General features: G+C 43.4%; 4 protein-coding genes across 7 annotated transcripts; 1 reads left to right on the forward strand and 3 right to left on the reverse strand.

Moving 5' to 3' along the window:
* Window positions 1–6,984: 6,984 nt before the first annotated feature.
* LOC121348544 (histone RNA hairpin-binding protein-like) lies at window positions 6,985–21,412 on the reverse strand. Of its 4 annotated transcripts, none has more exons than XM_041458229.1 (12): window positions 21,273–21,412; window positions 20,759–20,872; window positions 20,331–20,444; window positions 19,353–19,496; window positions 14,355–18,491; window positions 13,931–14,062; window positions 11,657–11,761; window positions 11,101–11,160; window positions 10,723–10,854; window positions 9,991–10,140; window positions 8,675–8,759; window positions 6,985–7,966 (listed from the first exon to the last, which is right to left on the reverse strand). In XM_041458229.1, exons 5-12 carry the CDS (start codon window positions 14,396–14,398, stop codon window positions 7,850–7,852), a joined length of 825 nt encoding a protein of 274 aa, XP_041314163.1. In that variant the 5' UTR covers window positions 14,399–18,491; window positions 19,353–19,496; window positions 20,331–20,444; window positions 20,759–20,872; window positions 21,273–21,412; the 3' UTR covers window positions 6,985–7,849. The 4 variants fall into 4 exon arrangements, with proteins under 4 accessions (XP_041314163.1, XP_041314154.1, XP_041314147.1 ...); XM_041458220.1 differs by having other exon boundaries at window positions 19,353–19,528; XM_041458213.1 differs by having other exon boundaries at window positions 19,353–19,545.
* Window positions 21,413–21,582: 170 nt separating this feature from the next.
* On the reverse strand, window positions 21,583–26,439 carry LOC121363646. The gene is made up of 5 exons (XM_041486201.1): window positions 25,844–26,439; window positions 24,480–24,587; window positions 23,135–23,239; window positions 22,645–22,764; window positions 21,583–21,881 (listed from the first exon to the last, which is right to left on the reverse strand). The coding sequence occupies exons 1-5, from the start codon at window positions 26,437–26,439 to the stop codon at window positions 21,710–21,712; spliced, it is 1,101 nt and encodes a 366-aa protein (XP_041342135.1). The 3' UTR covers window positions 21,583–21,709.
* A 3,705-nt stretch (window positions 26,440–30,144) lies between these two features.
* TMEM129 (transmembrane protein 129, E3 ubiquitin ligase) lies at window positions 30,145–37,767 on the reverse strand. Its single transcript, XM_041459087.1, has 4 exons — window positions 37,300–37,767; window positions 35,728–36,202; window positions 33,305–33,464; window positions 30,145–30,779 (listed from the first exon to the last, which is right to left on the reverse strand). The coding sequence occupies exons 1-4, from the start codon at window positions 37,502–37,504 to the stop codon at window positions 30,531–30,533; spliced, it is 1,089 nt and encodes a 362-aa protein (XP_041315021.1). The 5' UTR covers window positions 37,505–37,767; the 3' UTR covers window positions 30,145–30,530.
* Window positions 37,768–39,284: 1,517 nt separating this feature from the next.
* TACC3 (transforming acidic coiled-coil containing protein 3) lies at window positions 39,285–60,257 on the forward strand. Its single transcript, XM_041490568.1, has 16 exons — window positions 39,285–39,385; window positions 42,959–43,139; window positions 43,277–43,422; window positions 45,762–46,844; window positions 48,003–48,102; window positions 48,564–48,756; window positions 49,751–49,797; window positions 50,644–50,777; window positions 51,381–51,492; window positions 53,388–53,540; window positions 55,787–55,863; window positions 55,954–55,997; window positions 56,940–57,100; window positions 58,433–58,539; window positions 58,738–58,858; window positions 60,091–60,257. Exons 2-16 carry the CDS (start codon window positions 42,960–42,962, stop codon window positions 60,154–60,156), a joined length of 2,724 nt encoding a protein of 907 aa, XP_041346502.1. The 5' UTR covers window positions 39,285–39,385; window position 42,959; the 3' UTR covers window positions 60,157–60,257.
* The last annotated feature ends 82,475 nt before the right edge of the window (window positions 60,258–142,732 follow it).

A 142,732-nucleotide genomic window follows, 5' to 3' on the forward strand; every position in this document is an offset into this window, starting at 1 on the left:
ATTTGCATGGTTACTCTCACGTCCGTGGAAACAAGAAACTTGTGTCACACTCCGAGCTGCATCTCAGAGCATCCCGAGGCAGGGGGGCGCAGGGAGGGACAGGGTTACCTAGGAGCTCCGGGATTTTCTCCGAGAGACTTGGTTCATTTTCTCTGAAGCTTCTGTGTTCTCTTTTTTCCCCTTTCGCCCCACTTCTCTCAATGGTCTGGTGCCCTCGGAGAGTCCAGGAGCAGACACCAGCTGGCCCTAGCAAAGGCCACATCCCCCACTGCCTGTGTTGTTCTCTCCAGCTTGCCTATATGGATCCCTTAATTGCATGCATGTCTTTCAGGCTATTCTCCATGCATGAACTGTCAGCAAAACCTCGCTGGAAACACTGGAATTTCACATTTTTCATGGAGATTTTCCATATCAAATGGGCAGTTTCACATTTTCCATGAAATTCCTAATGACTACAAAAAAAATACAGCCCCAGTGTTTGGAAGGGCTTGCTCAGCTTGCCTTCGGGCACCATTTGCGTGTTAAATGCATGTGTGTGAATTTACTTAGCATATCATTTCAGGGATGGGATTGGAATTTTTTTTTTTTTTTTTGTTACAGATGACAGGAGAGAAGCATGCATTCATCCATTCATTCATAAACCCAACTTGTGGCACGGCATGCTGGGGAAGGGATCTTTCGCATCATTTTTAAAACAGAGAGAGTGCAAAGCCCTGTCAACTGACAATATCCATCCAAGCTGTCATTGCCAATCACTTGAATGGACTGCAGCAGAGAGTATTTTCCACAATGAGATACCAATGGGGGTGACCATTAGGTCAGGAATCTTATTTTCTCAGCTCACCAACCCCTGCAAATAAATTCTCACCAAAAGGAGAGAAAAGCCTCATTGATTTGACAAGCGATCAGACACTGCAGTTGTCATTTTCCCAGCAGTTGCTGGCATATTTTTTTGCCTGGTGTGTGAGATATGAATTTCGTGACTTAACCTATCAAACTCTTAAAGGGATCATCCCTTTTTCATCTGCATCCTCATGAAAAGCAGAACTCACAGCAGCAAGACTCTGAAAGCAAAATACTGTTCTCAGCTTTAATATATTATTAGTTGATTCACAGCTAAGTTCATGCAGGGGCTCTACTTTGTTGTTAACAGTCAGGCATACTTGTTTGACCAGCAAGAATGTGGATTTTTCCTCCTCATCAATACCCATTTTAATTTGTAAAACACATTTTTCCAAAGTTGCTGGTATTGTTCCCTTATGAATGCATCACCGTCAAACCAAGAAAGGCTATGGAAAGCAAGAAAAACCACATTCTTCAATGAAAGAAGTCCCAATTTCTTGGTGTTCTTAGAGACATGAGCTCTCATAACTTCTTAAAATGCTGCATTAATATAAAACAAACAAACAACTTTATGCTGAATTCCAGCAAACAGCCTAAATTCTAACTGTGGATCCAGTGAAACAGATTTGTGCTGGCAGACAAAGTGTATCTTCTTCCACACTACCCAAATCTACTTCACCTCTTCGAATTAGAGCTTGAAAATTCATCTCAGATTTGCTGTGGAGTTTTTCTGAGGGAATATCTTAGCAGAAATAATTTATTAACTAATATAAAAACAGAGACTTTGTGATGTTTTTACAGGCAGGTTCTTTGGGAATATTTTCTGACCATGAGGAGACCCTGGTCCCCAGCTAGGAGCCTGCAGGGAAGTGAGTCCCTGGTTTAGCTGATTTCCCACAACAGGCACATCAAGGACCTGAATCCAACTTCCCTAGACATAGTTTTGTTTTTTTCATTAAAATCAGAAGTTTTGTCTGTAGATATTTTTTACACTAAAAGAAGGTTGTCCCTGCCCAGCTGTAGACACTTTCTGAGGAGCTCACCATCTGCTTGAAGATAACTGCTTCAGCCACACTGGATTATGATCTGCAAAACTTGCAATTCCATCCATCCAGCCCTTCAGATCCCAACACTAAAACTGCACTAGGTCTCACTTAGTCTATGGCATTATTATAATTCAGAGAAATAATGGGATCCACTCCTACTTGAAGCACTTCTGTCAACAATTCAGAAGATTTAAAAAATATTACATATATCTATACATTCTATAGATATTAAATATATATATATTTGAATTGCAATAATTGATGTATCTAAATTTACTATTGGGAGGGCAACATGACAAAATCAGAATGTTTCTTTATAAGTATTCTAAGGAATGGTCAGAATCCATTAAAAATAGATTAAGGATCAGGTTAAGCCTCACCTCTGTGCCTTCCACATGGTCTAGCATCAAGATTGTTGCTCATAAGAATGAGAGGAAGGAGTTTTATTCTCAAATATCATTAAAATAATAATTTATTATTTTGGTAAATTGACAGGTCACGAAGTACCAAATTCTTCTAGGCACTATCAGGCCATTCTTTGTTAATCAATACTGCACATTTCTTACGAGTCTTATCATTGGAGAACATTGTTCCAGAAATTTTAGCAGCATATTGAGGCATGAGTCTGCTTCTAGATAAGCCTGGCTGGTTTAATTTTTTGTCTTTTTCTTTCCAAGATAAGTGCTGTAGTGCAGGGGCCCAGCAAAACGACATTTTATTCCTGATAGACCTATCAATTCTGGCTTTGCCATATCCTTGCAATTCAACATTCAGCTGCTCAGGCTATGAGCAGTCTCCAGGAGGGACTGACTCTCTCTGTGTTCCTTTTCCTCTGCACACACGTGGTAACCTCACCAACACGCTCCTTTCAGTTGCTGCTAATTCCCTGCTACAATTCCACATCCAACACTCCAGTTGCAAGGTGGAATTTGAGCTCAGACAGCAATACTTTCAGAGCAGTGAGGGCTTGGTAGGTGTATGACACACTTTCTAACACATGTCAAGGAATTTGGATTCAATGTCCAGGAATATTCTGAAGCTAGTCAGCTGTGGATAAAATCCTGAAATTAGTTTTCCCTGGGAAATCTTAACCCCTCAGGAAAAAATAGTTTTCTGTTGTTCACAAAAGTGAAGCTCAAACAACTAAAATAAGCATTTTCAGATACTTCCACTGTAGATCACTGAGGATTTTAAATGCAAGCAGGCTCGTACTGTCTGTCAGGAGGACTTTTTCTCCCTCCTGAAGTCCATTTTTCCTCTGTCTGCTGTTAAGTTACTATTATCTTCCATTCTTTGTAATAATGGGCTTAAGATCAAGTGAAACTGGAAATGGAAAGAACAGTGAAAGATGACAGACTTGCAGGGGCTTTATTGGGACTATGGGTTGCTCCTGAGGTCAGAATCAGTAAGTATAATTAGATTCCTGGCATTTACAACAAATATAAAGCAACTCAGAGCTCCCTTTTGTGTGCCTGTAATTAAACATGCACTTTTACTGCCCTCTGCAGTGCTCCAAAGTATCTTTGATTCCAGCACATGAAAGTGGAATGAAAGAGCAGGCCCAAATCTTCATCTCTATATGGCACTCATATTTCTGAAAACAAAGTATTTCTCAGCAGAAATGGAACAGCCCCTTTCTAAAGAAACACAAAAGGGAACATTGTTTTTGCTAATAATTAGAGCCACTCCTGTACCTCCCAGAAACTTTCTCAATACACTTGGACAGACAGAAAGGTCCCAACACAGACAGCTGGGCCCCACTTTAACCCACAAAACAAGTTCCAAATTTCCACTCAAAGTGAAGTTATTTTTTGAGTGTACGAATCAGCATTTCTTGAATAAATTAGTTTTCTCTTGTGCTTGAACACAATCCAAGAGGTAAGTGACAAGCTCAGAGTGAACAGGACTGGTAATCAAAAAATGCAGTGGGGGCCACCAGTGGCAGTTGCTAAATCTTGGTTCCTTGCATTTAAGTATTACCCAGATGCCACAAAACTAAACAGTGCACAACTGGAATAAATTCTGCTCAGCATTACCACCTTCTCTAACTAAAGTGTATACATTACATTCTAACTACACTGTTTTCCTTGAAAGTAGAATGGATTTTTGACACTTCACAAAGTAACTTCATTCTCTTAACTATTTATATAATATTTTGGCAAATTTGTCTCTAGTTGTCAGGAAGCACTCAAACTCAGTATTCAACAGCTAGCAACCAATCTTCTCGCATTATGAGAAACCATATAGAAGAAAATACAGAAGAGCAAGAACTTCTAGTAAGGTCAAAATTCTCTTAAAAGGGGTCTTTTACTAGCCTAGTTTTGATAAATAAGTGCCTGATCCCCCAGGTTTACATACAGATCCATCCTCAGGTAGATGTAGTTGCTCTTATTTACATTGGGAACACAGTAAAACAGAAAATCTTGAAAATAACTCCAGTAAATATCTGCATGAACAGAAAGTTGTTTGAATGGTATTTTTGGACTTAAAAATGGATTCATGGAAGAAAGCTGGTTTTAGCTTGAGTTCCTTGGAGCATTAAATTATTGTACTGACAAGTCTTTTCCAAAATCTCTGTCCTGTCACTTCTAATTTTTGAACTGGCTGTCCAGGTACTGAAAGGTAAATATGTTCCCTTATGGTTTATGTGACAACAGCTGAGTGATGAAGGAAGACCCAATTAATGCCCAAGTGAAGGACAAGCTGGGATAGCTCAGCTCTTTAATGTTCTGCTTGCCACCCTACCCACACACATGTACCAATGGCCCAGCCAAAACAGATGGAGCTTTAAATCAGCCACAGCCACGACTGTCAGCTAGGCATGGCATGAGGATGCTGAAAGGGGACAGGGCTTGGTGTGAAGGGAGTAAGAGAAACACAAACCAGAAGGCACAGGTCTATAAAAAGCAGGGTTGACAGGTTCTGCTGCCTACAGAACAACCTGCTCCGTTTTATTTTTAGATGAATTTAACCTAATAAGGCTAAAATTTGACAGCAGTACTTGCTTGCTCTCCATCTGAAGCAAACTCCACTACATGCAACTCTGCACAACTGAACATATGGACATTGTTTTTCCATAAGATTCCTCTATTACCAGATACTGCCCTAAATGAATGGGGTTAGCCCACATTTAACCACTAGAGGGCTTAATTCTATTGCAAAAAACTGTTTTTTTTTTTTCCAATTTGGTGTTCATGACCTTTGGAAAAACATCCAAACTGAGTGCTCTCTTTAAATACCAACCATAAAAACAAAGTGATCTAAGTAACTGAGACAAAGGGGAGTTGTTGTAGTGAAGACATTACTGTGGATGGCCAGCTCCTTCAGGAAAAAGTAACAAATCTGAGCCTGTTTCACAACGGGCTACTGAACACAGACCAGCTACTGAAGACAGACCAGCTACACTTCTAGTCTGGATCATACCCACCTGGTTCCTGGGTGAGTGTGTTGCACCGAACTGAAAGCTGAACAGCACCTCAGATTGCTTTTAATGAGATCAACAGAATTAAGATATCTGTAAGCAAGCTGGAGCACACGACAGGAAAACAAAGGATAAATTAGCAAAAAAAACCCACCCCAAAACAGTGTCACAGAATCTTACAGTGTAAAGCAGAAGCGACAGAGCACACTGAAAGGTGACAGAATAGAGCAGAGATGGAACAGAGTGAGCACAGTGAGAGGCAACACCCTTCTCAGAAGGGCAGGGTCATGTACAGGGGGGCACAATTCAGAGGGCAGGGCACAGGCAGTGCAGGAGGGTCATATCCCAAGGCCTGTGCTGAGAACCTTATCTGAGTAGTAGCAGATTAGTTGGATTCATCTCAAATTATATACCACATTATGGACTAACCACTGAGAAGTAACTGCAGAAATTTAAAAGCACCTCAAGACACTTGCCAAAGGAGAATTATTTGTTGTGTGCTCCATTATAACAGAGAAGTGCATCCCAGTTGTTTGCCTGAACCCTGCCCAGGGATTAGTGTTCTTCGCACTGTGTTCCCCACATTCCAGCCCAGAGCTGGATGCAGTGCTCAAGGTGGGGCCTCACAGAGGGGCAGAGTCCCCTCCCTTCCCCTGGTGGCCACGCTGCTCTTGGTGCAGCCCAGGACACAGCTGGCTTTGTGAGCTGTGAGTGCACATGGCTGAGTCACTTAAAGTTTCTCATCCACCCACCAACATCCCCAAGTCCTTCCCCTCAGGGCTGCTCTCCATCTGTTCATCCCCCCAGCCTGCATTTGTGCTGGAGAGATTGTCCCAACCCATGTGCTTCCTTATTTCAAAACCAGGTGTAAGTAACCTTACCCCTCAGAAGCCTCTAAACAATCTCCTGAATATCCCACTGATCCAACCTGTTTGGGTAGCTACAGTAGGATAGAAAAAACTTCTTTTAAAGAACCCAGTTCTACTGGCAGTTCTGATACTCAGCTACAGACTGACACACCAAAAATACTTGAGAACAACCAGCAACAGTGTGGCCAGAAAATGTGACATGAGAAAAGCAATCTGGGAATTACAGAGGGTGCTCAGTCCAGGCAGAAAGCAACTACTATTTTGTTGCTTTTTCTGTAAAAAATACATGTGAGGAAGGCTGTCTCCTTTACATCAGAACTTAGCACCAACCTTATCCCAATGCCACTGCTTCCTCTTGGAAGTTTCCCCATCAGATGAAGTTACCTGATTTCCAAAGTGCCTAACAAATCAGACAGCTGTAACCAATATTACTAGTTAAGATACTCCCTTGAGTTGACGAGTTTAAGAGGTGTAACATCAACACCCAGGAATTCCATTTTAAGAGATAAAACCAGGTGAGGTGACTGTAAAAGATGTCCTGTAAGTGAAGAAATGTTCACCCAGCTCTTCTAGCAGTTTTTCCTAGAGAACAGAACTTGGCAACCAGCTAATGGACATCTACTAAACAAAATTGTCTCAAATTCACTCTGGTGGCGATGTAAATAGATTTTAAGGTCTCCTCAAAGTCAGAGGATGGTGCTAATACAGATTTATCCTGGCTTAGTACCAATATCACTTGGCTTTCAGCATTTCCCTGCATTTCATTATGCCAGAGCACTGCTAGCAGGAAATGAAGAGTCATATGTAAAAGTAAATGCAGTTCTGTTTATTTTCCAGCAACATCCCACGCAAAAGCAATAGAAACACGAACTGCTCTCAGCAGAAAATCTGTACAGTTGGTAACATTTACAACAGTTTTACATTTAAAACCAGAAAACTGAAAGAATCAAGCACTTTCTCTAGACATTGTTTTCTTGACTGCATTAATAAATGACTGATGACTATTTACAAATTTCAAGTTAAGGCTACTACTTCTTAAAAAAAGCCAACATTATTGCATAGACTTTACCATGTTGACCTCCAATTTCTTGAGGGTATCAAACTTCCAATTGTTTCTGAAATATTTTTGCAAAAAAAGAAAGTGTTTTTTTTAAGGTAAGGTAGTTAAACTTACAGTAACTGCAGTAGATGGGCTTGCTAGTACTAATCAGCCACATGCACATTAAAACGTGCATTTCTTCAGGTCAGGAGTGTTACAAGAGCCATATGTAAAAGCAAGGAAACAAAAAAAAACAAAAAACCCCAACTTGGCTCTTGATCTGCAGGTGGACAACTGAAATCGTGTTCACAGTGGGGGAGGGAGTGGGGGAAATTGGTAAGATCTTGCTGTGCTATTTATAATTACTAGAGGATAGCACTGCCATTGGCTAGTTTTACTATTGAAAAGTTTTATAAAAAAATCTGATATACACAAATTAAAAGTTAACAAGAAGTCACACAACTTAATTGCAATTTTATATAAGTTTGGTCTGGAGAATACCTAGACCAATCACAGCTTTGAGAACAGTCTTCAACTTTGCTTAAGGTTTCTTACTATTAACAGGTTATGGATCAAGCTAACCTCTCAAATTTAAAAGAAACTTTCACTAAAACAGGTTGCACAAGACTATTTAACTCACAGTATCAAATTCTTTCAGTGGCTCACTCAAACACACTTCCAAGTCAAATTCTCCTTCTGCTTGATAGTCAACATGTCTAACTTTGGTGGGAGTGCCAGAACAGGTATCCTGGAAGGGAAAGGCAATCAATAATTACTAGTTAAGTAAAGGTTATTAGTACAGGTAATTCAATTAACTTCTGTAATTCATTTAGACCACACTATGACAAAGGCTTACAAATGCTTCAAAAGCCATAAAAACTCAATGCTAGTCTTAATATTAAGAGATGTAGGCTTCTGCCCATCCAACCACATTTGAAGATACCTTGCAAGCGTAACAAGGACCTACATATGCAAACATTAAAGCATAATACAGATTTAATATTAGAAAAATAAACCCAGTAAGAAAAGCATTCCTAGATCTTTACTGCTCAGCTGCACCAAGTGCTTTCTGGACATAAAAGGAGCCTACTTCTGTGTGACAAGGAAATTCCACCCTATCTTAATATTAGATATTGCAATCTAAAGTAATATAGGACATTACAGTCCATAAATGATTTACTTGCAACAAATAAATTTTCTTTTGTAGGCTATGAAAAATGGGATATTTTTATTTTGAGAATATAATTTAAGTTCTAATTCTCTAAACCCAAGACTACATAAGACAGATCATGGCTATAGCTGGAAAATACCTGAATTTCAAAATTTCTCAGCTTTACAAACAGTCCCTAAACAAAGTAGATGATGGATCTGTGAGGTATTCAGGCTGCTCTGGATATATTTCTAAGCAATGAGACAATTATCAGCAAATAGTTATGCAAATAATAGATATGCTTACATCATTTTCTTGACAGCTCGTTTGAGATTCAGTAGAATTGCTTCCAACAGATTCTGTCTCCATCTCACCAAGGTCAACAGGACAACTGTAAAATCATTTAGAAGAATATAGCATAAAATAAAATGATTTTTTAGTGTTAAGATGCATTTTGTTGTGCAGTTCTGAAAAAAAAAAAAAAAAAAGACCAGAGGAGAGCAAAGAGACCTACAGAGATCACAGGGACAGTGGTGGCAAACTGAGGAGAGCAAACAGAACTGCAGGACAGCTCAGTACTGCCAAAATGGCCAAGGACTGAATTAAAAGACTTGAGACTGAATACTGCAGCTTGTCAAAGACAAAAACCCGGTGCTCAAGCAATGCCTCAAAGCAAATGTTACAGGAGAGGAATGAATTTTTTTTTCCCAGACAAGGTTTTCATCCATCTGTTTTGCAAAGATTTAATATCCATTACACACAGACCTAGACCCCAGCATCTGAAGGCAGCATTTCAACAGCAGCGCACACAGCAGGGATCTGGCTGAAGTACTAACTCCCCTCACATTGATAGCAAGTAAAGGGAAGCTAAAAAGAAGCTTTTCTTTTAGATCCTATTGCTCTGCAGTAGTTTTAAAAAATTCCATTAAGGAAAATCACTATTAACAAAAAACTGCCTGCTGAGGAATTAAGTTCCATCTTTGTCCCCTTCATTCTCTACTGCCAGTTTTATGTCACACGTTGCTGATCAGCTGTATTGCTTTCCACAGAGGAAAATAACTAGGGCATCACTCTACATCTTCTGGAGTTGGGCTGTGAACACTTGTGGCCATGCTTTGAGCTTGGGATGAGTTCACAATTCTCCCTCGCTGGAGAAGAAACTTTTTATACGTCTGTTCTTGACCTAGCAAGTGAGAAGAGGGAGGCAGGTTCCTGTACACTGGATTGGTCCAAGCTCAATATTCAGGAGACCTGCCATTAATGAGAACTCTCCAGCACTGCTCCTACCAGATAATTTGAAGGCAGCTCTGAAGGAATTGGCTCCTGTTGATGGTGTGGTGATTATTTTACAGAGCAGCACAGAACTGGCTCTGCTTTCACCATTAAAAAAGTGAGGGATATGTATGTATGCCCTTCCAAGGATACTGGGAAAGGACCAGGAAGCCATTGGATATTTTGACTGAGAAGGAACTGAACAGCACCAAGTGTGGATAAATAATTAGGAAAAAAATTCAGCTCTGACTTGTCTCAAAAAGAACTATGCTGGGGGTGGTGTTTATCTCCTAAACATGAGACTTCACATCATAATTTCTATAACAGCATTTTGAATACTCTGTACATACATTTCCTGCAGGTCACATCCTCCTTCAGTTGGAGGATCCCAGGAATGCAGGGCAACTTTCCACAGTTTGATTTGCTGGTCCCAAGACCTACGGCTGTACTTCTTAAATTTGTTTGGAGTTCTGGGATGAACTCCTGGTATACGATGGCATCTATTCAGATATGAGACATGAAAAATTATCAGTGCTTTAGTCACACATACATAACATAGCTTTAAATGTTAACTGATTGTATTATTTATGAGGAAAGACCAATGTGCAATTCCAGCACTCAAGCAAAGGTTTGCCAGCTCCATATGAACTTCTTAGTTTTTCTGACTTCAAGTCAAATGAAATAATAATAAAGAATTATCATTTCTAGGTCTGAAAACTGAATTCCAAACTCAACAGCAACTGTAGCCCATTTTGTCTTGTAGTTAATTCATGAGAAAACTGACTGCAAAAAGCAGTTTCATTTCCTCTCATTGACAAGCACATCCAAAAGAACTTTCATTTCCATTTCAGCAGCATGAGGTATTTCTTATATACTGACTCATTAAAATAAAACCTTAAACCACACCTCAAGTTGACTGTTAGTGTGACCTAACAGTTCAAAAATGTCTTAAAACTTTAATTTGCAGATGCCTTCTATTAGAATGTGTATTGGATACCAAGTTTAGTACATTAATGTGCTTATAAAGAACAGGTATGACTTGCAGATGGACATTTAGTTTTTTAGAAAGTCAAGCAGCTTACCTAGGAACTTCTTTAATGTATCTATCATATGCAATTGTGTTTTTTCCATAGTTTATCTGTTTTTGTCTTCTCATCAAAACCACCTCATCTGTCTCAAGTTCTACTGTCACCGTGGACTCCTTTGAATCAGAACTGAAGAAAAAAAACATTGCAGGTTTGGGACTACTAGAAAACCCGTGACATTCAAACAAACCCACTTGTAAAAGGCTATAAATAAACATGTTAAAACTTTTCAAACAAATGCTCGGGGTGTTACTAAACCATGGTGTTGGAACAGACTTGAGATGAACTGTTTTAAACCATGTGTTTTAAGAAACATTGTACAATGAAAATTCTATTTTCAAGACTTTCCTCAGCTAAGCTAGAAATTTAACCTACCTTCCCGAGGAGGACTTCCTTTCTCTTGAAAATTCATTTATCAGGAGTTTTCTTCTGTGTCTGTAAGAATTCAAATCAGTTTTAAGAAATTATGTACACAAAGAATGAAGCCTGCACTGTCACAGCTCACAGTTGAATTAACTTTTCCGAAAAGCAGCAGCACCCCAGACAGTGCAAAGACTTTTCACTATGAAATGGATGTTTCACTTTTCCCTTAAAAAAATAAAAACACAAGGACTTTTTTTCCTGACTCTCTTTCATAAAGCAACTTCTCATACCGATGATATGAAAAAACAGTCATTAGTTAGAGGGTATTTTAATCTAAGAGATTCAGGAAAGCTTCTTCCAAAAGGGAGATATTTAGGGATACACATCCAATCTCCAGAGAGTATCCCATGACATTCGTGCAGGACTTAACCCAAAGCTGATCTAAAAGCAGCAGAGGATGGCCTGATTTTACTACAATAGTGAAGTTAAAAATACAAGTTGAAACATTCTACAAGACAACTTCTATTTCTCTTCCTTTTACCACTCCATCTTAAACACCCAGGAGTACCTTGCGATTTCTTTGTGAACATTGGTCCTCATTTCATCTTCTTCCACTGCAGTTGCCCAGTCTAAACATCTGGAAAGGGGTCCAGGACCTTCTGGTGTTGTAAAACTAGAAAGAAAAAGAAGATTAAGGCTCTATGTTAAAAGTTTGGGTTATTGTATTCACCTCCCCCATTCACAGCTTGATCCCTTAAACATAATTATTTACAATACTCAAAATGGCTGTGGAAACCTTATGTTTTATTAACATTTTATCACTGTAAAATTAAGCATCAGTTGTGACTTCCACCTTGAGGTTGTGTGGCTTGTGTTGGGCTTTCTTAAAATTGATGCAGGTATCTATAGAACCATACCACTGTAGCTTGATAACCCAGCCCATGCTTTCAGTAACTTCCAGCTCGTGTTCTTCAGAAAATGGTACAAGAAATACCAACTTTATTCATTTACTCACTTCTTTTCACTCCACTAAATGACTTAGCAATGATTTATTCTTTGATGACTGCAGATTCATTAGCTGTATAAGAGAAAATCTGGAGCACAGAATTAAGTGCAAAACTAATTAATTAAAATTACATGATAGCGCCAGGAGTTGCACCATGTAAATATATGCCTAGTAGAGAAGGTAAAGGCACAAAAATGTCCTGTTTTAGCTGGGAAAGAGAGATTTGCTCTGACTTTGCAAACTGGTTTCACAACTTTGCTGCAGGCCACGTTCAGCAGGTTCAGACTCTTGTGGGGAATAAGCCCATACCTCTTCCCAGCCATCTACTGCTGCCTGCATTCAGATTATTCAGTGTTTCTCCTGTCTTCCTGACGACCAATTTTCCCCTAAGTAAAACTCAAAACTGTATCTACAGAGCAGAGCTTTTTCAGCAGGTCTGGAAATGCTCTGGAGACGTTCCAGGATTCTGTGGAAACGTGTCCCCTGGAGTCAGGGAATTAGATCCACCTGCACTAAAACCAGCTCCAACTCCCTCCCTGCTCCTAAACTGGTTTGCACAACTTTGAGTGGTTTGTTAAATTCAAACTAAAAGTTATTTTTAGATGAAACCCAGTTACCAACGTGGCAGAATTAAAAATCCATAGCAAACAGTACAGGTGCCTCTGCAAAGATTTGTTCAAGCTCCAAGGATTTTTAACTTTTGCTTACACCAATTTCTAGATTTGCAGAGAATACAGGCCACATTTTGTTATTGCTCTCCCATAGCAGAGAACAAACAGCAGAATCCCAGTTGGCTCCAGCTGCTGAGTTTTTTCCTCAACACTGGATGTGATACCTTTTTATATTTGTTTGATTCTGTACCTGTGCTGTGATTATCAAGATGACCCAGCCTCCATCCTGATCCTCCTTACTTTTGAGAATTTGAAATGGTTGGATTGGCAAAAACAAAAAGCAGTTTTGGCAGAGGAAGAGAACAATTTCAGAGCTCAATCCAAACTGAAACCAGGAAGTATGTCTGCACAATTCAAAACTGGGAGACACACAGAAGTGTTGAAAGTATTTAACTTATTTATGTTGAAAATATCTGTAAAGTTTCATCCTTGCTGTTCAACCATGCTTCCTGGAATTAGTTTAAGCTACTCTGGATGGAGTAACTTGTGCCACTGACCAACGTGTTCCCTGCTTTTTCAGCCAAGGAACATGGTGGGCACAACCTACCCCATTTTCAAGAAACCTTGATTCAATTAAGTGGGCTGTGGGGACAACTCCCATCCACAGATCAAAGTGATTAAAGAGACTGTGGCATGAATAGCTCAGACTGAAAATGTGATATAAAATAAGATACTTAAGTCTAGCTGTGCTGGCAAACACGGAAGGCAGCATTATGGGGTGACCTCAAAACTGGATCCCCCCACAAACGTGTTGAAATATAACACAACTTCTCTGTACTCTCTTCAGAAACACAAAATAGATCATTTCTAAGAACTGATTTTTGTCATTTACTTCAATTTTACAACTGTTTGTACAGCCTGTGTACAAACATAACGGGCCTGCACAGTATTAGTCCTCGATAAATGGCAGTAAACCAGCACGAAATAGGACATAAATTATCAAGGACATATTTCAAGAGGTAAGAATGAAAAATGCTGACTCTTAAGAACAGACTCCAAGATAAAAGCACTGCACTCGATCCTTTTCCCTCCTTTATGACCAGCTATTTGTGGCTGATGAGGGACTGATAAACAGGCAGGGCTAGGAAAACTGAAGAAAAGGGTCAGTATAAGAGCTCCCGCGAACAAAAGAGCCGGAAGTCGCTGCCATTGTCACCACGCTCACCTGTCCAGCCGGCTGTCCTCAGGCCTGGGCTCGTTTTCCTCAAACACGGAGGATTCGGGCTCGTTCTGCCTCCGCCGCTTCCCATCGGCGCCGCGTTTCCGCGCCTGGGCCCAGCGCGGGGGGTGCTGAGGGCTGGGGACAAACACAGCGACACACGAGAACGCGGTGGGCTTTAGGGCTTTAACCTCCTTCAGAGACCGCGCTTGTTTACCCATTTCACTCCCGCAAACGCAGGGAGGCGACGCCACTCGCTGCGGGCCCGCTCTGAGGGGGCTCTGCGGGCCCGCTCTACGGGCTCGCTCTGAGGGGGCTCTGCGGGCCCGCTCTGCGCCCCCCTGCCCCCCACCCCCTCAGAGACTCCGCCGCGGGACGGCGGGGAGCGAGGGCCGAGTATCACGCGGGGAACGAGGCCCGGCGGCCCTACCTGCTCTTCGTGCTGCCATGCGGGCTCCTCTGGCGGAAGGACATGGCGCGGGGTATCCTCGGGAGGGAGGCCTGGAGGCAGAGCCGGGCGCGGGGAACTGAGGAGGTCGGTGAAGGAGAGCCGGGCGGTGACGAACTGGCAGGCGAGGACAGCTGAGGCGGGCAGAGAGGCAGAGCCGAGGGAGCGCTGCCGCCTTCCCGCTCAGCCCCTTCGCATCTCCCGCCGGCGCAGAGCGACACGCCCGCTCCGCCTCCCCGCGGGGCGCATCCACGGGATAGGTGCGGAGGGGGGGAGGGGGGGCGAGAGGCAAAGCACAGCGGCCGCCCCGCGCCCCCAGACGCTCACACACATCGCCCACCCCCCCGGAAGGGTAATGGCTCAGCCCGCTCCGCCCGGCCCCGCCCCCGGGGCGTGTTGGCGGGAGAATCGAGCGCGGCGGCGCGCGGTTTTGGCGCGCGGTGGCGGCGGGACTCAACAGGGAAACAACAGGGAAAAATCCAGCCCAAACAAAAAGAAAAATACAAATTCCCGCGATTTAAATATGAAGGATGACTGTCCCCGGAAAAGCTGTACAGTCGATGAAGCGCACAGGGTAGTTCAAGTGGCAGTTCAAACCCCACTCCAGACAGTCACTACATAAATTTCACAATGATGTGACTTTAAATTCCCTAAAAATAGTGAAGAAGGTTGGGTAACGACACGAGGTGGTCACTTGGTCCATGGACCTTTCTGGGGTTTTTACTTACACATGCACAGTGAGATCCCGCTGGTCCCACTACTGGGCATACACTCATTTTAGAATAGTAATTTAGAAACAACCTGAAGAACTCCAGCAGAACACAAACAGCTTTAAACAATAATACATTTGCAGCCTGAAGACCGGTGGGACACTTCAGAAATGGTTTTCTTCTGGCCTTACAATGGATTACTAAGGTTGAAAAAGCCTTACAATAACAGGTTCATTAAGGTGGGATCATCAAGTACAACCATTGTTAACGAGGCACTGCTAAGTCCATTGCTAAACCATGTCTCCATCTGGTAAAACAGACCGCAGAAGTAGCAAACAAAAATTTGTTTGGTGGGTTTTTCTAATCAGCTTAAAACATTAAAGCAACTATCGAAGTGCAGCAATGGTTTTGGAGAAACTTTCTGAGCACACAGTAACAGGTGGTATTTGGTTTTGATTTTTTTTTTTTTTAAATAAAGATACATTTCAGCCTTGCTACGCATGAGGGGATTTTACTTTGAAAATTCAATTCCTGTTGCCTGGTTTACTATAGTAAATTTTGTACAAACACACATCTGTGTGGCATCTGCCTGAACATCCACATTCCTGCAGAAAAGTCTGCTCTGCTGGAACCCCTCCTTTCCCACACACTACTACGGAAAACAGAACTGTGTTCTTGAACCAAGGTCATGCTTGAAGTACAGCAGAGGTTCAAAACATGCACAAACAAACTCCCCTCCCTTCAGCCTGGCTCTGACAAAAGCTAGACCAGCATGTTTACCTGAACACACCCAAGCAAGGCAGACAGAGGACAGCTGCAGCCTGGAAGCCACAATGTACTTTGAGCACAGCACTATCTAAAAATCAAATTCAGTTTATCCAGCAGAACTATCTGCTGGGACACAGCTCAGGGATTACAGCTGCACTGCATCTTTCTGTCCTTGTCAGCAACAAAAATCCTTCAGAAAAGCTGTTTCACACCACGGTGGGAATTTAAGGGGAGGAGATATCCTCAGCTGTGACCTTAAAGGAGTTTTAGAAACAAAATAAAGTACACACAAGCCCTGGCATTTCACAACTGGCTGTGAAGAATGGTTTCCACAAACACAGATAATGTATCATCTATAACGAGACTCTCCCAGTGGAAACATGCCAAGAGAAGATACTTGTCACTTCTAGGGAGAAATTGAAACTTGTCTGCTGAAGTTCAGGGTATATTTTGGTTTAATTATAAACCGAGCACAGATTTATGCAGAGGAGATTTAATTAAGTTGGGTAAAATTAAAGGAAAAACTGGGGGTGGAGTGCTAGACTTCTGCTTCACTTACCTCACTTGCAAGCTCTGTGTCAGACAGCCTTGGGTAGGTAAACAAGTGCATGGACAGGCTGCATTCCAGTTTTGAGTGCTCTATTTAGACTAATCAGGTTACTAATTAGAACACAGGATGATTCTACATCCACTGGCAGCACCATGAGGTCTGCTAAATGACTTTAGCAGACGTCAAACTTCATCTGCTGTTTGATTCCCTCCCTTGTGCTACCACAGCTTGTTCAAGCACACAGAATCTGGATTAGGGAATAAATCTGCCCAAAATTTAACTGCCACAGGCAGATTGGTTATGCTATGTCTAGTCTCATCTTCAGCCAAGATATATAAAGATCTTTTAAGGACTGCTGAATTGGAAAATCCTACGGATGTGTCCCTAAATCCATTGCAGGCCCGGTCCATCACAGGCAAAAGCTTAAGGGCACTTAATACTCATAAAATACTTAAAATGAGTTTTAGTATTTCTCAGCAGCCCATTACTCTCACCTAGCAGCTCCTTCTTCTCCAGCAGGACCCCTTTCCATGGCAGAATGGGTGCTGGGATTCAGCTGCTCCCTCCCACTAAGTTACAATGCCTTAAAACTGAGGGGCTGGACAAAACCAGAATTGTAAACTGCCTTCAAGAGTCTAATTTTAATCTCTGAAGACTCCTCTATTCCCCTTTTAGCAAGGACTAAAAATCCAAAATCACCACCCAAACCAAGTAAACACCCTAAAACAAACAAGAAAGTACTACTGAAGCCACATATTCCTTTTATAATCAAACTGACAACACAACTGCAAAAGCAGACTAACAAGGATTTTTGAAGTTCAAGTCTTTAATTCTTCTGCATAAAGGCAAATTGCCAAAAATGTAACACATTCCCTTATTTACAAGCATCATAAATCACAAGGAAACATGCACACTGGAACAACAAGGTCCTAAATATTACCTCTTAGAAAAGTGCTGTACAGATGTGTCCCTTGTACACACATGATCTGTGCTCTGTGATGTGTGACTGATACATCCTTGTGTTGGGAAAAATGCCTGAGCAAGCCTGGAAATAACATTCTGGGAGTGACAGTAGTTTCTGAGGAAGTAGCTTACTTCAAAATCAGCAGCACAATGGGCTCTTGGCCCTGGGTACTGCCAGCCCCATAGCAAAACCAAACTCCTGCAGAGACAACTCCCAGCTCTAGCAGCCACTGGTATCCCAGTACATGCTACACAAGGATTGTAAAATTCTTGTAACTGGCACATGAATTTAGTCCAAACCACTGTAGCCACAGCTCTCACTTCAAACTTCTGCACATAGTGCTAGCAGAATGAAAGAAGGAGAGCCAACCCCAACACCATCACAACCCTTAGCCTGGACAAGAGCAGCTCCACACCTGCAAATACTGCTATTTATCCCCAACAGTTGTAGGAAAAACAGGCACTCACTGTATCCTCTCCTACTCTTTAACTGCAGACTGGCTCTTTGGGTCAGGCTGCAACACACCTAAAAGCAAAATCCAGGTATTTAAGCTGTGCTGCTGTTCTAACAGTCACTCAACCCCTTCAAGAATAGGATCTGATTTTGATAAACCATACACTTTTCCCTTCTCTTCTCTCACCTGGCTTAGGCAAATGCCATCTTAATACATCTCAGAGAACAATAAATAGGCCAAATTGGTGATCACCCAATCCAAAAGTTATGAACAGCTTGTCTTTACTGACTGGAGGAAGGCTGAAATTATCTACATTCTTTTGAAACAGTTCTTCAGGCTGGATGCCCAGTTCTGGTCCAGTGGAGCAGAGGAGGTTCCTTGGTTGGAGGGGTTGGCATTTTTCAGTCTGACTTGATACTGGACCAATTCACTGGTGAAACATCAGCACACCCTAAGGAACAAGACCTCCTGAATGGCAGGATCCATCACCTGAAGCAGCCCTTGGAATATAGTGCACATGTCACCTGCCAACACAGGCACAACAGGAATGTCCTCACAAAAGCTTTAAGGAACATCCATTGTCATTGCAGCACAGGCTTCACAAAATCTGGAGTTTTACACTTGAGGCACAGTTTGCAGAAAACAATCTATCCTTATAAAGATCTGTAGAAACCTAAACAAAAAAGCAGGTAACAGCATTTTATAAACGTGCTCTATCCCGGCATTAACAACAAAACCTTCTCCTCTTCTCCTCTCTTAAGCTGCAGTGTTACAGTAGCAGTAAATGGAAGAGAGCACTGCATATGGTGAGCTTATAGCACAGTATAAAGGAAAAACCCATACTGTCCATACTAAAGCAAGTGTTTCAGCTAGCATGAACATTTTGAGAACATAAATTACTGAAGAAATACAGTACTAGATTCCTACATTCCTGAAGTATTTGACACAGAGAAAAGGAAGCAGCTGAGCCTATTCTTCCCAACCCCCTGCATCGTTTTCATCTAAATGTCATTATTAATTCATATAACAGACTTTTATCTCAATTCTAATCAACAAATTTCTGACATATCTTAGGTGTCCTATGGACTAAGGTTTTTCCCTAGAAATCAACCAGATACATTTACATTTAGTCCTGTTTAAAACAGGAATTTCTTTTAGCAAAAGGGAAGATAGTGTGGGATTCTACCATGTAAGCTACCATGTAAGATTAAACTTCCACAGATAAAGTTCCTGACACTTGAGAGTTAGAGCTCATCACACCTAAAAGCCAAGGTTAAAGGCAACATTGCTCTAAATACTGATCTTTCCATCCCAGAAAACCAATGTGTTGCTCCACAGAGAAGGCATTCACTTTATATACTCTACATCTAACAGAGCCCTTTTTTCAATTAGAACAAGTGATTACAAAGCCACTGAATATACACATTCCTTAATACAGCCTTATTTACAACAAAGACCACTGCAAAAAAAGCTAAATATCAACTATGTGGAAACCAGACAGGCTCTTAACTGTGATGTAGAGGTGCTTCTTTACCTGAATAATTTCACCTTATGTTGATTGCACATATGCTGACTGTAAATCTGTTCCTCTTTCAGTGCAGATCCTACATGACAGCACCAGTTTTCCAAGACTTGATCTGCTGATCTCAGACTACATCCCTATTCTTCAAGTCTTTTTCTGTCACAGGAGAAATTCCTTCTTCAATACTTCTATATACAAAGAGAGACTAGATATTTTCAAGTATTGAATTAGCACTTTAAAAAGTGAAAGTGTGTTAAATCTTATTCATGTTCAAAAAATTTAAATTAAAAATCAATAGAGTCAAAAGAAAAATGTCACCAGCATAATTTTTTAAAAGCTCTAGCTGCCTTTTCCTCACATTGCTATAATCCAAAATCTAAGTGTAAAACTTAGATTTTAATTTTGGCCATGTTAATTAATTTTGGCCATGTTCTTAAAATGTTTTATAAGGCAAAATTTTCAATGATCACTGATTAACAGACATTTATATCCTAGTCCATGTTTCAGAGCCTGCATCAAATGGCATCAAATGTAGATCAAAGACAATCTAATTACACAAAAAACTAACTGCTAATAAAATCTTTTTGACCCAGATTACCACCCATCCTATTAATGCACCACAGGAATCTACAGTCCAAAAGAAAATTTGCACTACAATCTACTGCTGCAAATGCCAAGTTGTTATTTCATCATAAAAACATTAAGAGACAGAAAAGATGCTATTGAAATACTTTTAAAAAAATTGGCACTTTTCATTTGAGAGATAAAAACACCTTCTGGCTGAAAGGTAACACTTTCAACTTAGCAAGTGTTAAGCGCTAGGTCTTTTAATTAAGGTGCTGTATTAAGTGCAAGAGAATAGGATAAAACACTTAATAAAATAAAAGAAAAATTGATCTGCCTGAACTGAACAGTTGCACTCTGCAGATTTATACTGTGGATGGGCAACTGAAAGAGAACAAATCAACTAAGTAGTCAGCACAAACTCACCTTGGTATTTAGATTTTTTTCCTCACTATTGCATCTTCAGCATTTGCACTTTGCCATCCTCTGTCAGGGTATTCTGACTGATGTCCATCCAATAAACTGCCACAAAGATTAAGCCTACAAATAAAAAAGCCAAAAACCAAAGAGTAAGTGGCTTTATTATGGTAACTTTTGAATAATAAATACAGCTACAATCCATTTACATTAACAAAGACTATAACATGAAAACAAAGGGAGAATTTTACCACACAACATATAAAAATTTATCAACACATCCCTAAGACAAATAGTGAAAAATACCTAAATAAAAATTAAAAATCAAATGTTTATAATAAATGCTTCAATCGAATTACAGCAAGAAAGCAACTAAACTACTAAAATAATATGCAAAAATACCCCTCAAACCCAAGCTGATGAGCTGCATTTGATACCTCTCCAGCCTGAAGTCTGCATCCCTGCAAGACTTGCTGTCAGGCAGAAAGAAGCTGGATTTCTTCTGTTCTGGATCGTTCCATCCTGAAGAACAACTGGCTGGAATCGAGTCACTGCATAAAAACAAACAACTCTCATGGTGTCACTACAAAACAAATTAATCTTTAGGGAGACAGAGAGGAAACTTTCAGCTCTTAGGCTGAGAAGTGAGAGGCAAGCTTCCAATTCTTTCTACAAGACAGAGTTTCAAAGGGGCTCCTCATTTTCCAGCATTACCTGGCATTGCAGAGGCACCAGAACGCAACAGATGGAGAGTCAGGCTGGAAAAAGCCAAGTAAACTCAAAGAACAGAAATAACAACCAAACACACCACGTGCTGGAGGAAATGTAAGAAGGAAAAACAAAAAAAAGGAGTAGCAACCGGTGAAGGAAAAGATGAAAAAGAAAAGGAAAGGACACCTTTACAGCATAAGCAACACACAGAAATAACAACATAATCACTGGGGCATTTACCTTGTTATTTCTATACTTGGTTGTACTGTCATTAATTCATCTTTTTCACCAAAGGCTTCCCACTCTGAGCACTTTGAAAAAGCATCCTGATGTCCTGAGTCAGTAAGGCTGGAAAGAAAATGAAAATGTCTGAATCCATGCACTGTGACAACACAGTTCCTCTCAATTTTTCAGAGGGAGGCTAAGCAGAGAAAAGAAACCATACCTGTAAGAACATTATGTGCTACTGCAGGCAGATCAAAAGCCTTTCTCCCCATAACACCTGACTGCAGATTAACTTAGACTAAATAACTGCAATATCTTGAAGCCTAATGGAATTCTAATGGCAAACAAAGCATTCAAGTAGACTCCCATTGTTCAGTCTGATCTTTTTTTCTCCCAGGCAGGAATGCTCTGAAGGAACTGCAGAGCCCTCCTTAAATTCTTTAAGCCTTGACTTAATTCACCCACAGAACATACACGGGCTGCAGATCCCAGGTTTCTTCAGCAGGAGGATCCCAGGCATGCAGTGCTATCTTCCACAGCTTGATCTGCCGGTCCCAGGACCTGCGGCTGTACTTCTTGAACTTGTTGGGAGTTGTGGGGTGAACTCCTGGAAGCCGCTGGTTCCTGGAAATACACAGGGACATTGGTTATTTCAGAAGATAAGGAGTTTTTTCCTTAAAAAGAATCCTTAGTCCATCAGGTCACACAAGCTTCAGTGGTCTAATAAATATAACATTCATATTTTAAACACTTACTGAAACGTGTACATTACAAGACATTACCAAAAATAAATCATAAATGCAACAACCAACCATAATGTGCTGAGTCAGACAGGAGGCTCATCCAGTCCAGCATTCTGACAGCTGCCAAAAGCAGCGCCTTACTGCCCATGAACAAAGATGAAACAGAAGGATAACTGCTTCAGTATTACCCTAACTGGCAGCTCCTTCTACTTCACTCTTCCTGAGTCAAGTGCAGCTTCTTTTATTTAGTATTGTATGCACCATGTCAAGGACGAAGTTACCTTCCTCCCCAGCAGTCCCTGTAGTGCTGTGTTTTGCATTAATTTCTAAAACAGGGCAGATGAACACACTGATTTTTGGGCATTACTGAATAATGCTTGCCCAGCTTCAAGGTGTCCTCCTTTCCCCACCCCACAGACACTAAGGTGAGAGTGAACACTGAGTTGAGAGGGAGAAGTGCTGGGACAGCTGACTCAAATTCCCCTGAGATATCACACACCAGATAATGTCACAATCAGCAGTAAAAGCCACAGGAAGAATTTCCAGAGAAGATTCCGATACACGATAAGATGTGTGTCACACACAGAGCCTCAGCAGGAACAACTAAGAGTTCATCTGGAAATCTGCAACACAGGGCAACTTACTTTGGAACTTCTTTAATGTATCTGTCATATGCCAGGGTATTCTTGCCAAAATTGATCTGTTTTTGTCTCCTCCTCAGGACCACCTCATCCGTTTCCCTTTCACCTGGATTGGCAGAGTTGCTTGAAACAGAATTTAAAAATAAAAATGAAGTTGAAAAGAACCTTAGAGCATTATAGGAAGTTACATAAGCACATATTCTAGAACTGCCCTGTATTCTTAATGACAGACAGTGAGCACAACTCTTACCTCACCAGTTCACAGAAGTGAAAGCTGTGCTAATCAAATCTCAATCTCAAATAAACACACAAGCAGCTTTCGAGGCAAAACCTCTCAGTGCTACTCCCTCCCCGAGGCATCCTTCAGGCTTGATATGAAACAGCCTGTCTGTGGTTTCAAATCCTCATTAATGCATGTGAAATAGTCAGAGATCATCAGAAGGTTGTTGCTAAAACCAAATGCAACAATAAGCAGTAATAGTGCAATACCTACTTGGTCATTTTTTTATTTGATGTCTTCATTGTGTTGCCTTCCTCAGTTCTACCTTCCCAGCTGGAGCAACTGGAAAGTGGCCCAGAATGTTCTGATGTTGTAGAGCTGGAAAATAATGGGAATTCAACATGAATGTTTGCTGCTTGTAACACATTTCATCAACAGAAACATCAAGAATGGACAAAACCAGCTCCACAGCTGTAAAACCACGGGCATGCTCCTTCTCTATTTCAGTTCTAAATCACCTTCAGCATGTCCTCTTCTCTTAATTTTAAGGCCTCAACATTTAACAAGTCATGGAAGTAATACAGAAGCAGATTTAGCTGACAGTCATACTCTCTCTGAATGGCTTCACATCAACAGATGAAATTACCATGCAAGCTGACAATGTCATTTTAACACAGGACAAAGACTCCACACTGAAAATGAACAGATCCACTCAGCAAAAGAGAAACACAAATCACTGCTGGCGCATCCACTTAAGTCCCACACTCATGCCCTACTCTCAGTATTTTTATAACCACATCAAAGACATAGAAAACACTCCTGAATACAAGGCCCTTTCCTAAGCTCTTCAAAACATTCATTCCTCAACAAAGCAATAGTAAACATGTCATCAAGAATTAAAATCACCTTCATACAGTGGAATACTCAGAAATATATGAATTACATACAAAAATGTTTTCATGTACCCTGAGTAAAACATTTCCTCTTACATTCTGTTCAGTTTTCTGCACATATCTCAGCACTCACCACTTTTCACCCTTGCTATCACACTCTAAGTCTCAACCAGTCTCAACCACTTCCTCCACCTTGCCTCTTTAGTCTAGAATATCCAAAAGCCAAGCAAAATATTCAGAGAATTACCTAAGTATAAAATTCTACCTCATCTCAAATTGCCCTCAGGCATGGACTCCAGGAAAAAAAAGGTGCTCACTAAAACCTGCAGTACAGCTGAATATACCAGACAGAAATGAAGAGACAAACATGGTCTGCCCACATTTACACATAAAGATGCATAAGCAAAATATAAGCATAACAGAAAATGGCTTCATTGGGACTTTTATACTAATACTGAAGACTTCAGCAGTAAAGGGCTTAAACTACTGCTTCAGTCCACAGCCCTTCTCCCTTTCATTCTGAACACTTGCTAATACTGTGGCATGTATTTCCATGAGGCACACTGGATGGTCTTCTTTAGGCATGATGCAGCTGGCACCTCCTAACCCTGTCCTACTCTATTAGAAGAGAACACTCAACCTAAACATGTCCAAGCTCTACTTGGAGTCCTAAACAAGAGTGCAGTAAAGTGGACATTTAAAACAAATTTACACTTATTCTTTACCAGTGGTGTGAATGGCCACATCGATATTCCTCAAACACCAGAGAATCGGAATCATTGCAGCTTCCATGCTCCTGCTCTTGATGCCAGCAGTGTGGATGTTGCACAGAGCTAGAAAACAAGAATTTTCATCTGAAATCAAGTCACCGGTAGTCACTCAACATGGCCTATAAAAATCAAAGATGGACAATTTGATTTGGCATACAGACATGTGATTCATATCAACCTACTCAGGCAACACATACTTAACAAAGGTATTAGTGCAATTGCTGAGAAAATACCTTTGTACTTAACAAAGGTGTTAGTGCAATCTCTGACCAATGCAACTAAGACATCAAAATTTTCAAATAAACACTTAATATTTTGATAACAAAAATATACTCTTTTTGCAAACAAATTGGTGGGGAGAGAAAAACCTAAGCGAGGACTGCCACCAGCATTTACGGACTTGTGGAGATGTCCATCCTCACAGTCGTCACGTAATAAACTGTAAATCTTACTGCCCCATCCAGTAGTAAGCTCATAGAAAACGCAAGTCCAGAAACTACACTTGAATGCAATGGCTAAGGAGAAGTAGGTCAAATATTTATGTGGAAACACTTTTACACAGGAAATTCTTGACCAGATTCAGCTGTGGAGCCCTCACAAGGAAGCCTGGGACAGGGAACTGCCTGTAGTGCTGACAACACACTGGCAGGTCAGCCAGGGATTGCCTAAGGGTTGAGTTCTCTACATTCTCCTCCTTGGTTCTGGTGGCTTTGACATCTTAAATGACATTTTACTAAAACAAACACAACCATAGCATCTCCCAGCACCAGACCTGTTTTCTGTGCTAAGGGCCGCAACTGCACATCCACCGCCACACCTGCCCGAGAGAACGATGTGGTACTGCAGCTCTGTTACGTGTTTTTGTATGTGTGACTAACAGCAAACACTCTGCTTTGCATGGGCCAGATCTCTGCCCTTAGCTCAACAAGGGAGAAGAAAGGATTTTTGATGTTTTCCTGCGGTTAATCACCCATGTTTTCTTTCCCTTCCTCCTCCACCCCTCCTGGCTTTGGGAGTTTCCTGCTCCCAGAGGGCTCGAAGTTACCAACACCACCCGGCACAAACAGCACAAGCAGCTTCCTCAGAGTCACAGACCCAGGCAAATGGTCTGCTTCCCAACCCTCTCAGTTTTCGCCAAGGCAATAAACGATTACAACCCTTCCCTAACCATCTTAAACAACCACTCGTTTAACAACTTGAAAGAAAACAATTCCTAAACCAGCTTACGTACACTATAACACATGCCGTAAGTACGACACTGCTTTAAAGGGGAAATGATAACCGAAAATTACGTCTTTTAGAAACATTCCAGTATTTACTTTGCACTGCCCGCCCACTCCAGCCTGACACCAAGCCCCAGTGCCCTCAGGCGGGCTGGGGCGTCTCGCCGAGCCCCTGCCCGGGGCTGCTGGTTCCTCCCTCGCCACCGCACGGGGGGCGAGGCCGCAGGACAAGGGTCCGTTTGCCGGAGGAGCAGGGGCTGCACAGCCGGTACCTGCCTCCGGAGCCGCCCCGGACAGGCGGAGCCGCCCCGGGACAGCCAGCGCCGCACCCCCGCCCGCCCCGCTCCCCGTCCCCCCGCGGCCGCTCCCACCTGCGCAGCCCGCCCGGCTCCGCCGCCCCCGGAGGCCCAACACGGTCCCGGCCCGGCCCGGCCCGGCTGCGGGGGCAGCGCAGGCGCGGCCCGTCCTCCCGCGGGGAGCGCAGGCGCGGCCGGGAGAGCCCGGCACGGCGATGTTCCTGCGGCGTTGCCGGTCGGTCTGACGGGAGCGGAGAAAAGCGTCCTGCGCCCCTGCGAGGGCACCGGCGCAGCTTCCCTCACACCGAGGGCACCACTGCCCTCACAGCATCTCCCTCCGGCTGCATCCCCCGGCCCACTCCGCTCGCAAATGCAGGGAAAAACCAGCTCCCGCATCACGGCGTTACCTCACGCAATAGCCAAGGGTTCGTTTTGGGACAATTTTTCTCCTAGACGTAGTGAGGGCTTGGTGGCCACCACAGTGTACACACTACAGGAATGTGTCCCACATTTCATACCATTAATGGAATCATAGAGCAGTTTGGCTTGAAAAGGACATTAAAGATAACTTGCTTGAATATTTATATCTCAATTCCTTAAATAGCTCAAAGTCAACAAACATTTCTCAAGAAAGGCACTCTGAACTTTAGTCTTACTGAGCTTATCCTGACTGGAATGGTACTTAGCTGCAGGCTAGCTACTTTCACAAAATCACATAAGGAATTGGGTTGGAAGGGACACTGAAGGTCATCCACCTACAACTCCCCTGTCATGGGCAGGGACACCTTCTAGAGCAGGATGCTCAGAGCCCCATCCAGCCTGGCCTTGAACAGGATCCCTTCCAGGGATGGGGCATCCACAGCTTCTCTGGTCCCCTGTCAGTGCCTCACCACCCTCACAGTAAAGAATTTATTCCCCTGTATCTAATCTGAACCTACTCCCTTTCAGTTTAAAGCCATTCCCCCTTGTCCTAGCATGCCATGGCCTTGTGAAAAGTCCCTCTCCAGCTCTCTTGGAGACCCTTTAGGTAGTGGAAGGTGCTCCAAGGTCTCCCTGGAGCCTTCTCCAAGCCGAACACCTCCTCCTCTCCCAGCCTATCTCCATAGCAGAGGTGCTCCAACCCTCTGAACACCTTCATGGTTCTCCTCTGGACACATTCCAACAGGTCCACTACTACAGGAATGTGATAGATTCTTTATTGGTGGTTCTTGGTAATAAATCTGAGCAAGGTCATGATGAAATAAATGTTTTATATAGGACACACCATTGCTACATGCCAGCACTTCCTTCGAAACACAAATTTTTATAGTCATTGCCCCTGCTGATTTCATGACATCCAGTGGCACCCCTTCCCATCTGGTAGTTCTGAAAAGTATTTGAAGGCTTTCTTTCCCCTGAGGGTCTTCTAGAGATTTCATACACATCTTCTTCCATTTATGCAACCCTCTGCATTCAGGCTGCAGTAGGAAAATCCATCCAAGGAGGGCTCACCATGTACACCTTCAGGAGAATTTAAGCTCTATTTGTATTTATTCCCATGTTCTCAGGTAAGACACTGCATACCAATAAGCCAGACTGATTTCCACCCATTTAAAGTTTTACCTGGTAAAATTAACTTGAAAATTAAAACCAGAAGTCTTACAAAGAACTGGCTGTATTTTTATTGAGCTCTTCAGAAGGTTAACTGCAGGTATTCATTAAGCCTTTTTCCCTAAGGGCTATCCAAATGATACTGTTCATTTTAAAGAAGCAAGCTATCTAGCAAAAAAACCCCACCAACGCCAAAAACCACAAATAAGAAATCCTGAAGTATGTCTTTGGAAGCAAATGTCTTGTAATCCATGTAAGAGCTTGAGTATTTATATCTCAACTCCTTAAAAAGCTCCAAGTCCACCAACATTTCTTTAAAAATGGCACTGAGAACCTGAGTCTTATTGAGGTTTGTCCTGAATGGAATGGTGCTTAGCTGCAGCCTAGCAAGTTTTACATTATCAGACAGGTTTGAGTTGGAAGGGACCTTAAAGAAATGGCCCCGTGGCTCTTTGGATCATAACCTGAAGCTATCACATTGACAAATACCTATTTTTGTACTCTATGATTTTAATGTTCATATGGATTTTTAACAAGCTGTTTCTCTAACACAGCTTTTAAGAAGCTCACAAATATTTGAGGCATGTCAGATTACTTTGAGAATTTAAACTTGGGGAAAACTGTTTTAAGGAATATAAGGCAGGCATTATCATTAACATAAATCATAATTTTGCTTTGGTAATTATACTAAGTTTTCTTAGAGGCACTTCTGTGCATTAAAAGATGCAAGGGTACAAAATATTTATGACTGTTACTCTGTTGTACTTTTATATTGACAAAAGAGGTAGGATGAAAAAGAGCAAAGTTCCACTGAAGTGAAAACTTCCAGTCAACTCAGAGTAGATTCCACTGCAGTAGGAACTGGGAATTTAAAGCTTTTATTACATGAGATACTATTGGCAACTGACCTTGCTTTAGTCTATAACACCATCTGCAACTACCTGCATCTAAGATTCTCAAGGCCTTTATGATTTTAGCCTCACATTCTTTACAATTAATATTTTTATTCTGAACAGGCAAAGTGCTGTAAAATCTGAATGACTGGTGGTAGTAAAACCACAGCTCCAAAATCCTACCCTCTCTTCTGCAGCTATTTCCAGGGCCACATCCTTTGTATTGGTGCCACATTATGTAAACTTTTCAGAAGCAAATGTTACAAAATGCTTATTTATGAAGGCTGCTGTGTAGTGATTGGCGCATGTCAGACAACACCACCCAGCCCTGCAAGACCCTTCCAAAGATTAAAAAATCCTGCAGAGACCATTTTAAATCTGGAAATAAATTTCCCACAGAAGTACAAAGGAAATATTTTAAATTCAATTGCTAATTGAGTCCTAGATTATTTTATTAGTTTTCAGACTTACCAACAAATCTGTCTGAAACTCCAGAACTCCATTTAATTCTATTCAGATGAAGAGTGACATGCCACTGAAATCTCTTTGGGAAAGAGAGATTAATCCACACAACCTGTCTCAGTGTCAAATTTTCACTCTGTACATCCATACAATCCAAAACAGCAGGTAATGGAAAACAGAGAAGCCACTGTTATTAACAGGCAGTTTACTTAATTGCATAGTAGATGTTGTATATAAAGCAACTGAGATATGCTGAAGCAATAAATGTTCTTAAACTCAACCAGTCTGGATTTTTACAAATGAATATTATTTAAAAATGTCAAAGTTAAAATCCAATACCAACAATTAAATGTTACTTTTCAGATCTGTCTTCAATTCCTTACCTCTCTATGAATTCTTGCTTGCAACCACATTTGTAACCATTTCCTGGCTGGTTGCAAGTGCAAGGTAGGTGCATTCACCACCTGTAGCTCAGCTGAGACTCATAAAATGTTTCACAGTTGTGCTTCCAATACTTCTACCATTTCTACATCCTGCCACCTGTTCCTGCTCAAACCAGTTGCCTGTCATGGTAATCAAGAGATTGTCATGTAATCCTTGGCATGCCACCTCTGCCCATAATTTACAGGTAAGATCCTTGTGATTATTCAGGTGGGAGGTATTAAGAGCTTTTATTCTTGTAGACCAATGCTTTAAAGTATTACTTTCTCTATTTGACCCACCTGTGATTTTAATTTCAAAAGTAAAACTCAGATGTTTGCTGCACTCCACTCAAATGTATGTAAAAAAAGTCTAAAGAACATGGAAACCCTACGCAATGTAGCTCCTGGAAACCAACAGATTTTAACCATGTATTAGCAGTGTAGGTAAATGGGTTGACAAATCCTTCTGTTGTTTGAAATAAAGACATCCATCAAGAAGCATGCTAGAGGCAAATTAATGGAATTAAAGGTCTGTATAGGACTTGTAAATCTTCAGGGATTACATTTCTTAGCCTACTGCTACCCGTTGTGGTAGATGTAGTGGAAGTAGCTCCTTCCAGCTGAACGAACACAACTGGTGCACTTGTTTGAAAAACAACTGCAAAGATTAATAACTTTACAACTGGATTAAAGAATAACAAAAGTATCAATGAAGTCTAACAAAAGCAATTTTCTCAGTTAGCCCTTTATTAAAGAATCAAAATCCAAGTAAAATTTAAAAATATAAAGAATTTAACCTACGTTAAAACCTGAAAAAAACAACAGTACTGCAAATATAGAAGGATAACCTTATTCCATCCAAAATGTAAGAAAGGAAAACTGGGCCTTAAACAAAATTAAAGTCCAGAAGCTGACATCAGGTGAGTAAAATCCACAGATGAGGTAAAAGTGGAAAGGAACTGAAAAGATTTACATCTGTTTTCAACACTGTAAAATAAACCTTTAGAGTTTGTACCCTGGTAGAACATGAAGTCTCAGAAACAGATCTAGCAGGCCTTAAACCAAACCCACTATGAAACACAGTCAAATTAAAAAAGTTAAAACATACCCAAGTTACTACTCATCGTATTAGGCAAACATCTAGAATGCAAAATTTGGCTCGGCAAGTCGGGCAAGGCACTTGGCTCGACAGCCAGGTCTCTGGGTGCTGCTGGTCCTGTCTGCTGGCAAACCACTTGCCCATGCAGGTGAGGCACCACATGGGCCGGCAGTAGCACTGCTGGCATTCCCCCTCGTTGGGCTCCTGGCAGTTCTTGATGAGCTTGATGTTGGCAATAGTCTGCATGCACCCTATGCATGGCTCCAGCTCCTGAGGAGGAGAAAAACCATCAAAGTTGTGAACTGCACAGAACCGTTCCTGTTACTGCTTTTTCAAAGGTTTTTAGAAAATCATCTGTGGCAGAATAATCAAGGCAGAACTGCCCCACCAGAAGTGGGGTTTCAAAACCATCAAATGGTTTGACTAGAACACTCTCTAACAAATGACAGCAAAGCTTTTCTCTGAACGGAAAACCCAGAACTGCTGCATAAGACTAACAATTAAACAAAAATGACTGACAAATAAATGTTCTTTCATTCTCTGAAGAGCTTCCAGCAGCCACAGGAAGGTAAGCAAGCAGTCAGCTTTGTCATTCGAACTATTTTTCAAAAAATGTACCAGTATAAAGTAAGGAAAACAAACCAAGCAAACACTTAAACAGCAAATGGTTGTTCCTATCTTCCATCTTTCTAAGTAAGAGACATAAATGAGGAAACCAGGGCGGTACTGAACACAAGGATGCTCAACCTGAAGGTCCAGATATTTACTTAATTTTTTTGGATACAATTGGAGTAACTGATTTTGCCCACAATTAATTATGCCACATGAACTTGCAGTTGCATATGGGGACAACATCTTGCTATGAAGTGTTTTACAGTTAATAAACAATAATTAGCATTTCCCACATGTCTTCCAGCTGTCCAAGAACTCAACAAAGCTCAAAAGACAGCACACTGAATAGGCACAGAGACCTGAAACTGTTCAAAGTGCTCCTGGTGGAACAAAAACCACCTCTCTGTGTGGTCTCTAGTTCCCATCTGCAGTGGCTCTTCCCTTGTCAGCTCAAGTGTCTGCTCAGCTGCACTGTCAGCTGGGCTGTGGAGCAGATCCACATGAACACAAGCTACTCAGATTTAACTTGTGAAATTAGGTCTTATCTCAGCTTTTAAGCAGGAAAAATTCTAGCATAGAAAGATTAACTAACTTTTTCAACATATTAATGGAGCTTCAGAATAGGGAAAAATTCAATGTTGTATTTTTAACGTCCTTATCATCATCTGTGATGTAATTTATCACCCAATGTCAAACCCAAGTTCAGTAGCTGAGCTGCCACTTAAATGTGTCACAAATTAAATGCTCTCCAAGAAAGCAGTTTTAATATCTTCTCTTTACTGTGATCATCTCTTTTTGCTGGCAGTCCAATCACACACACAGCATAATGTGCAGACACACCTGATTCAGTTTTATTTTAGCTAGTTCATAAACCATATAAGCTGCACAACACTACCAAAGATACCAGCCCCTCACTCCATTAGCTGAAGCAGTGGACACAGAGTCCCTGCAGGGTCACCAGTACTGGTTTAACTGGTTCCCTCTGGTACACTGGACAGTGCTCCAGTCACACTTCCAACTGCTGCACAAGTATAATAATGACCAGGTCTCTGTGAGCATTACTGGAAGTAGGACTCTGTGTTGTTATAATTAACAGCATATAATAACAGCCATAATAATTATAACTAAAGCAAACCCCAATTAAGAATCATTAGTTTATTTCAGCAGAAGATCCAGCAGAACCTGGCTGTCTAGAAAAGCAAGCTGTATTGGAGCAAACTAAAGCCTAAAGAATAACAACAGCAGCTGTGGCTCTGGCTCCCCATAAACCTTCTGCAAGTGCAAGGTCATCATTTCTAAATGTGTTCATGTAACATTTTAGTAGCAATTATTACAGGGGACTTTATTTCACTATGTTGTTTCTCATGTCTCAAAACTGTAATGCCCACAATACAGTTTGTTCCCTGCAGCAGGAACAGAAGCAGCAGCCAGAGTTCAGGTTTATGACAAGTTTACTGACACAGCAGGTGAGCATTTGTGAAGGAAGCATCACCCTGACTGAGCAAAGAGCACTTGGGCTCCTGGCATCACTGACCAGGAGCCAGCCTTGGCTGTGCACACTCTAAGAAATTGTGCTTAGCTGTATCTTCTCAGTGAGTTAAGGAATCTAGGCCATGTCTTATCAGGGGCCAGCGAGATGAAACTCTAAGTCCTGCAGCTGTACACCCACACCAAGGGGCACTTTAACCACCAGTCACACTCTGCGTAAGTGACTGCAGCCCCCAAGCCCATGGAGCTCTCCTGTAGGGCAGCCTCAGGTAGGCAGGAGACCTCTCAAGGGATCAAGAGATCCCTTACTTGGTATCTGTTTCCTACAAAGGTAAGTAACAGTTTATATTAGATCTAAAACATATTGTATGCAAGCTAGCTGAATTATTAGAAGTTTAGAGAGTAGTAGGGTGTTTAACTGCTGTTCAATTACCATTTAATTACTGACTGAATACTGCTTAATTATTAAATGAGGATTATTAAGCAGTAATCACATGACAATTATAATTTAATCATAATTTGTCATTTAATCCATATTTTTAATAAAACCTTTTTGTTAACCTCACAAACATGAATTCTCTTAATAATTCACCTGAGATAGCCCTAGGTAAACATTTATCATTTACACAGTAATCACAGGCTCACCTGTATTGAAAGTGTAATTGTTACAGGCTCACATGGATAGAAAGTCTCACCTGAGTGCTTGGAACATGGTATGTCTGGTTGATTTCCACCAGAGATGTAAAGGTTTCTAAAAATAAATCACTAAGGCTTTGATGGATCACAACATTAGCTGCATTGCTGATAGGAGCACGGAGCTTCTCCCGGAGCTCCCCATACTCTGTAGAGTTCAACCTGAAGAAGAGAACATGGAGCAAAATGTTACCATGATTATCCACCCAAATACCTTGATAGTACCTTGCAGAGGTTAACATCTGAAGTTAATCCACAGAAAATCTGGTACTTATTAGTCAGAATAAATACACAGAATTGTGTTTTCTTGTTTTCTTCTGCTGTTTAGTTATTGCTTTTGGCACAACTTGGTCAACAGAACATGCTGTCCTCATTCATATCTGTGTGAGATTGCCAGCAGGGTATGTCAGAGATCAGCTAAAACATCATACAAAAATAAAGGCTTTTGAAGTAGTCAACATGAACAAAAGCAATATAGGTATGTGAATCATGCATTAACTGCAAAGTGCTGTTGGCACCATTTCTGTCACCTTTTTAATGCTATTTACTTAGACAATATCTAAATTTTCAATTATAAACTCCTCAGGAATTTAGTTAGGAGAAATTAGTTATATCATGCAGCAGGCATCACAAGGTGATATAGTACTACACAAGTAGCAGAGGAATGTCAATCTATCAGGTTCTGTGGTTTTATGATACAATCTAAATTGTATCATAAATAGAAAATTCACAAAGGTCACAAACCACTGCTGATTTAAGGCTGCAGCAAGTGTGTTTCACACCAGCTGCTTCTGTAAATTAAATTTAAGTGATGTCCATAGCACTCAAGTGGCACCTGAGACCTCACACAGATCCTACACTGACATATCCCTGCTGTCATCCCTTTTTAAGAGTTCTGAACTGTAGTGTCAAAACTCTCCAGCTCAATGCTTCCACTCATTAAACAGCTTTCATGGAGAAGTCCCTGGAAGCCTGCCCTCATTTTCCTATCACTCTCTGGGTTCCTAGAGCCCAGCACAATGCAAGGCTGGCTTAGCTCTAGCTCTCAGTGGTCTCCATTGTTTTTACTGCTACAGGATAATGTCATTTAACAGATGCTGTCCATGCAAATCAGAGACATTTATAACCAGAGGAACAATTCACACTCAACATGCACAGAAATGTGGCCCACCTGCACAAAAGCGTTTTTCTTCCAGAAACATTTCACTGTATTTGATTCTGATTCTGGATATATACAATGACCCTGTATGATTCTGCTACATTCTAGCAGAGATTTACTATCACTGACATCTTATTAGAACAGCTTTTAAACACTGTTCTTGATGCTATTCTGTTTAGTCACAAAATACAGTTTGGGCTTAGGACTTTTCTTCCATAAAAGGAATTGTCAAACAAGTAATGTTTTTCTCTGCTGGGGTGTACTCTGGCACTGAAGTGCTTGCAGAAGAAAATCATTAGTTGCTTAATACTAATTTGGTCATTACTGTCACAGGTCTATAAAAGTCTCTTTTCTTAGCATTGTCATGCTTACCTTAACCAACCTCTTGTTCTGAGTTCTGTTCACCTGGATCTCTACCATAATCACCTCTTTGCCTTCCTCGTGCTTGCCCCACTCACACACCTACAAGTCTGGTGATCTGCATGCTTTTAATTACCTAATAAATGCTCCTGACATACAAATTTACAGCAAAAAGACACCTTTTCAAATATAATTTTAGGACCACTAAGATGGCTTTTAACAATACAACAACAAAGTCTTTAGCACCCTTCTAGTCAGAAGTTTCTGCTGAACTTGTACTTTAGCCTAGTTACACAGAGACCAATGAGATAAACAGCATGGGCCCTTGCAAAACAAGCCCTAACAGTTCACAATTGTTATGATGTACTGCTATGAGAACACATAAGTCAGAAAGGAACCAAAATTTCTTCCTTGTTTTAGGGGCAGTTGGCTTGCAGTTGCTCAGTGAGAGCTACTGCTCTTCTGAGCAGTGATGAAATTGTGAGCCTTAAGCACGAGGAAAAATCCAAAGCCATGGATGACCAACAGACAGTTTTAGACAAATAACTATTTCTCCTCACCCAAAACTTACAAGACCAAAAATTCTCCCTTTCCTTCCTGTTCTCCATCTCTCTCTAATTTTATCCAGTTACTTCTTTCTGCATCCAGCACAATCCTCTCCCTAAGAATGGATCAAAGAGGCCAATCCCTTTGTTTATCCGTTGTGTATTCAGTGTTACACATGCATGAAGCTTTCTAAACAACCTTCCCTGTATTGCGTGGCAGAACTGCACATACAGCAGCCCAGAACACCAGGCAGGGACCAGAAAGGAAGGGATGAGACCAGGGTGGCTCCAGATTGGTGACAAAACGCTCCCTCAGCACCATCAAACAGCACACACATAACAGGTTTAGCAGTTGTTTTACCGGATATCGAATGCCTTGATGTAGGGATTAACGCTGGCAACGCGGATGGTGAGGAACTGCACAGGCACATTGGAGTCTGGGGTGAGCTCGTGCTGTCTGGAGTCTGTCACTGTCAAGTGAATGTCCTGCTGCTGGGCAACATGTAAACAGTAGGTGGTCACTTTAATCACCCACGTGTCCGTCACGATCACCCTCGCTCCTGGCGCTCCGGTAGCAAATTTGTCGATTCTCCTAAATTCTGTGTTGATGGAAGAAGCTACTGCCCTCCAGCCTGACTGTGGGAGGGCGTGAACAGCGAGTGTCCGGGCTAGCGGATGATTATTCCAACCTTTCCGTGACCAGTAATATGCCAGGGCACTGGTGATTGCTGGGAGGAGAACGGCGAAGAAGAAGAAAGTTTTCCACTCTTTTGAAGCCAGGTAGAAAAAACAAAGATGTTTTTCAGGTGCAGCAAAGCACATACCAAGGTAATAACCTGCAAGGGAAAAAAACAATTAAGTACCTGCAAAAGCAGATACCCCTGAATCATATAGTTATCTAACCAGTGAGCTCAACTCCAACAGAGGCATTGTATTTCTGGATGACTTCAAATTCAAGCCTGTTGTCTCAAGCAAGCTGAGGTAAATTCTTAGGCATCAATAATTTTTATCAAAATTATATACCTAAAGGAAAGTGATCTGAATTTCATTGTTGAATAAAATTACCTGTGAGAAGCCACTTAGTTTTAGGAGAATTATATGGCTAAAGGAAGCCGATTTGCATTCCTTGGTTAAATCACAGAATCGCAGAAGATGATGCACTGGAAGGGACTCACAAGGATCATCAAGTCCAACACTTAGCCCTGCACAGGACACCCCAGGAGTCACAGCCTGTGCCCCAGAGCATTGTCCAAACGCTCCCAGAGCTCTGCCAGGCTGCTGCTGTGAGCACTGCCCTGGGGAGCCTGTTCAGTGCCAGCCACCCTCGGGGGGAAGAACCTTTTCCTGATATCCAACCTAAACCTCCCCTGACACAACTTCAGGCCATTCCTTGGAGCCTGTCACTGTCACCAGAGAGCAGAGATCAGTGTCTGTCCCTCCTCTTCCCCTCATGAGGAATTTGTATCTGCACTGAGGTCTCCTCTCTGTCCCCTCCGGCCTGAACAGACCAAGTGCCCTCAGCCTCTCCTCACACGCTTCCCCTCAAGGCCCTTCACCATCCCTGTGGCCTCCTTTGGGCACTTTCTGCTAGTTTAATGTTGTTCTTACATTGTGGCACCCAGAGCTGCCCCAGCACTGGAGGTGAGGCCGCCCCAGCCCCGAGCAGAGCGGGACAATCCCTCCCTTGCCCGGCTGGCCGTGCTGTCCCTGCTGTCCCCAGGACAGGGATGTCCCTCCTGGCTGCCAGGGCACTGCTGGCTCAGGCTCAACTTTCCACGGCCCAGGAGCCCCAGGTCCCTTTCCCTGGCACTGCTCCGCAGCCCCTCATTCCTCAGTGTGTACTCAATTCCTTTGTGAGTGCATGTGCTGCGGTGCAGCCCGCTGGTTACAAAGCTCGGGGCGCTCACTCCAAGGAAGCCGGGGCGCTACTCACCGAGGGGCAGCAGGGAGTGCGCCAGCAGCGTGCCGGTGCTGCGCCGCAGGTGGTACTGCACGAAGGCCGCGTCCTCGCTGCCCAGCCAGGCGGACAGCAGGCCCTGCACCGTCAGCCCCGCCGAGCGCACCTCGTCGGGCGGGAACACGAAGCACACGGCGAACACCAGGTAGGCCAGCGTGAAGGTCACCGCGGGGCTCTCCATGCTGCGCCCCGTGGGGCGCCGGGGTCCCCGGGAGCGGTAGTTGCCGCCGCAGCCCCGGATGCTCCAGCGGGGAGCGGTGCTTCCCGCCGCTCCAGCGGCAGTTCCCCGGCAGCCCCGGATGCTCCAGCGGCAGTTCCCCGGCAGCCCCGGATGCTCCAGCGGCAGTTCCCCCCGCTCCAGCGGCAGTTCCCGCCGCGCCCCCGGATGCGCGGCACCGGCGCTGGCGCGGCCGCGGGGCGGGAGCCGCCTCCCCTCGCACGGATGGTTCCCGCCCCTCCGTCCATCTCCTCCCGCCCCTCCGCGCCTGCCCGGCCGCGAGTCCCGAGCCACGTCCCCGTTCCAGCCGGAGCCGGACCCCGCCCGCGCCCGCCCGGCCCGGCCCGGCCCAGCGCAGCCCCTGCCCTGGCCCCAGGCATTGTCCGCGCTTCAGGTCATGCTCCACAGGCCTGGCAGAAGGAACCGATTCCAGTTCTTTATGAATCTAAAAGAGCTCTGCTGGATGAGGGCAGCGTGTTTTTGGAGCAGGGAAATGGCCTGTTGTGTTTAAGAGTCGGGAAAAGCTTCTCTTTGCTTTTCCTTGTGTATTTTATGTTTTCTGATATTTTCTAATAAGACAGGGATGTAGCATCTTAAAATGCCCTAAAGGGAAGTGTGTTTCAAGGTATCTTCGTGCACCCCCAAACACAGTAAAGGGAGAGACCTGACAGGAATATCTTGTTACTACTGAAGTACAAACAATAGCTAATAGCCACAAGATTTGCTGGTTTTTACAGAATGTAGGAAACCCCCTGCATGCACCCTGTTATAACCACAAACTTCCATATTTATCTGTTCTAGAAAAAGGGGAGATTGTATAACTGGAAAAGCACAGCATAGAAAACAGCATGTATTGTTATATGCTACTAATGATGGGAAACCAGGTCAATAGTAAATGCCACCCATGGAGTGTGACATCCTAACGCTGGCAGATGGCTGATGTGTTGCTGCTGTGATGGAGATCGGGAATTCATGGTGGTCTAGTGGCTCTTGAGGATGCATCATGCTTGGATTCTGTGCATCTTACTTCAGTCTAAAAGACATCCTTGTTAACAACTTTATTGTTTTAACAATCACTTCGTTGTTGCTGTCTGGTGACTCAACAGTAAGGACTGTTTTAATGTGCTGAATAGACTGGGAAGTCCAGTAATAAAAAGCAGTTTGTTGAAGCAGCAAGTTTTCTTTCTGTGATTTCATGCAAGAGCATGTTGAAGCAGAACAGCTGAGACTGTAGAATCATAGAAACGTTTGGGCTGGAAGGAACCTTAAAACTCATCTCATTCCAACCCACGGTCATGGGCAGGGACACCTTCCACTAGCACAGGTTGCTCAGAGCCCCATCCATGCTGGCCCTGAACGCTGCCAGGGATAGGGCAGCCTGCGCTGCCGGGGCGGTACGTGGGAACACGGGGACACTGAGCAGCCGTGGGGACGTGACTGCCCCGTGGGGACACGGGGACATTGAGCAGCCGTGGGGACGTGACTGCCCCGTGGGGACACGGGGACACTGAGCAGCCGTGGGGACCTGACTGCCCCGTGGGGACACGGGGACATTGAGCAGCCAGCGGAGTTTGTCCCGGGCGGGGCCGCGCCTGCACCGCCCGCTCTGCGCCGCGCGGGGGCGGGCTCCGGGGGGACGCAACGGTCACGCGTGGCGCTGTCCCCGCCCCCTCCCGCAGGGCGCTCTTCTGATTGGCGGGCGCGCCCCGAACGCGGCTCCCTCATTGGCGGGCCTGGGCTTCCGTTGGGTTTGAAATCGTGAGGCGGCGGCGGAGGGGCTGCGGTTGGTGGTGCGTGTTGTCTCAGCTGAGCGCCCTCAGGGCTCGTCCCGGGACCTGCCGGCAGGTACGGGGGGCTTGGGGACCCCGCTGTAAGGCGGTGTGAGGCTGGGGCGAAATGTTTAGGCTTTCTTTTGTGAGATTGGGTGCTGCAATCTCGGTGAGCCCTCTGTGAGGGAGGGGGAGGGACGGGCTCGGGGAAGTTCGAGCTCTGTAAGCGCTTGAGGGAGTGTGGGGCTGGGAGGGGCTGTGTGGGGACCTCTCTGTGAGGTTGGAGGGCTCGGGGACCGCTGTGGGAGCTTGGGGTGCTATGGGGGTGAGCTGTGGGGCTCCTTTTGGAGCTTCGGGTTGGGGGAGGGTTTGGGGGCCTTTCTGTGACCCTGGAGTGCAGGGGCTGCTGTGTGAGTTTGCGGGGAGGCTTGGTGACCCCTCTGGTCTTGGGATGGTTTGAATTTGATGGGGGGATGGCTGAGGGCCCCTCAGTGAGCTTGGGGTGCTGTGGTGTTTAGGGAGTTTAGCGAGCCCTTTGTGCAATTCACTCTTGGGGTGCTGTGGGACCGGGGGTGTCTCCTTGTCTAGGAGTGTCAGGGACACCTCTGTGAGCTTCAGATGAAGACATTTGGGGGTTATTGCTGTCAATTTAAGGATGAAGAGAAGCAAGGAACTTGGGGGTAATGGCACGAGCTCAAGGGTGGAACTCAGGTGCTCTGCCCCACTGAAGTGGGGGGTGAGGTGAGGCTCTTGGGAACATCCCTGTGTTTTCAGGATCATATGGGGTTGATGCGGGGCCCGGAGTGAGTCAGGAATAAAGAGGGACTGAGGCAGTGCTGGGTTTAGGTCTTTGGGGAACTTTTTGGAGTTTTTTGTCTTAAAACATGTCTTGGTGCCATGATGGGCAGGGATGGACCTCCTGAAAAGCGTTCCCCGGCCTTGCTGCTCCTCCCCTGCAGTCAGGAGAAGGTGATTATGAGAGAGTTGCTTCTCAGGAGAGTGTTTATTTGTTCTGAAGTGAGGTATTTGCACTAAAATAAACATATATATACATCAGTCAGCTGTATGTCTGTTTGTATGGAAATATTTACAGCACATACCGATTTGCTTTGCCATCAGTGAGTGCTGTGCATATTGGCTGCTAGAGGAGTTCAGGAGGATAATGAAGTAGAAGAATTCCATCTCTGTCCTGCATGTTCAGTGGCTTTTCAGGCATTTGAGAACACGTTAGTGTTTTGGATATTGTGTCCTGGTATTTGTTAAACCGGTTAGGTTGAAGCACTTTACAAATGATGGTTAACTGAGGATTAATTACCTGATGTCATATAATTGAATTTATGTAACTTCTTAACTGTAGAATGGCAGGTTCCTGCATGTGCCCACATAAATATCCTTCTAAAATAAGGAGCTTTTCTATTTTTGTGAACTTTGATAGGTCCATGGAAAAGTTTGGGTTGCAAGGGACCTTGAATATCATCTAGGTCCAGCCTCCCTCACAGGGACATGGACACCTTCCAATAGACCAGGTGGCTCCAAGCCCCATCCAGCCTGGCCTTGAGCTTTGTTTTGCAGTGGGAAGACCTTCTGCCTTTCATAATACTTATGTGCCTTGGATGCTGACCACTTTAAACAAAGATATGAATAAGGCCACCCTTTCACTTTATCACAGCTACTAGCTAATGGACTTGTGGAATATTATTTAAATCGAATCTTGACTGCAAATTTAAAAAATAAAATTATTAATTACTTGTAGTATTTTAATCCTAGAAGGACACTTGGTTTCTAGATTTAATATCTAAAGTGGTATATGTATATGGTGTCAATTTATTTGGTTTAGATTTGGTTTAGCAATGGTGCACAAGTAACTCAATGAAAAAGTCTCCAAACAAACTTCCCCTGCTTATGGAGCTCATTTTAGAAGGTGTTGACAACTTTACCATGTCCTAGGCTTGCTTCTAAAGTAATTGCAGTAAGAAACACTGTTTGTAAAGATTTGCTTAATCTGTTGTCTGGAATAAAGGAAAGCAATGAAGTTCACTTCATGTTCTACAAGTGGTTAATGTAAAAATACTTAATACAAAATAAAGCCTGAACTGAGCATTAATATGATGAATAAAGAAGGAATGAAGAAACAGCTAATACTGGCGTGCTTTGCATGCCATTGCTTCTGCAGCTATTGTTTGCATTCCATTGCTGATTAAAAGTGCTGCTGTCAGGCTTGCAGACAAAGCAGCTGAGTTCTGTGGAGAGTAGGAAGCAAATTTTCCCGTAAGGATTTAATGCCTACATTGATGTGGAGAAATGTTTGGAGGTTTATGTACAGAAATTTAAATACATAGGGACAAGGAGATTGAAAATATGACTTAAAATTTTCAGTCCAAGTATTCTTGTTGCCTCTTTATAACACTGAAAACAACCATATGTAGTCTTCTGATTTTTGAGATTAATCCTGAATACATGATGGAAAAACAGGCTAAGGATGACATGTTTGGTCAAATCAAGAATTTGAGATCACTTAGATGGTTACACATTGCAGAAAGCCAAAGTCTCGTCCACTTGATACTGGTTATCTTGCACAGGTGACAAAAGATAATCCATCAGCTCATATGAAATAAATTGTTTTGATAGCAGTTTTTTCAGGTGTCATCCTTCATGGACAGTGGTTATGAATTATAGATCTTCCTTGCCTTCTGTCTAGCTTTTTTTCAAAAGCAGCTGTGCACCACTGAGTGCTAGTGTTAAACCTTTAAGTACAGCAGTGGCTCCAATGGAATAAAAAGCGCAGGCAGAGTTCAAGTACATAGAGCATGGTGGCTCGCCTGGTGTATTTTAGGTGTGCTTTTTCTCTGTTTCTAATTTTTTTTCATCCTTACTCTTAGTTGCAGCCCAGGCTTTAATTTCAAGTCCTTCACACTAGTACAATTAGATCAGTATTCAACAATCTACTAAAGCTTGTGCGTGTCTAGTGTAAGAAAAATATTTCAAAAATACCTTTCTAATGGTGACTTTTCTCATTTGCATACCAATAATGTCTATGCTGCAAAGGATTCCTAAGTACTGTGTGCTTTACAAGAGCAGCATATGCTCAGACAGTGCAGGAAAAGGCTAATTTGATCCAGGACTGATCCCAAACACACCCTAACTAACCAAATTTGTTTCTGCTGTTTGCTGGTGTACGATGTAGTAATGAGACCATGGGAGCAAACAGATGATTGTCACCTGTCTCATGTGGCCCTTGCAGGAGCAGTTGTGTTGCTTAGCTGGATGCCCTGTTACAGGAGACACGGCTGTACGTCACTGGCTGTAGGGGCTGGCAGTGAGGAAACATTGCAGGTGACAGAGCTCCCTTTAAAGGACAGGCAGCTTAATTTGTAAGGCTAGAATGTGAGCTGTGGAAGGCATATCTTCAACGATTAGCTTTTCAAGGCCCTTCCAAAAGCAGAGGGGCTTTGCACTGCTGCTTTTAGATACTTCAGAGTCTCCTGAGATAGACCTTTCCCTGTGAAGCCTTTCCATGCTTCCAACTTTCCCTTTGAAGCTGTTAGTAGTCTTGGCTAGTCAGTGCCAGGCTGTCAACTTCTTCCATTATCTCAAAGTGCATCTGGCTGACCACACCCTCTCATTCATGCTGTGTGTGTTGATGTTCTAGAATGAGTCTGCAGATTTTAAATGCAGAAAATGGAGAAAATGGAGGAAGCCTTAAGGATGATTTAACAGCGGAAGACTTTGACTTTTTCTTTGCGCCGCCGGAACCTACAGGGAGACCGTCTATTCTTCGCCTGTCCCAGAAAGAAAACTTGCCACCAAAAAGTGGGGGAAAGGCAATGAAGGTAAACTTCTTGTTTTGTATTATTTGTATTCTTTCTCGTTCTATGATATCTGCCACTGAATGCATGTGCTATTTGGTCCTTGAAAAATACTGTGCTCATGTTTTTCCTTTTTCTTTCTCCCCACCCCTTTCTTAAAGGTAACCTTTCAAACTCCTCAAAGAGATCCTCACACTAGAAAAATCCTGAGTCCTGCTATGACAGACAAACTTCAGACTGCTTTTGCACTTGACGATTGCCGTGAAGATGTGGCAGATGATGTTTTATTTGCACCCTCTGATGCTGAGTGAGTAGTGGGTCCACTGCTTGCTGTGTTACCCATGTGGGACATGCTCAAGCTAACTTTCCCTATTTTAAACCTGTATAGTCAAAGTATAATATTCTATAACAAGACATAAACTGTGCAAGAGGACCAAATTTAATACTGGCCAATGCATGAACTTTTCCAAAGATAACTGTCATAACTTTTAAGAAAATTTTATCTTGATTGTCATATTAATTATTGAACTTTATTCCTAACTTCTCTGTAACTGATTTCATTAAGGTAACTTATGATATGGATAAATAGCTTGAGAAGAAGTACTGTAAGAAAGTTTTGTGTTCTCTACTTGATGTAAAGTTTCTGTGTGAGAATACAACTATTCTGAAGCTAAGCCTTAAAGTATATGTTAAGTACTGTTGTATCTTGAGGAGTAAAGTCTAAAGAGATAAATCTTCTGAAGGGTTAGCTTAAATTGACACCTTGAGTCAATGAGTATTAAGATTTTCTTTAATCTAGCAGCACAAAGTGAATATACCATCAGTCACAAGTGTAAACATGTTTATGTGCCTTTGTAGTCTAGCAGCCTAAGTCTCAAAGTGGCTCATAGTAGCTGTTTGTAGAAGAGCATAAAATCTGTAATGTTTCAATTTGGGGGTGTCATGACAATATTAAATGCAAATTTTGTTACGGCTTTTTAGGCCCCCTTTAAAGTAGTATAGACATCTGTAATTCCCACCAGCAAGAAGTCTCAGGTCTCAGTTTTGCCTTCTGCAAGTAAATACACCCTTTTATTTGTTTTTTAACTACCCAATACTTTCATTTGATCCCTGTTTTTGTTGTTGGGAGGGGGAGAAAGGGAAAAAGGCGGCAACACTTTGATGTTCTTTAAGTGTATATGTTTGCTTCAACTGTTTATTTCCACTACAGTTTAGTTCAGAAAGCTATTTCTGAACTAGCCACCACAATTAAATTATGGTATTTATGCCCCAAATTCATTGTTTGCACAAATAAACAAAGGTTTAGTACTTACGAAGTTCAAGTGAGTTTAAAGGATCAGCACCGAATTGTTTTAGTTAGGGCATAATTGTATCAATGCACTGCTTGTGCTGAACGTGTCCTCTCCGGTTTTAGAATGTGAGGATTTGTTTGTAACAAGTAAGTGAAAGGGCTCCGTGTTGCTGAACGCGGTCACTTTTGACTTGTCACAAGCGATTGACGTTCCAAGCAGGTGTCTCGCTCCTGACTGGCATTTATTAGGTTAAACACTGAAGGAGAGTGGGAGGGATCTGAGTAGTCGCAGCCTGGGGCTGAGCTATTGCCGGGAAGAGGTGCTCAAACCGGGTGAGAACAACTTCTTCAGCTCTTTATCTTCCACCTCTGCTTTCGAGTTTATCAAAGTGGAGTTTTTAGTGAGTGGCTTTTAATCATGTTCTGTTCTGCAGCAGATAAGGATGGCACATAGAAATAATAACTTTATGGAGGGACAAAACAATGGGAGGAAATCCTCTTTCAGGAAGTAATGGCTTAACTCTCTGTAGTCTGAAGCTAAGCTTTTAGAAGTTGCATGGAGTTTGGGGGAAATGAAGTGGGCAACAATAACTTGTAGAATATTCAGCAATAATGAGTACACAAACTCTTTAACCTGTGTCTTTCACTAGAAAATCTTAACCATTCTCTTACTTGGAGAAGTGTTTTCTTGTATATTGCTGTGCTCTTCAGATCTGCTGCTGTACAGAATTTAGAGTGCCTGAAGTTCAGGGTCTGGTTTTGTATGTAGGCCCTCAAAAATCAAATGGTGGTGCATACTTGCACAGGGGAAAATATTTGCCAGAATGCCCAGACAAAGTAATGACTAGTGTGGGAGAACCTGAATCATGACTTGGTTTGGTCCCAGACTTGAGTCTGTCATGACTCAGATGAATCTGCATGAAGATGGTACCACAAGTTGTTTGTGTTTGAGCTGCTGACTGTCAATAACAATTCCTAAGCAGTGTGTGTTTCACTGCCTAGTGAAAGGGCAGTGTCCAGATGGCAATGTCCAAATGCTGTGGTGAGTACAGCAGTCACCAGGGATGACTGGCATAAGGTATCAAGGCTGTGTAGAACAGGTAGCTTAAGAACACTGGTTAACTTCAGGGGTTGATCTCCTTATGTTTCATGTGTAGCAGAGCTCATAAGCCTTGACTGTTTAGGTGACAACTGAATTCTGGCTGTTATATTTTGCTGTCAGCTGTCTTACTGAAAAATAAAAATAAAAAAAAATGATTACTCTGACCATGCAAAGCTATTTGTGCAAATCTTTCTAAAGATAATTTCAAACTATGCCTGCAAAGTAACTGTCATCTTTTTTCTTTTAAATGCAGCACATGTCAACAAAAGACTGAAGCTGAAACAAACAATACACAAATGCCAGAGAAGGTCAGCGTGGCTCCTTACCCAGATGATGAGATGCCAGTGAAGAGTCGAGGTTCCTACAATCTTGATTTTGATAACTTAAATGATATCAATCCTTTTCAAAGTTCAGTACAGTTGCCTCATTCTCCTGGAAATCTGCAAAAGTCTCTTGTAAAAGTATCCAGCAGTCCTGAGAAAACTGTTGAAAAAAGTAGTGATTCTCTTCTGTGGGACAATGCAGCTCCTTTTGCTTCAACTACAGCAAGTACAGAGTGTTTAAGTGAAGACAAAGGTCTCATCTCTGAAAAAGAATCTGCACTGAGCAAGCTGGAGTCTGACAAATCCAAGCTGTCACCTAAGCAAGAAATTGGTGACTCTGAGCAGGGTGTGAAGTCTGCTTCCACAGATGCAAGCCAAACTGATAATTCAGTGGTATTAGCAGAGGCACCTACACCTCCTGTACAGTCACCTGGCAGCTTAGGTCCCAGTGGTTCTGATGTGAGCAACTCTTTTAAAACTGAGGAATCAAAGCTTCAGAATGTTTCAGTAGCAGAACAAGCCTCTGCACAAGAGTCAAAGCCTGATGAAGAGCTGAGTGTCTCCAAAGAGAAACCTGCAGAAAAGCCTGATGTCACCAAGGCTGGACCAGTAAAACTGGAATTTGACTTTGATAATACCACTGCTAGAAAACCACCTCCTAAGAAACTAGGTAAAAGACCTGGAATTAAGCCACCTGCTAAAAAAATTCCTATTACCAAAACAAAACCAGAGAATACTGAAGTGCAAAATAAAAGTAATGTGGAGGATGAAATCCCTATTCCTAAAGCATCTTATCAGTTTGACTGGGACAAACTTGATGATCCAAACTTTAATCCGTTTGGAGGAGGCTCTAAAATTTCCACCTCACCCAAGCGTTCTAAACCCAGCCCTCGGAAAGCTCCCCTGCCAGAGGAACAGGAGAGTGCCTCGCCAAGAAGGGAACCTCTTCCAGTGGAGCAGGATAACAGGCCAAGTGAAACCTGTGAAGCTGTGAAGAAAGAACCTAAAAGTCTGTAAGTGAATCTGTTAGCTGAATGCAGGAGCACCTTGAATTAATGTGAGGAAAGTTAGATAGTATCTCAAACTAGTCCATTCCTACTTCTTAGACAGCATCCCTCCCAGGCTGGCAGAGTCTCTTGTTTGTAATCTATAACACAATTATGTTGCAACAGGAAAGGTCGTAATTGGGGAAACTCCTGAGATGACTAGCTTTAGGCAAAAGGAGTTCTTAAGTCTGGGAGAATGGGAGAGAACAGGTTTAGGTGGAAAGAGCATTGTTCAAAGTGGTGCTTTCCCCACTTCTCCAAGATTAAAGTGTGGAGAATCATGTGACTGCTACTGCCTTTAAATAAAACAGGGAAGTGAGCAGCAGTGTTGTGCATGGTGCAACATGGGAAGGGATCAGGCAATTTTGTTCTCTGCCAAACTCTGAGGCGCTGTTTCTTCCCTGCATCTTCTTTGTATCTAAATGCTATCTCCAATAAAAAGAGCTGGCTCTGAAGCTCAATTTTCTTTTTTTATTTTCTTTTTTTTTTTGGCAGCATACAGACTTTTTACTTGAAGATGGGATATGTTCTTACCTTTCCTAGAAAGTCTAGTTATTAATGTTACTATAGGCAGTCAGGTGCTTGCCAGAACTAGACTGGCACCAATTGTTCATTTGACGGAAGTGTTTGCACTCTTGCTCCCTGTGTAACATGATCAGTTACTGTTTACCAAGATGAAAAGTTTACTTACTGCTGACAGCACAAGTGGAGTATTGGACTTCTCTAATGAAGTTCACACCAGTAATCACAACATTGCCTTGGAAAGAGGAGCAGGCTGCTTGTAATTCTGTTCTTAATGAAGCAAAGAGCTTATCTTTAACTTAAAAAAAGCAATGAGCCTAACAAATGGAAATAAGAGCAGTGTTAAGTGAATAGAAATAAGTGATGCTGCTGTGGCTTTCTGCTTCCCAGGAAACACTGCTTCTCATGGTGGGAGAGCTTTCTGTCACCTAAGTTGTCACCAGGCAAGACAGTAAATTTACATCCCCACCCTCTGTAAAGTTTCCTGTGCTGTGACAGTAGAAACTCTCAAGGAAGCTACCTTTGTTCAGTTCATCTGGTAATACAGAATTTCAGCTGTGTGATGTACATACTGACTTTTTTTATTCTGATTGTTTTCTTTAGGGAAATGGTTGAGCAGAGTGTTGTAGAAGACATGCCAAAAGCTCAAGAAGAGAAGCCAGGAGTTCAAGCAGAAGCTGAACTTCCAGGAAAAAGAGAAGTGGTAAGGTGTAGGAAAGATAGCCAGTTCTTGTGAAGTTGTTCCATGAAACAGAGTTCTCTGGCTTAATAACTTAATCTTGTGAAACCTGTTTTTGATATTTTGTCTAAAACCCACTAAGAATTAGTGGGTTTATGCATCTTCAGCAGCTCTAGAAGGAATGTCAACTGTGCAGACCTGTGTTTTGAAGGTAACATGAGAGACAGCCAAATCGGTGCCTTTATATTTAGTATCTTTTGGTCAGCAATTGCATACAAGGACAAACATAAGGGTGTGGCCTCTAGAAAAGTGGCTCCTGAGCTGTGCTCACTGTTGGTAGTTCAATTTTTATGCCTGTAAATTCTTGTTTTATTATATTGGCTGCCCAGTTAGTTTATGACAAACCAATTTGATCATTAAAATGATTCTCATTGCATTTTAAAGTAATTATTTTAACAATTAAAGGCTTTTGTTTTTCTCATCAGGAGAAGCAAATGAGCCCATCTAAAATGTCTCCAGCTAAGGTTGCCCCCTCTCAAGATAATTTGGTTTCCACTGACAGTGGAAAAAAGTCGATGTCTGCAGAAGAAATTAAACCTAGTTCCCCTAGAATTGAGGCAACAGCAGATGAGCCAGCTGGTGCTGAACCTGAAGAGCTGTTCAGACCATCATCGGAAGGTAAGGGCATTTCTTTTATACAGACTGAAAATGTGTTGTTTCAATAATGCATATAGATATTTTTCTACTTAAGCTTTATTATAGATAGTTTTTTTCTCTCATTCTGCCCTTTTGAAAGGACTCCAGAACCCACAGAGACTAGCAGTGCTGGGAATTGTACTAAGCCTATTTCTAACTTCCTCTGGTTTAAGCTAAGTTCAAAAAGCTGGCTATTAGAATTCAGTGACCTGTGAGGATGGAATTTAGTCTGGTACAGAAACCATCTTTTTAGAGTTTCAGTGGCAGTTTCTGGGCTCAAAAATTGCTCCCTTAAAATAATTTCTGGTGTTAAAGGCTTTGTAAATTGAGAGCTCGTGATCTGTACAGCTGTGTGTGAGTCTTGTAGGTTGCTGCAGGCCTTAGCACTGCTGGTTTCATACTGCAGTGTGAGTGATCTTCCTGACAAGCATGCTTGTCTTGAGAGCTTCTCACACAGCTGTGAGTTAACCACTTGGAAGGGTTATTCCTGGTAGGAGCATTGTGTGGCAGGATGAGCACATGGTTTGACTGCAGTGCAGTCTCTCACTTACTTTCACAGTGGAGTGGAGTCACTGTATTGGGAAATGGTTATAACTTCATCCTTCAGATCTGAGCTGTGTGCTAATTTTAATGGTGAGATTGTCAATCTTGCTCTTTCATGGGGCATTGTGTGTAACAAAATATCTGAGTGTGCCTGTCACTTTAGCCGTAGAACAGAAGTTCTTCAACTGGGTGTTAAATCCTAGGTATTCTTACGAGTACATGGGAACAAATGGAAGTTTTACATTTGCATAGCTTAGAAATCTTTACTTTCTTCAGGTCTGGATAGAAAGACATTTTAACCAATGAAGAGCTAGAAGTTATGAGACTGAGAGCAGGGATTTACTTGCTTTATACACATATGTGTTTGTTTCTGTCTGTGGTAGGACAATTTGGCAGTATTGCATCTTCATTGTATTGTTTCCTCATTTTGCAGTTTTTGGAATGGGCATAGACTATCTGGAACAGTTTGGGTCTTCATCAGTAAGTATGACATGAAATATTTTGTTTACCTTCCTGGCAGTGTGGAAAGGAAAGCAAAGATGAAAGTGTCAAGCCTTAAATGTTTTCATTAATTAATGTTGCTTAGAATTATCCACAGAAATTGTAATCTGTTCCAAAGGAATGTGATGACAAGGCTGGGTAGGGAGTGATGGTGCAAGGAAATGTAGTTATAAGCAGTTTAACTAAAAATCAGGGGTCTCTGGTGTCAGTCTGCAGAGGTGTTGTTTTTCTTTAATAGCAGTGAAACTGAGGTGAATGATGTTTCACTTCTGGCCAAAACTGCTAGAAGATGATGCTTTAAAAGTGCAGGATAATTGTTTCAAAAAGTTTTTTTAAAGCTCTTTTGCTTTATGGCCAGTTTTAGAAAATCTGTCTCTAAGTGGGGCTTGTCATGTTTTAATCAGTTCATTTATTCTTACTGTTATTCTGGACCCAAGCAGGAGAATCTCTGAACAGTGAATGCACTGAATTGAAATTGTTTTAGTCATGCTGTTTGTCCTTAGGATTTTATAAGTGAAGAGAAAATGGCATACACTGGTTTTTCAGCTTATAATACTCTTCCCCTGTGTCTTCTGGATTGGGATAGTTCATTAATGTTTGTCCTTTTGATTCAGTCTGTGAGCAGATTGAGCTCTCTTGATATTACATAAGGACTTAAGCATGTGGGCATGGAGTTCTCTTATGTAATTTTCCTTCTGAGAACACTGCTCTGGCCACTGAAGAATAGGCTCACCCACTCTTCAGAGGATTATTTGTGTGTGGGTGGGATGTGTGTGTTGAGCTCTGAAGCAGATCTGTCAGTTTATGCCTTTTTCCCCCCTTCAGTTCAAAGAATCAGCCTTGAGAAAACAGTCACTGTATTTGAAGTTTGACCCTCTGTTGAGAGACAGTCCAAGAAAACCAATTTATGGTATTATTGAATCAAGTGAGAGTATCATGAAAGCTCCATCTCAGCCTGGGTAGGTATTGACTTGTTACATAAAATCAAAGTTGTTTAGATTGGAAAAGACTTTTCAAATTGTCAAGTCCAGCAGTTAACCCAGCACTGGGGAGTCCACTGCTAAACCATGTCCCCAAGGGCAGCATCCACACATCTTTTAAATAACTGCAGGTCTGATGATTTGCCTGTTCCAATGCTTGACCACCCTTTCAGTGAAGACATTTCCCCTAATATCCAATCTAAACCTCCCCTGGTGTACTTTGAGGCTGTTTCATCCAGATTTGTTCCTTGGGAGATCAATCCCCCCATGTCACTACAAACTCCCCTCAGGTGGTTGTAGAGGAATGTCCCCCTGAGCCTCCTTTTTTCCATGCTGAGCCCCCTCCATTGTCCCTCATCAGACTTGTGCTCCATACCCTTCTCCAGCTCTGTGCCCTTCTCTGGACAAGCTCCAGCACCTCAGTGTCCTTATAGTGAGGGGCCTGAAACTGAACACAGGATTCAAGGTGTGGCTTCACCAGCGCTGGGTGCAGCGGCACAATCACTGCCTGTTGCTGGTACAAGAGCTTTGCAAAGAAAGACAGCACTTGAATTGAGTGGTGCTATGTTTGTTCATTTTTAGGCCTGTTGCTGATTTAAGTCAAGTGCCTGAGGAAGCTGGAAAGCCTCTAGTGAGTCTTGAGAGTGAAGAAAAACCAAAAGGACTAGATCTTCTGGGGACATTTACAACTTCTGTAAGGGCGTCTGGAATGCTATCAGGTTTCATCTTGATAGTTTAGGAAGGGGATAGCCAAGGTTCTGGGTTTAAGACTTAGGCAGGTATTTTAGGCATTACAGAATCTGATAAATGTTTACTTAAATGATTGTTTTAAACCAGGTTGAATACTCATTTATATTGAAGTTGAACTTTGTGATGAACATTTTCTTCAGTATTAAAAGTATTTTTTGTGGAAGCTGATGCCATTGCACACAGTCTAAGGGAATTTGAGCTGTTTTTAAGAATGCTCTAGTCAAGCAATCTTTTTTTATGCAAGTCAAGCTACAAAAGGCAAGCTGTGTTTTGTAATTGCATTGGTGTCAAAGAATCAGCCTTGAGAAAACAGTCACTGTATTTGAAGTTTGACCCTCTGTTGAGAGACAGTCCAAGAAAACCAATTTATGGTATTATTGAATCAAGTGAGAGTATCATGAAAGCTCCATCTCAGCCTGGGTAGGTATTGACTTGTTACATAAAATCAAAGTTGTTTAGATTGGAAAAGACTTTTCAAATTGTCAAGTCCAGCAGTTAACCCAGCACTGGGGAGTCCACTGCTAAACCATGTCCCCAAGGGCAGCATCCACACATCTTTTAAATAACTGCAGGTCTGATGATTTGCCTGTTCCAATGCTTGACCACCCTTTCAGTGAAGACATTTCCCCTAATATCCAATCTAAACCTCCCCTGGTGTACTTTGAGGCTGTTTCATCCAGATTTGTTCCTTGGGAGATCAATCCCCCCATGTCACTACAAACTCCCCTCAGGTGGTTGTAGAGGAATGTCCCCCTGAGCCTCCTTTTTTCCATGCTGAGCCCCCTCCATTGCCCCTCATCAGACTTGTGCTCCATACCCTTCCCCAGCTCTGTGCCCTTCTCTGGACATGCTCCAGCACCTCAGTGTCCTTATAGTGAGGGGCCTGAAACTGAACACAGGATTCAAGGTGTGGCTTCACCAGCGCTGGGTGCAGCGGCACAATCACTGCCTGTTGCTGGTACAAGAGCTTTGCAAAGAAAGACAGCACTTGAATTGAGTGGTGCTATGTTTGTTCATTTTTAGGCCTGTTGCTGATTTAAGTCAAGTGCCTGAGGAAGCTGGAAAGCCTCTAGTGAGTCTTGAGAGTGAAGAAAAACCAAAAGGACTAGATCTTCTGGGGACATTTACAACTTCTGTAAGGGCGTCTGGAATGCTATCAGGTTTCATCTTGATAGTTTAGGAAGGGGATAGCCAAGGTTCTGGGTTTAAGACTTAGGCAGGTATTTTAGGCATTACAGAATCTGATAAATGTTTACTTAAATGATTGTTTTAAACCAGGTTGAATACTCATTTATATTGAAGTTGAACTTTGTGATGAACATTTTCTTCAGTATTAAAAGTATTTTTTGTGGAAGCTGATGCCATTGCACACAGTCTAAGGGAATTTGAGCTGTTTTTAAGAATGCTCTAGTCAAGCAATCTTTTTTTATGCAAGTCAAGCTACAAAAGGCAAGCTGTGTTTTGTAATTGCATTGGTGGGATGAAAAGCACTTAGGTTAAACTGGATGCTCTTGCATCTATGGTTTATAGTTTGAGCAGATCTGCCTGCAGCAGCTCATCCTGAAAGGATCTCTTTTGCTTGTGAGGAACAGCATGGTGTCAACTGCTTTCTGATAGCTGTAATTGGTGGATAGCAGTTTTGGTTCTACCTTATGGGTATTTCTTAGAGCTATGTGGTCTACTTCAAGGTAAGAAACTTAAGGTTTTATGCTAACAAAGTTGTGGAGGTGTCTCATGTGTTTAAGTGAGATACATTGGCTTCAAATAACATGCATGCACCTAATCAGTGGTATGACAGTAAGAATCTGTTGAAACTTGGCATTTTTCTTTTCTTTACAGGATTCTGGTCCCCTAATTCCAGACTCTCTGAGTAGTGATGTTCCTCCAGTCCCTTTTGCTACTTCTACAAACGCTGCAGTGGATGCTATTATAGATGTGCTAAAATATAGCCAAAAAGATATGGATGCAGCTGTTGAACTGGTGAAGAGAGAGGTATGGTGGCCCTTCCAAAGCAGAACTTGGCATAGCCTTGGAAGGTCCTTTTGTTTGGATTATCTGGGATAAATCTCTACTTTGCAGTTTCTCATCATACTTGACATAAGCGTCTCATTATGAAAAGCTTGCTGTGGACTTGATGGGTTCTGTAGGTATAGAACTTTTTAGACCTAACACTTAAGGAAATAGCACAAACTTCATTATTAGTCAAGTTCTGCCTTATATCTGGTCATTATTAAAAGGCACATGTTATCAGATGGGATAGTTAGACTTAATATCAGTAATCTGGATACTCCTTATTCAACAAGCAGAATACATTTTCATGCCAATGGAAGAGAGTAACTTATGTGACTTCCCTAAAACAAGATAAAACTGTAGTGCCAGTTCAGTGCTATGATCAGTTCTTTACTTTTGGGGCCTGAATGCACAAGAGCATGTCCAGCTCATAAAGTGAAGGTGAGGTCTGGAGCTCACTCCAGAGGATAAAGACATTAGTGAAGGAGGGAAGAAGTAGTTGGTAAGATTTTAAGCCTGTTCTATAATTGCAGAAATTGCCTTTAAAAGCCCATCTTCTGACTGATGCAAGAGGACTTATATATCCACTTACTTCAACAATTGGTGTACTTGATTCATTATGACTTCTGAGTTATGTTACCTTACAAACACTAAATAATGTAAGAGGAGAATTTAAGCATAAATGTCCTTAAAGCTAATGATATCACTTCAGCAAAAAAATGGAGCTTCCAAAATTCCTGATTGCTCTACTGCAGGCAGTGGCATTAGGGACACCAAAGATGACCTGTGATTATTTGCTGCTTAAGTTCTTTTGTTTTAGAGTACAGAGATAGTGGCTTTTGTAGGAATAACTTTTGCTTTCTGTCATTTAGGAGGTGACTTTCACTCAGCATATTGTCTAGGACAGGTGGCTTTGACAGGGGACAGCTTTTAATGCGTTGATCTAACACTAAGAACCTATATAATAGCAAGGGGTAAAGCTGGTAGTATCTTTGAAGTGCTGCTCTTTCATGTTGGAAAGAACTACTTTAAACCTGGAAGCACCGTTGTAGGTGTGACTGGATGGCTCCAGCTGTGTCACTAAGTAATAAAAAGGCCTGGAATTACAATATCAACCTGAAAGGAAGACAGGCTAATTTTTTTTTCTTCATCTGTGAAACAACTCAGGAATAGGAGGAAAGTGAAAATCTGGTTTCCATCTGAGCAAATACAGCATTTATGAAAGCTTGCTTTTTTGGGGCCTACTGAACCCTTTTTGAGCTTGCAAGTATCTAATTTGTTTCCATCTTCACATACTTTTGCAATATTTTTTTCCTAGCTTAGCTATCACTACTTCTCTTAATAGTACATTCTATTTTTGCTAGTGTCCTGCTTCCTGTCACCTGAAATATTGCAATATATTTAAAATTAGATTGCTCTAAAATAAATACTGAGAAATCAGTGTACTACAGTTTACTATGTAGTGTTGTGACAAAACTAGCAGTAATCATGTGCTTTGACTGTTTTTTTTTATTTCCTGGTTATTTTATGTATTTTGAGCCTCTTGTCTTTGAGGGCCTCCTGCAGTTCAGTCAGCTCTGTGGTTACAGCTCTTAAATTGTTATGGAGCTTGTACAACGTGTTTAGCAAAGAGTGTTTGTGCTGCTTAATTCTGTTACTGTGAGCTCTCCTTTAGTTTAGCTGATGTGAAATAGGTGTCATTCTCAAATTAATTGAGGCATCTTTTAATCCTCCCTTTCCACTTTCCCTAATTTAGTGTTGAGTATAAGTTACTGCAAACAACAATCTGATGTTGAACAGGCTTCTGGTATTTGTTCTCTCGTGTGTTAATACTAGCAGGTTTGTGAAGTGCTTTTTTTGTCTGCCCTGTAAATAAGAAGGAAATGTGTATCACTTGAGAGAATGTTCCTTGGCCCATTATGTTCTGTCAGAAGTTAGTCTACACAGACACTGAGTAAGAGTAGCCAAGGGGGTGGGTTGGCTGAGTTGACTCTGATCTTGCCACTTGAAAAGATGCTGGGAATCATATATGCAAAATCTATGTGTTAATCTAAATTTTGAGTCAAGTTTGTAATTAAACAATTTTGATTCTGTTAAGCAATTAGAACTTCTCTTTCTCTGTATTAAGTTAAAAGTATACCTAAGTTGCACTTCAGACTGTTTTTAGTATCAAATCTTTTGTATCTTTTTGTGCAAAAAAGTAAAGGCTTACCTTTTCACCCTCAAAGGTTCAAGAGAAAGAGCTGGAGATTGAGAAATGGAGTCAGAAGTATAATAAGCTTCATATGGAATACAAAGAAATGGGGTATGAATCTGTCCTGACTTTTATATCTATCTAGTTATTCCAGATGGTTTTTCTAACTTATGTTCAACTTTTCTTTTTCATGGCTTTTAGAAAAATAGTTGCCGAATTTGAACAGACAATAACACAGATTATGGGTAAGTTTCCTATTTACACTTTGAGTCCCTTGGGGGGCTGGGGCATGCTTAACGCAGAGTTACTGAATGAGGTTAGTACTCTTTCACCTCTGACATTAATATTTCAAGTGCTTCCAGGATAAGTGTGAGGTTTAAGACAAGATAGACAATTCTATGCATATCCATACAGACATGATACCACTTGATAGGTAACAATGACTTTTTGAATCAGGCATGAACACAACTTTTTCTTCACTGGAGCTGTTGGTTTATTAAGACTGGTAGATCCAGTTGCCAGCACTCTGGGTTTAACTGTTTACTCTCTGACCTCATTTAAGTGGCAAGGTATCACTAGAAGTTCTTGCTGGACAGATTTGGCCTTTTGCTTTAGTCAAATTTGTGGTTTCAAAACTAGGAAAGACATCCAGTGAAGGTCCTGCATAGTTACACTTTCTTAGCTCAAAGCTGAGTTAGGCACATCTGTGCCAGCTCTTCTGTGCTCTTGTAAGGCCATGGGAAACATAGCTGGGGTGTAGTAACCCAAACCTCGTCTGAAAGTCTGCTGTGCTAGTCTGACTTGTTACCCCAGTCTCCTCCAGGTCTTCCAGCTGTTGTGTATGTTTAGTAAAAGATAGTTTTGGATTCCTTGCTTCTATCACAACATTCGAGGCTCCTGTAACAGTAAACTCTGGTGGAGTATTTTGACTACAGTGCAGGAGAAAAAATGCTTTTAGCAAGCACATGGTCATGGTGTTTAATGGCCTTAAGTTTGCTGTGAGATAATATGTAACAAAGATACAAAGACTTCTTAAAAGCACAGACATGGTGTCTTTACAGGTGAGGGGCCATGTTATAAAATCTTTGTAAGGGGAAGAATTGAAGGTGTGGGGGTATCTGTCTGTACTATAGAACTGGTTTTATGCAAAAGCAATAACTATCATGGGTTAACTCCACTTTCTGTAGAGGATGCTCAGAAGCAAAAGGAAACCTCAAGGAAGGAAATACAGAAGCTGGTGGAAGAGAAGCAGCAAGCCATTGCAGATCTGAACTCTATGGAGAAGTCCTTCTCTGATATCTTCAAACGACTTGAGAAACAGAAAGAGGCATTAGAGGGTTACCACAAAGTAAGATGATTTAATGCAAATAATACCCTTCACTAAATCTCATTTATTTTGGGAGAGGAAATGGTGAAATTTCTAGAGCAGCCATTAATTAGGCAGTATAGGGACTACCTGTAAAACCAGGTGCTAAGTTGTTTATTTAAATATTTTTAAAAAAACCTACTAATTTGTTGTATTTAATGACTGACTTAAAGTAAGATAGTATCTTAGAAGGCAGAGTTTCTTCAAACAGAAGTGAGCTGTTTCTTGCTGCAGCACATCTTTTTTGCTAATCATAGAGATACTCTCATGTGGCAATTGCTGCATAAGAGCAGCTTGTTTTCCCTACATCATATTGAATGAATGCTGAAGAGGATGTGCAATTACAAGTCAGAATAATAGGTTATTAGGTGGTCCCTTCTAAGATGCTTGTGGGGTTGTTTTAAAGCTAAAATCAGGCCTTAGTTCTGCAGCATCTTCAGAGGCTGGAGGAAAGAATCTAATGAGGAGTATAAGCTACAGTTTTTTACTCCAAGAAATACATGAAAATTGATTGAGTTGGTGCTTTAAAAAGTGCCTTCAGATTTTTTCATTCAATTATCTTTTAATGTCCCTGTTTACTAAAACTTAGAAACTAGCCTCTTAGTTTCGTGCTAGTCTAGGTTTTAGAAACAGGCATAGTGTCTGTTACACCTTCAGTTTCTTCTTTGCCAATATGTCAGGCTTCCTTCATCTTGTGTCCCTTCCATTTCCACCCTAAATTCAGAAGCCTTTTCCTTGGTACAGAGATAAACATTGATTGGAAATACAATTACTAAATTCAAGACCTCCAATTAGCAGAGTCTTAGCAATTGTTTCAAACAGTTCCAACTTCCTACAATAGTTTATAAAATATGTTCATAGTGTGACTACCAAGGTAACTTTCTTGCTATTAGTGTTGGATTTGTTTACATCAGGGTCCAAAGTCTGAATCTTTCTGTGGGTTCTTTGGAGAAGTTGAATTTCTAGTTATTCCTGTGACAATTGCAACTTAATACAAAGCTGATTTTAAAAAAAATTGGAGCAAAACAAACAAAACCAACTAGTGACTGTTGTTTTAGCGACCTTCTTTACTAGAGTTTGCTACTAAATAATGTACTGTGGGGAAATATGGTGAATAAATGTTTGCAAAGTTAAGATAGTTGAAAGGAAGCAGTTTAGTCCATATAGGCCTGTGGGATTTCATAGTTGTTCCTGTAACTCCAGTGAGCAAACACTGCCCTTCAGGTGTAGTCAAATAACCCATTGGTCAAGTGGGGAGACTCCTCCATCTTCTAGCTTAAACAACTAACTGAACTTCTCTGCGTTTTGGGACAGAATGAAGAAGTTCTGAAGAAATGTGCAGAAGATTACTTGGCTAGAATTAAAAAAGAGGAGCAGAGATACCAGGCACTGAAAGCACATGCTGAAGAAAAGCTGCAGCAGTAAGTACCATGTCAAGAAGCCAGGTACCAGGAATGACATATAGTTTTCACAGTAGCTGCAGAATGTGGTTCAATAGTGCCAAAACTTGACTTAAACATTTTTCATTTGGTAATTAATCCAAAGTAAAAGCATCTAGTGTGATTCTGAGAGTTCTGCTGTCTGAAGGGAGTGTAAACACCATCTTGTGCCTGTTTCAGAGCCAACGAGGAAATTGCTCAGGTTCGCAGCAAAGCAAAATCGGAGACTGCAGCACTTCAAGCCACTCTGCGCAAAGAGCAGATGAGGATCCAGTCTTTAGAGAGGAGCCTTGAACAAAAGGTCAGTCACAACACCGTGGGTGAGTTCTCTTCCAGCTATTGCCTTAGACTAGGTTAAGAACTCCCTTGCATCAGGGCTAGGAGGAGCCTTGCTAACTGTGCTGGTCTTGATGGCTGCTGTCCTGGCAGGCTTTGGGAAATTGGCATTGAGACCTAAGACACAAGTGTCATGTCAGGTCTCGTCTGTATGTTTAGATTTTTTTGGAGCACAAGGTTGGTTTCCAAACCAGTCTGGGCTCCTGTGTCAGGAGGTTACTGAAGGAGGTGGTGATTAGCAGTTACATGTGGTGCAGAGCAGAATCTGGGAGTAAATTTGAATAACTGTCTGGCTCAGCTTGTTCATGAGCATGACTTGTAAGCTGTTAGCATATATTTTACTGTATGTGACTCAAATTTTCAATATTGTTCAGGCCAGTAGTCCTTGTACTTTATATTGTTTCATATTGCATAGGTGAAGTCTTGAAATGTTTTGTAAAGGCATATCCTTTGTTGTAACCCTTCAAAAGAATAAGCTTTTTGAAGATTAAAATCGCTGCTGGAAGTGCATGCTGTTAGTTTACTGCATCATTGTTGTTGCTGCCAGTATTGAAAAGTCAAAAATTGATAGTGCTGACAGATTCCTATTATGGAAAAAACCCGTGTTTGTGAATCTTCAGGTTTATGGCTGAAGTTTGCATAGCAGAAGAAAGAGTAGGCCTGTAACTGGAGAGATGAGACAAGCCATTTAACACAGAACTAGGTTTGCTCTTAAGTCACAAGTACAGTAACACTCTAAGAGTTCATATTAAAATGGTTTAACTGTTCCATAAGGAATTCTACAAACTGGAAATTGTCACATGTCAGTAAAAGTATCAAGGCATTTTACAGAGTCTTTCTTGTGAAGATTAAAGTCTAAATTGTCCATGTCCTGGATTTTGGTGCACCTTACAAAGGCTGAGCCCCAAAAGTCTTGTTTCCTTGGATCAGGTGGTCTCCATGTGTTATGGGAATGTCTGTGGAAGAAGCAGAAACAATATACTGGATTTAATTTCTCATTTCCTGAGGCTCCTAAGGATGCCATGTGACCTTTGGCATAGTAGACTCTCCTCTATATTAAATTTGCATGAGCCACCATCATGTAAATGGACTTTCTATTGCATATACTGGCAAACAGGACTTACTGCAATCAGCTCACTACAAGGTTCTAACATAGTTTGGGCATACCTGAAACTCACTCTTTTCTTTCTTCCACAGACTAAAGAAAACGATGAATTAACGAAAATCTGTGATGACTTGATCTTGAAGATGGAAAAAAATTGATATCTTAACTGTCTTGTAAATATGTTTATTTTCTCTGACTTGCTGTCTTGTGTGTTCATTCACTTTTTTAATGTATGTGGGGAAAAAATAAAATTCTTGATTCACACTTCCATATTGTTGGCTGTATCTTTTGTAGGAAACATCTGTTAACTTAGGTTTAATTACTGCTTCCAGTAAGTAACAATGTCTTTCATAGCATTTTCACACATTGCTCAAAGGAAAGACTTAGTCAATGTACCCTCAGTCTGTGCCCTGTGTAAGAACTGCAGAGTTCTGTACTCTTGACCTGGCTTTGCTGGGAAGGGTTGCCATGGGCACTGTCTCTATTTTGCTCTTGCTGCTCTCTCACTTAAATCAAGGCATTCCAGAGTTACAAGACTGAAATAAAACTGAACCTGCACAAATGCTATAAAGTATTTAGTAATGTAAAAAGATTTGGAACTTTGGCTTTGGTTTGTGGGTTTGGGTTTTTATTATTAAGAGGAGCTGGAGTGATTTTGTTTTTTGCAGATAAGCTAAGCAAAGGGTTTAATGGCAGGACTGATTGCTGCTTTCCTTCTCTGGGGTTTTCCATGTCATTAGTCTGTCTGACACTATTGGCTGTAGAATGTTCAGTCAATCTCCCTGGCCCTGCCCGTAGTGGAGAGCCTTGAGAGCTGAGGGCTGCAGGTCACAGGCCATGATGAAGTCAGCCCTAGGCAGTAGCAGACATCTTGAATGTGCTGTTATTACCTGGCAGACAGCAACAGGATTGTCTCAGTGCAAGATACAGCTTCTGATTTCCAGAATTACTTGGGAGGTTATTCTCTCACTTCCCTGACTTGTAGGTGCATCTTCCTCAGAAGGGCTGTTGCTGCTGAGTGTGCTGAGCTGCACTTGGAGCCCTTCTCTTAAATCAGCGTGGTCTGCCTGGGTGGGTAGAAAATGAGCAGCAGTGCCTTCAACTCCAGAGTCAACTCCTCTGTGAGGCAGCTACTGCTCAGTGTGGGAAGCAGGAACACCCTACAGATCAAAGCTAGTTAATCAGCATGCTTCAGGTTTGTGATTTGTGGTGTTTTCTTTGTGATTCCTGCACTAATGTGAGAGGGTGACAGCAGTGGCAATGATATTAAATGTCAGGCTCTTGTGGAAGTTGTGCTGTACTTTTTAACTTACAGCTTAGGAAAGTGGCAGATGGAAGAGGAGAAGAAATAGCCATAGAAGAGCATACAAAACCAAAGTTCACTATCCCCTGCCTCAACTTCAGGTTGTAGGATGCCCTTGGGATGTTCCTTTGTAAATAGACAACTATACTGGTGAGAAATATTGTACTTGGTCTAATGTGGGAAATGTCTTAGTTATAGAAACAGGTTTTCACTAGATTTGCAATAAAATGGTTTGAAAGGGACATCAAAGATCATCTCATTCCACCCCCTCGTCATGGGCAAGGACACTTTCCTTGAGACCAGGTTGCTTGGAGCCCCATCCAGCCTGGCCTTGAGCACTTCCAGGGTGAATTATCCCCAGCTTCTCTGGGCAGCACACGAGGCTGGCACCGGAGTTTGCTGCTGCTGCTAGGCTGCAATTAGCAAGGGCTCAGCATTCGGTTCCAGAGGCCAGACCAGAGCTCTGCTCCCTGGTGTTGGATCATGGCTGTGGCGTGATGAGCCAGGCTCGTCTGGGGACTGAGTAAAACAGCAGCTTCAGGCAATCAATAGATCAATGTGTGATGCAGGCCACTTTGTACATTGTGCATAAAAAGGGGTAGCAAAAGGCAGAGCATTTTAGGCATAAAGGGATATTTATCAGGGATAAGCCTGCAATTCTAAATATTTCCACAAGATGTAGCTGCTGCCCTTTGAAATAGGGGCTTTGTGGTGTGGTGCTTCAGCACTTCCAGAGCTGGAGGTTGTCCCTCTTCTCGAGTTGTGCTTAATGCTAGTAGGACAATTGTTTTATGGATTTCTGTTGGAATGGGATAAAGAGCTGCACAGGGATGTATGATAAAGAGTAAACTGTAAATAGTGACAATGCTCTCTGGAGTTTTTGTGCTACAGGTGTCAAAGCATTCCACAACTTGTGTGTACCTTTAGGAAACTGCTGCATCAGGGAGCACTGGGCTCTTCTGTACCTTCCTGTATTCTTTCAGGGTGAAATGACTTTCTACTCTTCCCTCTGGCTTTCTATTATTTATGCAGCATATCTCTGGTCCAGTTTTCTGGGTAAAGAGAGGGGAAACTTAATATGTATTTTGTTGTTTCTTGAATATAGCAGCTGTACAGACACCACCACCCCCAGTGTTGATGAAGGTGAATACAGAAGGCCAGTAGAGACCAGCATGCCAAGAGTGCAAGTGTTGTTTTGGTGCCTGAAAACTCTTGTCTGATATCAAAAGTTTTATTAAGAATTACACCTTGTGTGTCCAGGTACTGCTTGTTGATATTAAATACTGGAAATTGCCACGTTCCTGCTGTAATCTGTGACCCCCCCCACCTGGGAAATCTGCCTGGGGCTCTCTTGTTTGCTGCTTGTGTCAGTACCTGCAAGAAAACTGACAGTACATGGAAAGCAATGCTTGAATGGAGATGGATCTAAAATGCCAGGGCACTGAGCAGGATGAGTGAGCAGCTTTTGTATGTATGAGACCCCAAGGCTTGACTTCAATGCACTGCCTTGGATAATTATTTTCCTTGCCAAAGGCTGGGGGGCAGGGAAGGCCTCTGCATTTTAAACTGCTCAGAAAGGATGGTTGATTTTTCTCTGCAGGTGCAATGTGTACCTCCAACTTAACACTCACACCATCTGTAAGAATTTGGTGTCCTGTAATTCCTACCTGAAAGCATCATTTAAGTGTTACCTTCCTTATTTAAATAATTGCTCTTGTTACTATCCTGATGCTGGCCAGTCCCCTCAGAACTCACCTTTATGGTGTACAATGGAGGTGCCTAATACATATTAGTGTATTTTTAGTGTAATACATATTAGTGTATTAGTGTACAATTTGTGTGAACTGTTGTGTGGAAAATACACATGGGTATCAGTAGGATTAGTGTTTTCTTACTAAGATAAGAATTAAGCTTTCTTGTTTTTTGCATTATTGCCATTTACTTACTGATGAACTGCCTGCTCTGCAAGCAGGTTATAGGGCAGAAAAGTGATACTACTTGGTGCCTCTGCCTGCTTACTTTCATTTATTACTTATATGAAAAACTGTCAGGTGCTGTACAAACGGAGGATGACGGTTCCTGCTCCAGACAGCCTGTTTCCAGCTGAAGTACCTGGGAGGATGCATTTTATCTCAGAGCTGATTAAGGTGGAGAAAAGGTACTGAACTTTCTTCCCAGCCATTTCCACTGCTGTTCCACCAAAACCAGTTTTCGTCATGGTCCAAGCACAGACTTTAGTCTCTTGCACAATTAAAGACTTCTATTCAGAAATTGTGGCTTAAACCTCTTTGGAGTCAGGGAATCTCTCCAGATTGATTCTAGAGTCAGTGGGTTATATGTTGACCAATTTTCCAGTCCTGTTCAGCTTTGACAGTACAGTAAAGAAATGTCAGAGTTTGACATGAGGGAATTTCAGGAGTCACCTTGATGTGAAATTGAAACCAGGCAAGGGCTGAATTAAACTCTGACTTCAACTGGACTTCTAAACATACAGCTCTACTTCTTACATTGCAAGTTACACCTCCAAATCAAGTATTTTTCTCTTCCCTGTGGTAAAAATTAAAACACAGAAGAAAATCAGAGAAATAATGAACAGTCTCCTTTTTTTACTCAGTTTGGAGGATGAATTTATTACCTGAACAAAAACCAACAGAATATCTTAAAGCAGAAAAGGGGAATCAGTACTAGTTTTCCATTAGAAAACAAATGCTAAAAGCATTTAATTTTAGCATGCTATCTTTGGCTGTATGAGGAGCTCTCCATCTCTTTAAAAGTCATTAGATCATGACATGAATAATCCTTTTATGGTTTTGAAAGATCTGTGTGGTTTGACAAATGGATCAGTCACAGCATATACTTTCTTACAGATTTCTTTTCCTCTCCAGCACATCTAATACAGACAAACTAAATCCTCTGTATTGGTCACGGGGAAGGAAGTTCCTTGTGAATTTTGTCCTATTTTTGATTATAGTGCATGTAAAATTAACAGCAATTTACACCAACTATTTGCTTTTCAGCTCCTGCTACCAGATTTTTACTGGTGATGTCTTTGCTGTTTGAAAGTCTCTCTTGTAGTTTGCAGACAGAACCTGTGTCAAACCCTGATTTTTTTTCTCCTTTTTGTGAGAGGGTTTCACAATGAAGTTCTGCTGTCCTCAAGAAGTTTGTGGTATAACTTTATAATATCCTTGGAGTCTCTCCTGGCTCTGGGTGTGTAAGGGGACATCCCTTGGGTAGTGCTCCCTGTCAGACCCCTGCAGGAGCTGCTGGGGCTGGGAGCAGCGTGCCTGGCTGTGTGTGTGATAGTTCTCAGTGGCCCAGGGGCTGTTCAGAGGGTCTCACACAGGTTGTGGCACCAGGGCTGCTCACCAGTGTTGTATGGCTTGTTTGGCTTGAGGAAAGAGCCACTGGGGACACAAATGTGGTGAGTCTTCCCTCCTTCTCTTTAAATCCACTTGGGCTTGCAGCACAAAACTATTTGGGGAAAATCAAACCCTTCCAGTACTAACTTCTGTATCACCTCAGCCCCAAACATGATGACTTTTGTGCAATACCGGGATGGACTTGAGATTCTTCTGGAGGAAATGGTGCAGGATGGCATTGAATTACCTAATGAGTAATTTAATTTTTTCTTTTATCTCTGTTTTCCAAGCTTGCTAAGCAACACTGTATCCTGGATCCCAGTTAACTACTTTACTTTTTCATTCCTTCTAACTCCTTCTCTCCAGTGCCATATATTTTTTTTCTCTAAATCAAAAGCCTATGTCACGCCCTCCCAACACAAGTAAATGTGTGTGTCAAATTCAACGAACCCATTTCCTCTAGAATTAGTTCTTCAGACCAGTTATCCATTATTTCCTCTGGGGAATGCACCAGCTAAAAAGAGAACAAAGCTAACTGAAAGCTTTGGGGATCAAGCAGCCCATATTAGTCAGTATGAGCAGGCTGTGCTTCCTGGAGCTCAGCAAGGTGCCAGTCAAGGTGGAGAAGCAATCCAAATGTTTCCCATGAATTTTATGTCTAGAATTTGTCTCCAATTTGTCTCCAATTTAATGGACAGGTAGAATTAAAAAAACAAAAACAATTAAACAAACCAGTAATGAATGGTAGATTCAGGAATTGAACATTTTTGGGAGAGTTAGTTATGCAACATTTCAATATGCAGGAAGTTCCACTGTCAGTTGTCTGTCTCTTGGCATTTTAAACACCATTCCCTGCCTTTCTTTCCATTGGCAAAGCCAACTGGCCTGTGCTTGGGAGGCAAGTGACAAGAGCTACCCTGGCTTACGCTGAGGAGTTTTGTGAGAGCCTGTGCCTGACAGCTGATAATTTTATTTATGATCATGGCACCACGCTTCAATGTTCTGTTTGAAGGCATTGTTGGTGTTACATGGGAGAACTATGTTTGGGTTGGAAGAGAGGTAAATGTAGGTTTAAAAATACCTCCAGTCTGGCTCCTAAACTGAGGAGCTCAGATGCAATGATGCTTTGTTTTCCCAATCACAGCATCATCTGCTGCTGCTCTGATCTTTTTTCATGGTATTCACCCTGGCCCCGAGAGTTTAGATGCAGAAAGTCACCAGATATAATCCATAATATCAGTAAATCATGTTGTTTAGTGGATGTTGCAGTAATATGAGGTTTAGTTCACTTCAGGGTGTGATGCCCTAGGTGATAAGAGGTGAATTTGAGCACAGGGATCTGAGGGCTGTGTAGTAACATTCTCTTGGGGAAACCACTTTGGTGCTCTGCACCTCTCTTTTCCATGGAGGTGTCTGGAGATTAACAGTGTCTGGTGCTTTTACACCACACACTTGAGGTTTTCATTTCCAAAAGCTGAGTGTGTTGCTAATATTTTCCATCTGAGGGGCAGCCTGGAGCTAGCACTTCAAATTTTAGCTGCCCAGATCTCATGATAGGAAAGCTGTTGTTTCAATAGATGAACTAATTAACAATGAAGCATCACATCTGGCTGAAAAAGCTCTGCTGTAGTTTCTATGGAGATTTCTGTAAATAAATAAAATCCTTTCCAAAAGAGTGTTTTGACCAGCAGTTGGTTTCCAAACAATAGAACTCATATCTGGGTCTCAAATCTGAATTCTCCAGACCAGATCTAGTATCACTGGAATCTGGGACAGCAGGGCTGGTAGATTAGCTGTGGATTTAACTCTTTAATGTAGGTGATGCCCAGAACTCCCCCCTCCAAAGAGAAACCTGACCTAATTTTTTTGGGTGCTTTTTGCATTACCTGTGACAAGCCATGTAGGAGCTGTTTCTATTCTTAGAGCACGTGGTAAAACATTACATACTTATAATGAGCAAAATGTGATGTTTCAAAACTAAAGTGGAAGCAGCCCCATATTTTCTGTAAAATGAGTGCTTTTAAGGGCTTTCTAAGGTGTAGCAAAGGGCATCCCTTTGCAGAACCCAGAGCAGCTGGTACCAACAAATCCATTACTTCAGCTCAGGATATTTCAGTGCTTGGAGTGACTTTTCACAGGCAGTGAGAGTTATTAACCTCCTTCTGGAGCCTGACGTCCCTGCAGTGGCAATTATGCAAAGTGCAGCCTGGAGTCTGTTTGTCTTGCAGGGATGTGTCACTCATTCTTCCAAGTGCTGTTGTCCTGTTGTACCATAAAACCCATTTGAGGAGCTCTGGGGAAGCACTTGGATAATGACAGAGCTCAGAGGCAGAAGGAGGGTGCTGGTGGTGACACCAGCTGGTGATGTGGAATGAGGTGACAGAGAAATTTGTGTGACTGATAAATATCTGTACCAGGTGTGAACGTACCATGAGCTGTCCTTGGTCTGGACTGAGAAGATTATGTCCATTCAGACCACACACACAAAACCAAAAACAAAATAAAAAAGAATTAGGAAGTATCTGTGTACACTTGGGAGTAAACATTGTTTTTTTGGCTGGCTCCTGAGAAAGGAAGAGTCCCATCTGGAAAGAAATGAGTCTCCCAGAGACCTTTGGGGTTAGCAGTACCTAATCCTAATTTCCAGCATGAGATCTAATCTGAACATCTATGATAACTTGGTCAGGAAAAGAACTGCAGCTGGAAATATTGGCAGCATATTTGCCTTTTTTCTGCTCAGCTATGTATAGATGTATATGTGTCCTTATGTATATGCACATATCTGTAGGTTTCACTCCTTGCTGTTTTACCAAATCTTCCTAGGACATCAGAAGTCGATGAAGTGTGCATCTGTCTGCTAGGAAGTTAAGCATGTTTTAAAAATCCATTTATTCATTTTTATCCCAGCACTGGCTGGGCAAGATGCCACTTGTGGTAAGTGCAATCAGAGTTGGAGTTGCTGGTCTCTGGTGTTGTTTTTGGGGGATCTCTGAGCATGAGCCTGGCTGCAGGGAATTGACTACTCCCCTCTACACAAGAAGAGAGTTCCAAAGCCCTCTGCAAAAAATAGGTGGCAACTTTTAGTCAGGATCCAGCTGTCTTCTGAGTACAAGTAGCCAAGGTTCTTGACCCTACAAGTGATATACCAAAATCTTCGTGTGCCGTGGAGGAGAGAAGTTCACAGGCAGATGATGATAAGTTTATCTCAGAGGTCCCACTACAAAACAGCCTGGTCTTGTCAGGCAGCCTGGTCTCAGCCCCCCATCCCTGCACTGCCAGGGATGTGAGGTGCCCCTCACAGCCCCACTGGGGCTCACCAGCTCCAGAAATCCTGCTGTGCTGTTTGACCCCAGTTGGCCTCTCAGCCCTCTGCAGCTGTTCTCTCAGCCCTCCAGTGGCTTTGGGGACAGAATCAGAAGAGTGAAAGAGACAATTCATGGGCTGGGCTACTACCTGTGTAGTGTGTAAAGCAAAAGCTGTGCATGCAACTAGGCAGAGCAAGGAATAAACTCACCACTTCCCCAGGCAGGTGTTCGGCCATGCCCAGGACAGCCGGGCTCCATCACATGTAAGGGTGACTTGGGAAGACAAATGCCACCACTCCAAACAACCCCCCTTCCTCCTCCTTCCCCCAGCTTTATATACTGAGCCTGATGCCATCTATACGGTGTGGAATATCCTTGGGTCATTTGGGGTCAGCTGCCCCAGCTGTGTCCCCTCCCAGCTCCCTGTGCACCCCCAGCCCCCTCGCTGCTGGGGAGGGCTGAGGGCAGGAAAGGCCTTGGCTGTGTGAGAGTCCTGGGCAGCAATAACAAAAACACCCCTGGGTTATCAAGAGTATTTCCAGCACCAAACACGGCCCCATTGCAGATTCTGTGAAGAAATTTGGCTCTATCCCAGCCAAACCCAGCACACACAGCCGGCCAGAACTCCTGATCCACTGACAGGAAAGCACTTTGCATGGGTGCCAGGTGTTTTTCAGCTGATTTGCATGGGTGGACAGGGAGCAAAGCAGGTTGATTGCTCTAGACAAGGCTGGCTGTACTGCCTGTCCAAGTGTGACATTACTGTGTGCTTAATTACTTGCTGTGCTCACAGTAATGTTCACTTTCTCAGCATTGTAAAGAATATTATTTATAGGAACTTTATCCTCCTGGCAACCAACAAAGTAATTACTTCAGACTCCATCTTTCAATTGGATTTTGCTGTGATTTGTGGCTGTGAAATCCAGAAGGTGTTAAAGAAATGGATAAAAGGGATTTACAACTGCAATCTTGCAAGTAAAACCAACTGCAGGTTGTGTTTTGGTTTGATTAACAATCAGTAGAATATAAAGGTAAGGGCTTTAAAGATTACGAAGATAGCAGGAGAAATTAACTGGATGGGCTAATTTGGGTTCCAGGTCCTCTGATGTGACCCAGGTAGGGTTCTGAGTCCCTGGATTAGCAATGAGTGTGTCTCCAGGTCCACACAAGAGTGCTGAGAGTGATCTGAACTGGGAATTTGTGGCAATCAAAACATGACAGAGCAAAGTACAAGGCAGCATTTCCACACCATCTGCTGCTGGCTGTGTGAAGGAGTCAGGGGGTTTTGCCTTGACTGTCAAACTGTGCACTGTCAACTTGCTTTATTCCCACTGCAAAACCTGGGGGTCTGGGTTAGCACCGACAGAAACCAACACCATCTCAACAATAATGAACTCAGTGAGGTGAAGGCTCAGTTCTTCCCCTCCACCCTAGCCCAAGTCACATCCTGACAAAAGCAACGAAGAGCCAACATGTCCTTGCACAGAAATAGGGGGAATCAAACCCACCTTGCTAGAATAAGACAGCAGCATCTTTCTGAGGCACAGAACAAGTCAGTGTGTGCTCTGGCTCATGTCCCTGGCACAGACACTGCAGGTGCTGGGCTGTCTCTATCTCCAGGAGTGGAGGAGGCCAAATTGCAGCAGGAAGGGTTTCCAGCCCTTGTGCCCATGCCCCTGAGGCTGCCCAAAGTGCAGTGTGTCCATGGGCAGAGGCAGCTCTGGCAGCTCCCAGCTGGGAGCAGGCTGATGTGTCTGATGTCCGCAGGTAGCACAAGGAGCTGCTGAGCCAGGGTGGAATCAAGGTGGGGAAAATGGTCTAGCACAGAACCACAGTTCCTTTTTTTCTATTACAGGTGAGAATTCAGATGTTTCCAGAGACCAAGAAATTCTTGCAAATGACCTGAATTTTCCTTAGACTTGGAAATTCAAACTTGGAACTTCTTAAATTAGTTTTAAGAGGCTCTCTCAGACACAAACTTGCTGAGTGAGAGGGAGAAGCAAAACAAGGATTTTATTTACTCCCTAATCTCCTTTTTGAAGCCACTGGTGAGGAAACAAGAAGCTTGTTTTTTAAGCCCTCTATTGCTGTCAGACTTCTCTGCTGAGAGAGAGGGGTGGTTTTTTCCCTTATTCTTTATTGTGACTCAGGACTGTGCACACTAGCAAGTGACTGCCTCTGCATAATAAATTGGTGACCTGGAAAAAAAAAATGGAAAAGCTGCAGTTTCTAGGGAGTTCAAAAACATATGCTCCAAAATCTGTTTGTCTGTATATTGACTATTATTTCCAATTGCCAAGGAACTACATGTACATTTCTGGTTTTCCAAAAGCACATTGTGTGTGTTGTTGACAGGAGACACTTTGGCTCCAAAATACTGCCAAATAGCCTTGTCAAATGGAGATATTTTTTTCTCTCTTTTCTCCTTCTCCCCTCGCTCTCTCTGTCCCTCTCCCTCCTTTTCCCTCTCTCCTGTCCTCTCTCCACCCTTCCTCTTGCAGAGCTTTTGGGGTGAGGGGCTGTGCTGTGCAAAGGCATGAATTTTAAGCTGTAGATTCAGCAGTGCCTTTGTGTTTCTGACATTTTAACTGCTGAAGGAGCCAGTGCCATGGCAGTGACCTTAGCAAGGTGACAGGGCCCACAGTGCCACTCACACAGGAGTGATCATTACCTGCAAAAGGACATGGGAATGTGGCAGCACTCATGCAGAAATGCCAAAGGGACATCAACCCAGGCTTCTAAAGGCATGTGTTGTTGACAGGAGCCTTAATATTTAATAACTATAAAATTCTGAATTAATACAATTATGCTTAAATAATTCAAATACAAAGTTACAAAGTTTTTTTGGGTTGTGTTTAGAAGTGGCAAATGTTACTGGAAAGGCAAGGAGCTAAAGTTGGTATTTTGGCTCAGGAAGTGTAATATGAAAGGGAAAGGTAGATGGCCTTTTCCCCCTGGATTTTGTGCCTCTGGTTGTAACATTCTGCTTCAGGAATGTCTATTAATACTAAATTATTCACTTGGGTGACTTTAGTAGGTGGAAACCAGAATCAATTTCAAAGGACTCTGAAGGAGGCCCTTCATAAAGGAAACAAATAATTACACATTGTTTTTTATTTTGTTGTTTTTACCTTATTTGTGTCCAAGAAACTTAAATAGGCCTTCTTTGTTTGTCCACACTGGAGCAATATAACCAGGGAATTTGGCAGAGTCCCAGATCCTGGCAGCAGCTGCCAATAAAAGCTCGCTGAGCGAGTACAAAAAATAAAATCACACAATATAATTTTTAACTTTGATTAAGTTGTGCTGAATTGCTCCAAGGGAGGTAATGGCAAGCTCCAAGGGGTTAGGACCAGCCTGGGATGTGAAGGATGTTTATCTTGCATGTGTTTGCTTTGGGCTGTGTACGTAGCTCCCACTGCTGGGGAAACACTTTGTCAAAAGCCCACTATTAAAAGAGTTTGGGGAATAAACATTGCAACAATGGGAACAAATAAAATCCTTTCTACTGTAATGTGCATAGCAAGCCACTGTCAAATATAAAAGCAGAATATGCTTTAAAATACTCCGAGGCATCCAGCAAGGGGCTGGGCAGTGCCAGGGCCCTGGGGCTGGGGCTGGCGTGTGCCACCAGGGGCAATCTCGGGTTTCCTGCTGTCAGGGTGACCCCGAGAGTCCCTTTTTCCCAACCCGATGTTTGAAGAAAGAGTCGGGATTCTTCGGCTCTGGTTCACAAGGTGGTTTATTGTCTATTATCTAAAAGGTTTTCTCTCCGACCCGCAGAGTTCTGTCTTGCAGGTCTGTCAAGGGCACACTGCCCGCCCCCAGGCTGGTGTTATCTTTTTGTACTGAAAACTATGTGTACTTTATACTAAAAACTACATGTGCTCTATTTACGATTATTTTCCAATACCTATCACCTATGTTAGACTGTCTACTTCTACTCTAGACCAATCCAAATGTGCCAGCATCCCCCAGAACATGGAGGTTAGGAAGGAGAAAGAAGAAGGACAGGGAATGCCCAAATTCCTCCATCTTAGGACTCCAAAGCCCCGTTCTAAAAATCCCAAAATACTACTTTTCACCCTGTGACAACTACTATTATGCTACTTAAACTTTTGTGACATGTAATTCTTCATACAAGGTTGGTAATTTGCTCCATGGGTTAAGATTGAAATCCCAAGTGTCTTTGGCATCCTGCCAGGACTCCCCAGCCCCCTGCCAGGATCTCTGAGCCCCTGCCAGGGGCACAAGCCATCCAGGGCACCCAGAGGGATGCCCTGGGTTCTGACAGGGCAAAGGGCGAGGGCAGGGCCAGGCTGCTGCTGCAGGGTGAGCACAGCAGTGCTGCTGCTCCCCTGGGCACTGGGAAGCTGGCACCTGCTGTTTTGGGCTTGTCTGCTGTGAAAGGTGGGGTCTGGGAGGTCTCCTGGAGAAGACACCCCTGGGAAGGGGAGGAGAGGAGCTGAGGAGCAGCTCCTGGGACACTGGGCTACTTGTGTTGGACAAGCTCATAACTGGAGTTTGGAATGGTGAGGAGTTATGATGGATCCACATTCGTGAAGCCAAAGGACTGGAACTATTCAAGAGTTCTTCCCTCACCTGAGCCCACGGGGGCTGCTGGCTGTTTTATCCTTATGCCTTTCCCCCACTCTGGTCCTTGGCTGCTCAGCACTGTTTCAGTAGTTTGGGGCTGGCCTCCTGCTTAGCACATCCTCAGCTGGGTCCAGACTGTCTCTGTGGAACCTCTTTGAGATTTACCTCTGAGGATATGTTCAGGGAGATGCCAGCCTTCAGGTGCTTCACATTTACTTTTTCTTTAGGGTGCAGACTCTGCTCCCAGTGCCCGGGATGCCAGGGACATCAGCTCAGCCTGTCCTGCTCTGCTCTGCTCTGCTCCGTGGGGGAGGCAGCACATCCTCAGAGCCACAGTTCAGGACAGCCTCTCCCCTGACTTATCCTGTCCTGGAGCAAAAGCATCTTTACATGGAGGGGAGAGGACTGGAGGGGAAAATCCTCTAGTCCTGTCTAATTCCACCTGGCCTTGAGACCTGCTCAAACAGCTGCCATTATACTGGAGAACCCTCAAAAGGTCCCCAAGGACCCACAAAATCTGCTTTTTCCTTGCTTGACTTCTGGCAAGTAGGACTAGCTGGGGACACAAAGTACAACACTTTCCCCCTGCTCTGGTGTCCAAAATGTAAGTACATTTTTACTTTTCTACATCCCTGCACTGCCCTGCAATTCCCCATTCCCAGCCTCCCTTCACTTGAAGCTGTGCCCTTGCTCAGCTCCAGTGTTTGTTGATCACATCCTCTCCCTGGACATTTTTAATGGCCTTCCTGTTTGCAGGTCTAGCATTTTGCCTGCAGTAATTCCTCCTGAAATCTTGGGTCCCACAGAGAGCTCTCTCTCGAGTCAGGAAGTGTTTGTCCTTCCTGGTTTGTATGCAGATGCCAAAGTTCTCAGCTGTGGAGCAGAAATCTCTATTCTGTCCTCCATTCCTTGGTTTCAAGTAAAAAAAAAAAACTCACAAAAACCCAAGCCCCAACAACAAAAAGCCCAAACTCCAAAGCATTGTATCTTTTTTTCATTTTTCTCCCGTTGATAGAGTTTCAGTGTTCATCAAATGACTTTAGCTTTTGCATTCCTGGGGACATCACTCTCCAAAGCCTCAATTCACATGCTTTTTATCACAGTGAGGAAGTAAAATTCATTGCATTTTTGTTTGCTCCCCTTTATCCCATCATCAGCCCATTACACACACTGTGCTTGCTTCCACATTGGTCTGAAAGTTGTTTGGTTTGTTTTTTTTCTCCAGAAATCACTCCCAGGAGCTCTGGCACTGGTTTGCTTTGTTGCCAACACACTGCCCCAGAGCACCTCTGGTCTGACCCACATCATTACGTCTCACAGACACGGAGGCTGATGCACCTGGGAGAAGTCAGGGGATGCCCAGTGTCCACACAAGTGCAGGGAGAGCTGCCAGCAAGGCCAGCACAGCTCCAGGAGAGCTCCTGGTGCCTCCACTGAGCCTGGCCAGGAGAGCAGAGGAGCTGGGCTGAGCAGTTTATGGCTCAGTAGAGACCCATTGCTCCCGTGCCCAGCAGCAGCTTCTCTAAAACCTTCACCCAGGAATTGTTTGGACACGAGCTGGCAGGAGGGTCTGCCTGGCTCCTGTGGCAGCCTGGCTGGACATCTGCCAGCCCAAGGGTGAAGGACACACCTGATGTGAAAAATCCATCCCAAGGCATTGAAAGCAAAATTCTTCTTGTGTGACAGCACCAAGGAGAGAGGTTTGCTCTCACTGGTTTTCTTTATGAAAACCCACAGGTTTTGTTTGGCTCCTTCTTTAGCACGTTTGAAAACACAAGAAACCATTTCTTAGGGAGCAGCCAATGAGCCCTCCAACCCCCAGTGTGTTTCCATTGACTTTCACATATTTTTGTCATATTTCTCTTGGCCTGTGCTATAATTTAGGCACTTGCTTCTATGCCTCTTTGGTAAAGGTTTATATGGAGCTAAAATCCCATGGTGCTTTGCTGTGTAGGTTTGGGCCTGGCCAAATTTTTTTAGGATCTTCAGCTCTTTTGAGTTTTTTTTTTTTTTTTTTTTGTATGCTGTGTAGCACCATTGGTTAAAAGATCTGCTTTTGCAGTAAATTAAATGGGAGCCTGTTTGTGTTCCTGGTGTTTTCTCTTGCAGAAATGCCAATAGTCATGAGGAAACCTTCAGCAGCAAAGGCTTATGTGACTATTTTTGTGTGTTGGTGTTTGAAATGGACACCAGTTGTGCTAGGGGAGGTTTAGATTGGGTATTAAGAAAAAAATTCTTCACTGGAAGGGTGGTCAAGCATTGAAATGGGCTGCCTAGGGAAGTGTTTGAGTCATCATCCCTGAAAGTGTCCAAAAATGTGTGGATGTGGCACTTTGGGGACACGGTTTAGTGGTGGATTTGGCAGTGTCACCTTACTGGTTTGACTTAGATGATGGTCTTAGAGGCCTTTTCCAATCTTAATGTTCTTCCTTACTGTACTTTTTTTTTTTTTTCTTTCAGTATTTCTGCCCTATTGTGATGTCTAATGACAGAGGGAGAGCTTATGCTCTGTCAGCAGCTGAGAACCTCACCTCTGCACTTGACTGCAGGGCTTGCAGCTTGAGGAGAAGAGCCCCACACCAAGGACATGTTGATCTAGAGAGAGCTGGAATCAGTGTGTGGCTGTGAAACTGAACATAAAGGTGCAAGACTGAGGAGCTGGTGTGTTCACCCACCCTGCCATCCCTTTCATTGCAGTGGCTGACAAGGCTTGAAAGGATATTTATACTGGAGCCAGTTCCCATTAAGTGAATTGAATTCTACCCTCTTCCCCCTGAATCTGGTATCAGAACACCTTGGCAGAATAAATATAACAACTATAAAACATACTATTTACTATTGATGCTTTCTGTATTTATTTTACAGCATGTTTGCCCAGTTCAACCACTGGCCACTCACTCCAGCCGTGACTGTGGCAGGGCAAGGATGAAGCCATGGTTAGAGGTGAGATCCTTCTGCTTAATTATTTTTAAGCAGCTGAAATGTTTATTTGGTGAGATATTCAGAACCAGATGCTCTTCAGCCCATGGTGAAGCTGAAGCATGGAGAAAGCTGCTGACCTCCAGCAGTGATGTGTGCGGGTTTACAGCTGGAGACCCTTCCTGGGGCCCAAAACCCTCTCTGGTCTTGTGTCTTCACCCAGAATTTGGCATATTGCCCCTCCTCGGGCATCTCTCCTAGGGGGTCCTTTCCCACTCACAGAGGATGAGGGGGGTTTGCTCTTGATGGATGCAGCTCTTTAAAAGTGGGGACATGTGCTTGACATGAGTTTGTTGTCTTGCCCTTTGCCTGGTCACTGGGGAGGGAAAGGCATTTCCAGAGGGGGATTCAACCTTCTCAGCACCCTTCTTTAGGATGGGTTGGATCAAAACCCCAGAAGGGCTGACGGGGACTCAAAGATGGTTTTTGCATTCCCATTGCTGTAAGGCAGGGCTGGCTTCCACAATTGTCTGGAATGTCCCCACAAGGAGTTCTTGAGGGAGCTTAGACTGGTGGTGGAAAATCCATCCCAGCACCACTTATCCTCTGGCCTTTTCCTTCTCTGTCCCTGTGGGGCTGCAGCAGTGTCACTGAGGGCCACTGTCCCTGGGGCCCTGGGGCCTCTCTGGTCCCACCTGGATGTTTCAGCCACAAGGTTTCTGCAAGAGAAACACAGCCAGCCTCTGCCTATACCTGTAAAACATGAAACTACAGAGCAAGTTTTCATATGCATGCAGAGATAATCAGAGATATCAGGATACTCAGAATAATCAGAAATCAATATATTTTCATACACTGACATCAGCAGTGCCATAATTCCCCTGGCTCTTTGCAGGGCAGAAGGCTGCAGAGATCTGACTTTGGTGGTTCATGTGCAGCAGCCTCTTCAGACCCCAGTGTTATTACAGCTCACCCTTAAAGAAGAAGATTAGCCCTCCATTTAACAGCTCTTTATATGACAACACACCATAAGTTAAATTCAGTATAGAAGGAAGTGCATGCATTCCTGGCCCTAGTCTCTGAGCCCTTCTGTTAGGAGTAGAGCTACATTCCAGACTAAGATGCTATAATAGCTCTGGGCTTTGCCACAATTAAATCATTTTCAGGTTTGAGCTGTCACCCGAGACAGATTAATTTTCTCCTGAACAATGACACAGAAATAAATGAGAATAGGCTACAATGGGGAAATTGGCCAAATGTCTTAATTTCCAGGCAAACATTTTGGGGTGGATGAAGGCATGAAGTGCCTGTGACAAACACAGAAAGCCATGAAGAACTGCCATATGTGGGTGGAGGAGGAGGGATTTGGAGGAGCCCCTTAGCAGTGGCATTCTGGAGAGGTCATAGAGAGCAGCTTTGGATGCTGCTCTTGTGCCAGGGAGGTCAGCATCTGCTCTTGTGACTGACACCTCAGGCAGCCAAAGGCTGAAGATGACCCAGGTGAGGCGCTTTTGGGACCTACAGAAGGTTTAAAGGACAGACAATAGAAAAATAGGAAATAGTGAATATTGAAAATTATTTCCAAGGGCTATGACAGCTTCTCTGTCACTGGAAATATCTCCAGCTCAAGAACTACTCAGCTAATGCAGATTCAGATATCATGCATGGGCATAGTGCAGATGAGACTTGGATGGCTTGAGTGGTCTCCAGTGGGTTTATCCTCACTCTGGAGAATGTGACCATAACCATAATAAAATGAAGGGGAGAAAAAGCCTCCTGGCAGGAGAATGGCCTGACAAGAGAAGGCAGACTGGACAGCTAGGCTGGGTATAAAAGCACACTACATCAGGCTGCATTAGATAACCAAAGCCTGGGAGTAATTCATACAAAGTGTGAACTGAGTGACAGGTGCTGGTGTGGTGTTTGGAACTCACTGCTGCAGGACACCGTGGGGGCTGGGAACTAATTCTGAGGGAGCAAACGTGCAGACTTTGGAATCAGGTGGGGAAGATGCAGAATCTGGTTTCTCACCTCTCCTCTTGCCCTCAGGAGAGTCCTGTGAGACACATTTAAGCTTCATGACTGTGCCTGTAGATCATCCCCTCCTGAGACAGGCTCCCACGAGGGAATGGTCTTTGGCACTGGTTTACTCATACTGGCTTCAGTGGGGGCAGAGGCAAGGCAAGGCAAGGCTGAGGGCTCTGTGGGTGTTAGGGAATGCTTCAGTTCTTTTAGGCTTCATTAAGCCACCTAAAAAGAAAAGAAAGATGTTTAAACCTCATTGTGAAGCCATTCTGGGCTGGGGAAATTGGAATGGGATAACGGGTAACACCCTGACTCCTCTGCACAGGGAGGAGTGCTGAGAAATCAGCATATACACACACATCTATCTATCTATCTATCTATCTGTCATCTAATCTATCATCTATCTATCTATTTATCTATCTATCTATTCACTGATATGTAGGGCTTGTAGTTACAGACACTTCAAGAACGTGGTCCCTGCACACGGGCATTGAAATGCCAATTACACATCCCTGCAGGTTGTTCAGCCAAGGAGAAATGGGAACAGAAGTGTGTTTCTGCCTCTTGTTCAAAAGGCACTCTTTCAAATGCTGGGCCCTATCCTGACCTCAGTTGCTTTGAGTGGTCTCTACACTGTAAGTGAGGTGGTTTGTTTTATGCTGTGGTGTTGAAATGTTGAAAGTTAGCTGACTTTTTATTTTAATCTAAATATCAAAGCCACTGAAAGGATGGTTGGTCTTTAAAATAGTAGTTGTTCTCATTAATTGTTCCAAGTGCAGTTCAAACTGGGTTGTAGAATTCATAATTTAAAGGAACGTGTAAGTCTGAGTCCATCCCAGATTCAGCTGCAATTAGCATTCCCATTAATATGCTGATTTATTCCTATACAGGCCTTTGTTACTCAGGGAGAGAGGCAGTGAACAAGATCAAAGACACGTGGTCCTGGCACTTCAGCATCTCCTGGGAAATCTCTGCTCCCTCCTGCCAGGAATTTTTGCAGTTGTGGCTCTGTAACTTGTGTCCTGCTGCTCCTGGGTACCCAAAACTGCGGTGTCCTACTGCATATAACCACTTTCCCTAAAGTGATTAAAACAATTCCTCAGGAGGAGAAAAGGTTTCCATCCACATTACCTATTGGAAAACCAGTTCCTGGCCCATGCTGCTTTGTTGTGCCCCAGCCTCTTGTGGGAGGCTGTAGCTATGGTATTTTATGCAAAATTCTTTGCTAGGATTTTTCTCCTATTCTAGCTGAGAAGCCTCAAAAAAGAAATGTAAACAATTAACTATCTGATGGCTGTGGAATGTGGTCTAAACATTGTTTACCAACAGGTGCATCTGTGATTGGCCAATGTGAGTTGTTTCTACTCAGTAACCAACCAAAGATGCAGCTGCATCGGACTCTGAGAGCCACGAGCCTTTGTTATTCATTCCATTCCTGTTCTTTCTAGCCTTCTGATGAATCCTTTTCTCTCTATTCTTTTAGTATAGTTTTAATATAGCATTTTAATATAATATATATCATAATATAATAAATCAGCCTTCTGAAACACGGAGTCAAGATTCACATCTCCTCACATGGAGCATCAACCATGGGAGGCCAAGGACACTCATGGGACTATGGACAGGGTATTTTTCCAGCTAGGATTCTAGCATGGATGTAGCCACAAGGTGCAATCTGCTCTCCAGGACCTCTGTCCAATGAATGCTGGTGGGGCCTGGTTCAGCTGCTGCCTGTACAGCAGGTCCTGCTCTCTGCAGAGAAGAGGGAGAAATCTGTCTGTTCCTTGTGTTCACTATTCCATGGCTCCTGCAGCAGCAAAACAAAACACAGATTTATTGCAAAAACAGAGGGGCTAGGTTAGGACATTTTGTTCCATTCTTTTTTTGGTGCACCCAGCTCTTCCTCCCACATTTCTGTGAGTACCACAGTGCAGATGTACACAGCTGCTGTAACCTCCTCTGTGGTGGCTTTAGCACTGGGGCCATGCAGGGCCACCCTTTCCTGTACAAACCCCAGTGTTTGGCTAATCCAGATTTGAGGAAATGACAATTCCAGATCGTTCTGGGGAAGCACACGCTGTCCCACACTCGTGCCTAGGGTACCAGGTTCCCTGCCCATCTAAGTCCTTCCGAGGCCAGCCCAGGGAATTTGAAGTGATGGGTCCTGAGGCAGGGTTTCCCCCAGACCAGAAGATAGATGTGAGAAGGGTTTTTCTCACTTTTGCTCTCCTCTGTGAGCATGGAGCATGCTCTGCTTCCAGCATCATCTCAGAGCTTTGTCTTACAAGTCCCTTCCTATTGAATTTCACAGACTATTCTGAATTGGAAGGCACCCACAAGGATCGTGGAGCCCAGCTCTTAGGTGAAAGGCCCAGAGACCTGGGTTTTTCAGGCTCTCTTCCACTGGCACATCAAAGTGATTTCCCAAGGTGTTCTGCTGCAGGATATAAGCTGGCCCCTTGAGTGTCCCTTGAAGCACTTCGGAGCGCCCCTGCATGCCCAGGTGCATGGAGGAACTGTGCCATCTGAACTGGGTGGGTGTTTTTAGGACACTGGAGGCAGTGCCCCTCTCTGTTTGCCTTTGGAAAAGCAGCAATGACCCCACTGCTGGCTGGGAAAGCGTGAGCAGTGGCCACAGGCTGTAGCCCTGGCTCTGTCACCGGCTGCTTTTACAACTCTGACCAAGTTGTTTCCCTGTTTTACATCATGGAAGCAGTACACAAGGATCATACACCCCTGAAGAGCTTTTTTCTCCAAATACATAACAGTGCTACCTGAGAACGAGATTACAGCTACAAATCACCCCCCTTTTGCCCCCAACAGTGCAAAGCCTACCTCCCTGGTTTTAGTGCAATACACCAGCTGTATATGACTGTACATTAGCTTTACTAGCCCCTGAGGTGCTGTTCAGTCTGCCACATTCTCTTTTCCACCCTAACACCTGCACATTATTTTTGTCTCTTGTATTTCTCAGCTGTGGCTGGAAGGTGTTCCTGCAGGCAGATGGGGACTGCACATGGCAGAGGAGGCTCTAGATGGTGCTGCTGTCCCGGGAAAGCAAAGCTGGGATCTTTTTTTCAGAAATAAAAGCTCCAATAAAAGCAGTGTAAAATGAGCAAGTCAGAGGGACTGAGAGAACCGGGGCGGCTCAGAGCTGCGGCAGCACCTTGCCAGGTAAATCCTGAGCTCCAGGGCCAAACACTGGTCAGTCAAAAATGGGATGCAGAGAGACTGTGGAGTAATCATGGACCACTGTGGATCATCAGGGCACTCTCCTTTGGCTGTCCCTGCACACCCTGCCTTCCTGAGGTGAAGCAGGATGGTGCTTTGCCCATGCCAGTATTCTCCAGGCACAGGCTGGAGGCTCTGGGAGGATATGCAGCACACCTCAGGGGCTCAGGAATAGCTGAACTCCAGAGAAACATCTTCCTAATCCCCATTCACTGGTTTAAACGCTGAGGAACTTTATTTCATCCAAACATCTTCTTTTTTGTTTGTTTAATTCTGGCTCTTTTGACTAGCTAATCTTGTTAGCCATAAGTGCAAGCCATTCTCTTTTGGATTCCTGCTAGGTTTGTTGTGTATGGCAGGAAAATCACAAGGAGTTGAAGTACCATGGCATAATGAATTACCACTTCTCCACTGGCCATTTGTGAGCTCTTAGCCCTGTGCACAGCAAAGCTCAGCAGCAGTTTTAGCCAAGATCCAGCCTGCATTTACAGCAGGGAAGATGTCCCCAGCATCAGACTGTTTCAGTGCCATCCAGTGTGCTAAGGAGCAAGCCATGACCTGTTTATTCCCAGACTCCTGGTAATGCCCTGTAGCAACGAGTTTCACAGGTCACTTGGATAGTATTTAAAGTATTTCCTGATGCTGGTAACATGTCTGTGGCTGGCCAGGTGCCTCCAGCTTTCCTGTGACCTTCTAGCCCATGCAAAAGAGAGCCAAGATGGCCACATAGAAGCTTGGACTTGATTGCTGTGACTTGCCAGGAGGTTTTCAGCCCCAAAATACATTCTTAGCACTGCATATCCTCACCCCTTACACAGAAAGTACCCCTCTTTCTGTGCGGAGATGCTTGAGGAGCAGCTTTCTGAGCCCTTCATCTGTCCTGGGCACAGTGCTGGAATTTGCACCCCTACAGCAGCAGTTTGGGACGGTTCAGATTGGGCATTTTTTGTCACATGGCTCAAGGAATGCTAGGTAACGCTTCAGCTTTAGAGCTGAGTCTTTACTTCAGGGCTGGCAGCACTGCACAAGTCCTGAATAACGCCTTCATCAGACCCTTCAAGCAAATTGAGAAAGCCAGCCCTCCTCAACTCCATTTCAGCCTTGCAAAGACTTTTTCTTCTTTGCCTTCCCTCCCTCAGAGGAAGTTTATATCAGAATACTGCTGAAATTCAAGATCCCTCATCTGCCTCCCCCCACAAAAAACAGAGGCACAAAAGAGGCATTAAAGACACCGAACATGCAAATAATCGAATGTTTTCATATGTGGAAGAATGGCTGCTTTTAGTAACTCATCCCAGAACACGACAGCATTAGAGGTTTTGGAATGAGCACCTCCCAACAGCATCAATAAGGGGAAAAGGTCCAAAAAGTAAGCCAAACAGTGCTGCTGCCTGAATATAGCCTTTCATTCAGCTCTCCCCACACCGTTTCAGGCCCATTTTGGAGGTTTTTTTTGATAAATGATGGAATTTGTATTTTTTGGCTCCCGTTCAAGAGTTTATATTTTCATTCTATAATTTCCTTAAACATTTAATTTCCTACATTAGCTGACAGTCTCTTGCATCTGTTGGAAAATTGGTTCTGGTACTTCTGTGCCTGTGCTGGGAACTTATTTTTTAAAATTTTTGTTGTTGAAGATACAGAGAGAGCAAACCCACCTGCGAGTAGATGGTGTTACACACTGACCTCCAGTTTTGCAGATGATATAGATAGACATAAAGGATAAAGAGATATTTGAGTCAAAGAGCTCCACTTTTAAAGTTATTAGAGAATGTTCTGTTCTGCTTGGCTGTCTGTAATGTTCTGTGATACCATGGCTCTCTCCTACAGATCTGGACCCAGAGGTGATAAATGCACAGGAAACAGAGTTTTCTTACAAATGACCAGTGCATATTGCTGCTTTGAGGTACTGCTGCCACCTTCAACCATCAGGCAGCATTTCTGTGAGGTCTCCCCACTCCTCCTCCATCTATGCTGTTCTTCCTTCCCAGTGCTGCTTCTGCAAACAAGGTGCTCCTCATTCCAGACTCACCTTTCCTACAGTGGTGGAGCCAGCACCTCTGAAGAATGGCAATGCCAAAAAACAGTATGAGGAAATATTTTTTCTGGTTCCCTTTAGGTCTCCAGGATAAGAATCCATTTAGCACGGAGTATCAAAGAAGGTGCTCAGTGTTGTTGGAGGAGAGGAGGTGGCAAGGCCTGGGAGCAGACTGTAAAAAAAAAAAATGCATAGAAAAAAACTGCATAGAAAAGAAATCAGTTATGGATAGAGGAAGAAATGTGAGAGGTAAAATTACCCTGAAAAAGTGTAGCTATGGAGAAGACCACAAGAGTGATTTTACCTGATCTGTCAGCCAGCATGGACCCCTTCTCTGCATGGCTGGGTACCAAAGGGCAGCCCCCCAAATCTAGGCCAGCAGTCAGCAGACAGGGTGGCTCAGGATGCAATTGTCCCTGTCTTTAAGTGTGTGTGGACATTTTTCTTCGAGTTTGTGATGGCACTTTGCATCTGGAAATTCTGATTCCTATAGTCCTTAGGAATCATATTTGAGAAGTGTCATTTGACTCTCTGGTGTCTTCTTCAAATAAACTGAGATGAGGTTTTTTGAGACAAAACCCCTGAACCTGATTCCACAAGTATATATTTATTTTGTGCTACTGCAGGAGTCAGAAGTAGTCAATCTGATTTCTCTGTCCCCAGTTAATTATTCACCACATGGAGTGACTCCTCATCAGCTCCTACTGGGCAGCTCTCAGATGGATTTGGAGATGCAAAATGTCAGGATCTGTCCCTGACATTTTGCATCCCTAGTTTATCTAAGTTGTGCATTATTAAGGTTCCTGGAAAGTTGCAAATTTGTGATTTCCTTGATGCTTGGCTAGAAAGAAGCCACGTGCTTCAGCTTTTTCCAGCACACAGGACTCAGGGTTCTTGGCACTGAGGCAAGAAAAAGGGTTGAAGTCCTGGACTGAAGTGGGATCAGACATCTGAATGGCAGATGATACACCAGTGGGACCATCAACAAACTACCCCATCAATAATTCAGGTGCTTTCTCACCAGGTTACATTATCTCTAGGATTTAGGTCTGGTCAGATGAGTCTGGTCTTATGAACACTCCTGGTTCTTGTAGCAGCCTGAGCTTGCCACCATAGTCTCTGAGGAAATCTGAACTGGTTTGAATTAGTGTAGTATTATGAGAGATAAAGGCCTCCTACCAACCAATATCAGCTGATACTTGCTCCAACAGACATCTTGCCCAGCTTTTCATAAGTAAAATCTTCCACTGTCTGGACCTTAAAATTTGTCATATCTTAGTGGAAATGATCTGATGGAACACGTAACAAATTCTTTTTGTTCTTTAAGCCCACAACATGCACAGTCCATTTCTTTTGATGGCTGGATTTCTTCTCCTTCCTTTCTGCACAGTGTGCTGGTTGTCTCCTCCATTCCCTTCTTGTTCATCAGGCTGGGATATTAGAAGAGCTGTGTGTGGTCCTGGCCAGCTACTGATCCACACTTGCTCCAGGAGAAACTGAGGTTTGAAAGAAAAAGTGTGTGTGTGGAGTGGGACTTATTTTTCTTGATACCAAAAATGTCTGGAAAAATGAAGTTAGGCAAAGAAATGCCTGCAAAAGCCACACATCACCTGAATTCCCAGAAAGGCAACAGTTGGAGAGCACAAAACAATATGTGAGAAAGTATCAGAAGTGGAAAATGTACAATAGCAGTTTTTAGGCCAGACGTGTTTGAAAAATTAAAGCTCACAATCAGTTCTGCCATCCTTTTCAGGTGAGGTAAAACCTGATGCTGACTGGCCAGCAGAAAAAGCACAAGGGCTCTTGAACTGCTGGGAATTTTTGTCACAGCACTGTGTTGAGAAGGAAATTCTCCCCTTTCCTCCAAAGATGACTTTCTTCCTGATGGCCCTACTTGCTGCTCTGACCTTGATCTCCTCTAGAAAACTCTGAGGGCAGGGCTGGGACAAATGACACAAGAGGAGGACAGATTCAGTGGGAGAGCCTGGTGTCTTGAAGATGGTGATGGAGGGAATAGATGGACAGATCCAGCCCCCAGCATGGATCCATCCAAGGACATGCTGGTGTGGACAGACACACTCAATGCTGGCCACCACAGATCCCCTCTCCCCCGTCTGTGTCCCAGGGAAGACAACAGAGGTGCAGTTTGAGGTGGGGATGTCCCTGGAGTGCTGACAGACCAATGAACTGATACAGCTGGCTATGAATTTATGCTAAGAATTTATTTTTTAACATCATTTATGCTAAAAAATAAACAAGGCCAACAAGGCTGAAATGAAACATTTGGGCTCAGCTGTGTTGAGCATTTCTGTACAGAAGGAGATCTGATGGCCCCTTCTCCTACACAGACCAAGCCATTGGCTGGATTTGGAATTCTGTGCTGCACTACTGCTTTCTGCCTTGTTGGATTTCAGTGTGGTGCCATGGGACCTGGTGGTGAATGCTGGGTGGGAAGCCCTGGATGTTCTGAGCTGGTCAGAAAAGGAGCCTGGTACCACAAGGCAGTAGCACGGAGAGGGCTGGGCAGCTCAGCCAGGTGCAAGTTCAAGCCTGAAACGCGTCAAAATGACGTAAAAAACACCACTTCCCAGAACACTTCATCCTATGAAAATGCTTTGATATTTCAACATTTTGTCCCCAGTCATAACGGAAACAAATACTAAAATATTGGAAATTCCTGTGGGATGAAATTCCTGTGAAGTTCGTTTTTGCACTTAGTGAAAGTAAGTACAAAAATGCCTTGTGGGTGGTTTTTTGTTTTTGCTCCCTTAATTAAAGTTTCCTGATTTTTTTCCACAGTGTCAGGGATGGTTTAAAGAGCTTTCTTCCTTCAAGAGTCATTGCACACAAATAGGCCTTGAGGTTTCCCCGTGGTGAGGAGGGAGATGTGCGTGGAAATCCAGATTGTTAGCAAGCATAGTCCAAGGTTGGGGAACAAAACCTCCTCCTTGTGTGGTTGCAGGCACCTCTTTGCAGAGTGCTGATTGTTGCTCACTGGTCTGCTCACTGCTTTGAATCAATGTGATACTGTCAGGAAGAAACAAAGATATGCATTTTTAATTCATTTTCTTCCTGGCATATATAAAATGTGGTGCTTTGTTGGAAACCTTTTTGGTTTATTTTTAATAGGCGCGTGGGATGTCAGGAAACATTCAGATTTCAAGCCTTGCACAGTGGCAGAATTCACATTCAGTGAGGTCTGAGGGAACACTGCCTTTGGCCAGCAAGGTGCTCGCCAGCCCTGGCACTCATCTGGGGGCCTCCTCCTTCTCCTCCCTGATGCCCAGCTCCAGTAACATGCCTGGTAAATTTATTGCTGCCTTGTTTGGCAAGAGATTAACACCAGGCTGAGCTTTTCAAGCAACGGGCATTTTTGGCAGGTTTAGTCCATCTGCCTCCTGAGATTCCCAGTCTGAGGTCCAAACTTTAATTTTTTTTCTGCCTCAATGTCCACAAATATTAGTAAGTTGAGATGTGACCTTTTGCTCCAGCATACACCTTTCCCATCAGCCAGGGGCCCTGAACCTCTCTGAAACTCAGCAGCAAGAAACTCCTTTTACTCCTTACAGCAAATAGCATGTGTGTAACAGGGCCATGGTATCTCCACTCAAACTTCTGCATCTTTGCTGTGTTTGGAGTGTGCAGGTGTTCCTCTGAAGGGGGGTAAGTCTGGGGGTGTCTGTGGTATTAGGGTGAGCTGATGCTACCTAGTTTCCCTGCTTTTGCCACTTTTCCAGGATTACAGCTATCCAGTGCCAGTGTTTCCCAGCTCAGAGCCAAGGGAGCAGTTTAGGATGGCTGGCCCTCAACACAAGAGGACTGTTATCTTGAGCACAGACCATTCCCTAGCATTTCCAGTACATCAAAAACCTGTTTGTTATGTTTGCCCTTGGAAAGGAAAATGTTATGTATCAGAACAAAGTGCCAGGTTCATAGTAGTGACAGGGTATAAGCAGAGTATTTACACCGTGGTGAGCATGGGGAGACACAGAGGGACATGAGCTTAAGGATCTTTGTATGTTTGGTGGGGCTGTGGCCCCACACCACCCCGAGTCCAGAGAGGTGACATTTCCAAGTGACTTCAAATCCACTTGCACACACAGATTCCCTTGGAAATTGCTGTGCTTCCTGTGTATCTAATTTGGGGCTCGTGGGTGAATACTGTGGTAATCTGAGCAAGTGTTTTTTGGGCATGGGCCCTCTGCAGGGACTGGGGTGGCTCCAGAAGGCACAGCTGGTGTGGGCCCTTCCCTGCAGGCTGGTAGGGAACAGCCTCTCCTCAGGTGGTGGCTGCTGCTGCTGAGGAACTGACCACTGCAACGACAACTTATTTAGGGGAAAAGCTGGGAAAGTGATGTGTCCATCAAGGAGACAAGCCAGAGGGTCTCTTTTGGAGGGGCAATAGCTGCTGCAAAGCCAGGACCTCTGCCCCCAGCACAGGGCTGGGCGGCTCATGGTGACACCTTCCATGCAGGTCTGCACAGCATCCTCTGTCCCCAGCAATCTGCAGTCTGCTCTCCTGAAGTGGTCAGGGCAGAGTCTCCTCAGGACCACTCTGTCAGCAGGTGACAAAGCTGTTTGGCTGCAGACAAGCCATTTGTCTTGTCTCTGCAGAGGAGCAGGCAAACACAGTTCTCACAAGTGCCATTGTGTGCAGGGGAGGTGCTGGCTTGGGAGCTGCACATCACACAGGACCAGGGCAAGTTTGACAACAACAGCCCTTTTATTAGGGCTCTTTTATTAGCCAGAACAGCAAATTCAGTAGAAATGCCCCTTCTCTCCAGTTTACTAGAATAATCCTTTCCATCTACACCTGGGATGAGTTACACAGGGATGAGTTACACCTGTCAGTTCCAATCCCTTTGGCTCTTGGGACCATTTAACCATAGGAAATGTCAGACAGAAAAAATATGGAGTCATGTGGGATTGTTTCACTGCATGGCAAAATAACTTGAGACACAGACTTACCAAAGTGTTAAAACTTTTTTTCAGCCTTGATCCCCATTGAAATGCACTGTGTGATGTTATTTTAATACAATATGTACTACAGTGCCTATGTAGCCACTCTGTCAACAATATTATGGTACAAAAGTACCTTAATGCTAGAATAAGCACAAAATAAGTAAAACTTCAGCATAGAATAATTAAACTTCTCCAAAATCCCCTGTGCATGGGGAGATTTCATCCTCAGCTCAGGTGTGGTAGGGCCAGGAGGGTGGATCTGATAAATGAGTGATCCTGAGGACCCTGTGTCTGCTGACAGCAGCTTCACACACACCCTGAGCCCATTGCTGCCATGATGCAGCCAGTGAGAAAAGTGGTTGTGCCAAGTCCCTTTCAAGTCACTTCCTTTTTTTCCTACCTTTTTTCTATTCAGTACCCAAGAACTAGTTGCTCTTTTGTGCAAAAATAAGTATTAAGATGATAAGACTCTAATCTTGATTGACTTCTGGACAGTTAATGTTAACTAATGGTGCAGAGAAGGGAGACATTTCAGAGGAGATTAATAGAAGTCACATAGATACGCTGCTGGAGATTGGTTTTCATGCTACAATTTGAGTTTCAGTGTGCTCTCCAGACACAAAAATATTAAATAGTTCAAGCATCAGAACAACATGCACGTTACAAGAATAAGAGGAATGGAGAGATGGCTTCTCAGCTGGATGCAAGCGGTGAGATATTGGTATGCTGAGCACGAAAAATTTGTCAACAAATTCCAAGAGCCCAGGGGTGGGGGATGACTGACATGGCCAACATAGCCTTGGGAACACACTTCAAAGGGTGAATGCATGGGATGCTGCCAGGCACGGTGAGAGGAGACAAGTAGTAGCAGCTATTGCTGTCTGCGAGATTTTCCTAAGGGAACCAGATGGTTGGGAGATGAATGGTGAGTCCCCAAAATCTTGCTCACACAAGCCTTCTCCAGGACAGCCCCTCTGCTCCTCCGACTCTCACAGGCACTGGATGTGCATGTTGAAGGTTGGGCTCAAATGCTTTGCCCTGACAATGTGTTTTCATGCCCTGTGCATGGACAAGCTCAGCTGAACAGTGTTTGGAGCTGTATAAATTCACTAAAATAAATGAGAGTGGAGAAAGCAAAGCTGACACTGATGGCTGTGAAAGAAATACCTTTCAAAAATACCTTTAAAAAAAAGGTATTTTATATAGCTGTTCCTCCCTCAGGCATTGAGGAATTTGCTCCCTGCTTCTTTAGCTTCCCCGGTGTGCTCTGGTGCATTCAGAGCATTCCTGTTCCTCCATGAACACCTCACCCTACTCCAGCCTGACAGACTGAGCAGTCCACAGGGTGATGGAAACAACTCCAGAAGAGACTGTCCCACCTGGGGAGCTGCTCCTGCTGCACTCTGCATCATTCCTTGTATTAGATTTGACTTTGAGAAGCCAACCACTGCCTCTTGGAGGTTTCAGTGACTATCCACGTGCATCCTTCAGCTGGAAACCCTTCCCAAATATCTCACAGATCCCCCTGTGAGAAACCTCCATGTGAATCCACACCTGGAGCATGCCTGATCCTACAGTCAGTGTGCATCCCTGTTTCACCCTCATCTTCTCCTGCTGCTGGGCTTTAAGCTATTGGGACCCATCCTGTAGGAGCTGAAGTTATTATTTTTTCAAAGTGCAAGGATCTTTGCAAATGCAGAACACATCAGAGAATGAGCAGAGGTCAGCTGGCACTGAGCTGGGTGAATCAGTCACCATGCACATTTTTCTTTGTGGTTTGTGTTTCTTTTTATCATACAGGAGAAGTTTTTTGTTCCTCAAGTAGGGGGAGACTGTCTATAGTACTGCTGGTATTTGCTTAACGACCTTCCTGTGAGTGTAAATCTTCCCTCTTTCTTTCTCTCTATGGGGGTAAAACATTCAGCAAATCCCCTTTTTCAGACCAGGGATCAGGTATATCAGCAGGCACAAAATGAATTTCGCATTGAGTTTGGATCTCCTCCTCTGCAGGGGTCTCTGTGTCTGCTAAACTTTCACACTTGATAGCTGAAGTCTGCTTGTGATTAAAGGGGAAAATGAAAAGCAGAAGGCTGAGGTGAAAGGTGCAGATTGCTCTGTTTTACTGCCCTGGGAGTGAAGTGGGTTGGTATGCAGGCCACTGCAGAGAAGCTCAAAAATTCCTTTCTTATTTCAAAGACTGAAGGGAGCATCACATCTTGCAGACAGTGCTGGTGAGGGGCCGTGTTCATATTGCCCAGTCTCAGGATGCAGCTTTAGCAGCAGAGCAGCTTCTCTGCAGAGGGAGCTGGGGCAGAAAACCTGGGTAATAAATGCCCCAAATTGCCCATCACTCTCTCAGTATTGGCCAGGGGGAGAGACAGGCACCTGCTGGAGCAGTAAACCCAATCTGTACCCTGTCCAAACTCCTTTCATGGGTGGAAGTATCAAAGGAAGGGTGAAGCAGAGGAATCAATAAAGCAGTGAGTGATGCTTGCCTAGGGTCCTGTCACTTCTTCCAGAGGAGATATCTGAGACACTGTGGAAAGGTGTGACATCTTGCTGATTTTAGGGAAAAACTGGCTGATGCACTTGTCCATGGTGATGGAGAGGAAGGAGCAGACACCAGAGAGACACTCTGGTACCCGATGAATCAACTGAAGTGACAACATGTCTGAACAGAGGTGAACAACTGGTTCCATCCTTCACTTACTCCTTTCCAAACCCTCCTAGTTCACTTCTCCAGCCTGGTTGTGTGCTGAGGTTGAGCTGGGACTCGTGCTTTGTCTGGACTCAGTGACTGCTGACTTCAGCCCAAGAGCTGAATGAACCCTCCCCATCTGACCAACAGAGCCACAACCTCACAGCCCTGGTGCCATTGTCACCATTTCAAGTCTTATTGCATTCCTGAGGGAGCATTCCCAGCTTGGAGGATGAAGCAGAGGCCAAAATACAAGGGAGAAGTTGAGACTTTTGGATTACACAAGAAAAGCAAACTTTGCCTTGATTTTTGTGCTGGGCATCCATCACCAAAACAGAGGAATGATTTTGTGTGAGTTAGAAATCATCACCAAACCTTCCCAGACAGGCACAGCCACCACTTTTGTTTCACTCCATATAGATGGGCCTGATGATGATGTGGGATGTCTCTCTGTCTCCCTTCAGCTTAGGAGTGGGGTTTTAAGCAGGCTAACGCACTGTGTTTTCACAGGCTCTCTGAAGTGCACAGCCTGAGGGATCCTACCCTGGCAATCAGACACTCTGCTTGCATCAGTAAATGAAGTGGTGAGAAATTATAAAAAGAATTAGCTGCTGGTCCAAAAGCTCTCTGCTGGGGCAGCCAAAATGCCTCTGCTGGTTCCTAAGCTTCCTCTTGTACTCAGTGATTTCATAACTTGGGGGTTCACAGTTCATAGGGGAGTTGAACCAGTGAAGCAGCAAAAGGGCAGATTTCTCAACGAGACCTCAGAAAGAAGAAAAAATTAGGAATGCTATCAAAATGTTATTTTCTGTCATTATCCATGGAGCCAAATCACAGAACAGACTGAGAAGGGCCGGGCCAGGGCCCTGCCAGGTGACTGCACGAGGCAGCTGAACAGAGCAGCCTCTCTTCCCACCCCTTGCTCCACTCTGCTTATCGAGGGCCAAGCAGGTATCTCACCTTTTCTGAGGCCCTGAAATATTTGCCAAAATGGTATTCTGGCTGAGTTGGGTGAAGTCCCAGGCCTCACAGACAAGGCTTCAGCACCTCACCTGTCCATCTCTCCTCCTTCCTGCCAGCAATCTCTTTTTTGAGGACCTGGGATATATTTGCTCAGGACTTTGCCCCATAGCTCAGCAATATTCCACTGAAGCCTTTTACTTCTGAGCCAGTCTATATTTCTTGTGCTTTTAGGCAATATAAAACCAAAGGTGCAATTCACTCACGTTTCCACAGTGGTTCTTGCCAGAATAAAGAGAAGTAAAATTTGCTCTGCTGCTTGACTGCTTGCTCCCAGCCTGACATCCTGGATCTGCATTCCCTTGAGGGCAAGTGGAGACATTTAGATCCCATGTTTAACTTAACTTGTGGCTACCAAAAAAAAAAAAAAAAAAAAAAAATCAGATCTAGGCTGTCTGGCACTCCAGAATTCAGGACTATGAAGATCTCAGGGTTGGTTTCCTAATTATATATTGTCTATATATGAAGCTAAGACAGGAAGCAATGAGCATAAATTAGAGGAGAAAAACAATTTAGACATTAGGAACAGTAGAAAGCAGTGAAGCATCAGCAGTATTAGCTGTGGGATCTGCCATGGAGATCTGTGGGAACAGATTGAATCTGGGTTTCATAGAACTATGGAAGGCTTTGGGCTGGTAGGGACCTTTAAAGGTCATCTAGTCCAAACCCCCTGCAATGAGCAGAGGTAACTTCAATTGCCCAGAACCCTCTTCAACCTGATGTTGAATATATTCAGGAATGAGTCATCAGCTAGCTCTGTGGGCAACATGTTCCAGTGTTCCACCACCCTCATAGTAAAAAATTTCATCCCTGTGTTTAGTTTAAATCTGCCCTCTGTCAGGTTAAACCCACAACCTCTTGTGCCACTGCAACAGGCCATGCTGAAACTTCTGTCCCCACCTTTCTTAAGCTCCTTTTAAGAACTGAAAGGCCACAATAAAGGCTCCTTGGAGCCTTCTCTGCTCCAGCCCGAACGACCCCAACACTTTCATCCTTTTCTTAAGGGAGAGGTGCTCCAGCCCTCTGATAATTCTCCTGGTATTCCTGTGGACCTGTTCTAGCAGGTACCTGTGATGTTGGGGACTCCAGAGCTGGGTGCAGCACTGCAGGTGTGCTCTCACCAGAGCAGAGCAGAGGAGCAGAATCCCCTCCCTCACCTGCTGCCCATGGGGCTGTTGATGCAGCCCAGGACACGTTTGGCTTTCTGGGCTCCCAGTGCACATTGCTGGCTCATGTCCAGCACCTCCTCCACCAGCACCCCCAGTCCTTCTCCACTGGGCTACTGTCTTGGGACAGCAGAAGGTGGTACATGACTCCTGGGATTGTTTTCAGCCCTTTTCAATGATTTTGTAGCAAGGTTTTCCCTAGTTTCAGCTGGGTGCAATTTTTTTCTCTACTTCTGGTCCCAGTGATTCTCTTATTCTCTCTTGTCATAATGTTGGCTGAGGAAGGTGGAAATATCTCCATATGTAATCTGTAATCCTGAGTTCCTTTGGGATTACCAAAATGATAATGAAAATAAGTACAGCTATGACTTATTATCTTCAGTGCCTAACACCTAAATGTTCCTGTGTGCCCTTTGTTTGGATTTCATTCATGCCATGCATCTCTTGTCCCCAGCAAACTCCTTGATTCTTGATTTTGATTTGCAGTGCTCAAGGACATCTGTTAACTTCACAGACTTGCACAGTTTTCTTCATCAGCCATTTGAATTCCTCTGAATTTATTTTATGGGCATAAGCAAAGGTTATTTTGCAGTTCTTTTATGAGTGCTAACCAAAAGTAGGGAGAGCAACACACACAGAAGCAATAGAGAGTAAAATGAAAAACCTCTCATTGAATTGTCAGGACTCCAGTGGCTTTTTATACCAAAGCTCTGCTTGTCTGAACTTACAGCCATTACCCAGATCTAGGTGTGAGGAGAAGGCACGTTTCCCACGTTGATCAGAACTGATGAACATCTGCTGCATGGACAGTATTTCTAAGTCTTTACCTGGCTGGTGCAACATTGTTTTCCAGCTTGATGGAGGTTTTTATGAGTCTGTGAGTAATTTGATGTCCACCAGAATGCTTTATGTTAGTGTTATTAATCGTAGCTACCCAAATGCCATTTTAAGTGCTGAGATAACATGAGATCCTTGATGAGATATTGACAGGTATGGAAAGCTGAAGGAGAAAGCTCTCTACTCTCAGGAAAAAAACCCAGTAGGATTAATCCTGATCTGCCTGAAGTCCATTTATTACTGATTGAAAATGATCTGGTGTCCATGCAGGCCTTTCTTTAGGCCCATAGGACCTTCCTACAAACCTACATTTGTTCTACAAATAGGTCTACAAACATTCATTAGTTAGTATAGAGCTACAATAAATCCTCAAGTGCCCAGGAATAGACTTTGCAAGACAATGATTACTTGACAATTCCCAAGTAATGGCATTTGGGATTTCCTCTTTATGCTGGAAAATAAACTGTTTAATTAAAAGGAAGAGTGGAATTAAAATGTTAGAGATGAAAAGACTCTTCAGTAGGTCAGACTGTAATTGGTTCCTTAGCTCAGCGTGGTTCAATGAACTGTCCTGCACTCAGTGGCTCAATTATCTCTGGGTATCTAGGGCACTTTTGCAGCACTTCCTAGCTAGTGTAGTGAAAAGGTTTAAAATAGAAATATCTGGAAATATCAGAGGCGTTCTGTTTAGCTTTTCCTACTCAGAATCAGGGGAGGGGTATAAGGAAGAAGAAGAAGACAAACTCTGGCATTTTGGTGTATCTCTTGGAATGATGATGTTTAGACTTTTGCTCAGTCTTATCAGGCCAGCCAGAATGTCTGTTGTGTCTGGTTGTGCTCCCTCACACGATTACAGAAAACAGCCTGGGCAGTGGAAATTCCAAGAGGATCCCACCAGGGTAGTCACAGGCAGAGCTGGCTGTCAAAGACCATCCTGCACTTCCCCTCTGCCTGGCTTCTGGTTTTCACCTCCAAATGCAGGTGGGATTTGAAGGCAATCCTCATTCTCTAGAAGCCCACAAAGGGGAAGATTTTGTCTTCCTCTGACTTCAGTGGGGGTCCTGGAACCACTGTCAGGAGCACGACTTTGATGCTCCACTCACATCCAGGACCCTCTCACAAAATGTGGTAATTCTGTTTCCCTGAATTGTATCTCCATCAAAGTATGAAAAGCAAAACGAGAAATCCTTCAGGACCCTCTCACAAAATGTGGCAATTCTGTGTTTCCCTGAATTGTATCTCCATCAAAGTATGAAAAGCAGAATGAGAAATCCTCAGGTATTTCTGGATGTGCCAGTTCTTTCTTGTTGGACTGAAGATCTGTCAGCAGAGAGAAAAATCCATGCCTGCATGCAGTAATGTGTCCCAACCTGCAGTGCCTCAGTAGCTTTAATCCAGGTCCCTCTGTGCTGGAAGTTTGAGAAGTGATAGTCAAGGTGTCAAAAGAAGAGACAAGTTCATGGTGTGAAAAGATACTTTTTAGATTCTTTTATCTAGATGGAAATATTTCAACAGCTATTTGGACACGCAGAGCAAATCTGAAGGGCTTAAATTTCCCCAAAACATGTCAGGTCAGCTGCACAAGAAGGGCTCTGTGCCCTGCAAGATGAAGTTTAATTCCAGCTCTACCTGTCAGAAGTTTGCCCATGGCAGACTTGCATTGGTCACCAGGGAGGGGCCCGTGCTCACAGCAGGGAATTAAATCAGGCAGAGACCCTGGGGACAGCCTGCTGTGGGGCAGGAAGAATAGCAGCATTCATTGCTTTGAGGGAACCTGGCAGGATGGGCAGCTCCCCCTGCATCTTGGCACTCCTGCTTCTGATCCAGGGACCCTGAAGAACTGAAGGGGAAAGAAAGACAGGAGAAGAAAAAAAGAAAACAACAAACCCAAACTCTATTATTCAGACTTTTAAAAACCTCCATCAAAGGGTTGGTTTGTGTTTTGGACATGTCTCAATGTAGGTTGTCATTAGTGACTGGCTAGCTATATTTGAATAGATGCAAGTGACAATCCAGAGCCTTTTCCCAGCCTTTTTTTTTCCACTCCAGCGTGTAGTTAAGAAAAAAGGTTCATTGCAGTCTAAAATACATCTGCAGATGGTGTGTGCTCTCCTTGGCTCCAGTTGGGGCTCAGAGTGAAACACCACAAAATGCCTCTTGTTACCAGCACTTTCTGCCCTGCTATGGTAAGAAACCCTGTTTGGTCTCAGCAGATTTGGATGCCAGTTCCTGGCCCTAATGTTTCATGTGAACTTTTTGAATGGCACACTATCCACTCTGAGGTTTGCCAGTTTCTGATTATAGACTGGCTCTTGGGAAAAAGAAACAGAGCAATTGTCATCCTGCCCCAAATGTGGGCTGCATCCCAGGACCCCTCAGGTCAGCAGATCAGCAGCAGTGGATGTCAGAGGGAGCATGAAACCACAACAACTCTGCTGAAGCCCTTGAAAGGTGAGTAAAGTTCACTGCCCTTCCACTTCCAGTAAGTCTGGAATTTGGATCTTGATCCACAGAGGCATTTAGGTCCTTGACTCCCAGTGGTTTCTTTGGCTTGGTGCAGGTTAAGAGCTGAGTCCCTAAATGACTGGTGGCTGTGAGCCAGTCTCTCAGTGTGTTCAGATGTATCTAACATTACTTGTGTTATTGTTGTATATTGAGATCCTGACTGCAATCTGGGTGCCTTGAAATAGACACAGGGACACACAGGCTGAGATTAAGGTGCCAAGTGTGGAAGTTTATGGTGTGGGTGCAACATCAGAGCTGTAGACAATGGAAACAGTACAGAAAATACAGTTTCTGTAGAGTGGGATATCATGAAGTAGTCACCTAAAGCTGATCTTCTGAGAAAGTCTCCTTCTCTTCATCAACAGCAAGGGAAGCTAGAGTTACATCTATGTTATTGGTATTTAAATTTAGATAAGAGGTGTCCCATTCAGAAGGGAAGGCAATTCCTTTTCCAAAGAGGTCACGATGCTGTACAATCCAGGCAGCTTGAGCTGGGCTCTGGAAAGCAGAGGCAGTGAATTTTAGTTAAGGTCCAGCCAGCAGAGCCAGGAGTTGGCACAAGCTGTGACAGTCAAAGTTGTTAGCCACTCTTGAAATCTTGGTCTGTCTGGTTTTCTCTCTGATCCTCTTCCCCTCTCTCCTCTTGCTCTCTGGCTCAGTTTTCGGATTACGTGAAGTGCAGACTCTTCTTTCTTGCAGCAACTGCCCAAAACTCCAGCAAGACACTTTATATCTGGTTTCCAACATCTTTGGAGCAGATGAACAAATTTTAGAACCTAATTCTCCAGTGGTAGCAAGTCGAATCATTTTACCTGACCTCAATAAGTTTTTAGATCAGCTGAGGCTGTAGCATTTTATTTTCTGTTATGTACTTCAAAGAAAGATGGCAAAACATGAAAATGTTTGCTGAGTTTTGTTTTTTGGATTATGGGAGACTTTTTGATCATTTCTGAGTTGTCTGGGGTAAACCCTAAACCACCAGTCCTTACATGTTCTGCTCGGATGATGTCAGAGCAGATGGTGAGAGAGTATTCCCACTTCAGCCTCTCCATGTGTGCTCAGGCAGCTCAGCTCCACAGACCTTGATCCCAGCCCGGGCCTGTGGCCATTCCTGCAGGACACATGCTAGATAACAGCACGTTTTCTTTTCTCACAGCAAATGCTGGGTGTGTTTCCATCCCTTAGATAAAATTTGCAGTGTTTCTATTTCCCTTTCCCCCATGGTACTGATTATCCCAGAAATAGATAGACACTGGAAAACTATGTTCTGGATCTGAACTATTTCTGCATTGCATCTGGCATTTTGACTGGATCCATTTTTGGGAATGTGATAATTCTGTGTTTGCCCTTGTGCCAAATTTTCTGTCTTTATGTCTTACTTTTTTCCCCTACAGGCATGGATTGATTTTTTTTTTATTTATTTATTTATTTTTTTTTTTTTTGTAATTTCAAGCACTCCTTGTTTGAATGGTTTTGTTTTCATCTTCATCTTTCCACTTGTGCATCTTTCTGCTTCTCATTTTTATTAACTTCTGCTGTGTCACCCACCCTGGTCTCACAACAGGGACTAACAGCTGAACCTTCTGCAGTTAAAACACAGCAACAGTGGGACACTGTGTTCTAGATGGAAAAAAAGAAGACAAAGGCCACCTTTAAGTTTAGCCCTGCCTGAAGAGAGTCTCAAACCCTGGGTGAGATGCTCACCTGCTGGTCAGACTGAGATTCCAGCACTTTGCAGTTAATCTAGAAGGATGTGAAACTTCCCCAGGAGGAATTTGATACAGAAAACTTTGGTGTCCTTTTGGGAGGAGCAATACTTCAGTGTTGGGTTTTCTACCCAGATGAGTGTGGGATGGGGTTAGCTGATGCCTGTGGAGATGGTGGCACAGATGTTTCACTTGTATTTTTTTTTCAGGGGAGATGTGTCTGTGGTTAGGACAGAGCCAAACACCAAACAAGAAAAGACACGACCAAAATGAGAGCCCAGTGGCTAGAATGGGCTGGAAAATGAGTGATCACAAAGGGGCAGCACAAAGTGCCACCAGAGTGCTGGACTGCAGGGATCCACTGTCCCTCCCCTGCACAGCACACAGCCATCATCAGAGCACCGCGCTGCCTGCACTGCTCACCCAGGCTCAGCCCAACAGCTCTCCAGATTTATTTTGGAATTGTTTTCCCCACTTTGGCATTTCTCAGGGTTGCAAGCAAACTGGGCAAAAGAATATTGTTTCAAGATGCAAAAGATGTGACATGGTCCATGGGGAGGTGAGCTGGGTCTCCTTGCTCCTCTCCAATTGCGCAAAAGGGACATCAGGGAGAAAAGAGCTCCTGCCTGAGGCAGGGAGAGTGGCCCTTCTGAACAGAAAACACCATCACAAGCACACAGCCTGCAGTCTTTGGAACAGGCCAGGCTGCTCCATATTTTCCTATTGAGATGTTTTCCTTCTCTAGAACATGCGAAAAAAAAGGAATATTCCCAAACGATCTGCTAAAGTTCAGGAAATTGGATCAAGAGGTGAACAGTGCTGAGCTGTGTCTGCCACTGCTTTGGCACCATAAATGACCTGGAACCACAGCCTGCAAGTGTTTGGTGTGGGGCAGGGAATCCCATAGGACTGTAGAGAAATGACCCTAATAGGAGTGAAAAAGTAATGGTTTGCTTCTTCAGGGAGGTGGTCCAGGGATTTCTGATGTATCTTGCCACCTATGACCTGGTGTTAACTTTTAAGTTTATTTCCCATGGAAAGGTAACTTCAGTCTCCAAATACACTGCAGCTTTGGAGGCTCCAGAATGAACTTGGGGCATCTCCTGACAAGGGAGACAGGACCTTGTCCATGGTTTGCAAAGCTCTTTCAGATCCTTGAGACGCAATTATTATTTCAACACTATTGTGAAATCTTGAGGGTCGTGGCTGAAGAAATAATTGGCTGTATGGAAATAAGGATGAGATATTTCAGCAGAAGACGGGACTATCCAGCATTATAATAATAACATTTTAAAGACTACATAAACAATGGCTATGGGAAAGACATAAACTCTTGTTTCAGGGCACAATGCTTGTGTGTCAGGAAGCAATTCTCCTTTCAGGCCATTTGTTCTGTAACTGGTGGCTGCAACTGGAGCTGGACACCCTCAGAATCAATAACCCATGGCAGAGGGACCTCTGATTGTTTGTTACTTCCATGTTTTGCAATTAATTCATTGGGATAAACAAGCTTTTGTTTTCTTCTTGCAAATTCGACCACCTCCCCACTCCTTGTATTCCCATACTTTGTATTCTTCTTGGCACTAATTGCATGCTTTCAGTCAGCATGTTTTAGCTTTCCAAGACCGTAAACCATGACTTGGGGGCACAGTCACATTTACATCCCTTTGCAGATGGCCTGTTTCTAGCACTGTCACTCCTTGGGTTTTATTTTTTGCTGCCTTTATGCTGAGGGACAGACACTGTTCAGTGGGTCTTTGTGATTCTAATCTTTTTCATACAGTTTGAGGAGCAATGAAGTTGAAAAACAAGATCCTTTTTTCCTGGGAGAGAAGGCACCTGAATTTAGGCCTGTTTTACCACCCACTAAGGATGTGTGTGACAGTTTAGAGAGGGCTGAGAGCAGAGTGTTGTGGTTGCTGTGATGCCCTTTGTTGTTTCCATATAACTCCCATTTCTGTGGGCACCATCTGTTTGTTGGGAAGTTGGTTTTTTTTTTGCCTCGTCACTGCAGGCTTCAGGAAATGCCATCTTGCCAGGTGGCACCTCTATTTGCTGCTGATACAGCAGCTCCAGAAGCAGGTGCAGCTTGTGGGATAATGTAGCTTTGTGCCAGCCCATTACAAGGCATGGCCCATTCAGGGGCTTGGATGGGGTTATTGCTTTAGCTCAGCTCCATTTGAGACGTGGGCATTGCTTCTGAAGTGCCCCTGGCAGCTGACTTCTCACTTTGATTTATGCTAACCTTAGAGCTGGTAATTACATGCATGTTCTTGTATTCAGGGAGTTTTTGCAGTCACCAAGGAGCGGGGACTTCTTCATGCAACACCAGGAGAATGAATTGTTCATTTTAATGGGTATCTCAGACACTTTGGGACACATGAAAAGGCCTGCCTGTGTGTTCCTTCTTGTCATGGAGGAAGGGCTGGTGGAAGGAGAATTGATAATAACACTGCAGCTCTGATGTCTAAGAGTTTCAGTACTAATTTGCCGGTATTTTGTCAGCCAAAATACTGTGTGCAGAACAATGGGTTTGCATAGTGTCATTCTGTGGCTCATTAGCCTAGTTGGATGACTAGCTGGGATTTGCTGTCTTCTTGACCTCCCTTTAAAATAGTGCAAGGGAAAGAATGCCCAATACACATTTTTCCATGGTACTTTTTTAATCTGAACTGAATCCAAAGGGTCATATCAGAGAAATGGTCAAAAATCATTTTCCTACTGGTGTGTCCTCCATGAGTGCCCTAAAGATATCATTTAGCTGGTGTTTTACACAGGAAGACTTGTTCTGATCCAGGCAGTGTCCACTAATATTTCTCTCCTAAGCTACCAGGCATTTAATATTTTAGATAACATTTCCTCAAGCAGACTCTCATTGGCTTTGTTTTCATTTTCATTCACTGCTGAAAAATTCAGTTGGAGTCAGATGACTGAAAGACAAGAGGAAGAAGAAGAAGAAGAAGAAGAAGAAGAAGAAGAGGAAGAAGAAGAGGAAGAAGAAGAAGAGGAAGAAGAGGAAGAAGAAGAAGAATGTGAAGAAAAAGGAGGAGGAAGAAGGGTTTATCTAGCCTAAGCAGCAGAGGGAATCCTGGAAAGCTTTGTATTAGGTCCTTTATGAATGTTCATTTCTCCACAGTGTTTAGGTACACATTAATACACAGAATATATATTAAATGGGCTGTAAGCAGAGTTGGTAATAATAAAGGTCCAATAAAGATTATGATATATGTGAAAAGAAGGATCATTCTTTTGCTGTGAACAGATGTGATCATTCCCTCTGCCCATCTGGGTTCATTTTTTCAATCACTTGGCTAATTGCAAACTGATTTTGGGAGAAGGAAGAGGGGAGAACTCCAATACTATAAAGGTCCTGCAAGTTCTTTGAAACTTCGTGGCTGAGTAGAGAATTGAGATGCACATGAGTGTTCTGAAAAAGGTGAGAAGAGGCCAAATTTTGTCATGGCCAGTCTGTCCATAGGCAGGTGGCTCAGGACAACCATGGTGTGTTTTGCTCATTGTCTGGGGGGCAGGTCAGAGGGCATGGGGGGAACAAGGGGAGTTGCAGGAGGGGTGAGTTACCAGCCCAGCCTGCGTGTTGAGTGAAACCATATTTCCTCAGTCTCACTGTTCATGAAACAGCTTCCTGAACGTGGGCAAAGGAATGTATTTTTCCCTTGTCTTGTGCACAAAATCTCCTGAAATGTTTTGTCTCAAATTGGCTTGAAACTTTTAGAGTGCAGCAGATATTCAGAGCATAACATTTCAGCCCACACAGTTAAATCTGGCAAAATAGGAAGTGATTGAAAGTAGGGTCTGTCCAGGATCATTCAGGAGGGGACTGAGCTGAAAGGGACAAGCCCTGCTGCTTGTTTCACCCATGTCTGGTTACTTCTGCAAAATGTCACTGAATTTCTGGCTATTGTGGCCATCCTCCACTCTGGGCAGATGGGTCTGAGTTTAAGTAATAGAAGTTGTTTACCAAAGCAGAAGCTGTACAGAGGCCCTTCAGAAACCCAGATGTGCTGCCTGTGGTGTTCCACTGGCAGCAGAAGGCAAACCTGGAGTCGGGATATTGTTTTGGTTGAATTCTGAGTGTGTAAAAGCAAATGTGCCAGAAACACCAGAAAAGGAGAGAGGAGATAGTAACAGAAAACCCCAAGCTGCCAGAATCAGCTGTGCACATAACCCCAACTGACCACAAAGAGGATGTTTTGGGTGTAGACATGACCAGAAGAAGAGACCAAGAAGATAGGGCGAGGCTCTTCTTTACTTTTTGATTCCCATTATGCCCAGGGAAAAATAAGAACATGACCTTACTCTGCTGATAAACAGGACTGAGGAAAAACCACTCAGTTTAATTGCCATCTTTTATAATGGAAACATTTCCCATGATGAGAACTATCAGCTCTCTACCGTGGCCAAATATTGCAGTGCAAATTGCACTGTGTTTACATACACATGAAATACATATATATATCAAATAAAGCCAGTTTGGACTAAGCATCACTTCACAGGTTTTTAAAAGAATTCTACTTCAATTTTAGTGTATTCCCTTTTGTCATGTTGGGTGAGATACATGGGATCAAAAGTAGATGCAAGGACATAGATATTTTCATCTAAGCCAGACTCTGGGGCTGTGTTTTCTGGTTTTTTTTTTTGATTTTTTTTTTTTTTTTTAATATCCAGGTTATAACTCTACTTATCTTAAAACAGAGCTTTAGAGTAGGTCAGACAAGTGTCTCTTTAAACATCATTTATTGAAGAACCTGAGGGTGGCCAGCTCTACCTTGTAGTCATCTGAATTAGGTGAAATTAATTCCTTCTCCACTGATCACCAGGTACATGGCACATAACTCCTGTGCTGGAGTGGGTGGTCTGATCTTTCAGGCCCTGAGCTGAATGACAGAGCTGTTTGTAAGTGGTTTCCTTGAGCTCCCTGCAGTTTTCTTCGCAGCCAAATGTTAGCTTTTTATGCCTTAGATGGTGGTGGGACGCTCCAGCCATGACCACGTGCTTGTCTTTCTGCAGGAGATGTGTGTGATGTGTCTCACTTCTGCATTTAGACACAGACGCTGACCCTGGGCACTGTTTTTCTCTCTGTGGGATGGCTGGTGCCACTGGTTTTGGAGTGTTGTCCCTTAACCCAGCCCTAGCAGGCTTGCAAAGGAAGGAGGGTGGTGTGGTCGTGAAAGTACCCCCACTGCATGGCAGGAGATCTGAGCTTGACTCTTCACTCTGCCACAAAAAAATATCATTGTTGATCTTGGGTGCGTTTCTTTCACTCTCTGCTCCACCACAGTTCCCCCATCTGTAAAAATGTGAAACATTTTTACCTACCTGGCTGAAAACTGAGGACTTCATAACTGGAACTCGAGGAACCTAGAGGGAAACTCTGGTCTGGATTTGCTCATGACAAAGCATCTACTAACATATTTTCAGCCAGTGCCTGGCAGAGCAGCAGTGTTCAGATTTCTGTTTAAATAAGCTCTTTCATCAGATGAAAGAACATACCAGGAACTGGTCAGCAATATTCTCTGCAGAGTGGCCCCTGGAAGGGGAGCGCAGACCAGGGAGTTAATGGCTTCCAGGTAAGGAGAAGGTGCAGAGCTGCAGTGAGATGGAGCTGGTAACAGAGGGCTGAGCCAGGGAGCTCCTCACCCCTGAGCAATCCCAGTTACTGCTGCTGGTCACCTCTGCAGGGGGAGGACAAGGTGAGTGCAGCCATTGCTCTTCACTCTGCTGGTGAATATTGAACAATAACCAGTGCCATAAAGCCTTTGATTTTAACTGGCATGAATCAAAGGCTTTGGTCAGGTTGGCCTTGGAATTGTTTAGGATGAAATTGATTCCTTTCAGCCTTTGAGAGGGTCCAATTTAAGCTGTTTAGCTGAGCAGTGTGGAAAATACAGCAGTTTAGCTATTATGTGGTCACACTGGAGAGCAGACGGCATTTACCGATGTTGCAGGATCCATAACCTCACATCCTCTTGGAAACACCGCTCTTATTACACTTTCTATGGCTGTTGTTGTGGCCACCAGCGAAGAACATCCAGCCTGTTTTATCCATCATGTTTCTTGGCTTCCATATTTCTTATATGTCCTATTCACTCCTCAGAACTTGTGATGCACGTGTTCACTGCAGGGCTTCCACTGCAGGCAGAAATGTGTGAGTTTTGAGACAGCAGGGCAGGAAATGCTTTTGGAAGGTGTCAATGGCCTTATAGTTTGTAAAGATTAATGTGGCTACAAAAGCTGTCATGACAAAACCCCACATTTCTGAGAGACTGATTGCTCGTGCTTTTAACCCTAGAGCTTTTTAGCCTGGATACAGTAACATCTTTAGCATCTTGTTTTACTGCAGATGTGTAAAGATTATATGAATATATACAATAACCTGTTTTCTGCACTGGAAAGTCTCTTTGCCTGTCCTACCTGAGGGATGGTTTCTTCCAGCAATACTGGAAATGACTGCTTTGTGAAGCCAGGACAGTCTGAAAACAGAGGCTCATTTTTTCCCTCAGATGCATTTTACATCAATTCTCAGCTGCCATAAAGTTATAGAGAGTATGAATTTGCGAGCTTTATACTGGCTGAGAATCTGACCTAAATTTTGGACAATGGATTATATAGACAAAGGGAAATGTTAATTTAGACTGCTTTCTGGGAGGAAAAGAACATTTCTCTCTTCACATCTTGTACCTCTTGTGGAGGTACATGGAGGAGCAATGAGATAAAATTGAGAAAGGAAAATTTGGGGCAACTGCTAGTAGAGTGAGGTGTTAATCTTTCCCCATGAGGACATGATGATGATTTCTCAGCAACATGCAGAGGGAAAAGAAAAGAGATGGAAATGGTGAAGTAATAGAAAAGGCATCTTGGTTCAATTGGCACTGGTTTCATTTGGGTATAAATGAAGAAGAACGGGAGAAAACAAGTAAAACATGAGTCCTTTTCCAGAAGAAAATAGCCATGTGATGTGATTCTGGGGCTGGACTGCCAGCACTAATTGCTGCCTCAAAGGCATAAAACCCCTGCTTTGAGCAACTGCCCTCCTTGACAGGATGAGGACTTCTCCTGCCTCACCAAAATGAGCAGGTTGGTTCCTTGGCAAGAAATTTTATGCCAGGACTGGACAGAGTGGAGAAGCATAACCCTATCCTGGCAGACAAATGAGCCTGGGTGATCTTAGAGGCCGTTTCCATCCCTGTTTTCCCCATTTTTCTCCAGAGTGGGTAAACCTCAAAACAGTCAGTATTTATCCAAACACTTCCATTCTGAAAAACTGGGTTTCTGGCAAGATTTCCTGCCCTCCCTAGTGCTGATGTCTGGAAGTGCTCTGAGGGTACCATTGTGTGTAATGTCTCCTTACTCCCACTTCTGGCACAACTCTTAGGAAGTGCGCAACCACGCAAAGAAATAAAAACAAAAGGTCTTGTGGCTAGGTACTTCAGGTAAAGTCAATCTGAGAGTCTGCAGGAGGACCTACTTGAAGCTTTTTAATCCTTGATATTGAAGCCAGACCCTGTCCCTGGTGTGGATGGTGCTGGTACAGTGCCCATGACTCTTACTCCTGGGGCAGACCATGCCCCTGGCTAAATGAGGGCACGAGGGACATTGCCTTCTCAATGCTTTCTGCTCCTGCTGATGGAGGTGGGCTTTCCTCCACAGCCCAACACACTGTCCCTAAAGCCACAAGAAACACAAATTAATGTAGAATGTTCAAAACAATCACCTAATTTCCTGAAAACATGTATGAGGTTTTCTATTTAGAATCCTGGAGAATCTGGAAAAAAACCATACATGTTTGACTATTAATATGGATGGGGTTAAAATTAGCAGCCTCTCCTGCAATAAAAACTTGGTTAAGATCATCAACATGATCAAGCACTCCCAACACTCATGTCTGCCTTTATTTATGACAGGTTTGGGAGACATCAACTTAATCTCTGGCTCTGCCAAAGCAGGTCTCCACTAGAGATTGATACTGCTACACTTTGAATGAGCTGGGTGTGTCCATACCAGAGTCATCTCCAACCTGGCAAAGGCAACTTGTCTGTCCCAATCACAAATAGCTCTTTCTTCCAAGAATGATGGTTTGGTGCCATGGGGATCTGTCTCCTCCTGCCCAGAAAGGATGACTTGCGTGAACAGCAGCTGCTCATCCACGGCCAAGGACGCGCCGTGCCTAAATCTGGTTATGTGTCAACTGTATTAGAAGAGTTTTCACTCTATGGAATGGTTTATTTTATCAAAATGTAATTAGGTAATGTTTAAAACAGCCTCCATCTTGACTGGGACCTTTGATGTCAGTGGAGCACCATGACAATGGCATGGTGCTCTGAGGGACGAAGCTGCAAACAAACGATGGCCATGTTGGTTGGGCAGGTGCCAAGGAATGGCTGACAGGGATGATGTGCCATGGAAAAAGAGCAGGGATAGCCTAAACATTGTGTATTTGTTTGGACAAAAAATATCTGTGGAGGGAAAAATGGGTGTTATTGATGAAACATTGGCCAGGGACAAAGAGCTGGGTTAAACACCATTGCTGGCACAGGTTTTGGGTGTGTGCCCAAGAATAAGTCATGGCACCTCCTGCCCTGCTTCTCAGCCCAAAAAATGGAGATGTGGCAGAGGATAATAACAACCCCTTTCCTTTATCCTGGCTTTATGTGTCAAACCAGCAGTCCTGGGGGAAGGGGCTGCATCAGGCACAATAGAGGCTTGTTCCCTTTTCATCATGGCTGCGCAGCAGACACAGGTTGTGCTATCCCAAGGCTTCTTTCAAGGTTGCTTTGTTGAGACCAGTATTTAACTCTAGGCTTTAGAAACAGAAAATGAAAAGACACAACTGTTTAAAAGGTCAAATTGCCCACCTGTTCCAGGCAGGCTGGGTTTGGGGTGTGCACTCTATGACTGTGACAATTTTGTCTGAGGTCTGAGATGTGAGTTCAATGGCAATTTGCAGAGTAAAGCAGTGATTGCAGCAAAGCTTGACTGGCAAATCTCTAAAAGTTTGAGCTTAGCAAAACCTAACCTTCCCTCTGGGACAGCATTTAATTTTAAGGTTAGGTAATTTTTGTCCGGGACTTACTTTCATGAGAAATTCTCTCCCACTTGGGAAGGTAACTTATATCTTGTTACATAATTAAAATGGAGAGGATGAGTACTGATTCTTGATTTTGTATTTAATTTTGGTTTTATGTAATAGGACCACTAAGGTAGAGACAAATACAGAGTTCACTCTTCTCTCCACCATACTTTTTTCCAGGAAAAAAATTATTTTCTTTAGTCCTCAAATGGAAGCAGCTGGCACAGTGAGAAAGAGCATTGTCTTTAAATTTTGAAAGGGAAAATTTCCCAAAGAGGGTTTTCTTCTTATTTTTTTTCCCTTTTCCGTAAAGAATGTTACATTTTTGCAATAAAGAGACACAAAAAAAATTTTAGCAGTTTGTTGAAAGATCTTTTTTCCTGCATTTGTGGGTGGATCTATTGCATAGGTTACACAATCATAAAGAGCATGAGCTGTTCTAAAATACCTCTGCAGAATGACTGCACTCATGTTTGGAAGAAAACCCATGAAAATGTAAAATAGTTCACTAGCACTTATTTTAGAAATATTGATAATAGGCAAGACAAGTGATACATATGTTCACAGCCTGAAGTAACCTTTCTGACAACTTCTAAGAGGATAAAAAGATCATATAGAAGGAGAAAAAAAGAGTAACACAAGTAGAAAAACTTGAGAAAACTCCAGAAAAACTTATTTTCAGTTAACCATGATCAATGCTCAAAGTCTAAAAAAGTCTAAAAAAGCACTGCATATGGCTGATAAATTTCAATGTTATTTTGTTTCCATTTTGAAATATTATGGAGTTGTGCTAAGCAGAATTCCTGAGGCTGAAAGAAAACTCAGGTACTCCAAACAAATACCATTTGAAGTGAATGTTTTTTGGCAAGGTGTTTCACAGTATGCATTGAAAAATTCCATCCAAGATATTTTGATATCTTGTTTTAGGAAAAGAAAATGCTGAGGATTCAAAGTAAAATAAGACTGCGGGGGAAAGAAAATTAATCTGTTTCCTTGGAACTTCTCTCAGAATGTTACAAATCCTGCAGGAAATTTATGGGTAGCCAGAAGCATCAACTGAAGGCCTCACCATTCACCAGCCTGTTACCAAAAGTGAACATGAGAGAACATTTCCATGTTGTGGAATATGTATGATGATTTTATAATCGAGAGAGGTCAAGCTCAGACTAGCTCCTTAGGAATGCTGCTCTCCAAACTTCCCCAAAAATCCTCAGCATCCGGCAGCATGTCATGTTTTGTAATATCTACTCATTAATCACTACCTTACACTATTAATTAATCCTGGCAACACCTTTGTCAGACGGGGAAAGTTAAGGCAAGACTAAGTTAAATTCCAAATCACAAAAGGATTCCTAGCTGGCTGTCAAGAAAACAACACAGAAATCACAGGCATTTTCTAAACAATAGGTGAAGCTGGAATTCTAGAGATATTTAGACACATACCATGAAAACCAGGAGATGAGGAGGTGTTTCTATTTCTGCCACACTCAGCATTTTGAGAATTTTCTCCCTTCTGTACCACAGAAAAGATTTATGTGTTTGTGGCATATATTACAGCGCTGTAGGAAACACTGAAGCCCATTCAACACTTGGAATGAGCACACTGAAAGTTGTCACACATTATCTGGGATTAGAGCTGAGTACTTCTAGCCAGACCCTCCACTGCTGAAAGTTAATTGGTGAAACTTGATTTTATAGGCTGGCAAGATGCCAGTGTACCTCAGCTGGAGGTCAGGAGTCCTGTCCTGCTCCCTGGCTAGGCAGAGTCAGGGTGGGAGAATTTCAACTCTGCTTCCATCCTTCATTTGGGGTGACAAGCTGTGATGGGTCTTTAGAGTTGGAGGGAAAAAATCGGAGAAAAAGCACATTATTTCTTCCAATTCCCTGATTTAGAGGAGTTTGTGGAAAGAGCTGTAGAAGCCTTGGATGATCAAAAGGACTGGCACGGCCAGGAGAATCTCCTCCCCTCCTCCAGACTTGGGCTGCATGCAAGGTTTGGCTGCGGACATGTAAGAGGTACACAGTCATGTCTGCATGCTTGTAGGAGGTTTTAAATTTAATTTTAAAAAGAAACTCAAATTAGTACAAAGAAACTCAGATTAATAGTTCCCAGAGGTGCCTGTTTTGCTCCACTGGCTGACTTGAGTTCAATGGGATGAAACCCAGCCCAGGTGCTTCATCAGGTTCTGCTTCAGGGGCTTGTTCCTCTGTGAGTTACTGACCCTCAATCAGCTCTGGTGGTCCAGCCTTAGGGTGACTCTGCCTGAATCAGCAGCAAAAGCAGAAATCCAAGGTTTATTTCCCAGCTGTAGACAGCTTTCTCCTCACCTTGTCTGCAAATAGGAGGTGACAGGTCATAAGGCTCCTCCCTGGGGTCTGTGAGACCACCAGGTATCGGGGCTGCCCTCAGCATTGTGCCACCCTGTGCCTGCAGGGGTGGCATCGAACATGACGGGCATGCAGCTGCAGCAGAGGCATTTCCTGCCCAGATACCAGGTCCACACAATCCTCCCATTCCTGTTTCACACCAGGACCAGGAGAAGGCCTTGAAAAATGAAGCTGCCAGCACGAGAGCAGCAGGGGAAGGCTCATGAGGACCTTTCTGGAAGGCTGAAAACAGGAAATGTTTAATCAAGCTCTGAGGGGAAAAAAATACTTAAAAAAAAAAAAGAAGAAGAAGAAGAAAATTCAGTCTCTTTCTGAGCAGCCAGGATGTTTGTGAAATCCCTGCTCCGTTTATTATGATGCTGAGTTTCAGCTGGCTGTTTTATTAAAGGCAGCTGGGACACATTACTTGCGCATTAACACTGAGCCAGCTTTCATTTTAAAACTTACCCATTGCTGGGAGCTTTCCTTAATGCCTTCCTGCTGCTGCCAGCTCCATAATCCACACCAGCAGCCGCAGGGGAAGATCACCTCAGCTCACTATGCTTCTTATTTCCGGGGAAAAGCCTCATAAAAGCCAGCCTGGCTGCTCAGGAGCGGGACTGTCGCTCTCCGAGGAGGAGCAAAGCTCGCTGGAGAGAGAGGCCGGTGGTGCCTCTGCCAAGAGGACATCTGCTTGTGGAGCAAACCCCTTAACACTCTGTGCAGCTCTCCCTTAATTGCTTTCCAGGGACATATTAGAGCTTTTTGCAATGTAAACTGTGTTTCAGTACATCACAAATCACTGAGTGATGGCTCCAGCGGATGGGACGGAGGCTGGCACGCCTGGTTTGGAAGGGTGGTGGGGAAGGAGCTTCACAGGTTTGTCCCTGCAGCGTGGCAAGAGGGGTGCAGGGGTTTGGGAGCCATTGTCTCTGTCCTCCAAGCACACAGGGCCAAAATGTTCTTCTCAGGGATCTGAGAAGTTACTGAAGTCCCTCGCCCTCAAATTGTTCTGTTTAAAGGAACACTCACGTGCAAAAGGAGAGAGGGATGTGTCTCTCTTGTGCCCCAGCCCTGTAGCTTGGGGCATCAGAAGCTGTCTGGGCCCTGCCTGCCATCCTGGTCCTGGTCCTGAGCATGGCTCTGGATGCCCTCTGGGAGCCCAAGTGTAAAATGCTGCTGTGAATTTGGGTCACAGTTTTGGGAAGGGGTCAAAGGAGTGATCACACCTCTTCACACCCCTTCTTAGCTTGGTGCCAGAACAAGACTGGTGCCATCCCACAGCATGCTAGGTGCTGCACATGTGTGGTTTTTAGCAGGTTTGTTCCCTAACTTGTTTGGAACTCACAAGCTGACTTCAACTAAACATAACTGAAAGGCAGAAATTTCAAAAGCATTGAGCCCTTACAAGTGTGAATAAGCTGTGGGCTGGAGAAAAGCAGTTCTGTCAATGCCATTGCTGATAGGCTGTACTGGGACCTCAGGCTTCATTAGGCACTGGAGAACACAAACATGCTCCATTAGGAGGTTTAAGTGCAGAGGACAGTTCCATTCCTTTTGACTTACTTGTTCACCCTTCTCCCATGTCCAGGAAGAACGTGGGACTAGCCTATAGAACAAGCTGCCCTGATGATGTGTTTCTTCCTGACATATCTTAGCTGGTACTTAGTTGATACCATTGCATTCCTCAGGATGCTAGATGCTTCCTCACACCATGAAAATATCAGAATCCTTTTTCCCCACCTCAAATCTCTTTGTGCCTTAGTTTGTAAAATCTACACACAACAGGTTCCTCAGGTTAGGAACATCCATACAGAAAAAGAAGGGGTTTCTTCCTGTAAAAGCCTTTGTTTTTTATTATTCTCATGTATTTGCACTTCTAGAGAGAGTAGGTGTCTGTACCACTGATTATTTTGTACCATATTTCTTTATGCTTTTTCTCCACAGAAAAAGGGCTTTAAGTTTAGTGCAGCAGCACTCTACAGAGAGGCTAGATGCCAGGAAAAGCCAGAGGTACTAATCAGAGCCCTCCACAAGTTCTTCTGGGAAGGGAAACCACTGAACTACTGCAAAATGTTTATTAGGTTCATTAAATATTAGGCTTAGTAGTGTAGAACTGTACGCCAAAATGTGGCTGATATGCATACAGAGACTCAGAAGGAGATGTTTGTGTGTCTGTAGCTGTCCAGTATTTCTGAAAACTTTCCTCACCAGGTCAAAAATCATGGACTGAGAATCCTTACAATTTTGTTTTCACTAGATTAGCACTGCTCAAAGGGAAACTAGCTCTGTGTAAAATTTTTGAGGGTCCCCAAAGGCTTTGAGCATGGAGCAAGATGGAAGAAGAAGGAGGTATGTTCCCAGTCCTCCCAGGGAGGCTGCTGAGGATGTATGTGTTCCCTCTGACCTGAGCTTTAATGAAATGTCTCCCCAGCTCTGGGAAATGCAGAGAGGTGAAGCAGCTACCCTGCAGAGTTTCTTTTTGGGTAAATTTTCCCTTTGCTTTGGGTGCTGCTCAAGCAAAGGAGTAGGCTGTGCTGGGATCATCAGCTTTCATAGAGATTCTCCTTTGCAATACTCCTTCAATTCCAGTGCCTTGAAACACCTTGTCTTCCTCAGCCCCTCCATGACAATGTCATAATACTCATGTGAATAAACGTGAACTCTCTGTTGTACACCGTGTGCCCCGTGTTAGCAGGGAGTTAATTACTGGAGTTCAGTACAGGAAGGAGCTCTGCATTTCATTCATTGCAGTTTGCTGTAATGAATTCAAGAGCAGTTGTGTCAGGCCCTGAGCTCGAGTAAATCTACATAACTGCACTAGACCAGGTGATGATCTGCCCTATTATTTTTCTTACAGTGCTGCAATTTGCCTGGGACACTTGGTTTAACATTTACATCCTGAGTCTTGCAAAAAGTGCCAGGGGAAATTTATAACCACGAGTTAATTAACCATGAATCAGTTAATATTTGGGCATGTGAAGTGCTATATACATGCAAGGGATTAAGCTGTCAGAGGGAACTTTGCTTTTAAATCTCTTAGGAAAGTTGTCACTTCTGGCAGCCTGCTGGTCTCCAAGTTAATGCTGTGCAGGGCAACTGCAGTAGCATTGATTCAGGGACAAAGCTCCTCTTGCTATTTTTTACATTTTCTAGGTTTACTCTATGGGACTCACATCCAAATAATTCTCTCCCTCTGACCTTGGGAACCTACTCAAGGCTTTGGTTAGGGGAGAAACTGGTGCACAATGGCTGGGTGAGATTCATGCTCTTGTGCTGTACAGATCACAGTGTTCTGTCAGCTCTGGAAGACAGAGAGACACACACCTGTAAGGTCTGCACAGCCCCTGGTGTCTGCAGGGATCCTGGCAGCAACTGAGAGATGAGCTCTGCATAGCAGCCAGGATTCAGTGGTGAATTTAAGGACCCATCTGCTACAGCTCCCCTTTCTGGCCAGTTTTGCTGGAAGATTTATACTCTAGTCAATCCCACATTTCATTTTTATCCTGAGCAGTGCTGTAAGGAGTTAGTGCAGTGATCCTCTGATGCTGCCTCTTTCCCTGCTGGCATGCTCTGCCCTGCCCCAGAGATGCTCCATAAATGCAGGCAGAGGTAAGCATCTGCAGATTAAAGCCAGTTCCTTACACCCCCTTGCTTCTGGGATCTTTGTGCTTCCACACAGGCTTTAAAGCAGCTGCTGAAGCAATTGGGCAGCTGGGTGGATGGAGAGGGACAGAGATGTTAGTTTTGTGTGTGGCTGGCAAACCTTACTTGTATTTGGGCAGCACTAGCTATTAGGATAGTATTAGTATGCTTTGTCATCAGGGCAAAGAAGATAAAGGCTAGGAATAAAGTAGGAGTGTTTTTAATCTTGTCCTTGGTGACAAAGTCTGTCTTAATGGTGCTGTTTGCAGGGCTCTGACTGTGGTCAATGAGCAGAAGGAGGAGAGGCACGTCAGAATGAGTTGGCAATCTTTAACATAATTATTTGGGTCAGAAGGGACCTTCAAGATATCTAATTCCACCCTAGGGACACCTTCCACTAGACCAGGTTGCTCAAAGCCCCATTCAGGCTGTCCTTGAGTCTTTGCAGGGACATCCACAGCACCTCTGGGTATGTGCACAGCAAACCTCAGCAGCCCTGAGCCTCTCACCCTCTGCCCTGTCAAACCCACTGAAGCAGCCAGTGCTGCTGCGAGGCATTTCAGCTCCTTGCTGGGACAGGGTCAGCCCTGCTGGCCCAGAGGCTGCAGGTGACCTGCTGGGGCCAGGAAGGGATTAGGAGCTGAGCAGAGCTGGTGCCTGTGCTCCACGGTGGGGCTGCAGGTGACATTGCCTCGCGGTGACCAGCAGCACCACTGGCACTGCAGGACCTCAGCACAGCCCTCCCCAGGCTTGGCTGAGCTTTAGGATGTTGATGTGGCTGCTCCAAGCTCCCCGAGGTGGCAACAACTGCGTTTCACACAGCTTCAAAGAGCCAGGTTTGATGTAGCAAACTCATTTTTTTGCTGCCTACTTGAACCTGATGAACGTCCTGTATGAGCAGCAGCTGCTGACAAATAGTGACAGCTTGCATGAGGAAAATGAGCATGAATGGAGCTTTAATAAAGCTCTGCTAGACTCATTTAAAGCAGGCACTTTCCCAGAGCTGAGAGCTGACTTTGAGTCACTGGAGTTGTGTAACCAAAGGAAGGGATGGAGAACTTCCCTGAATTTCCCTGTTTATGATAACCCTTTCTAAAATACTTGGAGAAATAAAGTCTGCATAATGATGTGCCATTATTCAGGGGCCCTTGCTACCAGTTTTCTCTGCTCTGCAGGTCAAATTCAAAAGTCTTATAACATTTTTATGGGCAGAAAGAATAATATTAAGAAGGGTATTTTTTGCTAGGGGATGGTTTTACAGTTATATATAGGTAGGCAAATGCCTTGGGTAATGTCATGACACCCACCATGTCCATTCACCAGTACAACTATTAACCATATTTCCTGAGTTACTCAGTCTTTTGGGGCCCAGTCAGGCTGGTTTTGCCACAGGGAATAGCAATTAATATTTCCTCCCAGGCTAAAGAGTAGATTTATCCCTGTTCTCCTCCAAGTAACTACATGAAGCATTAACATCTCAGACTATTTGAGGATGATCAAGTGTTATTTATAATGCAGCCATTTTAACAGAAACTGCAGAGTTTTGGCTGTAAGAGGCTGATTTCTCAGTTCTTCTGTTGTCTGAAAGCTTGAGCAATGCAAAAAACACACAACTTGTAAAACATAAGGCCAGATGTTGCCCTGTTTCTCTGCATGGCTATTGCCACTGACATCTGGGGACAGCTCCAAGAGCAGGGGTGGAAAGCCCCAGCTCTTGACATGGCATTTGTGAAAGAAACACAGAGATGGCAACGCCCTGCATCTTCTCCTGTATCTGTCTGCAAATCCAGACAGAAAGCCCTGTGGGGAGAACAGGCTGCCATTTACTTTATTTTTCAAAACACTTTCTTGACTCCAGCACCCACCAGACCATCTTCTCCTGCACTAGATGGGAATGGATGAGCTGAGCTCTTGACATGACCACAGCATGAATGTTTTCATGCAAGCACAAGAGCAGCACACAGCAAAGGAGATGGATAAATATCCAACAGGTTTTCCCCAAAACAAAAAGTTATTAATGATTCTGCAAATTTCCCTCAACACTAATTTCCTGTTTCATGCAATAGATGAAGAATGTCAGTGCTTTGGACTTCAGGGCTCATTTTTTGTCCTTGATTCCAGGTCCCTGATGGACCAGATACCTGTGGCATCTCTGTGATTGGATACAACCCAAGATGTTTATTTCTTGTTCCAACACGTTGTTTCTAACATTTTACCTCCCTTGATTCTAAATCTCTCAGGTGCCAAGAACCTGGAATTTCACCCAACCCATGTAGGAGCTGGTTTGGCATTCCCTCACCCCACACCCGTCAGGAATAACCTTACTGGAAGAAAGAAAATTCTATCAATAGGAGATTAGGATCAGATCAGCTCGAGGCAATTCCCCTGGAAAAAAACCCCAAACAAACAAGCAAAAACCAAAAAGAAAACATTATGAAGTTAGCTCTAGGATGAGCATAACCCTTGATTGGCAGAAGTCTCTGGCTACAGAAGGGTTTGGGATATGGTGCCTTCATTAGTGTGACTGATGGAATTGCAGAGAATTCCCATACAGAGCCACGAGGCCCAAGCAGGCCATTAACACAATTCCACTGCATTTTTCTTAAACCCATTAGGCTGTGCTATTGTGGAGGCTAATTTTTTTCTCCAATTTGTAGATTCATTTCACAGGGAGTGATTTTGCAGGAGCACCTTGTGATTTGGTTCAGCGTAACCCGAAGTCAGACTGTGGCCTCCTGAAGGAACACTTTAATTTCTCTTACAGTCTATCCCCTCCTGCTCAGTCTGCTGGCAGCTCAGAACATGCACATGTACATTTCTTACGAGATCCCTGATGACCACAGGGAAAAGGTCCTGGGAGATGCTGGAAATACATGTGCTGTATGGAAACTATATCTTACCCAGGTGCACAACTCTTGAGAAGCCTGAGCCTCTGAGGAGCTGAAAAACTCTCTTTCCTGTGTGGGAGGAAAAGGTTTTGCAAAGATTGTCAAATGGGAACAGAAAGGCTTAAAACATAGACAAGAAATAGGTATAATTTGCCTGTCATTCCTTAGGCTGTTGGGTTTTACAGGCACATTTGTATAAAAATCAATTAAAATTCATCTTCCATAATGAAATGAAAGGGGCAATTAAAAACCACCCAAATGAACCCCAACCATGAGAAGCTATCTGCATAGGAAATTTGCTTTATTATTGCAGCAGAGGCAAACCATGTCAAATAAAGTTTAGCCCCTGCTGTGCTAGGCACTGCACAGCAGTGCAGAAATTGACAGCCAAAACTTAGTACAAGGGACATGTAATCTTCATAGTCAGAACACCACACCACACATTTTCCAACAGATTTTCTCACCTGAAAATTCCAACTGATTTTCTCCCATGAAAATTATAGCCTCAAAATATTAAAAACTCAGTGACACAAAACCAAAAGGCCATGCTAAAATCAGAAATTAAATACTGCTGTGCTGAATTCTGATCCAGTGAAGGCGTGCAGTGGCTCAGGCACTTCACAGTGATCAGCAGCTCCTGTAGATTTTTTTCCAAATAAAAACATGACCCTGCACAGAGACCTCCTCTCTTCCCTGTGATAACTCCTCCATGAAACAATACCTTCATCACAGGGAGGGTGGGTAGGTTGTTTAGTTTTTGCAATCAGGAGCTGCTTCAGCTTCTCCCATGCACACACCTGCCTTCAATTCCTTTCTGGGTGCAGCTCAGCTGTGTCTTCACTCAGGTGCACTCTGCTTGTTAGCAACAGCAGCTCCTCTGTCTGCTGCTGGCATCATCTTGCTGTTCCCTCCAGAGCAGCAGCAGCTGTTTCCTCTGCATGTGTGAAAGTCTTTACACTACCCAAGAACTGCTAAATACCTCTAATTGCTCGTGTAATAATCTCGGAGTGAAGGACATGAGCTGGATAATTCCCATCTGTAGATGCAAACTCTCACCCCCCACTCTGAGGAAGAACAGAGTGGCTCCTGGTGAAAAAGAGGTTGTAAGTTGTTGGAGGAGATGATCCTCTCAGGCTGGGAGCCTGTGTCTTACTGATTTGGGGAAGAGCATATGAAAATGGCAAATGCAGTGTTGCTCATCAAAAATAATGCCCTTCCTATCACTGATTTGGAACTTAACTACAAATTACCTTTTGTATTTCATATCTCTGTTTTGCTTCTTTGAACCCAGGCAAATGTCTGATATCTGGAGCACCCAGTGTCAAGGAGTTCCAAAGTTTAACAGAGAAACCTTTTCTTGTATTAGAACCTGATATTTTTGTGTGATCATTAATTGTTCTTCTATCAGGAGGGGATCTACTTATTGTGGACCCTCCATATATCACTCTTGAGCTCAGGAGTTTCCAGCACCTCCTGATTTGTTTCTTGTAACTCAGTAGCTGTGGAAACCAGCAGCTGATGAACTCAGCTGCCCCACTTCTCTGAACTACAGGAGGTCAGAACCATTACTGTTTATTTTTCTTGGGTTTTTTTCTCCTAAAATTATTCTCTTATTTTTTTTTAAATATTAACGTGCTAATACTCAATTAAATGCTTGAAAATTTAGATAAGCCACTGTGTTATAACTCTCTCAATCCTTTTCTGTATTTTGACTTCCTCTTCCAGCCTCCCGAGGGTCGTGACTTGCAGTTTGAGAAACTGCTGCACAGCATCTCAGACAGTAGGCAGTATCCTTAAATTGCCTTTTATATGACTGAAACTTTTATTTATGATCAGTTTGTGGTTTGAAAAGGAACTGTACATCTCTTCAGCAGCTCTTTCACAGCTCATAGAGCAGCATATCAACATCAGTGAGCTGAAGTTTACCAAGTCTTAGGAGATCAGTGAGACTTAGATGTGCTTCAAGCCTTGCCATCTCACTGAAATGTTGATGTTTCTTCACTGGAAAGAGCCAGGAAAAGCTCAGTTTCATGTTTTCCTTGATCTTGATCTAATACTTATCCAGGTTTCAGAGATTTGGAAACAGGTACAGAGACTTGGGCTGCATCAGAGGACAAATCTTGGGCAGAAACTGAGCTCTGTTTTCCTTTTCCTTATGCTTTAAACCCAAGCTTGGACCTTACTGAAGGTTAAGAAACAATTTGCAAATTGTTAACTGAGGAGTGTTGATTAATGTTTCATTTCACAGAGGAACTGGAAGCAAGGTTGTTTCCATGCACAATTTAGCAAGGATGTGAAGGTGAAAGGAAACTGTACACCATCCATCTTGGATCCTAAAAGTCTTTATTGCTAAGGAAAGCAGAGGAATTTTGCAGTATCACAGGCCACATTAGGATTTCTATTTTATACCTCATAACCTGGCAGTTCTTTTCAGGAGTAATGACACACCTAATACATGGCAGAAGAAATCCTTGTCAGGTAATCCAGCTTTGAAGCAGAACAAACAGTGAGGACAGCATCAGAAACTTTAAATAACAAAACACTCATCCCAAGGAATGGCAACGGAAACATGCTCCTCCTGCAGGTCTGCTCACTGCTATTTATTCAGCATAGGCTGTGAATAAACAGTAGAAAGATAAATGGCATTAAACTTTGGTAATGACAGACAGCACAGATAGGATGTGCAGCCTTGAATTCCTCTGTAGCCACATGAAGCAGGAGTAATTAGAACTGGCTGGACAATTGCCAGCAGTGTGTTCTCACTGAGAAATAAAATCCTATTACAATGCAAGTACTAAAATAAGTCACACAGTAATTTTGAAAATCATGTGCTGGAGAAAGGACCAAGTTCTCAGATTTTCAAAATGAACCTCAGACAGAATAACACATGATTTTTTTTTTTTTTTTTTTTTCACAAATGATGTTTTGGTTTGGAATTTAAAGCTATGTACTTGAAAATGAAAAAAAAAAATCCCTGATGCTATGTAATCAATCCTAAATGCTATTTCTTCCATCAAAGATTTCTCCATTTACTGAGCAGTAGAAAGGGAAGGATTATTTTAATGTGGCATGAAGATAGATGTCAACCTCTCAAAAAAGATTAATCTCTACTGTCAGTGGCCAGGGAACAACCTCTGGCTCCAGAGAAATTCAGTGCAGAGGGTTTTGCATCTGTAACATTTAGGGCAACTTCTAGGAGCCAAATGTCTGAGTCCATGCTGTGTGTCCAGGCACAGAAATCTTTGTTTGTGTTGTGGAGGGAGGTGTCTCTGGCTGTACAGGGTGCAGTATTGGATGTGACCAGTGCCCTGTAGCAATCCTTGATCAACTGCTGCAGTTCAACACTCACAGAAAACTTTAATTCTCTCTTTAGATGGCAGATCTTGTTGCACGGGGAATGTGCCCTGCAAACTTTCTGGCTCATCATCTCTGCTCAGATCTGAGCCCATCGCTTCTGAGCTAATTACAGATACACTGCTCAGTGGGAAAGACCTTTAGTTGTTCAGAATACTGACGGCCTCTCCAACTTATTTTCCTACTGATCAAAAATTTCTGGAAAATACAACCAGATGTCAGGCTTGTCTGTTAAAGGAAATGGATTTCAATCTTTCCTTTTTACCTAGTGCTCTATTGCATGGAAGCACACAGCCAATTGCCATGAAAAGAAAGGGGCTGCATGATGAGATGATTCCTCTATTCTGCAGGCAAACCAAAACACCAATATTCATTTAATTGACTTGAATGAAATTTTCATTTTGTTTACAAAAGAGATTGTGACAAAGCACTTGCCCTGGTTTTCTTGTAGTGCTATGGTTTAGGCTTTAAAATGTCTTAAGAATTATCTAAATGTAGCTACGGAGTGAGAATGATTTAATTTCAGTTAATCTGTTTAAAGTGAGAATAATTTAATTTAACTTAATTACTTTGAAGACAAGCTCTTTTCATACTACATCTAAAGTTAGGCAGCTCCAGAGGATAAATCACCCCATCTGTTGCAAAGTATTGAAAGCAAAATTGTATAAAGGTTTCCTTTGAAAGCATAAAAATAAAGCTTAGCCAGTTTATAATAACTTTGTGAAAGCAGCACATTGAAAAAAAAAAAAATTAGTCCCAAATTAGCCGGTTGATTGGAATCAGCACTTTTAATTAAAAGACGTTTCAATGGAAACCCCTTCCTTGTCAGCCATCCAGAGCTGTTTCTAGCAGCTGAAAAGCCAGGCATTGTGGACACTGAAGCTGCAGGAGCAGTGCGGAGGGTGTGTTTGTGCACACAAGTGCAGCCTTTCATGCTGCACTTCCTTGCATTTCCTGCGACGACGCATGTGCGTGCAGCAGCACTGCTGCCACACCGCCCTCTGCCATGGAGTGAGCCCAGAAAACTGCAGGAAACTGAACTTTGTGCTTTTGTCCCTGTGTTTGAGCCTTCTGGAGCTCCCATCAGGTCATGCTTGCAAGCTTTGATCTGCAAGCCTGGAGGCCGGAGATGTGGGTTTGGTGGAAGCCGGGATCCTCGCTTGGTCGGCTGAGTCACAGAGCTGATGGTTGGGAAGGATGCCAGTTGTGACAAAACATAATGAAATGATGAGAACTGGCACCACTACAGTGCAGTGTGCTGCTTGTCCCTGACAGCAATCCTGAAAGTCATTTATACATGGAAAGTACACACAAAAGCCATAATTAGACCATATGGCTGAGCGGTTCCTCTGGTGCTGCTCAGCCAAGCTGTAGAACTTTTCTCTTGCAGCAGAGGAGTGACTGGAAGGTTCAGATTCAACCTGGGGGATTTCCATTTTAAAAATTTTTTTAGAATTTTCTCTTCTATCTCTATGGAAACCTGCCATTATTGGCTTTCTGGGGGGGAAAAAAGTCTATATCTTTGATCTTAACCACATCCCACATGGTCTGTAAAACCTGGAAAGCTGCAGCACTGGGATTCAGTATCCCAGAACAGATCAGCCATTCTTAATATGTGTATTTTTAACACCCTTGTCTTGGGTAACGTACAACACTCCAATGACTCAAATACAACTTTGTGCAGAGGAAAATACCGTTTATCCATATATATTTGCTTAACTGACTGAATAAAAATATAAACAACTCAGGGAGCTAAATGGGGTGGAGAGCTCGTGTGAAGGGAGGGTCTGGGAGTCACCCCCCCATGGCATTCACTGTGTTACTCTAGGAGAAGGGCAAGTGCTGTAAAGAGAAATAATGGCAGCTCTTTGTTTCAGGTAAAATGTGGGGCATTTCCAGTTCTCTCTGCTCTGGATGCAACTCTGGGAAACATTTCTGCAGTCAGTGGGGTTATATCAGGAGAGACATGGTGCAGGTGAAAGGAACTGACACTTGGAATTTCATATCTGTTTTTCAAATCACTAAAAACAGATATAAAGCCAATGAGAGAACACACCACCTCAGACCTTGCTACACCGGGGTCAGAAAAAAAGAAATGGTGTTTTGTTTGTCAAAAAACCTTGAATTTTGTGCATGTTCTGGTTTCATGGCCATCATGTTGTGTCAACATCAGTACCCAGCCCTAGGAAATGTTTATGTCTAATTTTTTCAGGTCCTGAGCATTTTAATCAGTAAATTATTTTATTCACAGAGCAATTCAGTAAGGGAAGGGGTCACAAAATGTATTTCTAAAGGCTGCAAAGGATGATGGTGAATGGATTATGGTGTCCCTCAGTTACCCAGTAAATTTTTAGTACAGTTGGTATTGATTCACATCTGTTGCTTTCCATTTCAATGCCTGAATCATGAGAATGAACTTTATTTCCTTGTGTTTTATCTCCTGACCCTTTTTTACTCTTCATTGACCCACTCTTCTCACCATTATGCACAACAAAACTGATTCCTTTTCAGGCAGAGAAAAATCTATGGGTGCGACAGCTGGTTCTAATATTTCCAATTTCCAAATATCAGTAACATTTATCACGAATTTTGAATTTCCTTCCAAGAAAACCCAGGAACCTATACATATTTTCACTGAACTCCTCCTCATTTTTGACCAGCCATATAGAGGATGTGGTTGGAGTAAAAGACAGAGAAACATCAGTACCATTTCAAGTGAAATCTTTGACATCAGTCTACAAAAGGCACGCAGATGGGGCTTTATACTTCTGTAAGAGCAAAGCTTCAAATTTATTTATTTATTTATTTATTCATCTTTCTATAGTGTAGATCAAATTGAGGTGGCCCATGAGGTGGCTCTTCTTCAAAAGATCTGTGCTAAACATGGGCCACCTCATGCCTTCAGCCCTTTGGACTCTACAGAGACAGTCCCAGCTCAGAAGGTGTGGTGGAAATGTCTTGTTGGCATATTTCATTCCTTTCAGCATTTTATAGAACAGGCCACTGATTTTCAACCAGTGAGCAAGCGTGGTTTGTCTGCCTGAGCACCAGAAAAATGAGCATCAGAGACACCAGAAGGCCCCAGTGTTTATTGGTGTGGCTGGCATCTTGATTTCTTTTGATACCTCACACGTTTTTATGGTGGTGGATGGGGAGGGTGCCTCTCCTGCCTTGTGGGAAGTTCATCCCAAGGGAGGGAGGACGAGGAAAGCTGGATCATTCCATGCTGTGCAAGCCACAGCTCTTGCGAGGCGCCAAAGCAGCCGTTGCTGCTCATGAGGGACAGAAGCAGTGCTGGGTTTATCAAATCATAGCTGGGTACAGCTCTTCAAAGGCATCCTTGTGGCACGTCACAGCAACACCATGATCAGTCATGATTTATGAGTGCCTGGCAGCCTCTCTGCAAGATGTGCCTGTCCTTTGTTTTCCGCAGGAGCTGGAAGCCGTCCATCCCGAAGTCGACCCACGCAGAGGGAGTGTGCAGAAGAGACAAGTTCTTGGAAAGGGAAACCAGGCAGCTTGGAAATGGTAGAGCCCCTGGGCACTGCTCAGATGTCTCATCTGCCTGTATTGAGCTGCATCTGCTCTTTACAAGCTGCAGATTTCACTGATGCATAGACGGATGTTGTGAAAGACAGTTGTGGCTGGGATTTGCTGGGGCTTGCAGGTGGTAGTAAAGTTTTGGAGAGCTGACAGCAAGTGATGTTGTAGTTCAAAATCTTAGAGAAATAACAGCAATGGTTATGAGGATGTAAAATGCTTAAGATCTGGTGGAAAAGTTCCCATTTGTATCTTGGGGACAGAAATAAAATGGGATTCAGTGATTCCTGGTAATATTTGTTGGCTGGAAGGAGCCACACATGTAATTAATTCTGCAGTCATTTGAAGTGGAGGAATCCAGTCCACCTGCCTAAGGCATGTTGAAGAATGACCCTCCTACAGTGGGTGAAAATGTCTCTGCATAGGTAGTGAAGCCAGTTCCCTCTAGGCTGGACAGACCCTCACATCACAGAATTCCTAAGTACCTTCCTCTTTCTCCCCACAGGAGATGCAAAATCACTTGCTTTAGGAAGACTGGTTCACCTGACCCCTAAAATGTACAGCTGCTAAGGGAAGCAGAATCCATATCCCCCAGATTTCCCCCATTCCTCTGGTTTGGGGCTACTTGGGTTCCAATGACTTCGGCTAAGTTTTACCAGCCAGTCATGGAAGTGACTCTGCTGAAGGCCATCCTAAAGCAGTGCTGCAGGAATTGGGAATCAGAGATAGTGAAGTCAGAGTGAAAAAGTTGTTGGAAGCAATCTGATCCTGAAAGGAGATTTACAAGCATGACTTTTCAGCCTTCTGGATCTTTTGTTTCTTTGATTTGTTGAAAAGATGATATGAACAGAAAAAAAACGTAAACGGGAGTGTACTCTGGAAAAAGCATAGCCTGGGGAGGATGTAGAGCAGGAGGGGACATGCTTCTTTGATTTATTTAAAACTCTTCAATAGAAATCAGCAGAGAGGTGAGGAGAACCTTCCCTTCATGTTCCCAGGCTGTGAACTGACGAGAGGCTGTCATCACAGATCACTCCCTTGTTAAGGCCAGTGCCATCTCCAGGCACAAAACCCCAGAGATCCGGCGTGTCCAGTCTCTGTGGGAGAGGCAATGCAGGTCTGACAGCTCATGCTTCTGTGGTGTTCAAGAGGGCTCAGTCTAAAGGCTCAAAACAACTGATTTTAGACAACAGTGGACTCTACCACACAACTTGAAGGACTAACTGGAAAGAAATGATTCGGAGGCAGACCAATTCCTATCCATGGTTGGCTGTAAACCCCTTTCTGAATGCAATTTCTTGGACAGGTAGGCCATAGAGTGGTCTCACCTGGAACAACTCACCATTGAGTATCTGACTTTCCTTTATAGGGGGGCAAGAAAGCTGGCTGGAGATGATATATAAGCAATACAAATATATATAAATGATATACAAATAATAGCTGGAGATTTAAACTCCCAGGAATTGCAAGTTTCATCCATTTCACACTCAAATAACTTTAAATTCAGATGGTGGCTAAATGACCTTCCTCGAGAAATTAGTCATCAGCAAATAGAAAGGTGACAAAATCCACCAGCCCATCAATATTTATCATTGCTGAAATGTGAAGAATTTGCAGAATCTGTAAGGAGGATGCTGCTTACATCCCTTCCATTGGCCAAAGAGAACTTACCTAGAAAGGATATATATTATTTGTTATCATTTAAATACTTTAGATGCAGTCTGATTGGTGGGTTAAAGGGCTTTTGCCCTGGTTAATTTTACTGTCTTCTGTCCTCATTACTGGATTTTTATTCTGTGCACTTGTAATGCAACTTAAATGTAGACCGTGGGAATGTAGATTTGGTGACTCAGATTAGACCTCTTGGATAAAATGCAGAGAATTCAGAAATGAGAAATATTTGTGGAAAATCTGAACCATGAAATCTCTATCTTTAACTGTGGTTCTTGTTCCCATGTGTGAGGCACACACAGGCCAGTTCCAGCCCTCCTTTCTTCCTGGGTCCAAGTCTTAGAGGGATGAAGGTCAAAAGACTCAAAAAGTATTATTTTAATGTGGTTCCCTGTCTTGCTTTATGAAAGGCCATTGCTGGATACCCAGAGGCCACACCTTAGGGTGAATCTGTCCCTATAAAGCCAAACACCTGAGATCCTGACAAAGGTAATGTGGATGCAGAGAGATATGAGGAAAAAGAATTTCACCCTTTGGTCCTGGAGCAGTGTTAAAGAGTAGCTTAGGTCTGGGCTGAGGTGGTTGCCCTGGCCAAACCTTGCAGCAGCAGCATGCACAGTATAGAAGATGGATGATGATGATGAGGGTCCCAGAGGACCCATCTGCTTTTGGAAAGAAATTTAGAAGTTGCAGACCTGAGTCTGCAAGACACCTCCCCCAGTATCTGTGTACCCATGGGCAATTTTTGTGAAAACATGCACAGCTCATACTAAAATATCAATGCACCCACCCAGCCACAGAGGAAACCTGCTGATCTGAGCACTGCCTGCTGGTGTCAGGGACCACTTCAGTGTCTGAATTGCCATGAGCAATCTCAGGGGCTTGAAAAGGAGCCAGGAGCCTTCCTCTGCCTTGCTGGCCATGCTGTGGCAGTGCCAGAGGTCCTGGCCAGCCCCAGGAGCCCCTGGCCATGGTGCCCTGCTCTTTCCACTCTGCAGGGCAGGGAAACACCCCAGCAGAGTTTAATGCCAAATCACTCTTTTTCCTGGTCCAAGGGCTGCCAGGAGGGACTTTGGGGCTGAGGGGCTGTGTGAAAGGTGCTCCTGTCTGCTCCACACAAAGCCACTTATCAGAGCCAGGAGGTGGGAAGGGGGAGAGTTACTGTACAAACAGGCATTCAAGATTAATTGCTTTTCATCTCTGGAGCTGGCCTTTCAGCCCTGGGATACAATAAGGGCCTGTTCTGATTGTATCTGTACAGCCAAGGGTTGTTTGGCAGGGGCAGGCTGAAGCTTTTTGGGAGAAATGAATCAAGCTACCAAGTGCTTTGTCCTCCTGGGGCTGGAAACTGTTACAGTGCTAATGGAAGTGATTACCACGTGTTTACAACCACAAATTGGGTGTTTGCATCATATAATTTCTCTTCTCCTTGGAATTTGTGTGGTGAGCTCTTTTCACACCAAACTCCTCCTTGTCATGGTTTGTCACTGCTTGTTGTGCCCTGATCTTGTGATAAATCTCAGTATTTGATAGGTGATTAATGTGTCTCAAATCAGTTTGCCAGCTCTGGTGCCTTTCTTATGAATCATGCAACATTCAGTGTTTCCTTTAAAACTTGAGGAAAGGCAGGTAAACAATTACATGAAAATCTCAACTTTCATTGAAAAAAATAACTAAAAATGGCCCAAAAGCATAAGCCAAAAAAGCTGATATTAAAAAAAATAAAAAAAATCACAGAATCATAGAATCCTAGAGTGGTTTGGGTTGTAGGGACCTTAAATATCATCTAGTTCCAGCTCCCCTGCCATGGGCAGGGACATATTTCACTAAATCATGTTGCTCAGAGCCCCATCCAACCTGGCTATGGACACTTTCAGGGATGGGGCATCCACAGGTTCTCTGTGCCAGTGCCTCATCATTCTCACAATAAAGAGTTTATTCCAAATATCCAATCTAAGTGTACTCTTCCTTGATTCACTAATATGGAACACCTGATGGTAAACATCCTGAGAGCTCCTTGTGATCCCAATTATGAGACTGTGATCCATGTAACAAAATCAAGAACAAAACTGCTCTCCTCCTCCTCCTGCGACGGGCTGTCTGCTGCCAGTGCTGATTTCAAAATGCAAATGTCAGGTCCCCACCTGCAGTTCTGCCCCACCTGCCTGCAGAGCAAAGGGGCACCAATGAACCTGACAGTGTCCTTACCCTGCCGTTTTGTGCTGTGCTGGTAACTGATGCTAAGAAATGGAGAAGATCTTCCTTTACTGGGCTGAATTATGATCACACCCGCCTAAAATAGTATCTCTGTTTGCAAATATGTCAGCAGGTAGTGAAGGAATTTGAAGGTGCTCCTGACATGAAGTATTTTAATTTGCTTTTGAAGTGGTTCCAGACTAGCTCTGTTGTTCTGATTTAACCATACCTTCCCCTGAATTTGCATTGCAGGAAATAAAATAAAACCTTCAGTTACTCAATTTAAAGCATGTTACAGTGAGTTGCCAGCATAAACCTGTACTGACTTGTGGTTGAGTTCAGTGCTCACCCATACTGACCAAAGAGGTAAATATAGACCAAGTTAAAAACCAAAGAAAATAGTGTCCTTCTGGGACAATATATCTTTATGATGGCCAGTAATCTCACATCAATTTTTCTTATATCCTCAGAAGGGAAAAACTAGAAAACAATGAAGAGAAACAAGCTCATTTTTAAAGATGGGAAAGATGTAATTTTTAAGGCAACATAGTAATTTTTCTGATTTCAAAACCACTTGCCTCATTCATTTTTGATCCAAACCACATAAACTCCACATAAAAAATATAGCCTCTCCCTACAGGGCATTTAAAAATATACACTCTTTACCTCTTTTCCTTTGTCAATATAGCATGTGCCAATGTGGAAGAAAACCATCAGAAATAATAAAAATTCTAAGAGGGGATTATCTGTGCTAGTGCAGGAGGTGCTGTGGAATCCCATAGCTGGGGAAGAATTGTGGTTTGAAGCAGATGATGGGGAAGTCAATAGGGTCTTTGTCCCTCGTTTCAGTGAGGTTTTCATTTGCTCTGCTTCTGCCAAGGATCATCACATGAAGCGTGTTGCTAAAATTATGCCAATATACAAATGTTTTTTAGCTTGTGCTCCACAGAGTGTTCGGGAGACCAGAACCACTGAAGCTCAGGATGGGAAAGATGCACACACTGTAACCAACAATTTTTTACCATACTGATCTCAGCTGAATTTCCCCAAGTTAATCTAAGACTGGGACACTTCACCCAGACCCAGCTGAGAGCAGCAGCAGAATTCCTCACCCACAGCACTGGGCTTTAGTTTGGGCCCATCAAAAATTTAGTCTCCTCATTTCAGTTGCTTTCCCAGTGTCACTGGGCATTCCTAAGTAATTCTACCACTACAATAACATCTCAGTGTTTTTTAATATTGGTCATCTCACTGCTTACCTCACTTGATCCTTCCCCCTGCCCTGGGGTCACTGCTGGGGTTCCCTTCTGTCTCCTGTGTTGTTGGAGGCAGAACTGGTTGCACTCCTGATGCAGATGGGCTGGATGAGCAATGAGAGTGTGCCAGCATCCTCCCCTCACAAAGATTTAGTCTTTTATTATTTTTGTACATGCAGCCAGGAGTTTTGGGCAGGGAGTATTGTATTCCCTTGCAGCAAGCTTACTGAGGAAAAGAGAGCTCTTTGTGACTGAGCAAAGACACTTGCAAAGTGTTTCAAGGGTTTCTGCTCTGCAGCCTTCGCAGGACAGTGCAGGGGAGTCAGGCCCTGCCCTGAGAAGGCACATGGAGCAGATGAGCAGATGAGCCCTCTGGCTCCTTTGGGGTCCTGTTTCCTATGGATGCTATATATATATATATATATATGGATGTCCATCAGCCTTGGGGTCATCTTTGGTCTCCAGTGTGCTTTTGTTTTCAATTTTCTTTACATTGTAAAACTTTGCAGCACCCAACACACTGCTGACCTTGATATTTTGGGAGCACACTGAGTCATTTTTTTAGGCTGTTAAACCAGATGGCTACATTTGAAATTCATTTATCTCAATCAGTTTGGGTGGACTGAAATTGCAATTACATGACAGCTTCTTGGGCATCAGGATGATTTTCAGTTTCCCCACCCTTGGTACTCCTGTGTTGAAATTTCTCTGAGTTAACTTCAGGAGAATTAAGTAATTGCCATTGAAAAATCTGTGCTATGTATCTCATGCATACTATGGAAAAAAGGCTTTACATTCTCTTACATCCTGTTGACTCCATGTAGAGGTGCACAGGATATGCAAGTATTTCTCCTGCTCTGGCTAAAGGAATTCATGTGCCCAGCTTCACTCCACCTTTGAAAGTCTGCCTCTGAATTGCTAGGAGCTCAAAACATGCTGCATCACATAACTTTCCTGCACGCTCCTAAAATACAAATCCAGAACGGGTTTGGGAGTAAATGTTTTCCCTTGGGCGCTCTTAAATCATGTTAAAAAATGAAACTAGGGGAGGAGAGCGTGTTATGATCAATGTTATTTATTTTCTTTTCCTTGCAATAAAACCTTGATCCAAAACTCATTAGAAACAATAAGAAAACACTCCTACTTGCTCGGTGGGTGAGAGCCCAACAAATCCTGTCCAGAGGCCTTGTGTGGAATCTTACCTTCCTACTGACTCACTTGGGCTCTTTCCTGACACTCTGGTGGAATGCCTGGAGATCCTTATCAGCCCCATCCCTGGTGCTGTGGAAGTGTTCCTGAGGGAGCACACCTGGCACTGGGTAGGTGTGTTTGTGGGATTCACATTCTCTGAACCTGGGAGAAGCAGAGAAAAAAATGACCAAAACAATTCTTATCTCATTTGCTGTGCCTGTGTTGTGCCAAAGCAGAATGCAATGTGGAGATTGTTTATCCAGAATGATGATGTTTTGTTTCCTTGGCCTACCAGGGCCAAGAGTGTGTGTGTGTTGGGACTGTCGGCTGACACTCACAAGATGCTGTGCAGTTGGGTGCAGTTGAGTGCTTGGCAGATTTGGTTTAGTTGTAATGTAATATAGTGTAATATACAATAGAATGATATAGTATAATAAAGTAATGAATTAGCCTTCTGATAAGATGGAGTCAGATGCATCATTTTTCCCCCTTGTCCCGATCGCTTACTTTACTACAGTGTGTTTGTCCAGGCACTGCTGGGAAGTCTCCTGACTGGAAGCCAAACGCCTCCCAGCTCGACGTGCTGCAGCGCTGAGATGTTTGTTCTGGGCTCACCACCTGCTGGGGCCAGCCCTGCCCTGCCAAGGGACACAGGTTGTCTCCAGAGGCTGCTGGCACGAAAGGATGTGCTTGTTATTGCTCCTTCTTTGAGGCTCCTTGGCATCTGCAAACACAAGGTTGTCTCCTCAAGAACAGAGGGGAGAACTGTGGGGATTAGGGAGGAAGCAGTGACAAAAAGGCGCTGGCTGGAATTTTCATGCTGGCAACAGCAGGTTTCCCCATTTTTCTCTGCTCCTCTACCACAGCCTTGATGAAGTGGGGCAATATCTCTGGATGAAAATGAGAGATGAAGGTGGTGGAAAGACCACCACCAAGGACAAGGAGGCTGGTGAAGGGCTTGGAACACGAGTCCTGTGAGGAACGACTGAGGGAGCTGGGGCTGTTTAGCCTGGAGAAAAGGAGACTCAGGGGTCTTATCATTCTCTACAACTTCCTGGAATGTGGTTGTAGTCAGGTGGGGTTGGTCTTCTTCTCCAAGCAGCAACTGAAAGAACCAGAAGACACAGTCTCAAGCTGCGTCAAAGGAAATGTAGGTTGGATATTAGGAAGAAGTTTTTCATGGCAAAAGTTCTGGAATGACCTGCCCAGGGAGGTGGTGGAGTCATCATTCCTTGATGTGTTTTAAAAAAAAACTGGATGTGGCACTCAGTGCCATGGTTTAGTTGAGGTCTTAGGGCATGGGTTGGACTCAATGATCTTGAAGGTCTCTTCCAACCTCATCATTCTGTGAATTCTCTGAATTCTGTGAATTCTCTGAACATGATGATCTGATTCAGGACACTGCCTTCAGGGGTTGGGTCATGCTCTTCTCCACCCAAAAGTTTCCTCTGCAAAGGATGGAGTAAAGGAGTAGCTCCTCCACGAGGTGCAGCCCTATAGAGTCATCAGTGGGGCAGTAGTGATACAAGAGGAGCAGCACCTTATGTGTTATTTGAAGAGCTTTTACCCAGAATTTTAGAGGCCTCAGCTGGGGTGCAATGTAACCAAGCACGTGGAAATGCAAACTTCCACAGAGAGCAAGGATGGATCAACGGCCTTCCAGGTGGCACAAGACTTCAAAACCTGTCTAGATTCACTTTCAGACATTTTTGTGGTGCCTTATTTAGGCTGTGGGACTCTTTCTGGTAACCCAGAAGAGCTGAAATGCTCAGGTCATCTGAGTTTATGTTGAGCTTACAGATGACAGCTGCTGAAAGAGGGGCCTGACAACACATTGCTCAACCAGAGTAGAAGCTGGCTTTAGGGACACACATCTCATTTTCAGGCTGAGATTGTATATGAACAATAGGAAATTATTGCCCAATGAGCTCTGGGTTCATGTGCTTCTAAGCCATAAGGTCACTGCAAAGACCTCATTCAAGATTGCTTAAATTTTCATGGAACTGTTTACTTTGAGAGGGGAACCAACAAGGAAACAATGGACAGAATTCAAAGGGGGGAAATATTTGGAGTTGTAAGCTGTTCTCAGTCTATCTCTGCAGGTTAAAGGCACAGCTGGCAACAGAGTGTGTTAAAGCTTCCTTAGGTATGGGTGAAAAACCAAACCTACAAGCAGTCATTGTTGTTAAACACTCTGTATAGAATTGGGGTTGGTGGTCCAGGGAAAAGTTTTTTACTTGGTGTAAACTGAATTATCAAGTTATGTGACATTGGTGAAATTGGCCTGATTTGCAGAATTAAGTGTTGGTAAGGAACAAATTTTTGGAACAGCTCCATTGTAACTGCCTCCAAAAAATTAATAAGGAGCTTGAATGAAGGATACAACATTATAATCCCCAACTGGAGAAGAACAAGTGTCAAATCCCAGGGCTGACACTGCAAATTACTTAGAAAACAGCAGTCACTCAGGTCAAGGAGAACAAATAACCACGTCTGGAAATTGTCTTGGTGCCACTCATCTCAGTAGGAAATGACACAAAAGTGATGATGAAACAGAGCAGATTTCAAGTTCTCCCTGGGAGGTGGGAAGCCCATGGGAACAGACTTAGACAACTTCACTAAAAACAACCAGATGACTTGTTTTTATTATACAGAATAATATATTACCTTGAAATTACCGTGCGTATTCACACTGGCCAGGTGGCTTACTGTAAGACTGAGAAGGCATGGAATTACAACAGGAAAAGAAATCCATCTATAAATAACAGCATTCACCTTGGATAATTGACAGATTGTGTCACAAAACATCCCACAGCTTTCTTGACAGCTTGTGGGTTTTCCTAAGCAGAGAGCGTTGTGGTTTCGTGGCTGACTGTCTGATCACTCCTCAGCGTTATCACATCGAGTCCTTGCCAAGTTGTGCAGCATTTCCTGTTTACAAAAACAGGAAATTGCTGGAGCAGAAAGGGCAGGTTGCAACAACTCATTTATTGCTGTTGATTTGTTCCCTACCCTTCACTAACCACCTTGAAACACAAAGGAATGCTGGTGAGAGTGCCCTCCATGTGCATACAGCACAGAAAATGATGTGCTTCACTGCCTTTTGTGCTGGCATTAGGCTGGGCTGTCACTGATCCGCATGGAGCCATGTATTGCTTTACTCACTGCCTTTACTTCTTTTAAAGGCAAATGTATCTCCTGTATTATTTCCAATCAATGTGTAACTTAAAGCAATTCATGTATTGCTTACTTCTTCATCTGAATTGTGTCTGCAGCTTTCCCAAAGTTATGGCACATTCATTAATTTGACCATAAACCATTTTATGATTCCGTGCTAAGTGTACGCTCTTCACAAAACAACTCAGAGGCCTGAGTACATTTTCTTGCCACCTGAGCTTCTTGAAGTGCTACCTTGGTTGGGCAGAGGGAGGCTGTTTGGTCTCTAATGTGCAATTAGAACCACCTCTATGGATGGTTTAAATTCAAGCTCAGAGGTTATAGATAGAGCTGGGATGGTTTAGGGAGCTCAGCCTGAGCATCCTGCAGCATTTGATCTCACAGGTTTGGGTCTGGTCCCATCAGGTGTTGCAATCTGGAACCTGAAGCAGGGAGACATCGCGGCACTTTCAGCTACCATTACTAAACTCGTCATTTAAATGCTGGTTGGGCCTAAGAAATAAAAAGTCAGGTTTTAGTTAAGAAGAAAGGTAGCAGAAGAGGCAAACTTTGAACACCAGATAATTTTGCAGCTGGGGAGGGCAAGTTGTCCTTCTCCTCATTCAATTGCTCTGTTAAGCATTGGGCTTCCATGGATATCAGTGTAAATCACCTACTGTAATGAGGCAGGGAAGGTGTTAAATACAGGGACATTTTATGTGGGTGCTAACCTAGCAAGTCCTGCTGTTAATTCTGAGGGTGACAAGGGAACATCCTCTCAGTCTGGGGCAGGAGGAAGAATAAATTCTTTGTGTGAGGGCTGAGCCATCACCCACGCCTGCCCGTGCTCTGCTCATGGCTGGTCCTTGCCCTGGGCCTTCCCTGGGCAGTGGTGGCCCCCTCCAGCAGCCTGCTGGCACCCATGGGCTGAGCTCCTGGCTCTCCCAGGCTGTCTGCAGAAACTGTTTTGAGAAAGGGCCTTTTTCTCAGCGCCTTAAGGATTTTCAACAAAAGAGCTTGAAAGGGAAAACCGACAAGGGCTGCTTCCAAAGGAGGCTTGGCAGCACTGTCTTCCCAGCCTTGCAGGCCGTGTCACCCCACTGGCTTGAGAGGTGGCCTCAGGCAAGGCCGCCACAGCTCTGAGGCGGTGAATTGAGCAGGGAATATTTTCCATGTGATTAAAAAAGAAAAGAACATAAAAATTCTTTTTTGGTCCTAATTCCAGAGAGAGTTATCTTCTCGGGGAGGATTTCATGCAGCCCCTCAGCCTGGGAGCAGCTGGGCAGCAGAGCTGGGGTGTGCAGGGCTGGGAAGCCAGCGTGCTGCAAACACTGATGGTTTGTCACCTGGGATCTTCTCTGAGGGGTTTTGGATCTTGTGGACCTGGAGCTACTCAGCCTTGGGTGCTTTGTTCACAATCAAAAAACCCTTTGTGACTGGGTCATCTCCATCCCAGGGTGCCCCAGCCTCTGTCCACACTCTAGGGCTCCCATTATTTCAAGGACTTTTTGTTCACAGTCCAGGAAATCCCATTATTTCCACAACTTGCTGGTGAATGCAATGGAGTTTAAACTGATACTTGAAGAACACCAGGACAGGAGAGATCCCTCTCACCCCTTCCTTCCCCAGACATTCTGGAACATTACAATGCCTGGGTATTTTTGGTTTCTTTTTTTGGGAAGAGCATTTTTCCCTGAGCATCAGCTGCTGTTGGCATAAGCATCTCTGTGCTGTGCTGACACCCCAAATCCAGCCTGCTCTGCTGTGCCTTCCCCGGGGCAGTGCTGGCCCTCCTCCCCCGGCTGGCACAGCCCCTGCTCTCCCCGCCAGCCTGTTAGCATTACAATGGGGGAAAACAGGGAAATACAGCTCTTCTGGTGTGAAACTGGAAGGAAAACCCCAGCAGAGAGCTGGAGGAAACAAGGCTGTAATACACAGAGGCAATGGGAACTGGGGCATTTCTGAGGATTTGGCCTTAAAACAGAGCGCAAGGTCACAGTGGTGAAGCAGGGCTTGGACCTCCAGACCTTCCAGAGAACTGGGCTCGCTTCTTCCACCTCAGGACTGTGAAAGGATGTGCACAGCAAAGGTTGTCACTTGCTCTTCCTTGGATTTAGGAGTTCTCCCATAAGTGTCCTACCCCACAACCCTCAGGTGGGAATTCCCTTGACTGGAGACAGCAAGGCTGAGCAAACAGAGGCAGCTCTGCCTGTTATTGTATTTGCAAGGTGCCCAGACGAAGGAAGGAATGATGAATCTGACTCCATGTTCTCAGAAGGCTAATTTATTATTTTATGATACTATATTATATTAAAGAATACTATACTATACTAAAGAATACAGAAAGGATACTTACAGAAGGTTAAAAAGATAATAATGAAAACTTGTGACTCTTTCCAGAGTCCCGACACAGCTTGGCACAGATTGGCCAATGTGTGAAAATAACTCACACCAGAATCCAATGAAACAATCACCTGTTGGATAAAAAATCTCCGAACACATTCCAAAGGAGTAAAACACAGGAGAAGCAAATGAGACAAAATTGTTTTCCTTTTTCTCTGAGGCTTCTCAGCTTCCCAGGAGAAAAATCCTGGGCAAAGGGATTTTTCAGAAAATATGAATGTGACAGCCTGTGAGCCTATGGCAAATACAGAACCCCTGACAAGAAAATGGCATGCTTTAACAGGAGCAGGAGAGGTTGGTTTTGAGCTGCTGAAGCAGCCTCTCCTGGCAGAGCACATCAGCTGTCTCCAGCTGACAGATGCTGGCAATCAGCAGTGTTTGTGGAAGGGCAGCACATCCCAGCTCTCTGGTAACCTTTATACAGGGAGAGCCAAGATTGCCCTTTCTAGATCAAGCCAGCTCTTCCTCTCACATAACATGCCAGAGAAGCACAAGAAGAGGATATATACATCATTCAAGAGACCTCATAGGGGTGACATCTCCTGCTCTTTGGAGGGGCCAGCATTCCTGTGGCAGATTGCTGTGAAATCCTCTCTCCTGGCTGGGGCTGCAATTGCCACAGATCTGTCAGGCCTCCCACTCCCACTGTTGCTGCCCAGAATTAGATGTGTCATCTGAATTTTCCTTTCAGGATCCCTCCAGTGACAGCTGGCCTATGAGACAGCCCTGTCCCAGCAAGGATGCTGAGGCTGCTGGGGTTGGATCCACTTTGATGGACTGTGTTTGGAGGTGCAGCATGTAGGCAAGAGATAAAGGGAGAGAAGATTCACCCAGTCCCATGCCATTTCTAATCTGGGGTGAAAAAACAGTCTTTATGGATCTCAAAAAATTTAAATGTCCAGATAAATGTTTCTCTTTAACTTAAAACCAGAAGTGGTGTTATGTTTTAAGCAGAAGTAGCATTTTCTAATATTTTTTTTTCTTTTTGGTCCTTGATTGGATTCCACCAACAGAATGAAGAGCAGGACACATTTTCCCACCAACACCACCAGAATGTGAGTGAAAGACATGGAAAAAAGAATTAAATTATTTTGAAATGTTCTTGAGACCCTCCTGATTTATTTGCAAAATGTAAAGAGAAATGTGATTTCACATGGATTGAAAACAATATGAAATGCTTTGTTTGGAGTCTTACTGGATCTAAGATAAATGCTTCCATTTTTATATGGTGAGGAGGAAAGGGGTAAAACACTGAGAAATAAAGAAATCTAAACCAAAGTGGAAACTTTCTGTATCAGCAGAAACTTCTTTTTTAATAAAAAGAAAATGTTTCACAACTCCATTTTCTAAAAGAAGCTAAGAAGAATTTGATCAAATTATAATCAGGTTAAAATAAAACTTAAGTAACAGTGTTTCAGCAGTTTATTAAATGAGATCCTCAGCATCCTGTGCTGATGTGTTAAGAGATGATCTTTGCAAGAACAGTATTAGGAGGCTCTGAAGCACAGAACCTTTGAGGAATGAGCTCCTGTCCCCCAAATCCTCACAAGCAATAAAGTGAAATATCTGGAGTTAAATGAGCTTAACTAAGAGAAGATGGATGTATCTAGGGCTTAGCTTGACCTGTTCTCAATTGTTTCATTTGACTGACAAAATTCTAAGCAGGTTTGTGTTAATTTGAAAGGGCAGGAAAGCCACTTCTCCTTTAAGTTTGGAACAAAATAATTTTTCTCCGTTCTTCTCTTCCTCAGCCTTTACTTTATCTTCACTGCTCTGAGAACTTGTACTATTAGAAATAACGTGCAGACTTCCCTGTTAATAGTTGTGGATCTTCAGTATCTTTCCTGGTTTTTGATTAGTTTTTTCCTGATTTTGACTGATTTTTGTCCATGAAAAAAAAAAAAAAAAAAAAAAGAGAGGGGATGTTCCTGTAGCTGATGGAAATAAGGCCAATGAATGCTGTTTGGGGGAAATGCTCTATATGCTGCATAATTCCAATTACAAGTCAACAATTGTTTGTGGATTTTTTATTGTGGGATACGTAGTCTTTTTTATCATAAAAAATAATAATAATTACTTGTGCTTAGAACATCCCAAGACAATTTCTTTACTCAGCAAATCTACACAAAAGGGCCTTTTTCCAGCTGGGCATTATGTCCAGATTCCCTATGGAAAATGGTTATGAGCTTTCAGCTCCAACTTTGGCTCAGTTTGCATCCCACAGAATGCCTGGCTTTGCCTTTGGAGCCCTGGAGAGGCTGAGAGAGGCATTTCACACGAATTTGGAAGTGTGCACCTTGGCTGGGTGATGGATGCTGTGCCTGCAGCTCCCTGGTGTGTGGGAAGAAGAGCTTATTGCCAGCCAAAATACAGGTGCACAGCGCTGCTCCTGCAGCCTACGCATCACAGGCACCCAAGAAACAAAGGAAATGCACCGTGGGCTGGGATTAGGCCCAGAGGGCTGATACTTCTTCCCTTTTTCTAAAGGTTCTGGTGTTTTATCGAGTCATGCTATCTCTTTTAAGAGCAGTCTCGCTCAGGGTCACTGGGTAGCAGGGCCAGGCCAAGCACAATAAAATAACTGGGCTGCTAATTCGAAGCAGATTGCTCCGGCTCTGCGGGTGCACATGGCAGGACATGGCACTTCCAAACCCGACACAGGCTCCCAGGCCCAGCCAGAATAAACTGGGCTGCAGTCATGCCTCAGAATAAACTTCAGTAAGTTTAATAAATATTATATTTAAATGTGTGCGGCTCTGTGTGTAAACCACTGTGACCAAACTGCAGCAAACTGGAGCTTGTGTTACAAGCGCTGTGGAAATATCAGCATTTGGCTTTTTTAATAGCCCACTGTTTGTACTACCCAGCAACAAGAGCTCCAAATAAGAAGCCATAGCAGACCTCACCTCCTCCTGACGCCTACTGTCTAATGGAGACCAGATGCAGAAGGATAACTTGCCTGCAGTGAGTCAAAAAATTGGGATGCATCCAAACACGGTGGTACCTGGACCTGGTAATGCAAGGGACAGCCACTTGCCTCTTTTGTCTGGGTTAATTTTGTCACTTTGTCTTCTCTGACTTGCCTGATGAGATATATTCTGGTCTGGGAAGTGGTTTTTGGTTGTTTTTCTTCCAATTTCTGTCAAAATCTTTTTGACTGGAAATTCTTCAGTGATTCCCTGTGTTATTTCTGTGGTGGCTTTAATGTTCATGCTCAGGTGTAGCCATTCTATTGCAAATTAACAGAAGCAGCTGCTTATGTTCAATGGCTGTTCAGGTTAAAGAAGTTATCCCCTTTGATCAGAAGACAAGAGGGGTTTTGGGTGAGGGAGAGCAGAGTGTCTGGCATATGCCAGAATACACCATTCTCATGGAGAACCCAGGGGAGGAGAGGCTAGATGAAAATATCCATCACTGGGTAAACATGGACTGGAAGTATTTACTCAGAAAACAAGTAATAAAAATGGCTTGCCCTCAAATTGGAGGATGCAGTAAGTGGCCTCCTGAGACAATGGAATAGAAAGAGATATTTTAAATGGTGATAGAACATCAAGATTAGCTAGGCTTGGAAGAAAATGTTAGTATTTTCTATGGAGGACAGTGTTGGAATTTAAAATTATTTTAAAATTTAGAGACAGAGACTCTAAAAAAATGTAAGGGAGCTGAAAAAGGAAGGGAACAAATAAGGAAGTATAAGAAACCCCACTTTGACACAGGTAATTGCCCCAGCCAATACAACAAAATTTGATTAGACAGCAAAGTATCTAGGGGCTGCAGTGAGACACAACCTGATCAGAGTCTGAAATGTCACACTGTACTAAAGACATGGAGGTCATGCAGGTGTATATAAGTATGAAATTTCTGTGAAGGAATGTTTGCAGCCTGCTTAACATTGGCAAAACCTCTGACTGTGCTTCAGTGCATGGAGTGTTGATAAAAAGGGAAAGGCTGTAAACAGATTTTTATTCCTGATGTCCATCATGCATAGAGCAAGATGTTACCTGTTCACAACCATTTTTCTTTTTAGTTCTCTGTGTGAGCACTGAATTTGTTTTTTATTCCTACTCATGTTTAGTTAGAAACACAGGTGTTTTGGATAGGTGTGGCTACAGATGTGTGTAGGCTTTATATAAAATGATGTGCAAAGGCAGCTGTGTGAGACTATGAATGCAAGTCCCCATTAATGAACACATGGAGAATTAAGCACACTCATCACTGGAGTGCACATTCCTAGCAGAAAAATGTGAAATTAAACCCAATTTGGTTGCAACTTTAGCAATAAGCCAAAAGTATTGACTTTCAGCTCAGCCAGTGCTCACCACCCAGGAGGCCAAAGAAACTTGGTAGTGATGTGCTGATCCACCTCCTCTTTCATGCACACACCCCCAGTGCAGCCCTGGAGCCTCCCCTTGCCTCTGTGTGCACCAGCAGGAACCCCACTGGCATCAAGGTGGGAGGTGAAGGCATACCAGAGGAAAAGAAAATCAGACACATCCTGTGGGTTTTCCTGAAATGTTGTAAGTGCATAAATCCTATTGATTTCCGTGATATTTTAGAAAAATGCCACTTCAATCTGTGGATAGAAATGGGGTGTACTTAGGAATGGTTCACAATGGATAATTGAATGCTTTCTTGCACCTACCACAGCATCCCTCTGACCACTGACATTATCTCACTGAGCTGAGTGGTGGGAGAAGCAAAACACTTAGAAGGAGATAAATGGGCTATGCTTGAGCACTGTATGTGATAAATTAGCTGTTCATCCAGGCTGCCTTTCATCTCTGTAGGAAGGAAGGGTATTTCAGAGCACTCTGATCTCCCAGCCAGGGAGAAGCTGTCCCTGCCCTGCCAGAGGCAGCCAGTCCATTAGCCCCTTGGGCTATCAGGGCATTTAAACAAAACCATCTCACAATTACCAGCTTGCTGTGTCCTCACCACTGCCTTTAATTTAGGGATGTCAGAGGGTTGCTTCAATGTTGGTTCATGCCCTTTATGTTGCTGCTTACAATTCTCAGCTGTTGCCTCCAACAACTGATATTGAGGGACCAGTGTTCTAAAGATTCCTTAAGCATCCTTTTTTAATGGGAGAGATCTCTTTCAATGAAGGGAAATCCAGTCTATAAAATGGAATCCATCATGTCCTGTATGAGATTTTAAGGGTTCCCAAAATAGACTTCATATGAATTATACCATCAAGGTTGCAGAAGTTGGGATTGATGTAGTAAAAACCTCATATATGTAGATCAAGAAGTCAGGATGATAATGGCACAAGCTGATTTTACAAAAAACTCCATCATTTTGGCCATCTCAGAAGTCAAGTGATTTTTTGTGCTTTTGTGATTTTCAACCTTTAGATCAGAACCAAAAGGCAAGTTGTCTGGCTAGTTTGCACAAACCCTGCATTGAGGCATTTGAAGCTGGAGTCTCTGAAAGTTAAGCAGGGATTCACCCTGGTTTAATTCCTCTACAGCCCAGCCACGTGCTCAGCCTCTCCAGGCCAGCTGAGACAGTGCTGGAGCTTCAGAACTCAGGCTGAGGAGATTTTACATTCAGTGGCATCAAAAAGTTCAGTTTTCTTGGAAACATAAATCCAAATTCCAATGGCAAATTTTGCTGTCATGGAAGAAAAATGTCATGCTTCAACAGGCAAAGCATGGCAAGGCAAGATAAGGAAATAAAGACTTTCTTTTCATGCAGAAAAATCTTTTCATGCAGGAAAATTTTATTTGGGGAGAATCACAGTAGATTCTTCTCTAGAAGGTCAAGGTTTTGAGTTAATTTGCTTTTTCCTCTTAGACATGACTCAAAGAAATGTTTTTTTGAGTAGATGGATTAAAGGTGCTTACCTCAGTTTCACTGATGGACAGTGCAATTTCAAATGGCATTTATAGATGTCTCCTTCAAAAATGTTGGGGTTTTTTTCTTGTAAGGTGTTAGAAAATCATTTGTGATCCAGCTTGAGAGCAATCTAGTCCTAACTGTTTCTTGTTTAAAGGTGTAATGATAATCCAATTATAGGAGAAGCAAAGCACACCCCTATGGAATTTATGTAATTTCATGCAAAATATTAAATGTATATTATTATTGTTATTTTTAAAAAAACAACTAAGCCTCTCAAGTAAAAAGAGAAATGTGCCTTTCCCACTAACCTCTGGAATGCCCTTCACTGATTTTTTTGCTTTTTTTTTTTTTTGATTCTAGCTAACAGCAACTCAAAGAATGAAAGCACAATCTTGATTCGTGACATGTACTTCCCCAGTTCTTTGAGTGCCTTGGCACCATCTCCCAATTAGTGCTGCTTGGTTAATTGGTGTATCACCACTTTAGACTCTGGAGAACTTGAATTAAGCTTCATGAATTTGACTTCCAAGGACAAGGGCTCTTAAAGGAGCAAGAGCAGCAGAGGGACAGCATTGATCAACAGCTCAGACAGTTGAGATACAAAAAATGCTGTGCATGGGAATGTCTCAGTGTTTCCTAACACCAGGGAAAACAGGAGTTTTCAAGCTTTATGAGAGGGTGGTCTTTGCTTGAGACAAGGACCAAAGGGATGAACAATCACAGGTTAAAACTGTCAAAATATTTATTTCCTGGTTTTGACCCCAGTGAGCCTGTAATTAGGAAATATATTTTTTTCTTGTGAACACCCATTTGATGTGCTGTGTAGAGCTGGGAGGTGGCCAGAAGAGGACTCTTTTCTGCTGCCTTTTCCTGGCTGACCCTAATAACCAGAGATGGAAAATAGCCCTACACTGGGTACTACTTCAGGGAATACCCAGGCAAACAGAATTTTCTTTTCCTAGAGAAGAAAAAGCTCCCATTTAAAACAGGATTTATTTCAAGCATGATGTCTGAAAAAGTAGGGCAAAATATCCAGGATACCTGTCAGCTCTTCTGCATCCATTACTAATGATGGGAAAATTTGTTTAGGACAAAACAGAAGTGTCCCTCAGCTCCTCCCATCAGTGTCCACAATCCAACTTTACAGGGTCACCACTTCAGCAAGAAATTAATGTTATTGTTAATATTAAGCACTTCTCCAATTTTTATCTATTAATGAGAAAAAAAAAGTTAGGCTTTCCAACTGGAAAATTTCCTATTGGTCCAATGACCAAGCTGAAGGACTTTGAATCTTTAGTTTTTCCATTTTTGCCACATGATCCTCCTGCCTCTGCTGCTGTGCTCTGGGCTGGTCTGACCCGAGCCCCTGAATCATCCCTGGGAAGTGGCTGCTCTGAGCAGTCCAGAAAGAAGTGTGAAGCTCTGTGGTGGCTGCTGTGGTTTCTTCTCTCTGTTTTTCAGGGCTCAGCTCTTTTCTGGTGTTCGGTAAATGACAAATACGTCCACTTAGTGTGGTTTTGTAGGCAGGTGTGAATTGTGTCTGCTGGTACCTGCTTGTTGAGTCAGTAACTCAAACTCATTTCCACCAAATTTGATGGAGGGATGGGAGTATCAAACATATCAACAGTTCTTCTACAGACTTCATCAAAACCGGCATGTGGGAAGGGAAGAGAAATCAGAATTTGTGTCTCATAGGGACGTGGTTTAGTGATGGACATGGCAGTGCTGGCTGGGCAGTTGGGCTTGCTGATCTTAGAGTCTTTTTCCAACCTAAACAATTCTATAAGATCCAGTTTCTGGTTTCTCTGACAGCATCCAGCTGATGTGCTCGATGCCTATCCCTGGTCAAGCTGCACATGGATGATTCCAGTGCTGCCATAGGACCTGCCTTGTCCTTGGGCTTATCTCAGGGAATGTGGGGCAGAGTTGGGCTCTGTGAGTGTGATCCAGGGGGACACAGAACAAACAATTCCTTTGACACGTATTTTTGCCAGAAATCAGACTGGGATGCAGCTCAGTGTGAAAAGAAAAAGGAAATTAAATATTGGTTCTGTTGAAGCCAATAGCAAGATTACTAATCTTGAATTTTGGTCACTCTCTGTAATAATGTGGCCAAAGAGGAAGTTCTTAAGAATAAAAAATTGTGGATGTAACCCTTGCCATAGATAACACCCCAATAATGTGGTAGGTGATTCAATCCAGTCTCTCTTTGGGAACTACAGCTTGTAAATGTGAAGTTTGGATTTTTGTCTGTCTTCCTCGAGACTCCATTGCCAACACAAACCTAAGAATTTGTCCTCCTAAACTCCTTGTTTTGCCTCAGATGAGTTAAGCTAATTATTATTTTGGACCTGAATGAGGGATGAGAGCTGGATGGGACACAGGGTCCTGTGCTGCCAAAGGACAGGGAAACACCCACCTGCCCTGGGTACTCATCTCAGGGCTCCTGAATCTCCTTCTGCAGC

This window comes from Pyrgilauda ruficollis, unplaced genomic scaffold, assembly GCF_017590135.1.
Source record: "Pyrgilauda ruficollis isolate IOZ18807 unplaced genomic scaffold, ASM1759013v1 scaffold1, whole genome shotgun sequence".
Classification (NCBI taxonomy): Eukaryota; Metazoa; Chordata; class Aves; order Passeriformes; family Passeridae; genus Pyrgilauda; species Pyrgilauda ruficollis.

Excerpts from the sequence above, each read along its gene's own strand:
- LOC121363646 (XM_041486201.1), bottom strand. The coding sequence starts at position 26,439 with ATGCGGGAGCTGGTTTTTCCCTGCATTTGCGAGCGGAGTGGGCCGGGG. Across the intron at positions 22,765-23,134 it reads TCAAATAAAAAAATGACCAA|CAACTCTGCCAATCCAGGTG; the intron begins GTAGGTATTGCA and ends TTCTGTTTCAAG. Across the intron at positions 21,882-22,644 it reads TACATTAAAGAAGTTCCAAA|GAACCAGCGGCTTCCAGGAG; the intron begins GTAAGTTGCCCT and ends GTGTATTTCCAG.
- TMEM129 (XM_041459087.1), bottom strand. The coding sequence starts at position 37,504 with ATGGAGAGCCCCGCGGTGACCTTCACGCTGGCCTACCTGGTGTTCGCC. Across the intron at positions 36,203-37,299 it reads GCACTCCCTGCTGCCCCTCG|GTTATTACCTTGGTATGTGC; the intron begins GTGAGTAGCGCC and ends TTTCCCTTGCAG. Across the intron at positions 30,780-33,304 it reads ACCATGTTCCAAGCACTCAG|GAGCTGGAGCCATGCATAGG; the intron begins GTGAGACTTTCT and ends TCTCCTCCTCAG.
- LOC121348544 (XM_041458240.1), bottom strand. The coding sequence starts at position 14,398 with ATGTCCTTCCGCCAGAGGAGCCCGCATGGCAGCACGAAGAGCAG. Across the intron at positions 11,161-11,656 it reads GTTCACAAAGAAATCGCAAG|ACACAGAAGAAAACTCCTGA; the intron begins GTACTCCTGGGT and ends GAATTCTTACAG. Across the intron at positions 7,967-8,674 it reads CGAGCTGTCAAGAAAATGAT|GATACCTGTTCTGGCACTCC; the intron begins GTAAGCATATCT and ends TTTCCCTTCCAG.
- TACC3 (XM_041490568.1), top strand. The coding sequence starts at position 42,960 with ATGAGTCTGCAGATTTTAAATGCAGAAAATGGAGAAAATGGAGGAAGC. Across the intron at positions 48,757-49,750 it reads GTTCAGACCATCATCGGAAG|TTTTTGGAATGGGCATAGAC; the intron begins GTAAGGGCATTT and ends CTCATTTTGCAG. Across the intron at positions 57,101-58,432 it reads CATTAGAGGGTTACCACAAA|AATGAAGAAGTTCTGAAGAA; the intron begins GTAAGATGATTT and ends GTTTTGGGACAG.